We start from the raw sequence: 116,645 nt of genomic DNA on the forward strand, positions 1-116,645 counted from the left end.
AGTCAGATATACAGAGAGGAGGAGAGACAGAGAAGAAGATCTTTTGTCCGATGGTTCATTCCCCAAGTGAGCACAACGGCTGGAGCTGAACCAATCTGAAGCCAGGAGTCAGGAGCTTCTTCTGGGTCTCCCACGCGGGTGCAGGGTCCCAAGACTTTGGGCCGTCCTCGACTGTTTTCACAGGCTACAAGCAGGGAGCTGGATGGGAAGCAGGGCTGCCAGGATTAGAACTGGCGACCAAATGGGATCCTGGCGTGTTCAAGGCGAGGACTTTAACCACTACGCTATTGCGTTGGGCCCTAAGTGGTTTCAATAGTTCGATAGTTCTGAAATGCTGTCGATCTCTCTGTTCCAAGGATGATGAAATCCTTTCAAGGTCCACTGGATGACATGTCCACCCCAGAGTCTTCATTTGCCCAGTTTATTTACTGTCAGTTCTTGGCTGGGGTAGTTGATAAATTTGTCCTGCCCTCCTTCCTCTGTTATGGTACCAGATGTCCTCAATAAGTCCCAATGGACTGCCATATCCTCCATGTGCATCTGGGTATGCTGTCCACTGCTCCATTCAAGTCACTGAGTGCTTTGAAACGTGCACTCTATGGTGAGTCAACAAATTCTATGATTCTCCCCACGGTTGGAGTTCTGAGTCCAGCGATTCAGCTGGAGGGATCCCCAAAGAAACCTTGTCTGAAGTGATCCCAGACCTGATTCTTGGTGTGCTTGCCAGTACGAGGTCTGGCTCTGTCCGTCCGCCACATCAACCCATGCACACATTAGTGGTTTCAATTGCTGGGTCAGTTCTGTCTACAGCCACATCTCTTACGTAAACCATAGAAGGTGTGGCCTAGCCCAACCCTGACTAGCACATACTCGGCCCTCATATACGCCTGTGGAAGCTGTGACCCAGTCAGAGCAACCCCTAAACTCCCGCTAGGCCCATCCCTAGCCCTGGTGCCTGTGCTTTCCCTGCATGCACAGAGGACTGGTCCAGTCTGTCCCACATCCCATTCAGCTCTTGTACACATCAATGGGCACTGAAGCCTAGCTCAAGCAAACTGACCCCACTATCCAGCCCACACTGCCTATCCCAACTCTGGTTCTCATGCTCACCAGTGAGAGTTGCAACCCATTAGAGAGGTGCCCACAGTTTCTCTGCAGGGCCCACTCCCAGTCCTGGATTTTGCACTCTCCAGGTGGTTCTACAGTCTAGCTAGACAGGATTTACTCCAGTCCCAGCACTTGCCACCTGATACTGTGGCAAAGTGCAACCAGCCTGCACCCACTCTAGTTTATGCATGTCTAGTGGATACAGTTGGTTAGCCCAGCCTGACTATCCCCCAATTCGGCTCATATACAGGCCAACAAGTGTTGTAGCCTTGCCTGGCCTGGTCTGCCTGGTCTGCCTCCATCCCAGTCCTCATGCTTGCCAGTAGGGCAGTGGGTAGCAGGGGAGATCACCACAGTTCCCCTCCCCTGGGTTGCACGTGTGCTGCAGGGTGCTGAGTCCCAATCTGACATGGCCCGCTTTGCCTCAGCATTTGCCGATGGTGCTGTAGCCTAGCCTGGTCCAGTCTACCCCCAGTTGTAGTTCATGCCAGTGGGTGCTGCAGCCTAACCCAGCTATCCCCCAGTTCCAGCCTTAATGTGAACGGGATCGTGTTGCGGCCCAATCTGGCCTGTCTTGCAACCCTTCCTGGTTTTTGGATCTGCCAGTGGGTGCTATAGACTGGTCCAGTCTGGCCTGCCTCTAGACCTGAATCATGTACGCCTGGAAGTATCATAACCTGGCCTGGTCTGGCTCCCAGTTTTGGTTCCTGTGCTCACCTGGAGGGACTGCATCTATTTTTTTTTGAAGGAGAGACAGGGAGGAAGATCTTCCGTCCGATGATCCACTCCCCAAGTGAGCACAATGACTGGTGCTGTGCCGATCCAGAGCCAGGAACCTCCTCCAGGTCTCCCTGCTTGTGAGCTGGGAAAGCAGTTAAGGACGACCCAAAGCCACGGGACCCTGCATCTGCGTGGGAGACTCTGAAGAAGCTCCATGCTCCTGGCTTAGGATCAGCTCAGCTCTGACCGTTGCAACCACCTGGGAAGTAAATCACTGGATGGAAGATCTTTCTCTCTCTCTCTCATTCTCTCTGTGTATCTGACTTTCCAATAAAAAAGAGATAAATCTTTAAAATATTTATCTTTGCACCTGCTCTTTCCCCTATGGAAAGACTTTTCAACCACTGATATATTTTGTAATAATTACGGAACTACTCAACCTCTCATTCTTGTTTCTTAGTCTTTTAATTGAAGGGTACAGAGGTGCAGAAAGACACAAAAACAGACAGATCAAGAAAGAAAAAGAAAGAGGAGAAAATGTTTATCCATTGGTTGACCGCCTGCAACAGCTGGGATTGAGCCAGGCCAAAATCAGGAGTCTGGAACTCCATCTGGGTCTGCCACATTGGTGGGGGCAGGGACCCAATCCCTGGGCATTATCTGCTGCCTCCCAGAGTGTGCACTAGCAGGAAACTATCCGAAGTGGAGCAAGGACTCAAACCCAGGCACTGTGAACGGGGATGCAGATGTCCCAGTGAATGTCTTCATTGCTGAGTTCAGTATCCATCCTTTTATTGCTTCTTGAATCTGTTGAGAATCTGAATATTTTCTGCAAGTTCTCATAACTGTTGTATATAGCTATTCTCCATCTGTTTAACTTGTGTTTTCCTGTAGTTAAGGTTTTATTTTTACTCATTTTTATATCTTCTTTTTTGTCTGTATATTATCATTTTGTACCTGATCTAATTTCTTAATAGTGCTAAATATTCATCAGTTTATCTTCAAAGAACTGAGGTTCACTTTGTGATTCATTCTGTTGACCTTTTATTTTTCACATGATTGGTTTCTGCTTTTATTATCTTTTCCCAATCAAGGCTTATTCGGATGATCTCATTCATATTTTAATTTTTTTTTTTAGTTTCATGCTTTTGTTTCTTCATTTAAACATTTATCTCAATCACTTAAAAAAGTTTTTCTATCCCAATGCATTTCTAAACAACTTGAAGCAAATAATAGTTTTTTTCCTTTCTATGCTTTTATTTGTTTTATATTGTCCTTTTCTTTTTTAAATTTTACTTCTTCTTTTATTATTATCATTTTATGATTCAGTTCCATAGGCGCAAATAATAGGCCTTAAGCAACATGCTCCTGAACAAGCAGTGGGTCAAGGAAGAAATTAAAAGGGATATTTGAACACATCTTGAAGGAAGGAGAAGCATTGTGGTGCAGTGGGCAAAGCTGCTGCGTGTGGTGCCAGCATCCTGGTTCAAATTTTAGCTGGTCTCCCTTCGTCCAGCTCCCTGATAACCTACCTGGGAAAGCAGAAGGCCACCCACATGGAAGACCACCATGGAGGTCCAGGTGTCCTTGGCTATGGCCTGCCTCAGCCCCAGCTATTGTAGCTATTTGGACAGTGAACAATTTTTTTTTAGAGATTTATTCATTTTATTACAGCCAGATATACAGAGAGGAGGAGAGACAAAGAGGAAGATCTTCCGTCCGATGATTCACTCCCCAAGTGAGCCGCAACGGCCGGTGCGCGCCGATCCGAAGCCGGGAACCAGGAACCTCTTCCGGGTCTCCCACGCGGGTGCAGTGTCCCAATGCATTGGGCCGTCCTCAACTGCTTTCCCAGGCCACAAGCAGGGAGCTGGATGGGAAGTGGAGCTGCCGGGATTAGAACCGGCGTCCATATGGGATCCTGGGGCATTCAAGGCGAGGACTTTAGCTGCTAGGCCACGCCGCTGGGCCCGTTTTTTTTTTTTTTTTTTTAAGGCAGATTTATGGAGAGAAGTAGAGACAGAGATAAAGATCTTCTGCCCACTAGTTCACTCTCTAAATGGCCACATCAGCAGCCAGGAGCTTCTCCTGGGTTCCTTACACAGGTGCAAGGTCCCAAGGTTTGAGGCTATCCTTTACTGCTTTTCCAGGCCACAAGTCAGGAGCTGGATGGGAAGTATAACAGGCAGAATAGGAATCGGAGCCTATATGGGATCCCAGCGGATGCAAGGTAAGGATTCAGCCACTAGGCTATTGTGCTGGACCCACCAGTGGATATTTTTAAAAGATATAATTAACTAATTAATTAATTAATTAAAAAGGTGTATTTACAAGAGAAGTAGAGATAGTGAAAGAGAAAGAGAGAGAGGTCTTTCATCCACTGGTTCACTCCCCAAGTGCCTGTAACAGTCAGAGTTGAGCCAATCCAAAGCCAGGAGCCAGGAGCTTCTTCTGAGTCCCCTACACGATTGCAGGATCCTAAGGCTTTGGCCCATCTTCCACTGTTGTTCTAGGCACAAGCAGGGAGCTGGATGGGAAGTGGAGCAGCCGGAACATGACTGGTGCCTATATGGGATCCTGGCACTTGCAAGGTATGGATTTAGCCACTGAGCCATGGTGCCAAGCCCTATGTAACTCTGCTTTTCAAATAAATAAGTGTTATGGAGCTGGCATTTAGTCTGGCACTTAAGACACTTAGGTTTCTTATAAGAGCTGCTTGACCCATTGCCCAGCTCCGGCTCCTGGCTCGTTTCTTGTTCATGCTGACCCTGGAAGACCGCAGTGATGGCTGAAGTCACTACACGCCTGCCTCCCAGGTAAGAGGCCTGGGTTGATGTCCCGGTTCCCAGCCCCAGTCCTGGCCAAAGGCTGGTCTTGGCAATCATTCCAATCAGCGGGAATTCTCTATCTGTCCCTCTCCCTGTCCTTCAAATATATAATTGCTTGAAAAGTACTTAATTCTTATATTGTTTATTAGATACATACAAACTTAACATCACTACGTGTTTTTGGAGAATAATGTTGTTTGTCACAATGCATCACTCCTTGCATTCAAACAATACTCTCTGCTTGAAAGACCATCTGTTATTAACATGATCACATCTCCTTGCTTTTAGTTTATATTTGCTTGATGATATGTCTCCTTTCATCCTTTTCTGTTCACCATTTGTATTAGTTACGTTTTAAGCAGGTTTCATGTAATTGGATTTTTAAAATTCAATATTTCCCTCACTATCGTCTAAAGGAACAATTTAGACCTTTAATAATTACTGGAGTATTTCAAGAAGTTCATGGACTTGGGACTAGCAGTTAAGTTTGGGACAGGTATTTGATCCAGCTGTTGACATGCTCAGTAAGACATCAGTGTGCTGGTTTTGGTCAATGTCCCTGCTCAGGACTTAGCTCTGGCTCCTCGCTCCACCTTCGTGCCAGTGCAGACCTCGGGAGGCAGAGGAGACAGCTGAAGTACTCAAAGTTCCTGCCATCCATGTGGGAGACCTGCTAGGAGCTCCTGGCTCCTGGCTCCAGCCTCGCCCAGTCCCAGCTCTTGTGGACATGTGAAGAGTAAACCAGCGATGGGAGCTCTTTCTGTCCCTCTTACTCACAAATAGATAAATGGTTTTTTAAAATTGCATTTCATTTTATGACATTGTTTCATAGGCTCTGAGGTTTCCCCAACATCTCCCCGTGCCATCCCCCCGTGGTGGATTGCTCCACCTTATTGCAGTGTTATAGTTCAAATCCAGTCTTATTTCTTTCACTGCAAGCATGTACCATGCATGGTGGTGGTGCAGTATTACAGTTCAAATTCAGTCAAGATTCTTTCATCGCAAGCATAGAGTCCAGCATCTTATTGTCCAGATCAATTCAACAGTTTCTTGGGGAGACCATCTCTGGTCGATAAATGATTTTTTTTTAATGTCTTTTATGTAACTCTAAATGTATTTTAAAGCATTATTTTAAATGTTTAAAATGAAAATATTAATTTGAACATTATATAAATGTATTGAGGAGCAAAAACTACAGAAATCCATTTTTTATAATGTGTATTTCTATAAGATTGCTGAAGACTCCTTTTATGCATCATTTTACTTTTCCATTAAAATAAACTTCGCTTTTGATTCCATTTGTGTGAAATGTTTGAAGCACTCTCATAACTATTTTTGTAATTGGAAGTGTTCCTACTAGCTTCGTTGCTACCTTAATTCTTCTTCTTTTTATTTTGTTGTATCGTTTAAAAATTGCTCCCACTAAGAACATGATCTCATTACAGCTCTGTTACGCGTGTGTTGCCTCTCACTTTTCCTTGGATCTTTAAGCTCATTTCATTTTATCCTTAAAAGAAATTTATTAGTGCATTAAATACATTGGCATCTCAGGGTCACCGCAAATGCATGATAATTACTACAACAATTCTCATTTCTCCTGTTAACATGGTATTAATACAAAGAGACCAGGTTTAGCTTAGCTCACAGACACAATTCTAACAATAGAATCTCCTTCCTCACTCCTTCCCCTTTTCTTTTTCTTTCCTTCTTTCCCTCTTTTCTTCCCTATTGCTTTTATTCAATTTTTAAAAAAGATTTATTTATTTTTATTGGAAAGTCAGATATACAAAGAGGAGGAAAGACAGAGAGAAAGATCTTCCACCCGATGATTCACTCCCCAAGTGACCTCAATGGCCGGAGCTGCGCCAATCCGAAGCCAGGAGCCAGGAGCTTCTTCAGGGTCTCCCATGCAGGTCCTGAGGCTTTGGGCCATCCATCCTCCACTGGTTTCCCAGGCTACAACCAGGGAGCTGGATGGGAAGTAGAGCAGCTAGGACCTGAACCACAGCCCATGTGGCGTTCCAAAGCATGTAGGGTGAGCATTTAGTCACTGAGCCATTGTGCCAGCTCCCTTCGATTTTCTTTAAAGACCAGATTGATTACTTTTAATTCATGGATCTCTGTTAGTGTCTATTCAGTTGGTCTCTCCTATTTACAAACTTTAAAAAATATATTCCTAGGAGCTGGCCTTGTGGTGCTACTGTTTAAATAGCCATTGGTGATGCTAACATTCTGTTTGGGAGCACCAGTTCAAGTCCTGGCTGCTCCACTTCTTGTTTATTTGGAAGTCAGGGTGACAGCGAAAGAGGAGGAGAAGGAGGAGAGAGAGAGATTCTCCATCTGTTAATTCATTCCCCCAATGAGCACAACCGCCAATGTTAGGCCAGGCCGAAGCCAGGAACTAGAAGTTTCGTCTGGGTCTCCCACGAGAGTATAGAGATCCAAGTACTTGAACCAGCTTCTGCTGCTTTCCCAAGCCATTAACAAGAAGCTGGATTGGGAGCAAAGTTGCCAGGACCCAGCCCAGGGTTCACATGGAATGCTGTGCCGTAGGTGGCAGCTTAACACGCAGTACCAGTACGTCAGCCTCTGGCTGCTCTTCAGGTGGGTATGAATTTTCCACATCTCTCCTTTGACCGTCATGGTCCATTTCAGCCGACGTTCTTTCCTGTTAATCCTAGTGAACTTCTCGCAGTGTGTATTCAAGTATTTCCTCCTCTCCACTCCCCTTCCCCCTTTCTGGAACCACCGGTGTTTTGCCATTTATGTTTTTATTAGCAATACCGTGTGTGTGTGTGTGTGTGTGTGTGTGTGTGTGTGACAGCCACAACAGTGTCCTCCCATAGGATGTCTGCATTCGACTCCCCAGAATTTTAGAGCCTATCCCTTTACCACATAAGGGAGATTCAAGCTGACTCCCAATATGCTGAGTTCTGCTGGCGAGCAGGGGAACCAATATAGCAATTAAGGGCCCTTAAATGCAGAAGTGCCAGCCCAGTGAGAAAGGTTCGGCCCCTGCCAGCCTCGGCACTCTGGGTCCTGGAGCAGGTGCGGCAGTGGTTTTCCTGGGAGCCCCAGAGAGCACACAGCTGCTCACAGCCTTATTAGCACAGTGGCACCCGTCTGCACTTCCATCTTCCCGAACTGAGATTATACAACCGTGTCACTTAAAACCACACAGAGTTTGTGATGAGACGCCACAGAGAATTGCATGTATCTCCTTTGTTCACTAATTAGGTTTAGCTTTTATTAATTTTACTTATTTACTTATTTCAAGATTTAAAAAAAATTGGAAAGTCAGATATACAGAGAGGAGGAGAGACAGAGAAGATCTTCTATCTGCTGGTTCACTCCCCACGTGGCAGAGTTGAGTTGATTTAAAGCCAGGAGCCATGGGCCCAGCACGATAGCGTAGTGGTTAAAGTCCTCGCCATGAACACGCCAGGATCCCATATGGGCACCGGTTCTAATCCTGGCAGCTCCACTTCCCATCCAGCTTCCTGCTTGTGGCCTGGGAAAGCAGTTGAGGATGGGCCAAAGCTTTGGGACCCTGCGCCTGCATGGGAAACCCAGAAGAGCTCCTGGCTCCTGGCTTCAGATTGGTACAGCTCCAGCCATTGCGGTCACTTGGGGAGTGAACCATAGGGTAGAAGATCTTCCTCTCTATCTCTCCTCCTCTCTGTATATTTGACTTTCCAATAAAAGTAAATAAATCTTAAATTAAAAAAAGCCAGGAGCTTCTTCAGGGTCTCCCACGCAGGTGCAGGGGCCCAAGGCTTTGGGCCGTCCTCGACTGCTTTCCCAGGCCACAAGCAGGGAGCTGGATGGGAAGTGGAGCTGCCGGGATTCAACTGGCGCACATACAGGATGCTGGTGCATGCAAGGCAAGGACTTTAGCTACTAGGCTATCACAACGGGTCCTGTTTTTACTAATTTTTCAAAGGAATTGCTTTTTTGGTTTCCCCCTAATAATGTTTGTTGAACTAACCACTTTGTCTTTATTCCATTTGTTTCTCACTAATACTTTGCAAGCTATCAGATTTCTGTTATTCTGGTAGTTACCCTTAATTTTTCACTGTTAAAAATGTTTACTGGACCAGGCACAGTAGCCTAGTGGCTAAAGTCCTCCTCTTGCATGTGCAGTAGAGGATGGCCCAAAGTCTTGGGACCCTGCATGAGTGTGGGAGACCCAGAAGAAGCTCCTGGCTCTTGACTTAAGATCAGCTCAGCTCTGGCCATTGGCGGCTACTTCGGGAGTGAGCGAGTGAATCGAAGATATTTCTCTCTTTCTCTCTGTAAATCTGCCTTTCCAATAAAAAAATAAAACTTAAAAAAAGAAAAAGAAAATGACTCCTGGCAAATCATTCCTGTAAGTTGGTGAGTTCCTTAAAAAAAAAGTTTACTAAGTTATTTTCATTAAATTTGAAACAGAGGGACAAGAAGGGAGAGACACACAGAGAGGTCTTCCATCTGTCAGTTCACTCCCCAGATGATTGGGCAATGCCAAGGACTCCATCCCAGACTGCCAAATGGGCGGCAGGGCCCAAAGACTGGGACAATCTTGTTGCTCTCCTAGGTGCTTTAGCGGGGCACTGTATTGGAAGCAGAGCAGGTAAAACATGAGCTGGCACTGCAAGCAGCAACTCAACTCACTGTGCTGTCTTCTTATACTTAGTGTTGTCAACAAAAGAAAGAGCTGAAAAAAAAAAACTTTGGTCCTTGGGATGGCATTGTGACATACCAGGTTAGATTTCTACCCGTTATGCTGTCATCTTATATAGGCATGAGTTTGAATCCCAGCGACTCCACTTCTGATTCAGAGCCCTGCTAATGTGCCTGGAAAACAGCGGAGGATGGCTCACGTATTTGGGCCTTCTACACACACATGGGAGACCTGGATGAAGTTCTTGTCTGCTGGCTTTAGCCGGGAGCTACCGCAGTACAAGAATTTTGTCTCTACATCTTCTTCCCAATATTTGTTATCTCTCATCTTTTTGAAGAATCTATTTTATTGCTTTCTTGATTGGTCCACTTTTTGTCCAGTGGCTTGCGTTTCAGTTGTATTCATTCTACCCTGACGTGTTTTTTTTTTTTAAGAATTTGTTACTATAGATTCTCAGAGTTACAGAAAATGCATGCTAATTACTACAATGCGATTCTCATCAATTCTCATGTTAATGTGATATTAATACAAAGAGAACAGATTCAATGTGGTTCACAGATACAGTGCTCAGAATGTAGTGACACTTCCCTTCCTGCTTCCTCCCTTCCTCTCTCCCTTTTCTCTTCTGTTTAATTTTTGAGACAATGTGTCTTTAATTTAAATTATAGTCAAAGGCTTAGTGCTCCACTAAATAAGGAGCTCAATATGTAAAAAATGAAAGACCATAGATCAATGAGAATATAGGCAAAGACTATAAACAATAATCGAATACATAGATTTTAAAAGAGCCACAGATTATTAAAATCATAATAGTGTGCCCAGTGCAATGGCTCTGTGGCTAAAACCTCACTTGCACTTGTCGGGATTCAATATGGGCATCGTCTCATGTCCTGGCTGTTCCACTTCCCATTCAGCTCCTGCTTGTGGCCTGGGAAAGCAGTCGAGGACGGCCCAAAGCCTTGGGACCCTGTATCCATGAAGGAGACCCGGAAGAGGCTCTTGGCTCCTGGCTTTGGTTTAGCTGAGCTCTCTGGCTGTTGTGGCCACGTGGGAGTGAACCAACAAAGAGCTCTTTCTCTCTGCCTCTCCCTTTCTGTAAATCCGCCTTTCTAAAAAAACAAATTTAGTAGACCAGTCAGGACATGAAGTGGTGCCACACAGGATGCTGGCACTTGAAGGTGGAGGATTAGTCAGTTGAACCACAGTGCTAGTCCCATGAGGGTTTAAAAGAAAAAGGCAAAACATGTTTCATTATCGCTTAGCCATACCTCCAATTAATTATTTTGTCAACTTTTATCTCTCTGAGAGTATCTCCTGATTACCTAAAGCCTTGCTGCTTCCTGTGCTTGTTGAGTTTGGTCTGCATTGCAAGCTGGCATTTGTCCTCCAGTTATGTATGATTGCTTTTGGAATTGAATGTTTATGTTGGATTTGTCTGAAGGCTGTGACAACGAACTCATGATGAGTGGTCCTCACTTTTTCCTAGCAGAATTGTATTACCTAATGGAGCCATGCACTCCATCAGCTCAAATGACAAAGCAAGATTGCAATAGATAATTTATTGCACGTACCACCCCCCCACGATCGCTCCCCTGCCCCCACTCCAAGTCCTTCTCTACTCTGGTATGTGACAAAGTTCTGATCAAAGGGACATTTCAATAACGCAGACACAATGATGCCTTTTGTTTCTCTTTGCTTTGACATGTGATGTCTGGCATGCAACAGCCATTGTGTGACCATGAGGAATGTGAAGTGATATTTTCTGGATAGCTTAGAAGCACCAAACATAAAGACATCTGTTTCTAGGTATCTCATGATATGATTTAGTTAAGTGAGATAGGGTTTTTTTTTTTTGCTTCAGCTGTTATTAGTTATGTTTTCTATTAATGACTGAACACGTCTAACTGATGGGGCAAACATGGTGTCGGCTGCACCCTGCATCTCACCTGACAGCGGATGAGTGTGGCCTTCAGCTGGGCGGGTCCAACAAGGGGCGGATGCTTTTTAACTCCTTCTACCTCCCAGATGGGGTTGATTTTCCAGGGTTGTGCCTTAATTTTTAGGTCACATCCTGACTGCAGGGGAGGCAAACAGGGCGAGGCATCCCGCTTATCACACGAGGCTTTGACTGTCCACCTGTAAAGGACCCTGGATCTGCCATCTTGAGCTCAGAGTCCCTACCAGCCTCTACTAGAGCTGTTGTCTCTTGCTTGGGGTTTCCTCCCTCAGCCGAGCTTCGTTCTCCTTGTCTTTAGTGGTTCCTGGTAGTGCGTCTGATCTCCCGAGAGCACTCCCGGTGCTACAGCAGGGTGAGTTGTGATTCTCTACCACCAAAGGCATGCTGAACAATGACTGATGAAATGGCCATACAGAGAAGCCATGGTCTTGGGGCGGTGTCCTGCCACATCTGCTGCAGCCTCGTTGTTGGGATTTGTTCAGCGCTGTAGGAAATGATTTGATGGGGGAATTGCTACCTGCTCGCCCTCTGGCTTCCTGTTGTGCCAGGGCACACGGGGATTGTCCTCCCTGGGGACTCAGCGTTCAGGTGCCCTTGTGGAGGCAGAGACCAGACTCTGTCACTACCTGTTCTCAGACTCCAGAGCCCCTGGAGCTGTGGGAAGCTAATTTCTTTTCTGCACAAATTCGCCGCTGTGTGGAGTTTGGTTTGAGCAGCACGAATGGCCTCAGTCACCTGTCTTCCTGTGTGCTCGCCCTGTGTGTGCACCTGCCTCAGTCTGATCCAGTGACAGCAGCAGATCTTCAGAATCAGCCGTGTTTTCAGGCATTAGCACCGCTCTTATAGAGCTCCAAAGGAATAGCAGAACTGTAGTCAGTTTTCCAAAGGTTTCCTTCCCAGCAATCTCTGTACAATAGGGTTGCCATTTCACCCAGTGTGCACAGCACAGGACTTTCTGTCTGTGTGCCTTGAAGTATCTGCCTGCCAGGAGGTGGAAGTGTGGGAAGGAGAACCACGAAGTCTTCCCAGAATTCATCCTTCCTAAAGCTTGCATTTCTTTGTAACTGGGGTGTGTCCTACAGTCATCATTGCTGAGAACAGCTGTTGGCCAGGAAGCAGGCCTTCCATGGTGACCATTTGCCTACACATGTGCAAACTGGGCCTGAGGATCTTCTAGTAAAATCTTGTATGAGATTTTTTTTTTGTTGTTACAGGCTGAGCATTGAACAAACCTTGAAGCATGTACACCAATAGTTTGGAAAAGGTTGTGGGAGAGGAACATGGCACCAGAAAATCCTGCATATGCAACAGCAGGTGAAGCAGCAGTCAGTAAGGCTGGCATCCCATATCGGAGTGCCAGTTCATGTCCTGGCTCTCCCCTTCCTTTCCAGGTCCATGCTGATGTGCCTGGGAAAGTCCTTGTGTCCTGCCAGCTACATGGGACCCTAGCTGGAGTTCTAGGCTTCTGGCTTCTGCCTGAAACAACGTCACGGATGTGGGGAGCGAACCAGCAGATGAAAGGCCTCTCTGACTCTCTCCCGCTTCCCCCTTCCTCTCTCTGCTTTTCAAATAAATGAGATAAACTTAAAAAAAAAAAAAAGAAATAAAATAGGTCCTGTCCCAACAGGCTGTGAACACACAGGTCTTGTTGCTGCAGGGGGTCGCAGCCTTGCTCCTCCCAGTCACAAAGGCATTCAGAAGGTTCATCGCCACTACACACGCGGCTTTTGGGTAAAGAAGTTGTAGAAATGCCTTCGCATGGCTCTCACTGAGCTCCCTGCTTTTACGCAGGCACAGGAGTGATAAATGATAAAAATATATGTCTAAATAAGGCCGTGAAGAGCTTTTTCCAATAAGTAGAAACCACACTTCTCCATATGAAAAAGCATTGTTCATAATTAAATTGGCAGCCCGCTTTCTTTCCTGGGAGAACTGAAAATAACAATGCAGCTTACAACCGATGGCACCAGTTCCAGCAACATGCAAAATTACAGCAAGGAGGAAGACAGAAGGAATTAATATCCAGCTTCTGACATTCAAAATAGATTCATGCAGCAAGACATTAGCCTTGCAAAGTGGGTGTTTGTCTTTAGAGAAAAAAAAAATCTAAATTCTTTTCTTTGGCTCCTGGGCACACACAGCCCCCTTCTTTGTCATAAGTGGGGAAGATGGCATTTCTAGCTCTAGAAGAGGGATGTGGGATGAGCAAGGTGGCAATGCACCTGCTATAGACCCTGGGGAGCGTGAAGGAGATGGGAGCGCTGGAGGAGAGCGAGACAGGCAGCAGTGCTGCTGGAGGCTAAGTCAGGGACTCCATGCCGCTGACTGAGGGCTTTGCCTCTGCCCCTGCTTGTAGCCTGCAGAGGACACTGCCCCAGCAGAAGTCCTGGAACTCCTGAGGATGTTGTCACGTCCCATCCCTGTGCAGCTAGGCCACGCAGCATAGTGCTGGCGTCAAAGTGACAGAACCTCTGCAGAGCCCCAGGGAGGATGGGTGGGCCCTGCCAACTGTGGCTGCAGGGTGGCCAGAGGGGTCACCCCAAATCCAAAAGGGGCCTGAGCAGGATCCCCAGGGGAAGTCAGCCCTGGATCACATGAGTGCCACACTGCCCCAGCACTCCCAGGCGGGAGGTGAGCTGATAACTTTTCCTGGCAGTAGTTACTGGCTAGCAACTCTATCTCATTTAGTAAATTATAGATATAATTTTCTATCTATCTATCTATCTATCTATCTATCTATCTATCTATCTATCTATCATTTGTTGATCAATCATCTACATTACAAAAGATAGAGACAAGGGGAGGTCCCACCAGCCAGTTAACTGTTCAAATGCCCACGCAGTTAGGGTTATGCCAGGTTGAACATGGGAACTCAGTCCTGGTCTTCCAGAATAGCAAGGATGCAGCTACTTGAGCCCCACCACGGCCTCCTGGGCTCTGCATTAGCAGAAAGTGGGAGTCAGTAACCAGAGTGGGGTGTTGACCCGCACTAAATGACTCAGGCACTAGCTGGAGAACAGACCTTATAAAGACCCCCAAATCTAACAGCTACTAAGTCAGCGCAGAGGTATAACAAACTAATTCTTTGCCTGCAGTGCCTACCTCTCTTATAGGCATCAGTTTAAGTTTGGGCTGTTCCATTTCCAATGCAGCTCCCTGTTAATGGCCTGGGAAAGCAACCGAGATGGCCCGAGTTCTTGGGCTCCTACACCCACATAGCAGTCATGTAAGAAGCTGCTGGCTTCTGGCTTTGGACCAGCTCAGCTCTGGCAATGATGGCCATTTAGGGTGAACCAGCAGATGGAAGATCTCTCTCTCTGTCTCTGTAATTCTTCCAAGTAAATATTTTTTTGGAAAGGTAGATTTACAGAGAGAAGGAGAAACAGAAAGAAAGATCTTTTGTCCACTGACTCATTCCCCAAATGCCACAATGGCCAGAACTGAGCCAATCCAAAGCCAGGAGCCAGGAGTTTCTTTAGGGTCTCCCAAGTGGGTGCAGATTCCGAAAGCTTTGGACCCTCCTCCACGGCTTTCCCAGGCCACAAGCAAGAAGCTGGGTGGAAAGTGGAGCAGCCTGGGATACGAACCAGTGTCCATATGGGATGCTGGCACATGCAAGGCAAGGAGTTAGCAACTGAGCCATCGTGTTGGGCCCAAAAATAAATAAATCTTTTAAAAATTTAATAGCCATATATTTTTTTCTTTACATGCAGATACAGTGGAGCTTCCATTTGAAAACTTGCTACTCTGGGCCCAATGTCATAGCTCAATGGCTAAATCCTCATCTTGTTCCAACTGCTCCACTTCTCATCCAGCTTCCTCCTTGTGGCTTAAAAAAACAGTAGAGGATGACCCAAAGCCTTCAGATGAAATGAATTACTTTATCAACATTTATAAACATTTAGAAGAAAATAAAGTTTTAGATTTAAAAGAAATAATAGGAAAGATTTTTGGATAAATTAATTTTTAGTTTCAATTTAAATTCAATGGTTACATAATAAATGGAAATCAGGCAATACAAGAATATGCACTAGAAGATCTTTGTTATCTATAGAAGGTGTTTGGCCTTGGAGTTAAGGGGTCCATGTCCCACTGGAAAGCATGTAGATTTAGTACCGTCTCCAGCCTTCTGCCAGTGTGGACCATGGGATGCAGGGGTGATGGCTCAAGTAAGTGGGTTCCTGCCAGTCACCTGGGAGCCTGGATGGTCGCTTTGGCTTGGCCCAATCCTGCTGTTAGGGGCTCTGTCTCCTCCTGTCATATAAATACACTTTAAAAAAAATTGAAGTAGACTCAAGAAACTGCATCAAAATGTTACCAACACCTACCTCCCGTGAGAGTGTGGCTGACTCCAATTCTTCTCACATCTCTATACCTGCCAAGCATTTTGAAATAAGTATAGTGAATGAAGAGTAATGTGCTAAATTGGCAGGCAAACTCTCATATGGCAAATATCACCTACGACACCTCTGCCAGAAGCCCCAGGACCTAATCCTCATGGGTCAGCAAGGTGCGAAGCACTTAGGGTACACCCCAACGTTTGCTGGCCCTCTGGGGTGAGTCAGAGCCGGTGGTGCCTCTCCTGGCTGGTGGGCTTTCCTGCAGCACCCACGTCAATGAGGAATCTTCCATGCAGAGCCACATCCCATCTAACCTTCAGCCTTCAGTTGCTTCTTCAAGAGGCCACAGGAGACAAATCAGGGTTTACTTATGATCAAAATGTGGGCAGATCCTGTTGGCCCAAGCAGAAGGAATCCACAGGTCTGACAGGGAGCCGGCTGGGAGGCCCCCATCCAAGTCCACAGGGCTGTCACTCTGTGCTCTGTCCCAGGAGACCCCAAGTGGTCAACGCTCAAACCCTGAGAACTTTGTGAGGGGAGAAGTTGCTTTCTAAAAATCAGCATCTTGCAGAATAGCTGGAGGGACAGTGCCACCAGACAGGAGACTACGGTTGTCAAGAATCATCTGGAACCACAGCTGTGCTTGGCAGACATTAGGTTTCACTTATCTCCAGCTTGAGGTTTTCCAGGTGTACTGGCTCCAGCAGCCGCCATGCTGGCAAGTCCTCTTGGTGACCCCCTGGGAGTCTGGGCGAGGTGAGCTCTCCTAGGAGGATTTGCCACCAGCAGCTGAGTGTGTTACCAGCTTTCAGACTGTGCCAGTATGGAGGCGTCTGCTGGGCACAGAGGTCTGTTGGGGAGGCCCAGCATCATGATGTTCTAAACTTCCCTCCAGAATAGATGAATCAAAAAAGGCAAGTGCACGGAGAAATCTCAAGGACAAATGGACAGACAGTGAGGGGCAGGGGGTTGGTACAAGGGTTAAGATGCCTCTCGGGACGTTTGCATCCCATATCAGAATGTCTGGGTTCAAGACCTGGTTCTGCTTCCAGTTCCAGTTTCCTGCTAATGTGAACACCTGCTACCACATAGATGACTTCTAATGACATTCTGAGAAGTGAAGTCAACCAGTCACAAAATGGGCAAATACCATAGGAGTCCACTTCCACGCAGGACCTAGAATCGCCAAATTCAGGGAAATGGAAGTAGAGCAGGAGTTGGGGGAGGGAGGAGATCATCGCTGATCCAGCAAAGTTGCAGTTTTGTAAGCGGAAATGCATTTGGTGGACAATTGGTGCTGAGGGTCCCGTGGCAGGGTGAATATACTAACAGCACTGAGCTGCACAGTGAAAGATGCTTAAGATGGCAATCTGTATGCGACGGATATCTCAACTGCGATTGAGAAAATTAAAAATGAAAAAGCAAAGGAATAATAAAGACAACATTCAGACTGGTGGTTACTTCTCTCTGGGGGAGGCTGGGGAGGAGAGAGCCAAGGAGTCATGGGTAGCTATGGGCAACGTTGTAGCTAGGGAGTGGGTTCACAAGAGTTCATGGTAGAGACAAACACATATGGGAGCAAATGAGAGGCAGTAAGATAGAGGCGACCATGTGTAGGGTAAATAATGATAGCTTGTCCTTAACCAACAGTGGCAATCGATCTTACTACGTGCACATGTGGCCTAAAAAGTAAACGTCACTTTAAAAATTGCTGGAAACAAAGAGATTACAAGTCACTCATGATTTATTAACTATGGTTAATATCCTTGCAGGCTTAATGCGTGTGTGTGTGTGTGTGTGTGTGTGTGTGTGTGTGACTGCTAAAATTGGAAAAGGGCAAAATTTCTTTTTCATCTGACAGTATTTTTCACATCATTAAGTATTCTTTAATGTAGTCAGATGTAGTCAGACAATTCTATGGATATGGATATGGTATGGATATATGATAATTTATTTAAATGAAATAATTGTTAGACTATGTTCCTATAATTTCCCTATGATTTCTTTCTTTCTTTTTTTTTTTTTTAAATCTGCAGTATTCTTGCATATGTGAGAGTTTTCTCTTCATTTTCTCTATTCACTTGAAAGGTGGAGGAGCCAGAAAAAAAAAGATTTTTCATCTGCTGATTCACTCCCCAAATTGGTCAGGACTGAGCCAGGACAAACCCACCAGACTGGAACTCCACTTGGGTCGCCCACATGGGTGACAGGGACCCTAGTACTTAGGCCTTCCTCTGCTGCTTTCCTAATATCATTATAGGAGAGAAAGGCTGGAAACAGACCAGCTGGGATTTGAACCAGTGTTCATGTGGGATGCCAGCATTGCAGGCAGCAGATTAACTGCTGCACCTGTGATGCCAGTCCCATATATATTCTTCTAAACTTTATCTGATCGAAGGCAGAGATGGAAAAAGAGATGTCTCATCAACTGTTTGACTCCTCAAGTAGCCATAATGGGCAGCACTGGGTTAGGCTGAGTTCAAGAGCTAAGAGCTGAATGCAGGTGTCTCACAGGGGAGTATGGCGCCGAACACTTGAGTCATCACTTCTGCTTCTCAATTTAACAGACGCGGATCAATATCCCTGTAACTTGATTCTTGTCCCTGCGCCTGTTTTTCTCCTTAGGGAAATCTCTAGTGGATGTGTGAGGATTGGTGTTGTGGCATAGGTGGTTAAGCTGCCCTCTGCAATGATGACATCCCATATACGCTGTTCCACTTCCAATCCAACTCCCTGTTAATGTGCCTGAGAGGACAAGGAGGATGACTCAAGTGCTCGGACCCCGTGTACTCACATGGGAGACCCAGACGGAGTTCCTGGCTCCTGGCTTTGGCCTGAACCAGCCCTGGCTGTTGCAGCCATTTGGATAGTGAACCAGGTGAACCAGTGGATGGAAGATTCTCTCTCCATTTCAGTCTATAATTCTGCTTTTCAAATAAATAAATAAAGCTTTAAAAAATGTGTGTGGACTGATTAAGACCTTTGATATCAAAAAGTGGTCCCCAAAAAAGGTTTACCAATGCCCACTCCCACAAAGGAAATACACACATGCTCCACAAGTCCATTTCCTCACACCTTCATCAACGTAGTCTTTATGAGCTTAGTTTTAAATTAAATTTTTTTCTTTTTTCTCCATTATTGGTATTATTATTATTTTACGACACATTTCCATAGACCCTGCGATTTCCCTTATCCCTCCCCCAAAACCCATTCCCCCACAGTAATTTTCCAATTATTATTGCAATAGTATAGTTCTTCATAAACAGTCATAAATCCACCATTGAGGGCACAGACAATGGCAGAGAGTCCAGCATTCAATTGTTAAGACACATTTAACAGTTTCATTGGGAGTATATCTTTATAGAGATGCATGCTGCATTGTATCTTCACATCTGGATATAATAGTCTCGATTACACAGTTACTATACATCCCCTTAAGTGAAAAACTATAAAACAAAATCAACAACAGGAAGAAAAGTAGGAATTTACAACAACATGAAATTAAATAGCATGCTACTGAATGACTAATACGCTGCTGAAGAAATGAATAAGAAAATCAAGAACCTTCCTGAAGGAAATGATGCTACTCTATGACCTATGAGTCACTGAAGAATTTAATATGAGAAAAAAAAACTTTTTGAAGAAATGAAAATAAAACTAAACCATCAAAATCCATGAGATATAGTTTCCACTGATCTTTGTTGGTGAGATGTGTCTCCTGTAGGCAACAGATAGAGGGGTTTTGTTTTTTGATCCAGGCCACCAATCTATGATGTTTTATTGATGAGTTTAATCCGTCTACATTCAAGGTTAATATGAATGGGTGGTAATTTGATTCTGTCATTTTAGCAATGGGTTGTTCGTTGTCTGACTTGGTCTTCTGTTGTTATTTTACTGGGATGTTCTTCACAATTGTCTTTGGTTTTGGTGGGTGCTACTCCTATTCTCTGTCAAGAGAACATCTTTAAGTATCATTTGTAGGGCAGGTCTGGAAGAAGTATATTCTTTTAACTTTTCTTTACTATAGAAGAATTTTGTTTCATTTTCAAAGACAAAGGAAAGCTTTGCTGGGTATGTTATTCTGGGCTGACAATTTTTTCTTAGAGTCTGGAAAATGTTGCTCCATTCTCTTCTAGGCCGTAGAGTTTCCTCTGAGAGGTCAGCTGTTAGTCTGATTGCCATTCCTCTATATGTCAACTGATTTTTTCACATATACATTTAGGGATCTTTTCCTTATTTTCTACTGAGAAGAGCTTGGTTATCATGTATTGTGGTGAAGATCATTTTTGGTTAAACATGTTGAGAGTTCTGTGGCCCTCCCGTATTCTGTTTCCAGATTTGGGACGTTTTCCTTTATTTTTTCATTGAATACGTTTTCAAACCCGGCTTTTCTTTCTGCACCTTCTGGAACTCCCATGACTGATATCTGGCCTTTTAATAGTGTCCCTTAATTCTTGAATACATTTTTTAGCCTGACCCAGATCTGCTTCCAGCCTTTTGGTTTTTTTCTCCACTGTGGCAAGAAATATCTTCCAATTGTGAGATTCTTTCTTCTGTCTCATTCATTCAATTATGGGAAATTTCCACTGAATTTTGTTTTGTTTTCTTCTTTTTATTTCTACTGAATTTTTAAAAAAAGATTTATTTATTTTGATTTGACAGGCAGATATACAGTTAGGAGAAGAGACAGAGAAAGATCTTCCCTCTGATGGTTCACTCCCCAAGCGACTGCAATGGCGGGAGCTGAGCCAGTCCGAAGCTGGGAGCCTGGAGCTCTTCCCAGTCTCTTCTGCAGGTGCAGGGTCCCAAAGCTTTGGGCCATCCTCGACTGCTTTCCCAGGCCACAAGCAGGGAACTGGATGGGAAGCAGGGTTGCCGGGATTAGAACCGGCACCCATATTGGATCCCAGCATGTTTAAGGTGAGGACGTTAGCCGCTAAGCTATCACACTGGGCCCTCCACTGAATTTTTAACTAACTCCATTGAGTGTTTCATTTGTAATAATTCTGCTTGATTTTGTTTCATGTTGCTTTTTCTTGTGTGACATATTCCTTAAATTCCTTGAACTCCTGTATGTGCTTCTCAATGTTGATAAGAAGCTTTAAAATAAGTGTTATGAATTCTTTATCCCCCATTTTCTCAGTGTCTTCCTCAGTGAACTCTGAGGTTGGCAAAGGCTTTTGCTCCTTTGCAGGGAAGTCTTCAGTGATATTCATTGTGCCTCTGGCTACTCTTCTGATTTATCTCCTTGCTAATGCACCTAACAAAGCAATCAAAGATGCTGACATGTTTAGGCCTCTGCTATCCATTCAGGAGACTGGATGGAATTTTGGGTTCCCAACTTCTTTCTGTTCTGGTACTAACTGTTGTAGACATTTAGCAAGTGAACAACTTGATTAAAAATCTCCATCTGTGGGCCCCAAAATGGCTCAATGGTTAAAGCCTCACCTTACAAGTGCCAGGATCCCATATGGAAACTGGTTCATTTTCAGGCTGCTCCACTTCCCATCTAGCTCCCTGGGTGTAGCCTGGGAAACCAGTGGAGGGTGGCTCAAAGCCTTGGGACTGTGCACCCACATGGGAGACCCAGAAGAAGCTTCTGGCTCCTGGTTTTGGATCAACTTATCTCTGACCATTGCAGCCATTTGAACCAGTGGATGGAAGATCTTTATCTCTTCTTCTCTCCATTAATCGGATCTGCCTTTCCAATAAAAATAAACAAATCATTTTTATGAAAAACTATCTGTGTCTCTTCCTTTCTCTGTGAGTAACTTTGCCTTTCAAGTAGATAAATGAATCTATCTCTTTTTTTTAAATAAGATAGGTCAATTTCGGTGCAAACATTTTGAAATTCATGCACATGTATCCTGGAAGGTGGTGGTGATGGCTCAAATGCGGGGCTGTCTGCCCATGAGAAACCTAGAAGAACTTCTTGACTCCTTGTTTTGGATAGCCCAACTCTAGCTTTTGCAGCCATTTGGTGAGTGAAGCAGTGGGGTGTGTGTGTTTGGGTATGTGTGAACTCTACCTTCCAAATAAACAGTAAAATGCAATGGAGGGATGCCTGCTACCACATTGTAGTTTGAATCTGAGTTTCAGTCTTGATTCCATTTCTAATTGCAACTTCTTGCTAATGCACACCCTTAGAAGGCAGCTGGTAACTTGGGTCCCTGTCACATGAGAGATGTGGTCTTAGCTCCAGGCTCCTGGCATGACTCAGCCCCAGCTGCTCCTAGTGTTGGGGAAATTAGCCAAGGGGTGGAAGATCTTTGTCTCTGTTTTTCTCTCTCCATATTTCTTTCATTCAAATACAAAATAAACACTTTAAAAGGAAGCTTGTAATTACATTTTAAAAAATGAAAATAATCTTTAAAAACCATCTATCGGGTGTCAGAGATGAACACACTGGATCAAAAAATAAAACCCATCTATCTGTTGCCTGCAGGAGACACCTCTCATCAACAAAGACATGTGGAAACTGAAAGTGAAAGGATGGAACAAGATATTCCAGGTTAATGGAAAGGAAAAGCGAGCTGGTGTAGCCATTCTTACATCAGATAATACAGACTTTGATGTGAAAAATATTAAAAGAGATGAAGAAGGACACCACATAATGATCAAAGGACCCATTCAGCAAGAAGAGATCACCTTACTAGTTTCTTAGGATGTTTTCTTCTTCATCTCTAATGTTACTTGGTTTTCTCTCTTGCTTTTCTTTGCTAGTCTGGCTAAAAGTTTGTTTTGCTCATCTTCTTTAAAAATGGCTCTTTCTTGTTGCAATTTGTGGGTTTTTTTTTTTTTTTAACTTCCAGGTTCATTTATTTTTTTTGCTGTGATTTTGATCATTTCTTGCTTCCTGTTCATTTTTTTCTCTTTTTTAATAGTCCTTGGGATGTATTATTAGATCATTTATTTGGGATATTTCTGGTTTTTTTAAGCACCTGATGTTATAAATGTCCTTCTCAGTACTGTTTTTTGCTACATCTCATGGGTTTTGATATTTCTGCTTTTATTTTCATTTCTTTAAAGAATTTTCTTTCTTCTTATTAATTTCTTTAGTGACACATAGGTCATAAAGTAGCATTATTTTCTTCAAGAAGGTTTTTTGATTTTCTTTTTCGTTTCTTCAGTGACACATTGGTCATTCAGTAGCATGTTATTTAGCTTCATGTTGTAAATTTTCTATTTTTCCTCCTGTTGTTGATTTTGTGTATGACTTTTCATTTAAGAGGATGTACAGTAACTGCGTAACCGGGACTGTTCTATCTAGATGTGAAGACACAATGCAGTATGTATCTCTACTTCCAAATCAACGATGTACTCCCAATGAAACTGTTAAATATATCTTGGCAATAGGATGCTGGACTTTGCCATTGTCCATACCTACAATGTCAGGACACACTTAAATAGCTGAATGATGGACTTCTGACTATTTATGAAGAACTATACTATTGTAATATAGGGGAAATTGGGCCTGGCGTGATAGCTTAGTGGTTAAAGTCCTTGCCTTGAACACACCAGGATCCTGAATGGGCGTCAGTTCTACTGCTTTGGGACCTTGCATCTGTGTGGGAGACCCGGAAGAAACTCCACGTTCCTGGCTTCGGATTGGCTCCGCTCCAGCCGTTGCAGCTGCTTGGGGAGTGAACCATCGGACAGAAGATCTTCCTCTCTCTCTTCCTCCCTGTATATCTGACTTTTCAATAAAAATTGATAAATCTTAAAAAAAAAATAGGGGAAATCAATGAGGGGAGGAGGTTTGAGAAGAGGGAGGGGAAATCCCAGAGCCTATGGAACTGTATCATTAAATATTCATATAACAAATTTAATTCGTTTATTATTAGAAAGGACATGTACAAAGAGAAGGGGAAAAGAAAGAATTTTCTATTTACTGGTTCACTCAACATTGACCGTAATGGCCAGAGCTGAACCCATCTGATACCAGGAGCCAGGAACTTCCTCCATGTCTCCCATGTGGGTGCAGGGTCCCAAATCTATCAACTGCTTTCCCAGGCCACAAAAAGCAGGGAGCTGGATGGGAAGTGGAGCAGCTCGGACACCAACCAGTGCCCAATATGGTATACCAGCAGAAGTAAGGCGAGGATTTAGCCACTAGGTCATTGCACTGGGCCCTAAAAACCAAAAGCAATTTTTAAAACTTTTAAACTTCAAGGAAAATGTGTATTTTGAAAGAATTACACCTGAATCTCTAGCATGTTTGCATTAAAATGAACTTTTAATTCCATTTTTCTAAAATTTTCAGAAATTAATTAGTCAATGTGTTTAAACAGCAGAGTGTCAGAGAGCTTGAGAGACAAGAGACAGACAGAAAAAGAGACCTATCATCCCCTTGTTTGCTTCCCAGTGTCTACAATAACTGGGGCTGGGCCAACCCACGCTGTGCCAAGGGCTCCATCAGGTTTGTCCATGTGAGTAGGCGGGCCCAAGCTCTTAAGGTTCATCTGCTGCCCCCATGTATCTGCACAGGAAGCAGAGCTGGCACTTGATCCTAGATGTTCTGATTTAGGAAGTGGGCGTCCCAAGCACCGGCTTAACCCACTGAGCGGTAAAGGCACCTGTTATGGACTTTCTGAAAGAGCCCTGTGCTGTCTCCTTGAACCGTGTAAGCACTTTCTTAATAGTGTGGCAAGGAAATGGCGCAGTCGGCACCTCATTGTGTGCAAGTATCACTTCCCGGGATCAAGGTTCAGGTGTTCAGGCTCCTCCGCCTGATGCCCCGCCCAAGCAACACCAGAAGTTCCACAGGAGCTCTACTGGGCTGTGTGCTCAGCCTGCCATGGCAGCCCTTCCTTCCCTGTACTCAGACTCTGACCTTGATTTTCTGCAGTTGGCCCTGGAGCCTCTTTATATCCTGCTGGGAAGCTCCCAAGGCTTTTATGTGAAGTGCCTGTTAGCTACCTGAAGTGAGCATTTTCTTTCTTTTCTTTCCTTCTCTTCCTTCCTTTCTTCCTTCTTCTCTTCCTTCTTCCTTTTGTAAGGTTTCCATGCTATAAAGGTAGTTTAAAATGTTCATTAAAAATGGAATTCAGGGCCAGTGCAGTGACCTAATGGCCAAAGTCCTTGCCTCGTCCGTGTCAGGATCCCGTATGGGCGCCGGTTCTAATCTCAGCGGCCCTGCTTCCCATCCAGCTCCCTGCTTGTGGCCTGGGAAAGCAATAGAGCATGGCCCAAAGCCTTGGGATCCTGCAGCCGTGTGGCAGACCTGGAGGAATTTCCTGGCTCATGGCTTCGGATCGGAGCAGCACCGGCCGTTGCGGTCACTTGGGGAGTGAATCATCAGACAGAAGATCTTCTTCTCTTTCTCTCCTTCTCTCTGTATATATGACTTTGCAATACAAATAAATATTTTTTTTAAAAAAAGAAAGTGGAATTCAAAGGTGTTTATGTGGGGGCGAGTGGTCAATGCTGTGACGTGCAGGTTAAACCCTGCAGTGATGCCAGCGTTCCACATCAGAGCTGTGGCGCTGCTCCATTTCTGACTCGGCTCCCTGTGCACCTGAGAAGTCGGCAGATGATGGCCCAAGTACTTGTGCCACCCATGTGGGTGACCAGGATGGAGCTCTTGGCTTCTGGCTTTGGTCCAGCTCAGCACTGGTCGTTGTGGCCACTTGGTGAACGAACCGATAGATGTTTCTCTTTCTCTCCCTCTTTTTCCCTGTGCCTTAAAAAAACAAACAACAAAAAAAACCTCTTTAAAAAGATGTTTATTGGGACTAAAAAGCCTTTGAAATCCAAGTCTAGATTCTCCCAATGTACATTTTCATGAACTTTTGAAAGATCCCTTCTGTTAGTAAAAGCCAGCCTGCTCCACATGTCATGAAATGATTGCTCCCCAAGCAATCAAATGCTTTTGACACCCCATTTCCTAGCCCCACTCCCCCTCCTTATCCAGCACAGGTGATACTGTGTCACTTCCTAACAAGGGCTGTCACCAGTGTCCCTGTTTCCACCAGAACCATTGGGAATTGAGTCTTCTTTTCAGACCCACTCTTGGGCACTACCAGCTTAGAGCCAATCGGCCTGGGTGGCTGTGAAGTGAGGTGCAAGGGATTTGCATGTGTGGACGTCCAGGGCATCCTCAAGCAGAGCTGGCCACTGCAGCCAGGCTAGGCCAGCGAGGTCGGGCTCTGCAGGCGTGCAGGGGCTGGCAGGCTCTGAGGAGGCTCCGAGAGCTGTCTCCGCCCAAGACAGATCATGGATTTTCTTGCTCCTCGCATTTCCTCCATCTGCATGTATTGATGTCATGTGATGGATAGGCTTGGCCTATCTTATTTCTGGCATCTTATTTGATGTCATGCTTTCTCTCCTGCGTGCTTCCTTTGTTTGTGTCTTTTGCTCTATGGTGTGCGTGCATGTTTTCTTCAGGCTACTTCACCGCACGGGTGGCAATTTAGCATGCTATTTCTCAGGGAACCAGCAGACTTTGTCAGGCCGAGACGTGTCAGATATGCAAAGATGTGAGCTGATGCATAAAACCTCGGATTCTGCACGCCGAGGCACCCTCCCTGTTTGCTTTACTGCCACATGTTTGTGCCTGATGCAGGACTCCTAATAAATTCTGATTTTTTTTCCCAATGTCCATCAAAAAAAGGGGGCTGGGATGTCTGGTGTGTTTATAATTACAGACACAGATTTAGCAAGAACATTCTTAAGAGAACTTTGATTTTCATTTGCGTTAATGAACACCAAATCCTTCCGTTACAACTGCAGCTAATGGCTGGAAGAATTTTCTACATAGTAGTGTCTCGTTCTTTGTGTTACATCCCTTGTTCTCCCCCCCCCCCCCCCCGTTTAAATAATGGTCTTATTTATCTATTTTCATTTTGAGAGGCAGAGACAAGACAAAGTGGTTTTCTACATTTATTGATTCATTCCCCAGATGCTCCCCACATCTGGGGCAGGAGTGGGAACTCCATCTGTGTCTCCCAGATAAGCGACAGGGAGTCAAGTACTTGCGTATACACCAGCAGGCAGGGCAGCCGGGCCTTGGAGTGGGCACTCTGACGCAGGAGGCAGGCGTGCTAGGAAGCACCTGCAGAGAAATGCCCAACACCAGCCCCAGCCTTGCTCTTCTTCAGGACCCACGGCATCACAGTGCCAGGCCCTGCAGGGCTTGTTTCTGCTGGGATGGAACCTCTGTCCTGCTCCTTCATGACACCTGCTCTGTGCCCCACTCCAGAACCATCAGCAAAGGGCGGGAGGGTATTGTCTAGCCAAATGACTGGTTATAACTTCGTTGTAGGTGTTAAAGGTTACAGGCCACATACACGGACTCCACTGAGCCCTAAATAAATGTGTCCCATGTCAGCTTCCCACACCCACATATATCCCACTGTGCTGTCACCTGAGGCAGAGGAGAGTTCTGGGTGAGAAAGGATAGCGCTCTCAGCTGACAGGAGCACATCTGTACCTGGGGAGAGGTTACAGCAGCACCTGCTGGTGTGCACACCAATTCTTCTGTCTTCTTTGTCTTCTTTTTTCCTTTTTTTTTTAAAAAAAGATTTATTTTATATCCATTGGAAAGTCAGATATACAGAGAGAAGGCAAGACAGAAAGGAAGATCTTCTGCCTAATGATTTACTCCCCAAGCAGTTGTAATGGCCGGAGCTGAGCCAATCTGAAGCCAGGAGCCAGGAGCCTCCTATAGGTCTCCCACATGGGTTGCAGGGTCCCAAGGCCTTGGGTCAACCCCGACTGCATTCCCAGGCCACAAGCAGGGAGCTGGATGGGAAGCGGGGCCGCTGAGATTAGAACTGGTGCCCATACGGGATCCTGGCATATGCAAGGCAAAGATTTTGGCTGCTAGGCTACTGCATCGGGGCCCTCTTTTTCTTTTTTAAAGGAATTCATTTTATTTACTTGAAAGGCAGAATGACAGAGTGGGGAGAGATAAAGACATCTTCCATCTGTGTTCACCCCCAGATTGTCACAGCTGATGCTGGGTCAGGTTGAAGCCAGGAGCCAGGAACTCCATCTAGGTCACCCATGTGGGCCATCTTTTGATGTCTTCCCAGGTACATCAGCAGGAAGCTGGACCTGAAGCAGGACAGCCAGGACTCCAACTAATATGAGATGCTAGTGTTGCAAGAGGTAGTTTTTGCTGTTTCTCAATGTTGGCCCTTCAAATAAATTTAGAAGATGACTTTTAAAAATAAATGTAAACTTTTAAACAGCAACAACAGCCTAAAAGATAGTTTCATCAGCATTGGCTGAATGGTGGAGACTGGGGAGATGTGTGGACACTGCACACACCTTGTGGTCTGCAGCGTCACACGGAGACACGGACTACTTGCAAAACAGATGTAGAAAGTCCAACAAAGTCTTATGATGTCCCCCACGATGACTGACAGCTTTAGGAAACAAATGTGGACATCTTTCAAAAATGGTGCCTTTCAGGGGCCATGCAGCCTGTGACAGGGTGCCTTCCAGGGGGTCAGTGGGCAGGCGGTGACTGGGAGGGGCCAGGACTGGGACCCAAGCACTCTGAGATGTGTGATACAGGCGTGCTAAGTGGCATCTTAACCCTTGCCCGACTCCACCTCTGATTCCAGCTTCCTGTTAATGTACACCTGGAAGGTGGTAGGTGATGCCCTACCTTGGGCCCCTGCCACCCAGGTGGGAGACCCAGAGTGAGTCCTGGGCCCCTGCCACCCAGGTGGGAGACCCAGAGTTCTGGACTCCTGGTTTTAGCCTGGCCCAGCTCTGGCTGTAGCAGGCATCTGGCAAGCAACCCAGCAGGTGGGAGCTCTCTGTCAATCTCTCTGCCTTTCAAATGAATATAAATAGAGATTTTAAGAAAGTAAGAAGTTGGGGCCTGGTCCAGCAGCCTAGTGGCCAAAGTCCTTGCCTTGTATACACCAGGGTCCCACATGGTCATTGGTTCATATCCCAGCTGCTACACTTCCCATCCAGCTCCCTGCTAGTGGCCTGGGAAAGCAGTAAACGATAGTCCAAAGCCTTGGGACCCCTGCATCTGCATGGGAGACTCAAAAAAAACTCCTTGCTTCAGGCATCAGATGGTCGGATGAGCTCAGCTCGGGCTTTTGTGGCCATTTGGGAACCAGTGGATGGAAGATCTTTGTCTCCTTGTCTCTGTAAATCTGACTTTCCAATAAAATAAAATAAGATGGATCTTCTAAAAAAGAAATTACAGCAATAGAACTTTCTATGATAATAAAAAGTTCTGTTTGCACTTTTTTTTTTTTTTTTTTTTTTTTTTTTTGCTATTGAGCACGTAAAATCTGGCCAAGAAGATGGGAGGAATTGAATTCTAAATCCAGCAAGAACGACCCCATCTCTAATGGGTCACCTCTCCCAGACAGCCCACCTGCCCCCGGGGTCTATGCATAAAAGAACCAAATAAGAGCTAAGACTGCTCAAGACCACCCAACCCCAGCCCCAGACGTGGAAACTCACCTGCACAGATGGACCCAGGAGAGCAAGCGACATTGCGGGAGTTTGGTCGGGGAAGTTGAAGGGCGCAGGGGCAAAGCCAAGTTCAGGACACTGTTCAGGTATCTTTACACCCCCTCTGATGCTGATTCAACTTTCCAAGTGCAACAGCCTGCACAGAGAGGTGCAGAGAGAGAACATGCCCATGCTAGAGGTATTCTGGGGCCACTGTCAGGGCATAAGGAGCGAGAAGATTCTGTGCTGCCCACCCCGGGTTCTCCACTCTTCCTGGAGGTCCAGGCCTTAGATTCTCCTTTGTGTGCATGCTTGGGCAGGGGTCTCCCTCTAGCCGCAAGGAGGGAGGGGGAGACTAGAAAAGCACACAGCTCCCCCTCCTTGCACACCATCCCCTCCCGGGCCACATTTGGTCAGGCCGGCAGCAATGGGGCTCGGTCCCTTTAAATGCGGCCGGGAGCGCTGGGGCCGGGCTGCGGCGTGGGTTTCCGGGATCCCGGCCGGTCCGTGCGGGTCTCGGAGGCCTTGGGGCTCTCGCTGCCCGGCGCCGGCGGCGTGGACGCCTCGCGGAGGGGACGATGAGCCGCATCTACCACGACAGCGCGCTCCGGAACAAGGCGGTGCAGAGCGCACGGCTGCCCGGGGCCTGGGACCCCGCCGCCCACCAGGGGTAGGCCCGGCCGGCGGGGGCGGCGACCCGCGGCTGCCCGGCCCTCTGCAGAAGATCCCCGACTCGTCTGCGAGGACTTTGCAGGCGGGGGTTGTCTTGGCGGGGCCGAGAGTGCAAGAAGTGAGGGAAGGAAGGAAGGAAGGAGGGAGAGAGGACGGGAACACTCATTTACAGCTAGGAACCTGGAAGAGCCAAGCACAGTCAGGCACAGACAATATGCTTAAGATCTTCCCTGTAGGTGGACTGTGGAACAGGGGCACTCAGAGGCAGGGAGAGGAAGAGGGGCTGCGGGGACTGGGACTGGGGCAAGCTCAGCGAACCTCAGCTGCGAGATCCAGGGAGCTTCTGGGGTCCTTAAAGCCAACAGCTCCCTGGAGGACTACATCATGGTGCACCCTGAGCACGCACAGGCTCTGTGAGATGAATGTTCGGGGTGGGTGCATGACATGAGTCTGAAGCAGCAGAGGAAAGCTCCTGGAGAGAGAAGGGTCATCTTGGCTGTGGGTTCTGCAGGTGGTCAGTCGAACATCAGGGCCTTGTGAGTCGGCTGTGTGATGGTGGGCAGGTGCAGAGGGAGGGTGGGGGGGCGTGGAGCAAGGAAGCAGAAAGGCAAGGAAGCAGAAAGAAACGGAAACACCCTTTGCAGACCCACCTGGGAGGCCGGGGAGCCCTTCCTAGGGACCTGCTTTCAGGCACCATGTTGCATTAGGTTCTTGCCTTAACCCATAACCTGAGACTCTGGGGAGTCAAGCCCAGGGTGGGTGGGTCGGAGGAGACAGAGTTGCTTGCTCTTCCTGTACCTGGTCCCTCTTCCATTCTCGTCTTCAGCTGTCCTCAACCCCACGAGTGGGGTGGCTGTTTCCGTGGGCTGATGACCACGTGGCTATGAGCGGAAAACAGAAGAGAAAGTGTAGCGGCTTAGACATCTCCCCCAGCGTCTGGTTAAATATAAAGTCCTTTCTTTTTATAAGCCCTGCGTGGTTTGTAAAACACCTTCCAGTACTTTCTCATGTCATCCCTGGAGGAGCAGAGGGATGCAGCTGCCTTCCTCCCTATTTTTAAAAATAAGATTTATTTTTATTTGCTTGTTTTTACTGGAATGGCAGATCAGATTTACAGAGAGAAGGAGAGAGATCTTCCCTCTGCTGGTTCACTACCCAAATGGTTGCAACAGCTGGAGCCCAACTGGTCCAAAGCCAGGAGCTTCTTCTGAGTCTCCTATGTGGTGCAGGATCCCAAGGCTTTTGACCCTCCTCTACTGCTTTCCCAGGCTACAAACAGGAAGCTGGATGGGAAGTGGAGCAACTGGGACATGAACTGGTGCTCATATGGGATCCTGGCACCTGAAGGTGGAGGATTAGCCAACTGAGCCATCATATGTGGCCCTTTTTCCTCATTTTGCAAATTGGGAAGACAGAGGCTGTAATTGCGGGTAACTCCCAGTGGCCTTGCAGCAGGAGCTAGAACTGGGTCTTAGGGCAGCCTGACCAGGTCTCTCTTATGCACCCTGCGTTGCCCCTACCTTGAGACCCTTAGTGGATTGGCGTTCCTGCTGTGTTGAGTGCAGGCTGTGACTTGGACCTGTGGACACTAACATAGCTGCCATCCCTTCTTTGCTCTTGTTGCCAGGGGCAGTGGTGTCCTGCTGGAGGGGGAGCTGGTGGATGTCTCTCGGCACAGCATCCTGGATGCGCATGGCAGGAAGGTGAGGCTTGCAGGGTCCTGGCTTCCCAGCCTTCAGCCACCTGAGCTGAGTTCTGCTGCTTCCTGAGGGACAGCCAGCATGGTGGGAAATGGACCACCAAGGGGAAAGGGCACCCCGAGCAGGGCAGGGCTGGGCAGCAGCCTTGGTTCTTGCCAGGTGCTGAGCTAGTTTTGCTTGTGTGTGGAAGCTGTCTCTGGCACACCTGGCATGGGCTGGCATGGGCTCTTTGCTAGTTATCAGTTTTTAATTCACACAGGTGAAGTTTCCATGCAAGCGTACTTCAGAAAACTCATGAACATGGAATTAAACAATAACTTTATTTTAGTTTAACAAAAAAACCTTGGAAATCCCTACATAAAATGGGCATGGAAAAATGGTGGAAAACGCACGGATTCCAGTTGTTTTTTGCAGCCAGGTAAACATGGATTCTGTGTTTTCCTTGAACTTTTGTTTACCAGATTTCCTCTGGGTGGGACTTCTGGCATTCACTGCCCTTTTACACAGTCAGTGTTCTGCGGGCCACCCATTTCCCTGGTGTCTGAAATTCAGCTCGCTACAGGGCCCGCCCCCAGCCACCCTCTGGTCCCCTGTACCCGTGGAAGCAGCCCCAGCCCATGCCAGGTGGGGTTTGCTGCACCCTCACCTCCTAGGCATGCAGCTTAGCCTGGAGGCGCAACAGCCGGGAGCCCCAGTGCCATGGAGCCCACCCACCTGGTCTGCTCTGCCTGGCAGGCCGTGCTCCAAGCCCTCCTGCCAGCTTGCTTACTCCGAGCTGCTCGTTCTGGGTGACCGTGCAGTGGCGCTGCCAGCCACCAGACTGCCACGCCACAGTCTCTCCTTCCTCCCATCCCCGGTAGGCAGTGCCAAGGCCTGCGGGGCTCTTGCTTGGCCCTTCCCTCTTTTCCACTTCCTCCCCCTTCTCACCTGTGCTCACCTTGGCTGGCCCTCAGCCTCTCCTTGTAACACGTCACACCTGCCCACCTGCCTCCGGCTGGCCTACTGCCAGCTTCCAGAGATGCCTCTGAGGATCTCAGTGCTGCCTGAAAGCCTTGCAGGAAGTCCTTCTTGGCCAGTGCTGCTTAAACTGCCAGAGAGCCTGGGCTGTGTGTGGCCTGCATCATCCATGGCTTTGCTTTGCATTTCCCTCCCCACCCTCCCCACACTCGGCAGACCTCACTTTCCTTCTGCCCAGAAAGCAGGCACTGTAGTCCAGGCGTTATGCTATGCTTGCACATAGGCCCCCAGTCCTGAAATAGATGTCACATCCCTGAGGAACAGGGCTAACTGAGGTTCCGGGAGGCGGGCAGCTAGGAGTGACTCGGTGCAGGTGCTACACTTCCTGCCAGGGAGAGGCAGAGAGACCGCCATTTCCCACTTGATGGGGCAGACTGAGCATTCCTAGCTCAAAAGTACAAAACTGGAAACTTGGGCAGCACCAGTGCCCAAGTTTGGGGACTCCTTAGTGCTTGGGTTCAGGTGTTCTATATCACCTCCGGCTCTGTGGAGACCTTGAAGTCAGGCCTGTGCCTGCCCTGGCACTATACGTAGCAGGTACTCCAGTGAACATACGAATGAATGGATATTTACGGTGGTGGGGTAGGGTGGCCCTGCCTGAATGGTTTCCAGCAGCTGAGGTGGGATTCCAGGCATAGGAGCAAGCAGGTCAGTGTGGGCAGCAGCCTGGGCCCACAGGACATGCTGGGGGGTGGTGGTGAAGCAGCCCCTTCCTATCTTCTCCCGCCTGCTGCAGGAGCGCTACTACGTGCTGTATGTCCGACCCAGTTGCATCCATCGTAGGAAATTCGACCCCAAGGGGAACGAAATCGAACCCAACTTCAGTGACACCAGGAAGGTGACCACAGGATTCCTCATGTCCTCCTACAGTAGGTGTCCTCTTGCTCCATGTGGTCAGCTGGAAAGCTGGTACCTGGCTCCAGAGTCCCTGCCCCCACTTGCTGCCCCTTCTCCCCATTGGCCCACCTTAGTACAGGCTGACCGCCCCGCTCCCCGGCTCCCACTGGTGCCTGCAGTACCTCAGAGCTACCTGCAGATTTAGTTCTGGGCTCCAAGTGCCTACATGCAAAGCCCAGCACAGGCCCCCAGCAGCCACTGTGTTGCTGCCAAAGTCCTTCTTGGGCTTCTGGGCCCTCTCTTGGTTGGTCTGTGCTCCTGGCATGAAATACTTTAGACCATGTGATTGACAGACAACACAAGTTTGCCTTGCTCACTTCTAGAGGCTGATGAGCCCAAGAGCAAGGTCCTGGCAGTTTAAGTTCAGGGATGGTGCCTTCTTGCTGGATGCCCCAGGGCTGAAGGGTGAGGCAGCTGCCTTCCCCTGTTTTTAGGGGGGTGTCAGTTCCATTCCTGACCCTCTGCCTTGTGACCTCCTCCTGAAGTACCCAGTTGGGAATACTGTTGTGCCGGCACCTGAGTTGCAGCATCTGGAGTTTCTACATGCAGACCTCACTGGCTTGCCAAAGGCCTTGAGGCTCTTCTGGCTTCCTCTGCAGAAGGGAGGAATTCTTTGCTGATTACCCCTGTATAAGAAAACTGAGACTGAGTGGGAGTCAGACATTTCATTCCTTCATGCTGTCTGTAGGTTGCTTGTTAATTCCCCAGACCTCCGGTGAACCTCTGTGGGCCCTGGACCATGTGAGCTACAGGCTGGGGTGTTACGGGCCGCTGGAGGAGGTGGGTGGGCTGGAGCTGGAACCCTGGAGGCTGAGCAATCAGCAGAAGTTAGCCCATGTTTCCTTAGGAGAAGGGGTGCCCAGCTGTGAGCCCCAGGGGGAGTAGGGGGTGTGTATCCATCCAGGCAATCAGATGTGTGATGAGAAGGGCAGGGAAGAGCAGGAACCAGAAAGGGCTGAGTGCCCATGCTGGCTACAAGGGAGTCCCTTCTTGAGTGGTTGTCCATCTTGGGGTGACAGGATTTCATTGGTTTGACCTACTCCTTGGGGGTGGGGGCACAGCTGCTGGAAAGCCTTGCAGATGCTGCTGACACTGTGATGTCAACCCTGTGTGCCCGCAGAGGTGGAGGCCAAGGGGGACAGTGACAGGCTCACACCCGAAGCGCTGATGGGGCTGGTGAATAAGCCTGAGCTGCTGGCGCTGACCGAGAGCCTTGCCCCCACTGGGACCGTGGCATTCTGGATGCCCGAGGCAGAGATGGAGGCCCTGGAGCTGGAGCCAGGGACTGGAATTCGGCTAAAAACTCGGGGTGATGGCCCCTTTTTGGGTAAGCTTGGCTCTTCCTCTCAGCCCCCACTCCTGGGCAGCCTCTTTCTGTGGAACCCCAGCCCCTCCAGCCTGAAGCTCATGGGTGCTAATGGTAGCAGGCTGGGTCTATGCTCAGGCCTGCAGTGGCGGGGGTGGAGGGCATGGCTGCACAACCTCAGATTGATTCCTAAACCCTGGGCAGGTGTCATGGGGTCATGTGGCGAACACCCTGTCTCCTGCTGGGGTGTGCCGGCTGATCCTGGGTTCCTGTGGGTAGCTTCTGCTATCTAATGCCTTGTGTATGAGGGGGTGTCTCACATGGGGCCTCAGGGGCCCCATTGACCCCACCCCCACGTTCCTGCCACCAGGAGAGAGGACACTCAATGTCTCTTCTTCTCTCAGAGTCTTTGGCCAAACTTGAGGCTGGAACAGTGACCAAATGTAATTTCGCTGGTGACCGTAAGGCAGGCACGTCCTGGACGGACAACATCATGGCTCAGAAGACCTCAGAGGGGACAGCAGCAGAGACACGCGAGCAAGGAGACGGGGCTGCTGATGAGGAGTGGGTAGGTCTGGGGAGGCCATGCCCCTGGCCTCGGAGCAGTTGGATGAGGCACCTCAAGTGTTCTTGGAAAATGGGATTTAAAGGAGTCCATTGAGGTGCCACCACTTTTTACAAATTTTTATTTTTGATGAGTTTTACACAGTTGATTAGGGTGGGAAGGGTTGAGGTCTAGGGAAAAGTGGGTGAGACTACTATTTCCATGCCTTCCTTTTTCTGTATCTGGGGGAGAGGGGAGAGCCAAGGGGAGAAGCCACACCCAGCCTCCCAACAGCCCCCACACCCAGGGATGGGGAACAGCCACCTGATGTCATCCCAAGGTCCCCGATATGGAGCATGTTCTGAGGGTTCTGTTCAAGTAGTTTTGATAGTTCTGATGTGCCGTTGATCTTGCCGATCCAAGGATGAGTACATCCTTCCAAGGTCCATTGACTGACACAGTCCACCCCAGAGTCTCCTTTTGCCCAGAAATTTGCTGTCATGCTTCTCTGGGGTGGTTGGCCAATTTGTTCCACCCTCCTTCCTCTTCTGTGGTACCAGATGTTCTCTGCAGGCTCCAGTGGACTGCCTGATCCTCCTGTGCGTCTGTGTGTGCTGTCCACTGCATCTTCAGGAACCGAGGTGGCCCCATTCAGACACATGCACTCTACTATTGGATCACATGCCATTCTCCCCATGGTTCAAGTTCTGAGTCCAGCAGTTTAGTTGGGGAGACCCTCAAAGAAATCTCATCTGAGGGGACCCAAGACTTGATTCCCATGTATTCCTGCCACTACAGGGTCCAGCTCATTCTGTTACCCACATCAGACTATACACATGCTGATAGTTGCAATTGCCAGGTCAGATCTGAGTTTGTCCTGCTCACATCTCTTTACCGCTTGGGATCTCTCCAGGATGACTGAGGTGATGAACACGGACTGAGGTGAGAGCCTGGATTCCAGCAGCGCCTTCTGCAACACGACTGAGAATACCTCCCACCCACGCATGCCCGGAAGCTGGACTTCACCCAACCTGCCTGTTCCTGGCCTGCAGCTGCCTCTGCACACCCCTCCAACGGACTCCGAGAGCAGGTCCAAGAGCAGGATGTGGCCCTTGCTGTGGCTCACGGAAGGTCCTGCCCCAGCTGTCAGGCTGGTCCTCCTGTGCGTCTTTCCCTGGATGGCAGCCTCATTTCAGTTTTCGGTGGAGGGCAAGTTCCCCCGGAGTAATCCCTAGGGACTGGACTTGGTTTCGGTGCAGACTTGGCGGACTGTCCCACGTCCAGGTGCTGAGTGGCCATGTCCTTGCAGCTTGCTGCTTTCCTTCCTCATCTCACTCCCCCACCCCACCCGCCCAGCCCCAGGGCTCTGCCGCCCTCGGGTGCCGGTTCTTTCTTCCTCCTTTGATTCCAGGCCGCCTTGGGCCTCCCTGACTGCATTCTCGGAGGATGCTGTTGCTGGGGAGATGTGACTGGCTGGTCTGGCAGTCACCTCAGGCTCGCTCTGCTGTTTTGTACCATTAGAACTTTGGATGATCAATCAGTTCTCAGCAGCGCCTCCACGTGGCTTCAGGTGTAAATGATCTTCAGCAAGCCACGCCTCTATTCCCACCCGCAAGGAAGCTGACTGCTGTCCCCAGCAAAGCCTCTTTGGGTGGTGGGCGTCTATGTACCTTAGGGACGTGGAGAAGGGAGGTGCGGGTAACACAGCAATTACTGAGGTCCCCTCCTGTGCCAAGTGCAGCGTCGTGCTGGCTGTGGCAGTAACAGCTCTGGGCTCCTGTTGTGTGCTCCTGGTTATAGTACGTGTGCTAAGCACCTGCAGTAACTTGTCACAGCCATCCCCTGAGGTACAGGGATTTATCATGTTCCCCATATCAGACCATGGCCAGGCTCACCGGGCAGTACATGGAGGAGAGAGTAATGAAGCCCTGGCAGGCAGATTTCAAGGTGTACATTCTGAATTCCTGGACCACTTTGTTTGCAGGTGGATATTACAGAAGGTGCTCAAGTTGCTCAAAGTCACACAGCTCATAAACTATACTCCTTCTACTGAGTGTCCCCCGCTTTTCTGGCCTTCAGTAGGGTCTTTGATACAGGGGTGAGAGGATATACTAATCACTTCACTGATGGCCTGGGTCTGAACAGTGGCAGCCCACAGACAGGTTATGATGGGACCTCACCCATGCAAATGCTGAGGGAGGTGGTTAAGCAGGAGGGGAGCTGGAGATACTAACTGGGCATGAAGGCCCAGTGGGAGTGCCCTGCTACCCAAAGCACCATGACCTAAGATGATGGCAGAACCACAGGCACACCCCCACACCGAACAGGGAGGCCCCGTGGGTCAGTGGGGAAAGCAAGAGAAAGGGCCTGGGGCTTGGGTGGGCTTCAGGAAGACAACATTGTGGGGGAACCCTGAGAACGGGGGTGAGGCAGTCGTTTGTGAGGACAGTCTGGTGGTGGGGGCGCAGCAGGGATGCAGGGATTCACCCTTACATCCTGGAAGCTGGTGAGCCCATGCAGGATGGTATGGTGTGCTTCAAATGTCCTGGAAATCACGCGGGGGACCCCTGGGGTGACCGAATGAGCCTGGGAGTGTGGGGGTGGCTGGGCTGGAGCAGGAGCAGGAGTAAACGAGGGAAGAAAATGGTTTATGGGGCATTCTGGGGAGGGGCAGGACCCTAGGGAACTGGCAGGGGAGAGGAGAGGTCAGGATGATGCCCAGATCACAGGTACATGGCCATTCTGGGTGACCTGCCACTCAGCAGGAAACCAGCCTATGGGCAGGAGGGAAGGGAAGCCCTGAAGAAGGGAAGACAAAGTTGAGTGGGGTCCAGGCTTAGCATGGCTGACAAGCATGGGCAACAGAAGGGAAGGCAAACCGGCTGGGGATGAGAACCAGGCTTAGCAGGCAGGGAAACAGGCACCTATTCCCTCTAATAGGATGAAGGGGATGAGAAGCTGCTGTGGCTCCCCCTGGCACCATAGACATGCCCTGTGAAAACCCAACTGTCCCAAACTTCCCCCAGCAGGTGGGAGATCCTTGCTCCTAGTGCACTTTGACTTCCGCACTGATCAGGACTGACTGGACGTTGGGGTGGGCTTGGCCAGTGAGCAGGACCCTTTGTAGACACTGGCAGGGGAGCTGAGGAGGGAGCTGGTTGGGTGCCTGAGCAGGGATGCACCCTGGGCAGCTTTCTGAATGCACCCTAGCCTCAGGTACACCCTGGAGTTCCTTCACACAACACGGAGCTCATCACACTGTCACAGCCCTCCTTTATCTGCCCACTTGTTCCTTCCAAGCCCCAGGCTGTGTTCTAAGGCAGCTTGAAGGAGCTTCTCCTGGTGCTTGATGGGTGCTAGAAACAAAAGCTGGGGGTGGGCTGTGTTTATGATCTGATTTGTTGACACAATGTTAAATTTGAACTCAAACACTTCCATAGGATCCCTTAGGGCTTTTTTTTTTTCATCAGTTGATTATTTGCGGGGCAGAGACAGGTACCGAGAGATAGGGATACCGAGAGACAGAGAGGCATAGCTTCTGTCTGTTGGTTCCCTCCCCAGGTGTCTGCAGCAGCTGAGGCTGAGCCAGGCCAAAGCCAGAGGCCAGGAACTCAATCCAGGTCTCTCATGTGGTTCAACTGGAGGTATTTAAGCCGATCCCTGTTTCAAAATGTTTCAAAATCCCAATGTCTCAAAAATGTTGAAATGATGTAGTTCCCTCAACTTTCCCCTCCTGTACACATGCTGTGCCTTTGAGTTATTTTTCTTGGAGTCTTTTGTAAAGTACTTGTTATTTGGCAAAGTTACTTCCCCACAGGGCAAAACTAAACTCTCATGTCACCAGCAATGTAGTTGCAGAACCACTTTCATTCAACTCTTGTCAGAATTGGGTGTTGAAAACATCTTAAAAATGGTCTTTGGTAAGGTGAAAAAGTAACACCTTAGGAGAGGATGCTCAGCCTTCCAGTTTAGATGCGCACCTGTCAGGGTATTTGGGTTCAGTCTCAGTTCCAGCTTCTGCAGCGTGGCAGCGAGCCTGACCCCTGGGTGGGAGACCTGGGCTGAGAGCCCACTGCCAGCTCTGACCCAGCCCAGTCCCTGCATCTGGAGAGTCAACCAGTTGCTAAGAAGGCCCTCCTGCCTCATTCTCTGCTTCTTAATTTTTTTTTTTAAATTATGACAGTTTAAATCTTTGACTTTCTTCCCATTTGTTGTGAATAGAAACACCTTTTTCATTTTCTAGCAGTATTTCCTCGTTTGTTACTTACTTTCTCTGCCCATTCACCCATGGGGAGTTCTCTTGTTTTATCAGAATCATTTGTATTTCAACTGTAAGAAAAAAAAATTTACCATATTTTAGCAATTATTTTTGATGTTTAAAATTTTGTTTTACAAAAAAATAAAATCTTCCTGTAGAAATATAAGCTGACTTGGTGATTTTTAAAATTGCTTCCAAGTTTATAAGTCTCTTTTCAGATCCTTTTTTCCCCATTTTCGATTGTTGTTTGATTTTATATTGAACTCTTTAACCTCCTCTACCTGTGGCTTTTAGAGGAAGGTGTGAAGTGATGTGATTAGTTTGCTTATTTCGGAATTGCTAACTGGTTATCTCAAAAAGTACCTTCTTACATAACTTTAAAAAAGCGATTTATTTATGATTTACAAGGTAAAGTTACAGAGGGGGAGAGACAGAGGTCTTCCAGCCACTGGTTTGTCCCCCAGATGGCTGCAGTGACTGGGGCTGGGCCAGGCTGAAGCCAGGAGCCAGGAGCTTCTTCTGGGTCTTGTAGGTGGGTGGCAGGGGCTCAAGACCTGGGGGCATCTTCTGCATTTCCCAGGCCATTAGCAGGGAGACCCCCAGAAGTGTTTTTTTTAAAATATTGTTTATTTGAAAGAGACCATTTATTTATTTGACAGAGAAAGAAAGGAATAGAGAAATTGCATCTGCTGGTTCACTCACAGCTAGAACTGGATTGGGGTTGCAACCAGGATATGATCATTCAACCCAGGGCTCCCCTGTTGTTAGAGCCTCCTAGGGTGATTAGCAGGACTAAAGTTGAGAACTGGAACTGGAAATCCCACTCAGAAACACTGATGTGTAAGGTACTTCTTGCTCATGAGGCCAAAAGCTCCTCCCTTTCCCATCCCAACAAGATTTCCTAAATCGCCTCCCACTGCCCAGTGTTCCCCATGTCATGCTAAAATTGCTGTACATGGGCACAGTATTGTAGTATAGCCGGTCAGGTCACCTCTTGTGATGCTGGCATCCCCCATCAGAGTCCTGGTTCCACTGCTGGTTGCTCAGCTTCCGGTGTGTCTTCTGCTGTTGTGCCTGGGAGGCGCAGTGTCTGGACCCTTGTTTCTATGTAAAAGACCCAAATGAAGGGCTGACCCCTGGCTTTGGCTTTGCCAGCCCTTTCTGTTGCAACCACTGGGGAGGGGGAGGGGAGGAGGATCCAGCAGATGGAAGCGCGCTCACTCCTTCTCTCCCTTTTAAGTAAATACATACATCTCTAAAAAAAATTATTATGTTAAATTATTATTATCTTTCAGGAAGTCGCCCTATACTCACAATTTGAGCCATTATGGCAGACGTTAGTTCCTCATTACAGCTCTACTTTAGAATTTTCCTTAGGGCCCAGTGCGATGGCTCAGTGGCTAAGTCGTCACCTTGCAAGCACCAGGATCCCATATGGGTTCGTGTCCTGGCTGTTCCACTTCCCATTCAGCTCCCTGCTTGTGGCCTGGGAAAGCAGCGGAGGATGGTCCAAGTGCTTGGGCTGGTATCCAAGTGCAAGACCTGGAAGAAGTTCCCGAGTCACTTCAGCCCAGAACAGCTCTGGCTTTTGTAGCTGTAGGCAGTGAACAACAGATGCAAGTCCTCTCTGTGTCTATCAAAAAAATAAATAAAATCCTTAACAAAAAAAAAAAAAAAAAAAAAAAAAAAGAAAAGGTCACACCACCTGGATGAAATAGAGTCATTTTCCAGCCTGGAAAGCTTTGCTCAGTGCCTGATCTACAGCTCAGGAACCTTGCACAAAGAGCCTGGGCGGCCAGCAGCTGGGGGATCTGACTCAGGCCAGTGTGACCCCAACACTCTCTGAACTGCCAGCCCAACAGGTACAGTGCCCACATTGGGTTGCATTTACTCCTAAGCCAGTGCAAAGTGGGTGTCCTCCCCTCCACCATACTTTGTATAATTTCCACACTTCACAGCTGTCATGAAGCTTCCCATATTTGTCTTTCATAGCATGATTGTTACGAACTGTAACAGTATTATTTATGAACGTAGAACAACTCATGGTTAGCGAATGGCCGGCCTAGCGAAACTCCGCAGAACGCGGACGGCGGACGGTCTGCACTGGACTCGGCTGTGCCCGGGCCGTTGTGGCGGGTCGTGGCGGGTCGTGGCGGGCCCCAGCGGGGCCCTGTGGCGGCACAGGTCGACGGGACTCCTTGCCTGGAAACGAGACCCCGGGCCGCGCCCGCCTCTCGGGGGCCGGACCCTTCGTGCTCGGACTGCAGGGCACCGGGGCCTCGTTTCCGGGCGAGGCCCTGAGCCGCGCACCAGCCGGAAGTGCCCGAGTCGGGGCGGCGAGAGGCAGCGTGTGGGAGCGGCGGGGCGGAGGGGAGTGATCCCGCAGCGATGATCCAGGCGATTCTGGTTTTCAACAACCACGGGAAGCCGCGGCTGGTCCGCTTCTACCAGCGTTTCGTGAGTGCGGCCCGGCTGCGCCCCTTGCCCCTTCCGCTGGTCCCTCAGGCCGTGCCACCGCTTCTTCCCCTCCCGGGGCCGGAACTCCGATCCCCTCGGGGGCGGCCCTGGCACTGGGCGCCGGTTCGCGACGCCGCCAGGTCTCAGCCCCCGGCCACGGTCTCATCTCGGAGGACCTTCAAGCAGTTAGCTTCTTATTTTTTTATTTTTATTTTTTTGGTGGGCAGAAGGCCTGGGCGAAGCTGCTGCTTGTTCTGACTCCGGCCCGGCGTTTCCTCCGGGTGGGGGTCGAACAGTCCGTTTTAAATGCGGGAGTCGTTGTGACAGTTGTTGCCGCATTGAGGACTCCATCCCTGGTCGTGTGCATTTTCCTAAAAGCGTTTGCTAGGAGAAGGCGAGTGCGCAGGGGCTGGCGCCTCCCGAGATTTTATCTCTCAGTGGCTGGCTGGGTTTCAGGACACTGATGGGTGGAGGGGCCTGCCTTGGGCCAAGAGAAATGAAAAATAATCTTATCCTTTGCAGAGAGGTTGCAGATGGCATCACGATGAACATTAGAGCATCCTGTTCAGCTGGTGTTTGCATTTATGTATGTGTGTGTGTGGATCCTCCCCCACCCCACCCCTAGTTTGTTTTCTGACATGACCAGGCTATTTCACCTACCATACAGGTCAGTTATATTCCACGGGCCCAGGCCTCAGGCTGCTGCTTGCGGTGCCCACATCCCGTGTCAGCTAAGGTTCTGATCCCACAACCTGGTCCCTTACCCCGTGTCTGACTGTCAGGGATCTGCTCCCTCATCCCGTGTCTGACTGTCAGGATTCAGATCCCTCATCCCATGTCTGTCAGGATTCTGGTTCTTCATCCCATGTCTGATTGTCAGGGATGTGATCCCCCATCCAATGTCTGTCTAACTGTCAGGGATCTGATCCCTCACCCCGTGTCTGATTGATAGGGATCCAGTGGTCTCTGCTCTCATCCCAGCTTCATGCTGAAGTAAACCTTTGGACATGCGCAGTTGTTTCATTTCTGTTAGCTCTGGATAAGGGTTCTGATTTCCCCACACTCATACAAATTTGTGAGACATCAGTGTTGTTGATGGAAGGCATTTGACTGAGGGTGGAGTAGCTCATGGTGGCTTTGGTTTCAATTCCACAAGTATCTTTCCCATGCACTTATTTGGATGTCTTTGGAGATCTTAGGATTTTTTAAAGAAACTTGTGAGCTAAGAGTGAAAGTGCAGAGAATTAAAGATCTGAAGGCTTGGTCATTCCTTGGGCTGCCACACCCACCTAGAGTCAGATAAAAGGGTTTAAATTCAAAAGATGTTTCTGTTTTTAAAAAATACTGATATCTACACCCTGGTGTTTTCAGTGCATGCAAAGTTAATCATTGAAAATATTTTGGCATCTGTGAACTTGGGATGTTTTTCAAATTCAAACCAGGAAAGTAGTGATTGATTTACTTGAGTTTATAGTGACCAGCGGTGAAGAAGTTTTCATTTGGGGCTGGTGTTGTGGCCTACCAGTTAAACTGCTGCCTGCAGTGCTGGCATCCTTATGGGCACCAGTAAGAGTCCAGGCTACTCCACTTCTGATCCAGCTCCTTGGGACTGTACCTGGGAAAGCAACAGAAAATGACCCAAATGCTTGGGCCCCCACATTCAATTCAGAGATGTGGATGTACTTCCAGGCTCCTGGCTTCAGCCTGGCCCAGCCTTGCCATGGTGGCCATTTGCAGAGTGAAGCAGTATATGGAAGATCTCTTCCAATCTCTAATTCTGCCTTTCAAATAAAGAAATACATCTCTCCAAAATTTATTTTTAAGAAGTTTCCATTTTTGGGCTCGCAGCGTGGCCTAGCAGCTAAAGTCCTCGCCTTGAATGGTCTGGGATCCCATATGGGCGCCAGTTCTAGTCCCAGCAGCTCCACTTCCCATCCAGCTCCCTGCTTGTGGCCTGGGAAAGCAGTCGAGGACGGCCCAAAGCTTTGGGATCCTGCACCCGTGTGGGAGACCTGGAGGAAGTTCCTGGCTCCTGGTTCGTGATCGGCACAGCACTGGCCGTTACGGCTCACTTGGGGAGTGAATCATCGGACGGAAGATCTTCCTCTCTGTCTCTCCTCCTCTCTGTATATCTTTGTAATAAAAATAAATAAATCTTTTAAAAAAAAAGATTCCATTTTTAGGGCCAAGCGCATTATACTAGTGGCTAAGGTCCTTGTTGTGCACGTACCAGGATCCCTATGGGCGCAGGTTAGTATTCCGGCTGCTCCAGTTCCCATCCAGCTTTCTGTTTGTGGCCTTGGAAAGCAGTCAAGGATGGGCCAAAGCCTTGGAATCTTGAATTCACGTGGGAGACCAAGAAGAAGCTCCTGGTTCCTGGCTTCGGATCGGCTCAGCTCTAGCCCTTATGGCCGCTTGGGGAAGTGAATCAGCAGATGAAAGATCTCTCTCTCTCTCTCTCTCCTCTCTGTAAAATCTTTCCGATAAAAATAAATAAATCTTTTTTTTTTTTTTTTTAAAGTTTTTATTTTTAAAAAGGTTTGTATGTTTGAGAGCAGAGAGCTGCAACATGTTCTTCCATCTGCTGACTGACTCCCCAGATGGCCACAAGGGCGGAAGCTAGGCCAGGCCAAAGCTCCATGCAGGTATTTGAGTTATCATTGGCTGCTTTCCTAGGTGCATTAGCAGGGCTGGATAGGAAGTCAAGTAACCAGGGCTTGAACAGTCCTGGTTCGCAAATGGTAGCTGAATGCCAGTTCACAAATGGTAGCTTAACATGATGACCCCAAAGGCGGCCCACATTGATTTAGTTTCATTCAGGGGCTACTGAAGGCCATTCCATACCCACCTTGAGACAAGATAATTTCTCCCTCTGCCTATTTTTTTTTTTTTCTTAAAATATATTTGAGGGGCCCTGAGTGACAGATAGCATAGCGGTTAACGTCCTTGCCTTGAATGCGCTGGGATCCAATATGGACGCTGGTTCTGGAAGTGGGGTCCGCTGGGATTAGGCCTCCCTGCTTGTGGCCTTCGAAAGCAGTAGGGGACAGCCCAAAGCCTTGGGACCCTGCACCCACGTGAGAGACCTGGAAGAAGTTCCTGGCTCCTGGCTCCTGATCAGCACAGCACCGGCCATTGTGGTCACTTGGGGAGTGAATCATCGGAGGGAAGATCTTCCTCTCTGTCGCTCCTCCTCTCTGTATATCTGCCTTTCCAATAAAAATAAAATCTTTTTTTAAAGAGTTTTATATATATATATATATATATATATATATTTTTTTTTTTTTTTTTTTTTTTTTTTTTTTGAGAGGTAGAGAGGGGGTAGGCAGTGAGCTCTCACCTGCTGACTCATGCCGAAAGGCCTGCTAGCCTGGATTTAGGAACCAGGAACATAATCCAGGACCCTGTGTGGGTGACAGGGACGCAGCAATGTGAATCATTGCCTCCTGCCTCCCAGGGCCTGCCCTGGAGGGTGGGAAGCTGGAGCTGGGAATCAGAGCTGAGGATTAAACCCCAGCACTTCCTCTTAACTACTAGGCCTAATGCCTTCTCCCCCAATTTCTTTCCATTTCAAGCCTAAAGTTAATTTTGTAGAAAGACAAGGCTGAAAGTTGCCCCAATCTGTTTTCTCACCCTTGGACAAGTCCAGTCAGAAGTCTTAGTCTAGCTACTCCAGTGTGGTCCCCAAAGCAAAAGTGCTGGGATCACCCAGAAGCTTGTTGGGCCTGACTGTAGCCTGAGAACGTGACACAGGCCTGCAGCATCAGCAGCTGCCCTTTGCTGATTGTAGGTGGGATTTGAGAGGCATGGGTTTAGAGCGGTTAATGACTTCATGTCCTCCTGTCATCCTTCCACACTTGGGGAATTCAAATGCGTGTATGTTGACTGTGCTATCAAGTGATTCCATGGTAGTTGAGCCTTCTCAAGTATGTACAACATAAAAAAAAAAAGCAATCTTGTTCCTAGCTCAACTTTTAATACGAATCTTTATCTGTAAATGGATCTTGGTCTTTCTCAGTAATCCTTAGTTGGTGAGCCACATAGTGTCTTATATGTGGAACCAGCGCAAGAGGTGGCAAAATCCACTTGACTTTTTTTTTTTAAAGACTTATTTATTTTTATTGCAAAGTCAGATATACAGAGAGGAGAAGCAACAGAGAGGAAGATCTTCCATCCGATGATTCACTCCCCAAGTGACCACAACAGCTGGTGCTGTGCTGATCAGGAGCCAGGAGCCAGGAACTTCCTCCAGGTCTCCCACGTGGGTGTAGGATCCCAAGGCCTTAGGCCATTTTCAACCGCTTTCGCAGGCCACAAGCAGGGAGCTGCAAGGTGAGGACTTAAGCTGCTAGGCCACCACACTGGGCCCCCACTTGACCTTAAAGCGTTAGACCTGTGGATATTTGGTTTTGTAACAGGCATGGATATTTTTCGGGGGAAGAAAAAATATTGCTGGTGATTCTTTTACACTGAATAGAGTTTTTCAGTGCGCCCTTGCTTGTTGGAGTAACTCGTCTGCCTATAGCACAGTTGTAACAGATGTCTGGGTAAGCACGTTCTACCCTAATGCCTATGGAAGAGCCTTGCTGCCTGTTTTTCTTTGGATTTATCTACTCTCTACTCACCTTTTCTAACCTTTATTTTTAATTTTTTATTTATTTGAAAGGAAGATTTAAAAAGAGAGATCTTCCATCCTTTGTTTTACTCCCCAAATGGCCACAAGAGCCAAGGCTGGCCAGGCCAAAGCCAGGAGCCAGACACCCAAGTACTTGAGCCACCTTTGCTGCTTTCCCAGGGCAGGAGCAGCTCTGCAGTGGAGCGAGGGGATGCCATCGTCACAGGTGGCAGCTCAATCCACTGCGCCACAATGCCTCGCACCCGTTTCTGATTCTGGAAACTGGTGTTTGCTCCCTGTCCTTGTCCCCTTCCATGGGATGTCCTTTTTCAGAACTGCCCATTCCCGTGCTCTCGTGTTTTTGCTCCACAGCCAGAAGAAATTCAACAGCAGATTGTCCGAGAGACTTTCCATCTGGTGCTCAAGCGGGATGACAACATCTGTAACTTTTTGGAGGGCGGAAGGTAAGCTGTCACCTCGATTTCCCCGTGCTCGGTGTCGGGTGGGGACCTGATGCACTTGCAGCTCTCTTAGAAGGGCCTGGTTGTCTCTGGGACCCAGCTGAAGGAGTGGGCTTTTGGTGTTCCCCATATTGTTTTCTGGTCCCTGTGAAGACAGACAGAGACAAAGGGAGGTAGAGCAGCTTTAAGAACTTCCATCCAACCTGCTTCTGCTGACTGGCCTGCCTTCACCTTCCCACAGACCCTCTCTCACTCTGGGAATGGGTCGAGGTATTAGATCAAGGTGCAGGTGCTGACGCCTTTCCCATCTTCCACAGTCTGATTGGTGGTTCTGACTACAAACTGATTTACCGGCACTATGCGACCCTCTACTTTGTGTTTTGTGTGGATTCGTCAGAGAGTGAGCTGGGGATCTTGGACCTCATCCAGGTAAGTGTGCTCAGCCTCATTAGAGGATTGGGTAGCCCGCGGTCCCACTGGTTGCGCATCATGCCCAGGTGTCCACTAGATGGTGCTGTGGGGAAGTCCCTGAGCAGCCCACATCCTGGGTGCACCTGTGTTTGTGTCCTGCATGCAGCCCTAGCATTGCCCTGGGTTTTCTTGTTTGGAATTTTTTTTCCAGCTGTCAAACCAAATGACATTTAGAAGTGTGTAGTGTTTATTTTCACTTATAATTCTAGCCCAAAGAAACTTGATGCTTGAGTTAGTCTGTGTCATCTTGACATAGGGCAACATGATTTTTGTTAAACTTATTGAAAATTAACAGTTGCTTCTTAGTTCTCTTCGTTATCTTCATGGAAACTGAAATGTGTAGGGAGACTGGAGTACGGTGCTGCCGTGTGTGCGGGAGGTTCCAAGCGGGCTCCTCCAGGTGGCTTCAGTCGCCCTCTGGGTGGCAGGCACTGCAGCAGACACGCTGAAAACTTCATGAACAGTTACGGAACAGAAAAAAAATGCTTGCAACTAATATCTGTTTTGTTAAAAAGAAATAAGCTACATTTAATATGTTAGGGACAAACAAATGGAAATTTTGAGCATATATATATATTTTTTTTAAAGATTTTATTATTATTGGAAAGCTGGATATACAGAGAGGAGGAGAGACAGAGAGGAAGATCTTCCATCCGATGTTTCACTCCCCCCAAGTGAGCCGCAACGGGCCGGTACGCGCCAATCCGATGCCGGGACCAGGAACCTCTTCCGGGTCTCCCACGCGGGTGCAGGGTCCCAAAGCCTTGGGCCGTCCTCGACTGCTTTCCCAGGCCACAAGCAGGGAGCTGGATGGGAAGTGGAGCTGCCGGGATTAGAACCAGCGCCCATATGGGATCCTGGGGCTTTCAAGGCGAGGACTTTAGCTGCTAGGCCACGCCACCGGGCCCTTGAGCATATATTTTTTGTTTCAGGTATGCCAGACTTCAAAAAATAAGATTTATGTATTTTTATTTGACACAGTTACAGAGAGAGAAAAAGAGAACCTCCATTTGCTGATTCATTCCCCAAATGGCTGCAATGGTCAGAGTCGAGTTGATCCGAAGCCAGGAGCCAAGGGTTTCTTTTGGGTCTCCCACATGGTTACAGTGGTCCAAGGCCTTGGAGCTACGCTCTGTGCCTCACAGGCCATAGGACATGGAGCAGCCAGGACTTAAAGCAGCGCCCACATAGAATGCTGGTGCCTTGGGTGGAAGTTTAGCCTGCTACACCCCGGTGCTGGCCCCCTTCTCAGATTTTTAGCTTGTATTTTGCTCCTTAGAGTGTTTGGATTTTTTTTTTTAAATCTATAGATGCTAGATATTATTCTCTAGCCCCTAATTCTTCATCAAGATACTGAATTCTAGAAGAATTACTCATTTTGTCTAAACAGTATTTATCCCAAGAGTTTAAATTTATTGCAGAAATGAAAAAGACTAATATATAATAACATCTGCAAATGGTGAGAGAAGTGATTGCCCAAACTCCTGAGAAATACTCTTAAATTAGAAGATATGTTTTTATTTGATTTGGGCAAACAAAGGAGATGAAGTCAAACTCAAAGGATGATACAGTCAAGAAACTGGGTTAGAATGTCGTGGACAAGGAGCTTCAGAAAGTTCATGAAAAATGGACATAAAAGATGCATTCATTTTGGTGTCTGCCACAAAAAAAAGTGATTTTTGTCATGATACATACTTTCTGTGAATGTCTTGAAGGCTGTACTAATTTTCCAGGGTCATACCGACAGGAATTGCGTTGTGTGGCAGGCACATGACCACCTTCAGAAATGCTGTGGTCATTTCCAGTACGGCGGAAGCGCACGTTTCCCCTGAACTGCAGAATGAGGTCTGGCAGTGCTCATTTCTTCTCAGAGACAGGGTGCCTCGCGAATGTCTGAATTCTGGTTGATCACGCCCGCTGTGTACATGTCAGTGTGCAGTGCTCTTTTCCTTGGCAGCCTTGGTCAGCATAGTGAAGACACTTGTCCAGCGAGCCGGGCTCCTGGTGTAGAGCATCCTATTTGATCTCATCTGCGAGGCACATTTCATCAGACTTTTCCAAGTGCGGGTCAAGGTGTGCATCACAGTGGGCATTGTGTAGGTCAGGGTGTGTGTCACAGTGGGCATTGTGCGGGTCAGGGTGTGTGTCACAGTGGGCATCGTGCGGGTCAGGGTGTGCATCACAGTGGGCATTGTGTAGGTCAGGGTGTGTGTCACAGTGGGCATCGTGCGGGTCAGGGTGTGTGTCACAGTGGGCATTGTGCAGGTCAGGGTGTGTGTCACAGTGGGCATTGTGCGGGTCAGGGTGTGTGTCACGGTGGGCATCGTGCAGGCCAGGGTGTGTGTCACAGTGGGCATTGTGTAGGTCAGGGTGTGTGTCACGGTGGGCATCGTGCAGGCCAGGGTGTGTGTCACAGTGGGCATTGTGCAGGCAGGGTGTGCGTCACAGTGGGCATTGTGCGGGTCAGGGTGTGTGTCACAGTGGGCATCGTGCAGGCCAGGGTGTGTGTCATGGTAGAACTCTTCTGAGGAGTCTCACTAACAGCACTTTTCTTCCTGGCTGACTCAATAAAAAGCAATGAAAAGATAATTCTCTGTGAATTTTGAGTCTTCTTTAAAATTATTCTTTTCAATCTATTTTTTTTTTTTTTTGCTAAACTAGAGAATGTAAACAATCCATTTTTACTTCCCGCTGTTGAAGAAACTTCTGTTTGTAATAAGTTTAGGGCGAACCCTGTAGTCGTTGGTGATGTGTCTGCTTTGTCCGTGTGGTGTCACACACACTGTCACCTTTGCTGTGCTCCTCCTGCTTGTTGCTCTGCAAACACAAGTGTGTCTTGGTCCTGGGCTGCCCCTTGTTCTCCCTGCCCAGTGTTTTGGTCTTGACTCTTCCCTCTTCTGGTGACTTCGTTTCATCAGGCATCCTCCACTCCACTGTTCATTCTCTTACTTTGAACATGTGTTTACTTATTTGGAAGACTTGCAGAGAGATTTATCCACTGGTTCACTCCCCAGATGGCTTGCAATGGTCAGGACTGGGTCAAGCCTTGGACAGGAGCTTCATCTGGGTCTTCCACGTGGGTAGCAGGAGCCATCATCTGTTGGTTTTCCTAGTCAGTGAAAACCAATGAAGTAGAGCAGTCAGGACGAGAACTGTGCCCATATAGCATACATTGCAGGTAGGGGTTTTGCCCACTGTGCCACAATGTCATTCCCATTCATTCTTAGAGACTTCAAGGCATTCTCTGAAGTAACCCTCTGTCATACTGTCCTGTTGAAAGTCTTCCAAACACTTAGGACAATAAGAATGCTTGTTTTCTTATCTTCCCACACCTGCAATAGAAAGCTGGCTGAGGCAGGTCAGCTCCCTGACCGGGGAACCACAGAGGCACTAGTTGTTCATTGGTTGAATGAGCAGCCAGTTCACATTAAGATTTTGTTTTCACTCGTGAGTTTCCTCACCGAGTCCTGTTTTTCTTTCTGCAGTGGTTTCACATCCTGTTGTTATTGTTGTTTCAACCTAACTTCACCTGATACCACGAAAGACCAGCTGTTCTCCCTGGGTGTGGTTCTTCTTATCTGGTCTCTGCTCTTCCAAGTGTGCACCTGTCGTGTTTCTGAGCGAATGTTCCTGGTGCATTTGTAATGAAAAGGAAATTATAAGTAGCATTTCCCTCCATTTATTCATTTCTTCTTTTGAATATTAAATAGATTTTGTTGGTTTTATTCAAAAAAGGTCCTACTATCTCATGGTGATTCTGAAGTTTCAGGTTATTAAGTTTTTGTTCCTTGCTATAGTCTCAAATATTTATTTGCCATTATATAACCTTTTTAATTCTTAATGTGTGCATTTACATAAATACATTCTTGCTATAAAAATCGATACAATGAGATCATTAAGTAGAATGGAAAAGTCCTCTCTTGTCATTTATTCCTCTGTGTCAGGCACCATTCCCTTCCCTAGTGGTAACCAGCACAAATTCAGAGAGAGACAGAGGCAAAGGGAAAGAACACGTCTGAGGGTTGATTTCCCATGTGTCTGCAGCAGCCCTGAGCCTGGTTGGGGACCAGAGCCAGGAACTCAGTGCAGGGCTCCCAAGGGGAGCTTAGAGGCCGTCACTGAGCGGTTACCATGACCTGCTTGGTCTACAGTGGTAGGAAGTAGCTGGACGTGGCTATCTAACCCGGCCATGCCAGCATGGACACAGGCTACTGAATTGGCATCTTAACTATTCACCACTAACCAAATGCCCACCTCTCCCTATTAAGTCTTTTTTTTTTCAAGATTTAAAAAAAAATTATTTGAAAGACAGAGTGACTTAGAGAGGCAGGTAGCGAAATCAAATGTTCCATCCACTGGCTCACTCCCTGAATTACTATGATAGCTGGGGCTGGGCCATGCTGAAGCCAGGTGCCAGGAGCTCCATCCAGGTTCCTCACAGGGGTGGCAGGGGCCCTAACACTTGAGCTGCTATCTGTTGCCCTCCCTGGCACATTAGCAGAAAGCTGGACTGGTATGGGACACTGGCATTTCAGATGCTGGCTTAATCTTCTGCACCGTAAGACTGGCACCTCAGTCTTCTAAAGCATGTACACACCAGCTGCACATAGAACAGACATGGAAAATCTATTTTCGGGGCCAGCACACTGACATGCATGCTAATCGTCTGTCTCTGGTGCCAGCATCCCATATAGGCACCAGTTTGAATCCCGGCTGCTCCACTTCCAACCCAGCTCCATGGCTTGGAAAGGAAGCAGAGGATGGCTCCAGTCCTTAGACCTCTGCCACCCACATAAGAGATTGGAAAGAAGGTTCTGGCTCCTGGCTTTGGATCATCTTAGCTCTGGTCAATGTGACCACTTGGGGAATGAACCAATGAATTGAAGATCTTTCTGTATCTCTCTCTCTCTTTTTTTCCCCTGTAAATCTGCATTTCAAATTAAAAATGAAGTATACTTTTGAAATTTTATCTTACTTCTCAGCTTTTATGCATTTGGAAAGTAGAATTTTTGAATTAAAAATACTGTCCTTCTACAATTCTATCAGGTTTAATGCAAATGAGTTTAACCTGATTAGGACATTAATACTGTACCACTGATCTGATGCTTATGAGGAAATCGAACTTTTCAGTAAATTAAAGCTGATGCAAATGAAGACTGATGATAGTTGCACAGTGCTGTGAGTGTGTAAAATTCCACTTTAAAATGTTTGCATGTATTTTACTCCAATAAAAAATAGGGTTGGGAGAACCTCCATGCGACACCCAGGCAAGGAGGTCACATGAGAACAAGAGTGTAAGCTCCCAAACCTTAATATGGCCATCTGCAGACTCCATTCACTCCTCACACTGAGGATGTGAAACCACTCCCAACGCCCTTCCCACTGTGTGGCGCTGCCTTTTTGCCTTCCACTCTGAGATTGTGAATTTCCACCCTTCCTGTGTTTTTAAGGTCTGGTAGCTTCTTTCTCACCTGAGCTCCAGCCAGCTCCCCTGTCACCTTACTACCTGTTAGTTTCCTATAACGATATTTTGGTCCTCGTTTTCAAAATGTAGTTTATTTCAGGTTTCAGCACCTTGCCAGAGCATTTTCCTTGTTTTGCTGTTTAGCAGACTTTGTCAGCCTTACTACTGCAGGGTTGTAATGGCCAGGCTCAGCCATTACCGGACCTGCTGCAGCAGGCTGTCTCGAGAGCGACTTGGACGCCTGATGCTGTTGGTGAATCCGTAGTAACTGTGGTGGTTTCTTATTTGTGTTGTTCATGTTTCTTCTCCATCTGGTTGGCCCTTTTCCCCTTCTAGCTTTCTGTTTGAAGCTGTGGTACGTTCACTGCTGATTCTGCCCCAGAGGAGGTGGGCAGAATCTGGCTTGGTGTTGATTCAGTCTGTTGGGTGGCTTGGTGCTTCTATTTTTTTTTGCAAAGTCGGATATATAAAGAGGAGGAGAGACAGAGAGGAAGATCTTAAGTCCGATAATTTACTCCCCAAGTGGCTGCAATGGCTGATGCTGTGCCGATCTGAAGCCAGGAGCCAGGAACTTCCTCCAGGTCTCCCACGTGGGTGCAGGGTCCCAAGGCTTTGGGCTGTCCTCAACTGCTTTCCCAGGCCACAAGCAGGGAGGTGGATGGGAAATGGAGCAGCCGGGATTAAAACCGGCGCCCATATGGGATCCTGGTGTGTTCAAGGCGAGGACTTTAGCGGCTAGGCCACGGTGCCGGGCCCTAGGTGCTTCTTTTCGTGCCTCAACACTGTCGTGTACTGCTCCTGCTGCTGCTGCATCGCCCACATCCCGGGCTTGAGCAGATCTTAATCTGGTTGTTACTTGTGTTTGCCACCATCTAGATCACGATTCTTCGGCTTGGTGCAGTCAGGTTCTGCTGCATTATCTGTGCTGTGGTTTTTGGTGACTTTGTGTATGTGAGAGCCCACCATTCTCAGAGGAACTGTCTTGGTAATCATGCTCCTCAAACTGTGTCCTAGCAGACTTGTTCCATGTCACCTTGCCTTGCCATGGAGAAGGCTGAGCATTTTCTCAACGGAGTTTGTGGTGTCAGTCTCAATGTCCCTTAGCATTCTCTGTGCTTCTGTTCAGCCTCCTGCATTGTCTTCCTTCATTGTCTAACTTTGCTTTCTTTATCTTGATGTTAATCATATCATTGAATAATAAATGTATTGGGGCTGTAGGAGAAGCTGATACCTCTGACTGCTCATTTTCCTGGCTGTGCTTGGGACTATCCATCTTTTTCTGCCTCCCTCACCAACTGAAAACCGACCCTGGAAAACAACCCATTGGCTCAGCCCTATTTTGAATTGCTTGCTTTTTATTTCTTTGTTGGAAGACAGGCAAAGACAAAAAGAGAGATCTTCCATCTGTTGGTTCATTCCCCTAAATGTCCACAACAACCAGGGCTGGACCAGAACAAAGGCAGGAATCAGGAACTCCATTCTGGCATCCCACATGAGTGGCAGAGGCCCAAGTATTTGGGCTGTCTTTGGCTGCATTCCCAGGTATATTCTCGGGCATCTAGATAGGCGGTGCAGTAGACAGCATCCCAGTAGGGGATGTCTGTGTATGTCTCTACCCACAACACTTGACATCCTCCCATGTGCCCTGAGCACTAGAGTTCAGAGGCAGGGTTTCTCAATTTTAACAGTATCAGCAGGCCTAGAGTTTCACTACTGTGACTCAATGTTGCTCCTTCAAGAGACCTGGAAGGGGTCCTGGGTGATAGCCCAATGGCTAAATCTTCCTCCTGCAAGCACTGGGATCTCATATAGGCACCGGTTCTTGTCCCAGCTGCTCCACTTCCCATCCAGCTCCCTGCTTATAGTTTAGGTAAGCAGCAGAGGATGGCCCAAAGCCTTGGGACCCTGTACCTGCATGGGAGACCCAGCAGAAACTTCTGGCTCCTGGCTTCAGATTAGCTCAGTTCTGTCCATTTGCAGTCATTTGGTGAGTGAACCAGCAGATGGAAGATCTTTTTCTCTCTCTCTTTCTCTCCGTCTCTGCTTCTCTCTGTAAATCCGCTCTGCCCTTTCCAATAAAATTAAATATCTTTTTTAAAGATTTATTTTATTATTATTTTTTTAATTGCAAAGTCAGATATACAAAGAGGAGGAGAGACAGAGAGGAAGATCTTCCGTCTGAAAACTCACTCCCCAAGTGACCGCAACGGCTGGTGTTGCGCCAATCCAAAGCCAGGAACCAGGAGTTTTTTCCAGGTCTCTCACATGGGTGCAGGGTCCCAAGGCCTTGGGCCGTCCTCAGTTGCCTTCCCAGACCACAAGCAGGGAGCTGGATGGGAAGTGGAGCTGCCAGGATTAGAACTGGTGCCCATATGGGATCCCGGCATGTACAAGGCGAGGACTTTAACTGCTAGGCCACGCTGCTGGGCCCCAAATAAATAAATCTTAAAAAAGAAAAACAGACACACCTGGATGGTTCACAGGGAGTCTGCCATTGTTTCTTGTATTTTGTATTTTGCTTTATACATTTATTTCATTAGGATCTGTAGGATCTTTTTATGTCTACATCGAGATAGGTAGCTTTGTTTTCTCACCAAAGGATAAGTTTGTCCACCACTGTCTCAGTGCTGCATATAATGTTGATATTTATTAAACATCAGCACTTTTCATCTTTTCCCAAATGACTTAAAATGTCACCTTAATCAAAAATTGAATTTTCTTTTGATGTGTATATTTCCTTGATTTGTTTCTGGTCTCACTAATCTATACTTTTATTTCTTTCTTAATATACCCATTTTAATTACTAAAGATTTTTTTAAAGATTAATTTTATTGGAAAGGTAGATTTATAGAGAGGAGAGACAGAGAAAGATCTTTTGTCCACTGGTTCGCTCCCCAATGTCCGGAGCTGAGCCAACCCGAAACCTGGAGCCAGAAACTTCTTCCTGGCCTCCCACACAGGTGCAGGACCCCAAGACTTTGGGCCATTCTCCACTGCCTTCCCAGGCCACATACAGGGATCTGGGTGGGAAGTGGAGCAGCCCAAACATGAACCAGTGCCCAAATGGGATCCTGGAGCTTGAATGGGGAGATTAGCCAATTGACCCATTGTGTCAGCCTCAGTACTAAAACTTCATAACACGTTTTGCTTTGTTTGTAAAGACAAGTCATTCCTTATCACTGTTTTCCCATTTAAATATTTATTTTTGCACAATGCTCTTTTATGGGGCCAGCATTGTGGTACAGTATGCTAAGCTGCCACTTGTGATATCAGCCTCTCATAATCCCAGTCCAAGTCCCAGCTGTTCCACTTCCATCCAGTTCCCTGCTAATGGCTTGCAAAAGCAGCAGAAGCTGGCCTGAGTGCTTGGGTCCCCATTGCCAAGTGAGGGGGGCTGGATTGTATTTCCAGGTCTTGGCATTGCATGATCCAGCCGGAAATGTTGTGGTCATTTGAGGAGTGAACAAGTAGATGAAGGTGTTTCTCTCTCTCTCTGTAGCTCTACCTTTCAAGCAAATCTTTAGAATTAAGTTCTCATTATACTTAATCTTGTGTAAAATATCAAGCATTTTTTCAATTCTTTTTTTTTTTAAGATTTATTTTTATTGGAAAGTCAAATTACAGAGAGAAAGATCTTTCATCTGCTGGTTCACTCCCCAAATGGCCGCAAGAGTCAGAGCTGAGCCAATCAGAAGCCAGGAGCCAGGAGCTTCTTCTTGGTCTCCGACACAGGGTCCCCAAGGCTTGGGGCCATCCTTTACTGCTATTCTAGGCCACCAGCAGAGAGCTGGATGGGAAGTGGAACAGCCAGGACAAGAACTGATGCCCACATGGGATCCCAGTACATGCAAAGCAAGAATTTAGCCCCTAGGCTAGTGCACTGGGCCCTCTTCATTTATTTTCATTCTGTTTGAAGGGCAGAGAGACAGATGGAGAGAGCTCTTCCATCTGCTGGCTCCCTCTCCAAATGATCACAACAGCCAGGCTGACACTGGGAGCTGGGGACTCAACCCATATTTTCCAAGTGATTTGCTGGAACCCAAGTATTTGAACAATGGCTGTTGCATCTTAGGGTGTGCATTAATAGAAATAGTCGTAACTCAAACCCGGCACTCTGAAATAGAATGTGGCATCCCAAGTTTATCCCCGAAGGACTTAGCCTTCACCAGATTTCATTTTAAAGAAGTCTTCTTCGAAGGACCAGCATATGGCACAGTGGGTTAAGCCAACTACCTGTGAAAATAGCATCCCATGTGAGTGCTGGTTCAAGTCCCAGCTGTTCTGCTTCCCATCAACTGTCTGCTGATGTGTCTGGATAATCTGTGGAAGATAGCTCAAGGGTTTAGGCTCCTGCCATCCACTTGAGAGACCTGGTTAAAGCTCCTGGCTCCTGACTTTGACCTTCTTTTTTTTTTTTTAAAGATTTATTCATTTTATTACAGCCAGATATTCACAGAGGAGGAGAGACAGAGAGGAAGATCTTCCGTCCGATGATTCACTCCCCAAGTGAGCCGCAACGGGCCGATGCGCGCCGATCCGAAGCCGGGAACCTGGAACCTCTTCCGGGTCTCCCACGTGGGTGCAGTGTCCCAATGCATTGGGCCGTCCTCAACTGCTTTCCCAGGCCACAAGCAGGGAGCTGGATGGGAAGTGGAGCTGCCGGGATCAGAACTGGCGCCCATATGGGATCCCGGGGCTTTCAAGGCGAGGACTTTAGCCGCTAGGCCACGCCGCCGGGCCCGACTTTGACCTTCTAATCCCAGTCATTATGGCCATTTGAGAAATGAACCAGCAAATGGAAGATCTCTTTGTCTATCTCTCTTTTCCTTTCTCTCTCCCTCCCCTACCCTCATAAGAGTGCTTTTCAAATAAATACATTTAAAAATATCTTTATTAGAGACTTCCACACTTCTGAATTAATTTGTTTTCCTTAAATTATACACAATAGGGGCTAGAATTGTGGCCAAGTTGGCTAAGTGGCTACCTGCAATGACAGTGTCCCTTTGGGTGCCAGTCTGAGTCCCAGCTTCTCCATTCCTATCTAGCTCCCAGCCAATGGCCTGGGAAAAGAGCGGAAGAAGGCTTATGGCCCCTGCACCTGTGTGAGACTCCTCAGTGAATCTCCTGGCTTCTTGCTTTGCCCTGGCCCAGCCCTGGCTTTGGCAGCTGTTTTGGGGAGTGAATTGCTAGATAGATCTTTCTATGTATCTCTTTCTCATTTTCTGTAACTCTGTCTTTTAAATTAATAAGTAAAAAAAACCTCACATAGACAAGTAAGTAATAACAGAGAAGGACAGAACAAGAAAGGCAAAAATATCCACAAATGTTTTGAAAGCAAAGAATGTGAATGCCTGGTAAGTGACTTGACATGCTCAGGAGCCCACATCCCAAGGCCAGCAGTTGGGATTCCTGACAGTTACCCTGAACCATACCATGGAACCCTCAGAAAATACAGAACTGGCAGCATGGACACTCAGTAGCTACACCTTTACTCTCTGGGCAGGACTTTGTAAGATTTCCGCAGGGAATCTGACCAACATAAGGGAAAGGAAAGTTTAGAAACCTGGTATGGAGATGAGGAGTCCCTGACAAGTAACCCTGACTGTAGCACTTTCTGACTGACAAGGATTATCAGGTACCTGAGGAAGACCTCTAACATGAAATAAAGTAGTAGCTTAGAAGACCTAGACACTGTTCAGAGAACAGCAAGCAATAAAACAACAATGGCAGTAAAAATACAACAAAGCCAGTCCTTATGTCAGAGAAATAAAATTGGACATTAAACAAATAAAACCACTCAAAGAACAAAAACACCTCTTAGAAATGAAAAACCTTGAAACAAACATGCCTCCATTAAAGGACAAGGAAGGGACCCGGTGCAGTAGTCTAGTGCTACCTTGCACTAGTCCTCTGCTTGCATGCGCCAGGATCCCAGATGGGTGCTGATTCGTATCCCAGATGCTCCACTGAGGGAGACCCAGAAGAAGCTCCTGGCTCCTGGCTTTGGATTGGCTCAGCTTTGACCATTGCAGCCACTTGGAGAATAAACCAATGGATGGAAGATCTTTCTGTTTCTCCTTCTCTCCGTAAATCTAACTTTCCAATTACAAAAGAAAACAAACAAACAAACAAAAAAACTTGCACAGAAGGAAGATCAAGTAAAGTTGCTCAGAATGGGCAGAGTGGACAAGTGGGAGAGAAACAGTTAAAAAAAATGGAAGGAAGTCCAATGTCCCAGTCTAAGCAGCTCCAGAAAAAATAAGTTAGAGATGTGGAAGGGAGAAAATTCTCAACAAAATAATTTAATAAAATTTCCCAGAAGTGAAGGACTTGGGTTGCTGGATTGTCAGGACTCACCGAGTACTTAGCATGACAAGTGCAGACAGGGCCATATTTAACTATGGTATCCTACAGAGAAAGCTCTAGGAACAGTGTTGTTAGCAGGGGTTATATTCATTTTTCATTCACAAGCACATGTCTGTCAAGTAATGAGTCTAGGAGCAGAATAGGTTATAGAGTATTAATACGCAGTGGCAAATTGTTTTCCCAAGAGTTAGGAGCATTGGAACACTGTGAACCTGTTACTGGTGAGTCCTAGAGAGGCCCCTGTATCTCCTGCCCCTTACATTGTGATATCAGAATCATCAAGGAAAGCAACCCAGTCTGGCACTGGATAGAACAGCCCTTTATTTACATAAGAGAGCAGGACCAACTCCAGCAGTGGGCGGTAGTTCCCCATGGCAGTGGGTGTTCCAGCAGCAGCTGTAGGGCAGTTTATATGTGTGCACCCACTTCACACTGCGGGAGAAGGGTGTCCTGGGCCCAGTCACTTGCCTCTGGGAAGACCTGTTTTCTTGTAGTGCTGAACAATTGATGATATTCCTGATAAGACCATTGATATGAAGCCAACTGCTAAGGGAAGACTGACAGGGTGTTATGTGGATGAGAGTGATGCATTCATCCTGAAAATCTATTCAACTGAGCCCTCATCAATCATGTACTTTGCTGCTCCATTATTAAAAAGCTAAAATTGTAAACGTGTGAGCGAAGTTGGTTCATGAGAAGTTGTTAATGTTAACTGAAATTAAAATAAAGCTTTAATATGTTCAAATATGATTTTTTATACATGTATACATTGAGGCTTGGATGAAGGGCATAGTGTTTATGTGGCTGATATTTTAAATTGTTGTTACTGTATGTGAAATAACATGTTATGAAGGGAGGGGCCAGGGCACTATGTGTCCCTGCTGACCGGGTTGATGTACTGAGCTCAGGCTTTCCTCCTAGACCTTCCGCTCTGTATTGAGGTAAGTCGAGTGGTCAGCTAATGTCGGGATGAAGTTTGTGGTGCTGCAGTTGTTGCTGTTTTCCCACTCTGTGTTTCTGAGATCTGTTCTAGTGTAAATTAGTGTCCTGACGACCTTTTCCTTTCGAATGTGACCTGAAGCTGTGAATATGTTCCCATTTTTCTCTTTTTTGTCCGTTTCTTCTCTTCTAGGTTTTTGTAGAGACCCTGGATAAGTGTTTTGAAAATGTGTGTGAATTGGATTTGATCTTCCACATGGATAAGGTATGACCCTTTCCAAGCCAGGGTTCCCCATGGGCTAAGTTCAGGACTATTCTGGTCACCCCTACACCTTCGTGCTCCTTCTATGGCTTTTTACTGAGATCATCCTAAAATCCATTTCACTGAATTATTAAGTTGGATAGTTAGGGCAGAGCTAGCTAAGATCTAGTAAGTCTTTAACGTAGAGATTATTCCTGGGCCTACATCATGATTCTTCTGCCCACGGAGAGACTTCTGGGAATGGGGCAGTGGTAACACCAGAACAGCTGGCCAACTGGCCAAAGGTGGAAGAGTTTGGTGTTGCTGATGATTCTCCTAGGGATAAGCCAGTGATAGTGAAGCTTTGGAATCATCCTGACGGGGAGACTTTGACTTTGAAACTGTGCTAAAGGATAATACAGTAAGATATCTGTAATGTCACATGAGGCCAGGCAGGCTGTCATGGAAGAATTGAAACAGTCCTGGGTGAGTTTTCTCGGATGCGTTTCACTGGCATGACTAGGACTTGCCCTGTGTCCCCATGTGCCAAACTAAAGGAGAGTCAGCCAGCAAGGGGATGACGTTGGCCGCGTGAATTTTATCTAGCTGGGCACATGTTGTTACCAGTGATGTTATGAGTTAGGAATGGTACATCTTGGACTTGGCTGGCCCTCCTCATCTGACTGCTGTGGCAGTGACTCTTGGCCCCTGCAGGACAGTGGACTTTTAGGAAGCTGCTGCAGTTGCTGGGCCCTGATCCTTTATTGGTCTGTTTTTGTTGTGATCAGTCAGAAGCTTTTAGTCCCGTTGTTGCTGGCCTTGCCATCTAAGGATGATGTTGTTGTTCAGTGGGCCCTTCAGTCTTGGTTAACTCTACCATGGGGTGCCCATCCCCCATTGCCCACTGACATATGAGCATGTTCCTGAGTTTGGCAACTGGAATGGCGGGTAGTTTTCTCTTTCCACCTCTCCCTTGTCTGTGACAGCCTGAAAAATTGGAGTCCCTCCCTTCAGACATGGACTGACAGCCTCATGGGACTTCTAGAGGCCAGGGACGCAGTAGGTGGCCACTCTCACTTTCACATGAAAGGGTCCTAGAAACTCCAGCAGTTTCTTAGCAAGCACTTGAGGGTTGTTGTTTGTTTCTGTTCATTTCGTTTTTTTATTTGAAGAGTAGAGTTACAGAGAGAAGGAGAAATAGAAAACTCCCCATCCACTGGTTCACTCCCCAAATGGCTACAACAGCCTGAGATGAGCTGGTTTGAGGCTAGAACCTTCCTCTAGGTCTCCCACATGGGAGCCCTCCTCCACTGCTTTCCCAGGCCATAAACAGGGAGCTGAATGTGAAATGGAGCAACTGGGACTAGAGTCAACGCCCATACAGGATGCTGGTGCCACAGGCAGAGCCTTAATCTACTATACAATGGCACCAGCCTCTGGAGGGTTGTTTTGTGCCTGTCGGTTATAAAGGTGATGCTCTCCTGTGATTTCTGTCCAAGAGAGCCATTGTTGAAATGTAATTCCTTTGTGCTGATGAGAAGAACAAGAGGATACTAAGGAGAATTTTTAAAGGATTTTTAAACTTTATTGTTAGGGAAGGGAGATTTGTTAACACATAAAGAACCAGGTAGCTGCACACCACCAGGCCCCAGGTTGCAGTTGCTGGGAGCTTTACTTCCACTAAGGGTTGTAGTAGCCCTACAGCTCCACCTTAATGATGGGGGCAGTATCTGCCCCGCCTATGGGCTTCCTGGGGCAATAGTTGATCAAGGCTGGCCAGTGGGCACAAACTGTCTCTTCTGTAAGTCAGAACTCTCATACTCACTTTCCCCAAGTAACACAGGGTTGGGGGGCAGGTATTTGTCAAAGTTGATCCTGTTGCAATGCTAACTTCAGCATTCCCACAGCCTCTCCGGGTGCTTACCATTGTGGCTGTGCTGTGTACTTCCCAGGGTTGGGAAGTTTCTGGGTATTCCTCAATCTTGATTGCATGCTGGAAGCTGTGATGAATTAAATGGCTGTTTTCATTATTACTATTATTGTTACGATGATGATGAAGGTGTTATCTTTGGGCTACCTCCCGATGTGTAAACTGGGTCTGTGAGGGAGCCACCTGTTGCTTACCAAGCCAGAGGGGCATTTCTTAACATGTCATGTGGATTAAGGGATGAATTTGCTTGGGAAAGCAGGCATTTCCCCAGCAGGAGAAGGGAAAACACTCTGATCCTCCCATTTTCCCCATGGAGAGGAGTGTTAGAGCTCGTGTGACTTCACACTGCCCCTGTTCCCCAGGGCCCTGTGTTAGTTGAGACATTTAAAGGGCTGGGGCACCAGGCAGTCTGCTTGTAAGTGCCAGCCATTCTTAGAAGTTGTCTGAGAATGCCAGCTGTCCAGCTTCTGTGCGTGGGTCGGGAGTGGGTCCTGTGGACTGGTGCCTGGGAAGGGCACTTGGATTCCTGGGGGAAACTGAGTGTGAGTGCAGCCCTTGTCACTGAGAGAGGGGGAATCCGCCCAGACTGAGTTCATTGTTGGGGTAACCCAGAAGGTGTGCCCAAGGGGTCTTTCAGAACCCTAACATACGTGGCCGTACTGTCTTCTTTGTCTGATGTCACTTGCAGGAGTTATCCATTCTGTGATGTGTCACCTCGGGTGATTAAATGTATTGCTGCATAGGATTCCATTTTCTGAGTAACACTGTTTATTTATCCATCCTATCAGTGGATTTGGGTCATCTTGAGTTTGTGGCTATTATGAAGCATGGTGCCATGCGTGTTCTTAAATGCTATTGCTGATATTTGTCGCTGTCTCCTGGAGCACTTGTGTAGAAGACCTGCTGCGTCAGTGCCGGGCCTCTGGAAAGTGGCCAGCAGCACTAACACCGAGAAGCCTGAGGCTCCAGCCTGGCGCAGGTCCTCCCAGGCCTCAGCCGGCCACTTTATCAGATAACACCAGCCTTTTCCAGAGCTTCCCTCGCATTGTAGGATGAGTGCCTCCACTGCTGCATATCCTCACCAGAAGTCTGTCCCCAGGGGGGTGCTTAGTGGTCCTGTTAACCAAGTCATCCTAGTTCCTCCTCCTCAGGAAACATGGCACAGTCACGCTCCTGCAGCCTCTTGAAGTTATGTGTGGTCATGTAACATTGCCCTAGCCATTGAATGTGAGAGAGAGGTCCTTTTCAGTAGAAATTTGATGACCAGTACACAGATGTGTCCTTCCTGCCGTGTGGCAGCTGTGGTCCTAACCTCTGTCTTGCTCGCTACACCAAATACCCACCCTATGAAAGGTATTTTAAATTCATGTTTGTTTATTATTGCTATCACTGTAGAAGTAGTTTTTAATATGTTATGGTGAAACCAAAGATGTGATAATGTCTTAATAACTCAGGTTATCTTATCTGTAGACACCACTAATTTTTTTCAGTCCTTCTTTCATTTATCTTTTTCTTTCCCCTTACCCTGCTGACTCATGCCTCCCTGTGATAGTCAGTAGATGTGACGACACTCGCATCTGACCTTGCTGCTGGTCCCCGTGGCAGCCTTCGTCCTGTTCTCTGGAGCACCAAGAGTGTTTATCATTACTTTTTTTGGGTAAATGTTTTTATCAGATTATGTAAGTTTCTTTCTTTTCCTAGTAGCTGGGGATTTTTAATCATGGAAGCATGGTAAAAGTTATCAAGCATTTTTTTCCATCTCCTTGGTAATCATGATTTTTTTAAATAAACGGCTGTGAGGATGTTTGTTAAGGCAGTAGGCAGTAAAGCCATTCCAGCCCCAACATTAGACAAGGCCTTCCAGGAAGAAATAAGGTTGTTCTTTCTCATGTGACTCATCTTCAGATCAGTGCCCTTAAGTGTTCTGCAACCACTGCATTTTTCCTTTACAGTTATACAACTGTTGTTTTCAGTTATTCGTGTGACATCAGGGAAAGATCATATCTTTTGAAGAATTTGAAAAGCAGTGTTGCAAGGAGTCAGAATCCCACCCTGCTTACCTTTAGAAAGTGTTTCTGGCAGGCGACTTCTTTGTTGGGGGGATCTTTGACTGACCTTTGCCCTCATATAAAGCATTTGCAAATTCAGGGGTAATTGCCGTTGGTAATAAAAACTGGTCTTTTCAGGTAGGCAAAAGACCTGTCTGAAACAACAGAAATGTCATCTACAACAGTATCCTTCTTTTTTACTTTTTAAGATTTATTTATTTTGTTTGAAAGGCAAAGTTACAGGAAGAAGTGGGGTTTGGAGAAAACACTGGTCACTCCTCTGGTGGCCATGACGGCTGGAGCTGGATGAGTCTGTGTTAGGGTCCAGTTTTGTCCACCCCCGAGAAACGACAAAGAGTTTCGCTGATAATGCAAAAGCAAGCAGAGTTTATTGTGCTAGCATGCTGAGGTCAGACCATTCTTGGGGCACGCAGGCCAGCCAAAGAGGGGTCAGACCCCAAGCCAGTAAAGGCCACTGATTATATAGGCCTCTCTTGGGAATTACATACATCATACCCCATGCAAATCCAGACACATCAAATCAATTTAAAGAGTAACACATTATCCAATCAAAGTAACACACTTCAAACACATCATGGCCATGGGTTCTGGGTATCAATAGCTCATCCCATTTCCTGAAACTGGACAAATGCCCTGCCACCAGGTGTATTCTATAGATAGGGATCGTGGCACTGGTCACTATAGATAGGACTTGTGACACTGGCCAATAACCCTGACTCATCCTGACTAGGGTGGAATCCCCCAATGGCCCTGGCTTATCCTAACTAAGCAAAGCAGCGACTTCTTGCACCAAGGGGCCTGACAGCCTGGCCTAGCATTCTACTATTCTAACACTCTAACATTATACTAACACTCTAACACCTGAAGCCTAGAGCCAGAAACTCTGTTTGGGTATCCTGTGTGGATGGCAGGAGTCCATCAGCTTGGGCCAGTTTCCACTGCTTTCCAAGGCGCACTAACAGGGAACTGGATCAGATAAAGAGTAGCCACAACACAATCCGACACCCGTGTGGGATACCAGTGTCGCAGTCAGTAGCCCAACCCTCTGTGCCAATGACAGCCCTGACTTCATCCTCAAGATCAGAAGCCCTGTCAATTGAGAAACCTCAGGACATTCAAGATATGCATTAGACACGCCTGGGTATCTGCCCATCACTTTGAACAAATTTCTTGAAAGAGCAGGCCTCTGTAAAGACCAGACATACTGATTTCCTGCTACCCTGGCAATTTCTTTCTTTTAGTGTTTGTTTATTCAGTTTTGTCTTTTTGGTGTATAGAACATCAGGAAGAGAAAGAGAGAAAGAAAGCCAGAAGATTCTTCCAGGTCTCCCACATGGGTGCAGGGTTCAAAGGCTTTGCACCATCCTCTACTGCTTTTCTAAGCCATAAGCAGAGAGCTAGATGGGAAGTGGAACAGCTGGAACACAAACCATTGCCCATATGGGATCCTGGCACTTGCAAGGTGAGGGTTTAGCCACTGAGCCATCATGCCAGGCGACCAAGGGGCATCTTAGCTGCTGAGCCAAACGCCAGTTTTTGCAAATTATTTCTGATCTCATGGCTCCCAAATTGATCCTATCCTATTTTTGTCACTGCTTTCTCTTTACCTCTCTCTACTTTTCCTCCTATTTTCCAGGAGGGCCTGAACCTACCCTTTGTAGAGCTGTTTCTCCTCCCTGCCCCACCCTTGCTTCTTCTCCTGGTTTCTGAAGTGTGCTGTTTGTTCCCTCCTCTGAACTCTAAAATCTCACTGTCTGAGTCTCTTGGGGAATGCATGCCTCCCACACTGGCCAGATCTTTGCAGCTGTACTTGTAACCCCACCGTTCATCAAGGTAAACTTGTTGACTGGGGAATTACACACAATTTTTCAACAGAATCTGTTCCCTCCCTGGAACCGTGAAACTTGTCTTTCTCTCCTACCCAAATCCTCTGATGATTTCCAAGTCTGGTGGTCTTCCCACTGCCATCACTTTGTGTGATTTGACCATAGTACCTGATGCTGGTAGTCTTTCAGTGGGGCATTTTTTTAAAGATTTATTTTGTTTTTATTGGAAAGTCAGATATGCAGAGAGGAGAAGAGACAGAGAGGAAGATCCATCTGCTGGTTCATTCCTCAAGTGGCCACAATGGCCGAAGCTGAGCCAATCCAAAGCCAGGAGCCCAGAGCCTCTTCCGGGTCTCCCAGGTGGGTGCAAGGTCTCAAGGCTTTGGGCCATCCTCAACTGTTTTCCCAGGCAACAAGCAGGGGCTGGGTGGGAAGCAGGGCCGCTAGGATTAGAACCGGCGCCCATATGGGATCCCAGCATGTTCAAGGTGAGGGCTTTAGCTGCCAGGCTACTGTGCAGGGCCCATATGTGGGACATTCTTAATCCCTTTTCACCTTGTCTCTCACGTAAAACTCTCCAGAGTTTTCTCCTGCTCTCTTCCCACTGTCTGACAGTCAATTATTAGTGTTCTCTCACCTCTCTATTTCACATATCTGTCATGGATAGCATCCATTTATCATACTTAAACAGTCATCTCATCTATGTAGATAGTTCCTAACATGACATTTCTACTCCTGATGGCTCATCTGGTGTTCAGAATGGTCTGAGTCCTGGCCCACTAGTTCAGCTGCCTGAAGGTATTTCTTCCTAATACATTAAAAACTATTTATTTTTCCTTGAAAGAGTTATAGAGGGTCAGAGGGAGAAACAAAGAGAGAAATTTTCCATCTTCTGGTTCATTCCCCAAATGACTAAAATGGCCAGAGTTAGGCCGGTCCAAAGCTGAGGGTTGGGAGCTTCCTTCGGGTCTCCCACATAGGTGCAGGGGTTCAAGAACTTGGCCATCCTTCATTGCTTTCCCAGGCACATTAGCAGGGAGCTGGACTGAAGTAGAGCAGTCAGGATTTGAAGAAGCACCCATATGGAGGCAGAGGTACCTGCTCTTCCTCAGCACACCCTAATGTCTTTCTAATATCTACATCTCTTGCAGTTCAGAGCCAACTTCAGCAGGTGTTGCCCCTAAATTTCCCTTTCCAAGTGTACTGCTACCATTTTTCATCGTGGGCACTCATCTTGACTCCCTTCCTTGCTCTCAATATTTTTAAGTCAATTTTTACAACTGTTGCTTTGGCCTGGTAGAGTCTTTTTACTCGTTCTTACATGCACCAGTTGTTAACATTTGGCACATGTATTTTTTTTTTCACTTGAGAGAGAGAGTGTGTGCACTCTCAACCTCTGGTCCACTCCCCTAAATGCTTGTAGCAACTTAGGATGACCTGGTCTTTATTTTTTCATTACTTCTCGCCTCATGCATTCTTGACCACTCACTGTGTGATTCCTGCCTCAACACTTGATCCAAGTTGTCTTTTTTACAATCTTTCATTTACTGAATCGGACCTGTCCTTCAACCTTGACTCAAATCCAGCCTCCAAAGCTGATCCTTGCTGTCTTGTCTTTTGTGATTAAGGACCAACCATTCTATCCTGGTGTGGCCTCTACTTTAATGTTTTAAATAATTCTTCATTTATTTTTTCATTGTTTTTGAAGGAATCAGACAGATACAAAGAGATCTGTCCATTGGTTCACTCCTCCAAATGCCCACAGCAGCTAGGACTGGTCGTGGCTGAAGCCAGAAGCCCAGAACTCCATCCAAGTCTCCCATGGGGATGTCAGTGACCCAAACAGTTGGGCCATCACCTGCTGCCTCCCAGCCTGTGCATCAGCAGAAAGCCAGATTCAAGATTGGAGCAAGGATTCAAACCCATGGTTGCCTCCCCCCAAATTTAAATACGTATTCCCTTTGAGCCATTAATTCTGTTTTGGGGAATTTCTCCTAAATCCTTTTTTTAGAGTCACTAGGGCAAGCTTGCTACAGCAGTCATTGTTACTGAAGAAAAGCCCAGGTGTCCTTAGAGCACTGTTTCAGTTTTTAAATTAATATACTTGTGGTAGAGGTTTTTAATCCACTGGCTCCCCACATGCATACAGGAGCCAGAGATGTGCTGGGTTGAGACCAGTATCCTGAAACTGCATCCAGGACTCCCTCATGGGAGGTAGGGATCCAAGGACTTGGACCATCATCTCATAGACTACACATTAGTGGGGAGACTACTGTGAGAAGTAACCAGGACTCAGCTGGGCACTGGGATATGGGATGCAGAGATCCTGGTTGAGAACCCCTGTGCCAAGTCCCTGGCCACAGTTTTATCCTTTCCTTATCTTTGTGTTCACCCTTGTGTCCTTCCCTAGGTCTAGTACGGTGTCACACTGCATGGGGCAGTCTTCAGGTGGGCCACTGAGGAGCTTCCCAGAGCGTGACCTGGTAACAGTGGTCATGGTTTAAGAGGTTAAAGGTTGACCTAAGGTCTGATTACAGTCTCAGCCAGTGGAGCTTATGTTGCGTGATAGGTAAGAATTTTGTATCCAGACTTAGTTAGTTAGTTTGTGATGTTATTTGCTGAAGCAGTGAGGAGACTGATTAGATCACATATGCAAAGGCTGCCTGCAGGGCAGAGTGAAGGATGTTAGAGATGACAGTTCAGCAATGCCGTCAGGGACCCAGGTGCTGTCCACCGGTGAACTTCATACCTTGTTGTTGACTGCAGACCAAGCACCTACTGCCTCAGGACAAGTGACAGACATGAGCAAAATGGACGTTTTTTTAAGGTCTCAAACCTTTGTGGCTCATTTTAGAAAAAGAAAGGCTATACCTGATATCATTGCAGTGCACTTTTTCTTACATGAACTTTCTTTTTTAAAGATTTATTTATTTTTATTGCAAAGTCAAATATCCAGAGAGGAGTAAAAATAGAGCAAGATCTTTGGATGGGTGATTTACTCTCCAAGTGGCCACAATGGCTGGAGCTGAGCCAATCCAAAGCCAGGAGCCTCTTTCAGATGTCCCACACAGGTGCAGGGTCCCAAAGTTTTGGGCTGTCCACGACTGCTTTCCCAGGCCACAAGCAGGGAGCTGGATGGGAAGTGGAGCTGCCAGGATTAGAACCGGTGCCCATATGGAATCCTGGTGCATTCAAGGCAGAGACTTTAGCCACCAGGCTACTGCGCTGGGTGCTTGTGTGAACTTTTGATGGAAAATCTTTCTCTTTAAAGATTTATTTGTTTTTATTTGAAAGGCAGATTTTATGGAGAAGAGAGACAGAAAAAGAGGTCTTCCATCTGCTGGTTCACTCCCCAGATGGCCACAACGGCCAGAGCTGAGCTGATCAGATGCCAGGAACCAAGAACCAGGAGCTTCTTTTAGATCTTCCACATAGGTGCAGTGGCTCAAGGCTTTGAGCCTTCCTCTGCTGCTTTCTCATGCCATTAGGAGGGAGTTGGATGGGAAGTGGAGCAGCCGGGACATGAACTGGTGCCCATATGGGATGCTGACACTGCAGGCAGACAATTAGCTTGCTGTGCCACCACACCAGCCCCTGTTTGAAAATCTTTAAACTTATTTTTACTTCTTATTTACTTGTGAGAGAGAATAAGAGCTCCCATGCAGTGTTTCTTTCTCCAGAAGTCTGCAGTCGGGCTGACTCCTGGCCAGGACCAAAGCCTGGAACCAAAAACTGAATTGAGGTCAGTGAGAGTGGCAGGAGCCCAGTTACATGAGCTGGCTGTCACCTGTGTCTGCCGGGGTCTGTGTTGGCAGGAGGCTGCAGTCCAGAGCTGGAGATGTGTGTCACACGGTGCTGAAGCTGGCCTCCTTCTTTGGGGATTATCCCAGTAACTGGGTGTGCAGTTCTGTTCTTGCATGCTCCTCGACATGCAGGAAACTCCTTCAGTTGGTTTGGTTATTGCCTTGTTTCTTGTTTTGAGCAGAAGGATCGTATGTACATAAAACAACAAAATGTGATCTTTAGAACTATCTGTTTGATGTGCAGCTATTTTTGTAACACCTGGTGTTTATTGAGATGACAGTCAGGCACAGAGCTATTACCAGTGATATTTCTTGCATGTATTGCAGATAAAACTGGGTGTAGATGGCTTTGACTGCCAGCTGTAGCTGCCCTCAAAGGCTGCCATTGGGATTGAAGTCTCCTGGTGTCGTTGCTGTTAATTACTCTTACACCACAGAAGAGGATTGGTTTCTGAGATAAGAAGCAGAATTTTTTTTTAAGATTTATGAATTTGTATTGCAAAGTCAGATATACAGAGAGGAGGAGAGACAGAGAGGAAGATCTTCCATCTGTTGATTCACTCCACAAGTGACCACAACGACTGGAGCTGAGCCAATCCGAAGCCAGGAGCCAGGAACTTCCTTCAGGTCTCCCATGTGGGTGCAGGGTCCCAAGGCTTTGGGCCGTCCTCTATTGCTTTCCCAGGCCACATGCAGGGAGCTGGATGGGAAGTGGAGCTGCTGGGACTATAATCGGCACCCATATGGAATCCAGGTGCATTCAAGGCGAGGACTTTAGCCACTAGGCCACCGCGCCGGGCCCAAGAAGCAGAATTTCTTGATTCCGAGTTAAGAATCCTTTGCCACAGGCTGTTCCATGGTGTAGTGGGTAAAGTTGTCATTTGCCTTGCCAGCATCCCATATGGGCACCAGTTCATGTCAGTCTAGGTTCTTGCTAAAGTACCTGGGAAAGCAGTGAAAGATTGTCCAAGTACTTGGTTCCTTGCACTCACCTGGGAGACTGGAAGAAACAGAAACTCCTGATTCCTGGCTTCAGACCTGCCTGGGTCACTGTGGCCATTTGGGGAGTGAATCAGCAGATGGAAGAACTCTGTGTGAGCCTCTGTAAAGTCTGCCTTTGGAAAAAAAAAAAAAAAAAAGTCTTTAAAAAAGAATCCTGGGCCTGGCATGATAGTGTAGCAGTTAAAGTGCTTGCCTTGAATGTGCTGGGATCCCATATAGGTGCCAGTTCGTGTCCTGGATGCTCCACTTCCCATCCAGCTCCCTGCTTGTGGCCTGCGAAAGCCTTGGGACCCTGCACCCACGTGGGAGAGCCAGAGGAAGCTCCTGGCTCCCGGCTTGGGATTGGCTCAGCTCCAGCCGTTGAATCATCAGACGGAAGATCTACCTCTCTGTATATCTGACTTTGCAATAAAAATAAATAAATCTTTAAAAAAAATTTAAAAATAAAATTAAAAAATAAAATTAAAAAATTCATTGCTTGATGTTACATCACATGAAAATCCTAATCACATCTCAACAAGGTCTTACCCATGCCATGTGGCCATTGTGGTGTCTTTACTCGCAGAAGTCACTTGGCATCTGAGCTGGTAGAAATACTCCTTGGGAGCTTCTGTCTTGGCTATTGAAGTGACGCTTCTCACCAACACTTACTTCATTGGTCAGAATAAGTCATACCCCCTTACCACAGGAGCCAGGGAAGGGCAGCCCTGGGGGGCACCTAGGAGTAAAAGGATCTGAAATAGTTCTGAATAGTACTGTGACTACCACTTTTTTTCTTATTCTTCCAGAAAGAAAAGCTATTTGAAAAAAAAAAAAAAGATTTATTTACCTTCTATTTGAAAGGCAGATTTACAGAAAGACTTCCATGTGCTGGTTGACTTCGTCATGGCTGCAATATCCAGAGTTGAACTGATCTGAAGCCAGGATCCAGGAGCTTCTACCAGGCCTTCTATGTGGGCCAGGGGCCCGCCTCTTCTAGGTCCTCTTCTGATGCTTTCCTGGACACATTAGCAGGATTGTGATTGTATCAGCTGGAATTCGTACCAGTGCCCATATGGGATGCTGGCACTACAGGTACAGGGTTACCCTACTTCTATGTGTTGCTGGTCCCAAAAAGCTGATATTTTATTCAGTATCACTAATAGGAGGAAACCTAGGAGCTTTAGTATTTAAAAAAAAAAAATACAGGGCCCGGCTGCGTGGCCTAGCGGCTAAAGTCCTCGCCTTGAAAGCCCCGGGATCCCATATGGGCGCCGGTTCTAATCCCGGCAGCTCCACTTCCCATCCAGCTCCCTGCTTGTGGCCTGGGAAAGCAGTTGAGGACGGCCCAATGCATTGGGACACTGCACCCGCGTGGGAGACCCGGAAGAGGTTCCAGGTTCCCGGCTTCGGATCGGCACGCATCGGCTCGTTGCGGCTCACTTGGGGAGTGAATCATCGGACGGAAGATCTTCCTCTCTGTCTCTCCTCCTCTGTGAATATCTGGCTGTAATAAAATGAATAAATCTTTAAAAAAAAAAATACATATATGTATGTATATATATAAACACCCTTCTAAGGAAGCTGGTTTAGGAAAAGGCATATGTGTAACAGCTTTACAGTTTCACAAAGGGCCAGGCATGATAGTCTAGCGGCTAAAGTCCTTGCCTTGAACGCACCGGGATCCCATATGTGCGCCAGTTCTAATCCCGGCCACCCTGCTTCCCATCCAGCTCCCTGCTTGTGGCCTGGGAAAGCAGTCGTGGACGGCCCAAAGCCTTGGGACCCTGCATAGCAGGGGAAAACACTGCCATACATATTAGCATCCCATGATGGAGTACCTGGCTGTATGGCTTCTGATCCAGAGATAAAAGATTTTTTTAAAAAATTTATTTATAATTTTTATTGGAAAGTCAGATCAGGTTTACAGAGAAAAAGAGATAAAGAGAAAAATCTTCTGTCCGCTGGTTTATTCCCCATTGTCGTGGCCACAGTGGCTGGAGCTGAGCTGATACGAAGCCAGGAGCCAGGAGCTTCTCCCAGGTCTTTGACATGGGTGCAGGGTCCCAAGTCATGCTCTACTGCTTTGCTAGGCCACAAGCAGTAAGCTGAATGGGAAGTGGAGCATCCACGACACGAACTGACACCTATATGGGATCCCAATGCATCTAAGGTGAGGATTTAGACACTGAACCATTGCGCTGAATCCCAAATGAAAGATCTTTTTCTTTTGGTCTGTTCCTCTCTCTGTCACTCTGCCTTTCAAATAAATAAATAAAATAGGGCCCGGCCCTGTAACCTCGTGGCTAAAGTCCTTGCCTTGAATGTACCGGGATTCAATCAAAATTTAAAAAAAAATTTAAACAAATAAATAGAACAGATTTTTTTTTAGATTTATTTTATTTTTATTGGAAAGTCAGATATATAGAAAGGAGAGACAGAGAGGAAGAACCTCCATCTGTTGATTGATTCCCCAAACACCTGCAACAGCTGGAGCTGTGCTAATCTGAAGCCAGGAGCAGGGAGCCTCTTCTGGGTCTCCCACACAGGCACAGGGTTCCAAAGGTTTGTGCTTTCCCAGGCCACAAGCAGGGAGCTGGATGGGAAGTGGGGCAACCGTGATTAGAACTGACACCCATATGGGATTCCCAGTGTGTTCAAGGCGAGGACTATAGTTGCTATGTACCATGCCGGGCCCTGCATTGCTTCTTACAGAGGTACTCAGAAGTACTGCCTTTGTCAAATATATGTATATACATATATACATGCATATACACATATATTTTATATACATACTATAGACATACACCATTTATATACATAGTGTACATCTATCTGCATGTAAATATAATATATTTGAATATTGTATTTCATTAGACTAAAACGTTTGTAAATTGTATATATGGTATTTAATCACCTGCACCTTTATTTAATGATTGGCTGTAAAGTAGAAAAGATAAATAGCTGTTTCTAGGTAGGACTCTGAAATGGAGGTGAGGCGTAGAGCCCACCTGTGGCTTTCGCTGTACATCTGGATGCTGGATAAGGGAGCATGTCGTGTAGCTTCGTGTGCTGCCCTCAGCTGTGGAGAGTGTACACTGATACAGGCAAGGCTGGCTCAGCCCTATCCCACAGGTGTAACTGGCCCTGGGAAAGGATGGTGGCAGACACAGGCCGGCTGAGGTAGATCAGAACTAAAGGAGAGAAGCGATCAGGGCTGTATAAAATCCTAAGTTCAAAAGTCATTAAGGAAGGGAGTTGCAGGGAGAGAAGTTCCTCTTGACTGGGCAGTGGGCAGGTGCAGGCGTCGTGCCGTGCCAGGTGCTTGCCTACCAGGTCGGTCATGGTATTCCTGGGGAAAAGGAAACTGAACCTTTTGCTGAAGTGCCCGAAACTGAAACCCATGTTCCTTCCACCATCCAAGCCGCAGAATTGGATGAATATTATTTTTAGTTTCTGTGTAAGCTTTTATAGTATTTTCCAATTTCTGTTTTCTTTTCTTTTTCTTTTTTTTTTTTAATTGGAAAGTCAGGTACACAGAGAGCAGGAGAGACAGAGAGGAAGATCTTCTGTCCGATGGTTCACTCCCCAAGCGGCCACTATGGCTAGAGCTGAGCCGATATGAAGCCAGGAGCCCAGAGACCCTCTTTCGGGTCTCCATGTGGGTGCAGGGTCCCAAGGCCTTGGGCCGTCCTTGACTACTTTCCCAGGCCACAAGCAGGGAGCTGGATGAGAAGCGGGGCCACCGGGATTAGAACCGACGCCCATATGGGATCCTGGCGTGTTCAAGGCGAGGACTTTAGCCATTAGAGCATCTCACTGGGTCCCCAATTTCTGTTTTCAAAACCAGAATTCTGGGAGACAGCATAATGGGAACAAAAGCCCCCCAGGGACATGGAGGATGGTTTGAGATGACCACAGAGGCCTTGGAACTGTGATCAGCTCGCCAGATGGAGGGTCACTTGGAGCAGGCCCTGCTGGGGTTAGTGTCTCCAGCCCCTCCTACTAAATGCCAGTAGGGCCCCAGCCAGAAAGTTCAGGGTGTGAGTTGAGATTAGTGGAAGAGAATTTTTTGTTTTTTTAAAGATTTATGTATTTTTACTGGAAAGGCATATCTACAGAGATAAAGATCCTCGATCCACTGGCTTACTCCCCAAGTGGTTGCAGTGGCAGGAGCCAGGAGCCTCCTCTGATTCTCCCACAAGGACGCAGGGTCCCAAGGACTTGGGCCATCTTCCACTCCCTTCCGTGGCCACAGGTAGGGAGCTAGATGAGAAGTATAGCCCTGGGATACAAATCAGCACCCACCTGGCATCCCGGCGTGTGCAAGGCAAGGATCTAGCTGCTGGGCCACCACACCAGGCACAGAGAGAAGTTTGAAATAGAGGTGACATGGCTGGGAGAGCCTTGTTCCCTGTGTTCCTGAGTTCAGTGAACACTTTTTCCAAGAATTTTTTTTTTTTAATGTTTATTTAATTGTATTTGAAAGGTAGATTGTACAGAGAGAAGAGGAGGCGGAGAGATCTCCTATCCTCTGGTTCATTCCCCAAATGGCCACAGTAGCCAGAGCTGAGCTGATCTGAAGCTGGAAGCCAAAACATTCCTCAGGTCTCCCACCCATATGAACACCACCCATATGGAATGCTTAGCTTGCTGCACCACAATGCCAGCCCCTTCCCATGTACTTTTTGACAGTTCCTCACTTTTAAGATGTTCTTTGTTCTTAGTTTCCATGAAACACATTCACCTGGTATCTTTTTCTACCTTTCTGTTATTTCTAGTCTTCTGACTTTACTCTTAAATAATTCCTGTTCTGTAACCTCTCCTTAGGAAATCTCACAAAGTTCATGTTCATTTGTTCAACTACTGGATCCTCAGTTACCACCTGAAGTAGTTTCCCAGTAGAGGCTCTAGCCGTTGCATCCCCAGCCCCATAGCTCTGCTCTCCCACTCAGGGAAGGGAATCCCCAGAAAACCTTCTTATTCCTGCCCACCTTTTGACAAAAAGAAGTTTGCTTGTCTTGTTCCCCCTGCACTCTGGGCTGCTTCTGTGGCACCTGCAACACTGGCTGACTGTCTTATCTGCATGGTTAACAGCTCAGATTCCAGAGCCTGTATGGCTGGGATTCTGGCTCCACTACTTGAGCTGTATGTGTGATTAGCTTGGAGCTCATGTGGGGGCTATGAGGATTAAACCCAGGATGGCACCTATACTTAGTATTTCATCAGTCCGTTTGTTTGCCCCCAACTAGTGCTGGAAGGTTGGCCTCAGCTTGTCTTACTCACAGGAGTTGACATGGACTGGCTGGCTACTCAGCTCCTGTTGGATCTAGGTACCCTTGCACTCCTCTGGGTGCTAGGGAAACAGTAAAGGAGACATTCCTGTCTTTGTAAATCTCACGTTTAGTTGGGAAACAAAATAAAATTTTGGGTAGTGTTTAAGTGTAGGGGAGAAAATATGGCAGGAAAAGGATTGGATTCTATATAGAGTGACCTGGGAAGGTGACTGATAAAATATTGTCTAAGCAGAAATCAAACTAAGTTAGAAATATGTAATCTGTGAAGAGTATTCCAGGCTGAGGCACCAGAGAGTGTGGAAACAGCTGGGCAGGAACGTGAGTGATAGCATGAGCCAGTGTGGCTGCTCAGTGAAGTGAGTGCGCAAGGTGTGGAAGGGAGAGGGCAGATGATTGTAGCCCCTGCCTTTGGGGAGAGCAGCCCGGTCCCTGGGGTGGCGGGGGTTGGAGGCTTGCAGGTGCCTCATCATGGGTCTGGCAGGGCCAGGGTGCTTAGGAACATAGGCAAGCCCAGCACTGTGTGTGCTTTGCTTATATTTTTTTCCCTACAATAGACAGTTAATAGTTCCCTGCTGTTCCAAGGCAAAGTCTCATCTTGGGCCCAGATAAACTGATAGTGTGTACAGATGTGCCCTCTGCCTAGACTTAGGTATTGTACTTCACTCCTGAGCACAGCTGGGCCAGCCCTGGGGAGTTACGTAACACAGGCAATTGACCCTGGGTATACCCTTGGGCATATTTGGGGGTCTGGGAATAGATGATCTACATGCCTGGCAAAAGCAGTTAATTGTGACTTGAAGTACACATTCGGTACAGGACAAGTTGTCAGGTCTGCCCCTGAACTCATCTAAGGCCATGCAGCAAGCAGAGGGATGCCCAGCCCCTTTGCTAGCCACCATGCCTCAAGTTTAAGAGCAGATAGTCTGTCAAAACCTAGAACTGGAATTTTCCCAGTCAGTACCTAGTGTGCCCCTGGGATTCACCTGGATGTGCCCTGTAGGTGTCATGTGTATGTGGGTTACATCCCTCAGGGAAGGGCTGTGACCAGCAGTTTGTGGGAAGGAGTGGGGGATCCCCTGCCCAGCTCTTTAAGCAGACACATTGCAGACGGCTCTCTCTCGCACTGCCCTCTGCTAGCTGTTGCCTCTGGGCCTTGGTCTTTGAGCACTGATCCTCTGCCAGATAGCTGGGCCACAAACCTTTGCTCCTTCGAACCTCAGCTGAAGGCCTGTGTTGTTCCATCTTCCTGTCTGGATCACCTGCCTCCCCGCAACACTCAGCATCCAGCACACCACTCATCTGCTCCTCGCTGCTACGTCCCTTCCTGCCTGAGCCTCACCCATCCTCTCCTCTTCCCTTGTTCCAGCGACAAGGCATGGACCTCAGGAATGTCTGCTTTGCCGTCTAATTCCAAGCAGTCAGTAGAGAGCGACACATCTTTCAGGATTTCCCTTCAGGTCCATCTCATCCTTTCCTTTCTTCTCTTTATTATTTTTTTTTCCCATTACCTGAGTCCCAGGCACTAAACGTCAGCTCTAGGTGACAACAGCACTATCTCCAGTCTCCCCCTACCTTGGTCTCTCCATTTTCTCATTCACAGAAAGCATTCCTTCACCCTCTACTATCCACTTTCCTCCGCGGGCCCTCAGGGATCCCCAGTAATGTGAGAGCTGCAGCTCCAGGCTTCCTCTGCTCTGGGACACATGTCCTGAAGTGCCTCAGTTGTATCTTCCTCTGCTTCCCATTACACCTCACCAGGTCCCACCTTTGCATTGTGGCCATGTCGCTTCTCTGCCTCAAAATGCCCTCTGTCGGACCTGGCATGATGGCCTAGCAGTTAAAGTCCTCGCCTTGAACGCGCCGGGATCCCATGTGGGCACTGATTCTAATCCCGGCTACCCTGCTTCCCATCCAGCTCCCTGCTTGTGGCCTGGGAAAGCAGTCAAGGACGGCCCAAAGCCTTGGGACCCTGCACCTGTGTTGCTAGATCCAGAAGAGCTCCTGGCTCCTGGCTTCGGATCGGCGCAGCTCCGGCTGTTACTTGTGGAGTGAATCATCAGAGGGAAGATCTTCCTTTCTATCTCTCCTCCTCTCTGTATATCTGACTTTGCAATAAAAATAAATAAATCTTAAAAAAAAAAATGCCCTCTGTCTCAAGCCAGCTTTGCAAACTACAATACATACCTCACATGTTTTGGGTTTTGTTTTGTTTTTTGAGGACTTGTTTGTTTAAAAGTCAGTGTAATAAACAGAGAAAGAGATCTATCCATTGAGTCACTCCCCAGATGGGTAAAACAGCCAATGGTGGTCTGTCCGGGCTAAAGCCAGGAGCCAGGAGCTCTATCAGATCTCCCATGTAGCTGGTGGGGGCCCAGGTACTTAGGCCATCTTCTGCTGTCTCCCAGGCTCATTAGCAGGGAGCTGGATTGGAAACAGAGCAGCCGGAGCTCAAACTGTGCTCGCATATGGGATACCCACATTTCGGGTGATGGCTCAGCTTGCTGTGCTGTAATGCTGCCTCCCCACTCATGTTCTACCCTAATCCCTCCTAGAACTCCAGTGTTACAGTTCCCCAATCAGTTTACCTCTTGCTCATGCTTCAGTGTTTCAACACCAGTTGTTTCCAATGGGGGGTAAACTCCTTTGGACACTTGGAAGACAAGGTATCCTATGTCATCAATTCTTAGATCCACTTCCGGGGGAACATTTATAATTTTAACATCTCAGATATCAAGATTTCTCTTATAATCAGTAACTTGTCATTTCACTGACAACAGTGATCTTTAGAGAAAACCACTGTGTTAATTTTCTTTTTGAAACATTTATTTTTATTGGAAAGTCAGATTTACAGAGAGAAGGAAAGACAGAGGGAAAGATTTTCTATCTGCTGGATCATTCCCCAAGTGGCCACAACAGCCGGAGCAGATCCTGAAACCAGGAGCCAGGAGCTTGTTCCGGGTCTCCCATGTGGTACAGGGTCCCAAGGCTTTGGGCCATGCTGCCTTCCCAGGGCTCGAGCAGAGATGGAAGCTGGATGGGAAGTGGAGCAGACAGGACATAAACTAGCACCCATATGGGATCCTGGCAGATGCAAGGCAAGAACTTCAGCCATTAGGTTACTGCACCGGGCCCGTGTTTGTTTTTTAACTGTCAATAATGTCTTGAATTTGGTAAAATATGTTAACATTCACTATTCCTGGTTATTTTGCAGATTGGAATCAGTAAGTACTTGCTGAGTAAATGGCAAATTTATCTTTTTTCCTTCAGCGCTCTCTGCCTGCAATATTCCCATATTCAGTCACCATTGTGTGTCTCACAGCCCTGTGTAAGGGGCGTGGTGGCTCCCCCACTCTGTCCGCACTGATGCTTTAGGAGGACAAACCTCCCCTCCCCCACCGTCCTTGAAATCCTGGCAATTATTAAGTGACACTGAGTGATTCAAGGAGTTATGTTATGCAAATGAATTTTCATGAGGTGTAGGAGAAAATTGGGAGCCACTGCTGAAAGGAGGAAGTTAAGGTCCCAAGTATGAAGACCCCATGAGCTCTCCAGCTGTCTTTGTTAGCCTCGTCTGTGGTCATTTGCCTGCTTTGACCTTGATATTCCAATGACACTTAATTCTTTATATAACTTGGCCTTGGGGATGTTAGAATTGTGTACATATTTGGCCCAGCAAATAAAGGGCAAGTTAATGGAGCAAGGCCACACACTGATCATGGACAGTGATTTAGAAGGTCCCAGAGCTTTGCTGGATCCCATATGGTTGCCAGTTCATGCCCTGGCTGCTTTACTTCCTGCACAGCTCCCTGCTTGTGCCCTGGGAAAGCAGTAGAGGATGGTCCAAAGTCTTGGAACTCTACACCCGTGTGGGAGACCTGGAAGAAGCTCCTGTCTCCTGGCTTTGGATTGGCTCAGCTCCAGCCATTGCAGCCATTTGCAGAGTGAATCAGCACATGGAAGATCATTCTGTGTCTCCTTCTCTCCATAAATCTGATCTGCGTTTCCAATAAAAATAAATAAATCTTTTTTAAAAAATCATCTCTGGAATCAAGCATATGTGACAGAATTTTTTTTTTTTTTTTTGATAGTCAGGTAAGTTGTGCTTCTTTGATTGTTGCTCAGCAGTAGACTGAGCGGCTCAGAAACTGAACTCTCACCACTGATTTGGGGGCCTGTACTGACTCAAGAGACAAAGCATAATAAATAATAACCAAACCAAACAAACAAAAATTGTGAGATGGAGGTTAGACAATAATTACCATGTTACCAGCCATCCAGTGCTTATGCACGGGGTTGCTCGTTTCCTAGACTGCCTATTTTTGAGCCTTGGAACCAGCCTTTAGATTGGTCCTGAATCATTCACACAAGCAGTAAATGGCAGGGTCAGACTTGAGACACGGGCCTCTGTTCCAGTCTGCACTTTACAGATGTGCTTCATCATCTTACATGTGGGAAAAGATAGCTAGCAGATAACCAGCCAGGGGTCAGATGAAGCTCAAGAGAACATGATCTGGCTCATTTCCTTTGTGTACCCAGTACAGTGCTTCGCATTTGATACAGTGTACCCAGTACAGTGCTTCCGGATAGGAAGGAGATAGGGAGATGAAACAGTAGGCTACTAGAAAAACCCCTGCTGGAATATACGTGAAATTTGCTTCCCAAAGCAGCTCACATAAAAATTGGCTTTAAAAATCTGTGAAGGGGGCTAGCACAGTGGTTCAACAGACTAATCCTCTGCTTGTAGCACTGGCAGCATATGTTGGTGCTGGTTCTAGTTCCCATCCCATCCTATCCCTGTGCTCTACTTCCCATCCTGATCCCTGTGCCCACATGGGAGACCCAGAAGAAGCTCCTGGCTTCTAATCAGCTCCACTCCAGTTTTTACAGTCATTTGAGGAATGATTCTTTTTCTCTCTCTTTCTTCATTTATCTCCGTAAAATCTGCCTTTCAAATAAAAATAAATCTTTAATTAAAAAAAGCCCAGGGGGCATTGGTCCCAACACAGTATTAAGCACCAAGATCCCATATGGGCATCGATTCATGTCCATCCAGCTCCCTGCCTGTGGCCTGGGAAAGCAGTCGAGGACGGCCCAAGGACTTAGGACCCTACGTTTATGTGGGGGACCTGGCAGAAGATCTTGGCTCCTGGCATTGGATAAGCTCAGCTCCAGCCGATACGGCCATTGAAAGTGAACCATATTTCTCTTTCCTTCTCTCCATAAATTTGATTTGACTTTCCAATAAAAATTAATAAATCTTAAAAACCAAATGATGAGGGAAGAAGTTGTGGAGCGGGCAGGTGAGCCAACACTTAGGATATCCAGATCCCAATATGAGTCCTGGCTACTTTACCTTCCAATCCTGCATCCTGCTGTTACATCCTGGGAATCAGGAGGAGAGTGCCTCTCCATGGAGACATGGATGGAATCACTGGCCTCTGGCTTCTGGCTGGCCTCCCTGGTCGTTGCTGGAAGTTGGGAAGTGAACCTTTAGGTAGAAGACACCGGTACCTCCTCCGCAACACCGCCCCCCCCCACCTCCAGCCGCCATTTCTGTCTCTATTGCTGTGCCTTGAAAATAGATGGGATGATTGGGAAGAAGGAAGGCAGGAGGTATCGTACGCACTTCCTCAGACGGAAGTCAGGGAAAGAATCCCAGGAAACTACTCAAGTTCCTGTGGAAGCAAAGTAGAATTTCATAAGAACATAATGGGTAAGTTAAATAAAGATGGAGAAGAGAAAACTTATGGTGGCTGTGCAGGCCCTGATGTCATGTATGTCAAAATAATATCCTCTGATGGTCATGAATTTATTGTAAAAAGAGAACATGCACTAACGTCAGGAACAATTAAAGCCATGTTGAGTGGCCCAGGTCAGTTTGCTGAAAACAAAACCAATGAGGTCAGTTTCAGAGAGATCCCTTCCCATGTGCTATCAAAAGTATGCATGTATTTTACCTACAAGGTTCGCTACACTAACAGCTCCACTGAGATTCCTGAATTCCCAACTGCACCTGAAATTGCTTTGGAACGCCTGATGGCTGCAAACTTCCTAGATTGTTAAATAAAATAAATGATAATAATAAAAAAAGAGAAAATAGATGGGATGTCTTGGCCACAGTCAAATGTTACAGACACAAAGCATATAAAACAAGAAGCCAGCGAGTGCCCCTCTTATTAAAGATAAAAAAAGTCATGGTGGAGAGGAAGTAATGATTTGCGCAGTGATCTGCCTGCTCCTCTCACCCCAGTGAACTTGAGACCTACCTTCCTCTAAACTGCCATAGCAGTTTGAACTTGGATCATGGTACCTACTATCATAGTCTTCCTTTTATTACAGTTAATTCTGTACAGGTTTTATCTCCCTTCCTTGAGTCTAAGCCCTTTGAGTCAGGGTCCACATGTTATCTTCACTTCCTCCTTCTAGTTCTTAACATTCTGTGATGTTAAGCATTTTTGAAAATAGACATTGTTCCAGATTACATTCTTTTGGCCAAAATGAATGAATGCCTTGAACCTAACAAATTAGCTTTTGTGCAGTCGGTAGAGTGAGGTTATATCTACACGTTTACTATACCCAGCCCTATCCATTCGTCTCAAAAGGCAGGAGTCTTTTTTTTTTGCCCCCTAATTGTTATTTTTCTTAAAAGGCCAGGACTGTAAATACAGGATGCTTTTACCCTCAAGCCTGTTCTGTTGGTGTACACTGGAGTGCATGTGGGTTGGTCAATGTGAGATGTGTATGTCAGCCATTTGGGATGATTCCAGTGCTTAAAACATACACTTGTCAGTAGTCTCTTCTATTGCTAAATGTGTGTGGTGCTTGTTCATGGGAGTAGGGGAAAGAGAGTGAGGATTAGGGATCAAGTGTTGAGGAATCTCATGATGAGAAGATGGCCTCTGAAGAAAGCTGTGGGAATATTCAGTGTGAGCACAAGCGGGGGTCATGCTGATGGTGTGGCAGACCCTGAACAGAAACAGAACTGCTCGGAGCAGGTTGCTTACCTGGCCTACTTGCTTCGCTTCAGCTGTGTAGGACCTGCCTGGTTCAGTGCGGGAGAGTTCCTACCCGTGGCTCAGTTTTGGGTGTGATTGATTCATTGATCTCAACAGAGTGGCCAGAATCCCAAAAAGCCAGCTTGTATTCAAAATAATATGTTTTGGAAGTAATGGGAGGGGCTGGTGCTGTGGTAAAACATGAAGCCGCCCACCTACCGTGCCAGCATCCCAAAAGGGTACCAGTACCAGTTCGAGTCCTGGCTATTCCATTTCTGTTCTAACTCTCTGCTAGTGGCCTGGGGAAGCAGTGGAGGACAGCCGAAGTTCTTGGGCCCCTGCAAACACATGGGAGACTTGGAGATACTGAGAGAAAGATCTTCTATCTGCTGATTCACTCCCCAAGTGACTGCAATGGCTGGAGCTGAACTGATCCAAAGCTAGGAGACAGGAGCTTCTTCCAGGTCTCCCACGTGGGTGCAGAGCCCCAAGGCTTTGGGCCGTCCTTGACTGCTTTCCCAGGCCACAAGCAGGGAGCTGTGCGGGAAGTGAAGCAGCCAGGATTAGAACCCAGCGCTGATATGGGATCCCGGCGCATGCAAGATGACAACTTTTAGCTACTAGGCTACCTCACTGGGCCCAAATAAATGATTTTTTAAAAGATTTATTTATTTTTATTGGAAAGTCAGATATACAGAGGAGGATAGACAGAGAGGTAGATCTTCCGTCCAATGATTCACTCCCCAAGTGACTGCAACAGCTAGAGCTGAGTCAGTCTGAAGCTGGGAACCTGGAACCTCTTCTGGTTCTCCCATGAAGGTGCAGGGTCCCAAGGCTTTGGGTCATCCTTGACTGCTTTCCCAGGCCACAGGCAGGGAGCTGGATGGGAAGCGGGGCCGCTGGGATTAGAACTAGGGTCCATATGGGATCCTGGTGCATGCAAGGCTAGGAGTTTAGCTGCTAGACTACTGTGCCAGGCCCTGTCTTACAAGGTGAGGACTTTAGCCACTAGGCTACCATACCAGGTCCCATGAATATTTTTTCGAACGAAGTGGTAGTTGTCATGGGGGTGTGTGATACACTTTTGAAGGTTTCTATTGAGAACCGTGATTTAATGCCTGACTCCTGATGCATTCTCTTGTCTGCCTGACCAGGAAGTGAAGGAGAGTGGGTGCGGTTCTTAGTGCGTCTGTGGCTCACTGCCCTCACTGTGCCAGCAGGTGCTGTGTCAGCTTACTGTGTGTTCATTTTTTAGGCAAAAGAGCCACACACCACAGGACAGGCCCTTCTGTCTGCATACCTGTAGTGGTTTTTGACAGAGAGTGTTTGATAGAGAGGCAGCCAGCAGTCCTCTGACCTGCAGATCACAGCTGAGCTGCTAAGTCTTGGTGTGACTTCCCAGGAAAGGCCTTCAGGGTGCAAGACAGGAAATGTGTCATTTGATTCTGAGTGGGCCCAGCGCTGGTGGGGGAAGAGAAGATCATCTGCGAGTCACCCAGGCCTGGCCTCCCTCTCCAGTTCCCACATTGTCCACTTAATGAAGAAATGCAAAGGGAAGAAGGAGCAAACATGCCTTCGCTGGACCCGTACATATGCCTGTCTCTGTTTTCCCTGCTGTCACTCCTGAGTTCCACTTTGTCAGTGTTTTACCCGCAACTGGTGTAGCAGTTAGAATGCTTCTTGGGATACCACCCCGTGGCGCAGTGCCTGGGTCGGGGTCCCAGTTCTTCTGATTCTGGCTTCCTGCCAGTGTGCACCCTGAAAGGGTGTAAGTACTTGGGTGCTTGCCACCCACATGGCAGACCTGAGTTGAATTGCAGGCTCCTGGCTTCAGCCTGGCCCGCCCGTGGCTGTAGTGGATGTTTGAGGGATGACTAACAGCAGATAGATCTCTCATTTCTCTCGCTATTTCTCTGCTTTTTCAAATAAAATGAAAATGAATACAATTGAAAAAAATTAAAATCTTGAGTGTTTTGTTATTGGCATCCTAGTGTTCTGATACAAAGACTGTGACATGTATTTTCATAGTTGATTGTCTCCTGTGTGATAAGAAAGATACATGTGTAAGAATAGTAACAGTTGGACTGTGGGTCTCTGACTCTGGTGATGTAGCAGTCCTTTGCCCTATGGTGTAGAACCAGAAGTCCCTGTGGCTTTGATTAGGTTTGGAGTGCTGGGTGTTCATGTGTCCCTCTGTAGAGAGCTGCAGGAGACCCCACACGCCGGGTAGCTGCCTCATGAATGCAGTCAACCTTGGGGGCTGCTTGTCTGAGAGCCTTCCGTCTGTGGGACATTGCCTTGTCACTGCAACACTGCCACTTCTGGGACTATCCAATTTGAAGTCAATTTCAATATCAAGGCCTTGCCTATGCCCTACTGTTTATTACCTTGAGCCTCCAAGGTGGTTTGTTTCAGTGATGGTCCCTATAGAATGAGATTAAACGCAAAGGTTCTACAATGAGGAACTGAAGTGAGGATGGAACCCTGTAGCCTTGGCCTTGGGGGAGTGCTGTTGCCACTGGCTTGTCGGAGCACACCTGGGTCCTTGGCAGGACACTGTGATTTTCCCACTTGGCTCCGTCAGTAGGAAAGGCACAGGCTCATTGTAGTCTGCTCTCACCTGTGAGGTTCGCTCTGTGTTTGCAAGGTGTGCGTTTCCTAGCACCCCCCATGCGTGTCTCCTTGCAGTCAGGACGCTTGAACAAGATGAGCCTCCTCTTTCTGGTCAGCCAGCGTCTGTGAAGTCCCTTCTTGAGCCCAGTGCTCAGCACGGCGGGTCGGGGGGGGGGGGGGGGGATCCAGGGAAGGTGATAACACTGAAGCAGCCCCGTGAGAGGCTGTGGCTGAGGAGGACAGACAGGGAGCACAGTAATGACAGGTCACTGAGTTAAGTGCTTCAGTAGACACCTGTGCAAAGTGCAGCAGGGTCACTGAGAAGAGGGCACGGCCTTCCTGAGTTCAGCTGATCTGAACCTTGGCTGTTCCAGCACCTCAGGGTCTCTGGGAATGTCTCCCTGGCCCAGTGCTGCTCCAGCACCTCAAGGCCTCCTGGAGTGTCTGCCCAGCCCAGGGCTGCTCAGCACCTCAAGGCCTCTGAGAGCCTCCACTGTGCCCAGGGCTGCCTGTCGGTATACCCCCGAAGGACAGCGAGAGGGAGTAAGAGCTAGGGCAGCAGCGACGTGAGCCCTTATTCTTGCTCAGATAAGTGTTGGCTTCCCATCAGGTGCTTCCTGTGGGTGAGGCAGTCATTTCACAGTCTTCTGGTCACTTCTGTCTTGCTTTCTTTTCCCTCTTGTGCATTTTTACTGTGGAGCTGCTGCTCAGGCCTGGGTCTGTCTGGTAGAGCAGTTCTGAGGTCGGAAGTCCCGGTGTACTGCCCCCACTGGTGAGTGGCAGAGCTGAGACTGGGGGCAGACCAGACCTGGCAGGGTCACAACACTTGTTGACCTGCATGTGAACAGGGTTAGGGGAGAGCCAGGATGGGCTAACCGATGATACCCACTGGTACATGCATGAGCCAGAGTAAGTGCAGGCTGGTTGGGCTTTGCTGCAGCGTTAGCTGGCAAACACTGGAAATAGGGGTAAATCCGATCAAGCTAGACTGCAGAACCATCTGGAGAGTGCAAGATCCAGGATTGGGAGTAAGTCCAGTAGGAAAATGGTGGGCACCTCTGTGATGGGCTATAACCCCCACTGGTAAGCATGAGAACCAGGACTGGTGGCAGGCCTAGCTAGACAGGTGGAGGCACCGCCGGCATGAGTGTGGGCTGGATAATGGGGTCAGCTGGGTTGAGCTAGGCTTCAGCACCCCTTGACATGTTTGTGAGCTGAATGGGATGTGGGACAGACTAAACTGGTCTGCTGTACATATGGCAAGCACGACTAAGATGTAGTTCCCACGGGTATATGTAAGAGCCAAATATATGGTGGACAGGGTTGGGCTGGGCCACAGCACCCATTGATTTACGTGAAACATGGGGCTGGAGAAAGAACTGGCCCAACAAGGGGCCTGGCGCAGTGATCTAGCAGTTAAAGTCCTTGCCTTGAACATGCCGTGATCCCATGTGGGTGCCAGTTCTAATCCCGGCAGCTCCACTTCCCATCCAGCTCCTTGCTTGTGGCCTGGGAAAGCAATGGAGGACAGCCCAAAGCTTTGGGACCCTGCACCCGCAGGGGAAGACCAGGAGGAAGTTCCTGGCTCCTGGCTTCGGATTAGCCCAGCACCAGCTGTTGCAGTCATTTGCGGAGTGAATCATCTGATGGAAGATCTACTTCTCTGTCTCTCCTCCTCTCTGTATATCTGACTTTGCAATAAAAATAAATAAATCTTAAAAGAAAAAGAGAAAGAACTGGCCCAGCAATTGCAACTACCAGTATGTGCACAGGCTGACGTGGGAGCCAGACAGGTCTAGAATCACTTCAAACAAGGTTTCTTTGGGTATTCCCCCAACTAAACCCCTGGATTCCGAACTCCAACCATGGGGAGAATTTCAGGATCTGTGGTCTGATCGTGGAGTGCACGTATCAGAACTGGGCCTCCTCAATTGCTGAAGAGCAGTGATTGGATACCCAGATTCACACTGAGGATATGGCAGATCACCACAGCCTATAGAAGACATTTGGTACCATGGCAGAGGAAGGAGGGCAGAACAAATTGGACAACTACCCCAGCCTGGTGTTGACAACGGATATTTGGGTAAATGGAGACTCTAAGATGGTCTCTGTCAGCCAGTGGACCTTGGAAGGATTTCCTCATCCCTGGAGAGGCAAGATCAACAGCATGTCATAACCACTTAAGCAGAACCCACGGAGCATGCTCTGTATCGGTGACCCTGAGGTAACACTGGGTGCGTGTTCCCTATCACCATGCACTGAGACGGTTGGGAGGCTGGGTGTGGTTTCCTCCCCATGTCTCCCCTTCCCCCAGACACAGCCAGAAGAAAAAGAAAATTTGGAAACAGTGGTCTCACCCACTTTTTCCTAATCCTCCACCCTTCCCACCCTGATCAATTCTGTGAACATCATCAAAAATAAAATTTATATTAAAAAAAAAAGAAGTCCCATCGTTGAGCCAGGTGCTAGGGCATCCTCAGCCCTGCCCAGTGTGTGCTTTCTGTTTTACCTGTTATTAAGCCAAGGGGCCCAGGAGAACCTAATGAATCCAGCGCTGCCAAGATCCTGTCCTTCTTGGGCCATGCTGCTGCCTCAGGGGAGGGAAGCTCTCACAGACAGGAAATCAAAGGGGCCACATGGATGCAGAGGACCCAGGTCCAGAAGTGGGAATCTGAAGATCCAGGCATTTGGCTAAAGCACAGAAACTTATAGCAGTTGTTAGAAGAGTTGACCTTCTGACCCCATAACCATTACCATTCTGGACTGTTGAGGGTTTCAAAAGAACTTCAAATAGGATAGAACTGTGAACACCAACTTTCTTTCTTTCTTCTTTTTTTTTTTTAAATTAAGATTTTTATTGGAAAGTCAAATATGCATAGAAAGATCTTCAGTCCACTGGTTCACTCCCCAGGCTGAGCTGATTCAAAGCCAGGAGCTTCTTCCGGGTCTCTCATGTGGGTGCAGGGTCGCAAGGCCTTGGGCCATTTTCAACTGCTTTCCCAGGCCACAAGCCAGGAACTGGATGAGAAGTGGAGCAACCAGCATATGAACTGGTGCCCATATAGGATCCCAGCACATGCAAGGCAAAGACTTTAGCCACTAGGCTACTGAGCCAAGCCTTATAAACACCAACTTTCACTCACTAAAAGGTAGCCATGGGGCCAGAATTGTGGCATAACATGAAAAGCCACTGCCTGCAATATCAACATCCCATATGAGTGCTAGGTTGCATCCTGGTTGTTTCATTTCTGATGCAGTTCCCTGCTAATGGCCTGGAAAGATCAGTGGAAGATGGTTCAAATACTTGGTCCCTGCCACCCATGTGGAATGCCTGGATGAAGCTCCTGGCTCCCAACTTGGGCCTGGTTCAACCCTGGCCATTGCAGCCATCTGGGTCTCTCCTTTTCTGTCTCTCCCTCTATGTAACTGTTTGAAACAAACGAATAAATCTTTTAAAAATAGAAATAAACATGAGATCATAAATTTGTGTATCTTAGAAAACATGAGTTTTCCTTCCACTTTTTACTTTTTTTTCACTTTTTACTTCTTAAGATTTCAAATATATCACCCAAAATATTTTCCCCGTTGCTTTCTCCTTGTATCAAGAAATCCTGTTAGACTCACACGAAAAAAAAACCTCAGTGCTTAAAAAAAAATCCTGTTAGTTTATTGGAGTTATTTCTAAGTTCAGATGAAACTTCCTGGTGTGACTATTTATAGATAGTAAGGTGATCTAGATAAGATTCTTTGAATTTGCCAAGAGCTAATAAATCGACAGGACTTGTTGAATTTCAGTTAGCAGCCACTCCTGCGTGGATTTTGCTGGTGTCATTGTTCAGATGCTTGCTGAGCCAGCAGGAGGCAACATTGCTGTGACTGGATAGTCCCTGACTGTTCAGCAGAGCCCATGTCAGGCAGCTTCAAGCCCTGGGAGACCTTTGCTTCCTTGGTCTCTCTCCTATTCCTGTGATCTGCAGGCCACCTCCCTGACTCACATTTAGGAAGCCCTGCACTGCCCACCCTCACTGCCAGCCTCCCAGTGTGGGCCTGGGGCTTCCCCTCTCAGGGTGGTCTCAGGTGTGCCTCAATTCCTGTGGACAGCCTCCAGTCCCCTCCTGTCCATCCCCCTCCAGTCATGTCACAGAACCTTCTTTGTGCTCTGTCAATCCAGGTGTGTGAGCTCAGGGTGAAATGGGGGTCACGTGCTTCTCACACCCCTGCTTCACTGCTTGGCCCCTTGTCTCCAGGAGCAGCTCTGGGCTGAGCTTTGTGCTCTCTGACCACACTGGGGGTGTGGTCTCAGATCTGCCTAAGCCCATCTGCTGATGTGGGAATTACCCAGAGTGAGAAGAGAGAACTGTTTATTGCCAACTCCGGTGAAGGTCTTGGAAAAGTGAGCTACTTTAAAAAAGAAGCAAAGTTGAATGAATTTGGGCAAGGTCAGAGGAGGAAGGATGCTGTAACTGAAAGGATTCTGTACTTGATATTCCCCGAAAGTCTGAGTTCTTTCTCTGTAAAGAAGCAGGATTGGGCCCAGCGCAGTGACCTAGCAGCTAAAAGTTCTCGCCTTGAACGCACCGGGATCCTATATGGGCGCTGGTTCTAATCCCAACAGCTCCACTTCCCATCCAGCTCCCTGCTTGTGGCCTGGAAAAGCAGTCGAGGACGGCCCAAAGCCTTGGGACCCTGCACCCACATGAGAGACCAGGAGGAAGTTCCTGGCTCCTGGCTTCGGATTGGCACAACACCAGCCATTGCAGTCACTTGGAGAGTGAATCATCAGACAGAAGATCTGCCTCTCTGTCTCTCCTCCTCTCTGTATTCTGACTTTACAATAAAAATAAATAAATCTTAAAAAAAAAAAAGCAGAATTGTAGGTGATACATTCTGGGCACATTTTATACAGTGGTGGCATGGAGCCCTGATGAGCAGAAAAGGTTTTGTCCCTAATCAAAAGTTTGTTCCTATCAAATAACAATGGACTTGGGTGCTAGGGGAAAGTCCCAATCAAAGTTACCAGGAGGGATGAGTGCTGTGGAACGGCACATTAAGCAGTTGTGGGGTCAGCCACATGCCCTGTCAGAGTGCAGGGTTGAGTCCTGGCTACTTGGTGTTTGGTCCAGTTTCCTGCCATCACGCCTGGGAGGCTGGACCAGAAGCTACAAGATGGCCCAAGTGCTCGAGTTCCTACCACCTGGAGGAGTGCCTGGCTCCTGACTTTGGCCTGGCAGAGCCCCAGCTGTTGCAGCCGTGTAGTAAGTGAAGCAGCAGAGGGAAGATCCCTGTCGCTCCAGCTTTAAATACATACATTTGTAGAAAGCCACGGTCGCTGTTTTTCTTCCTTGGGTGATGGCTTCAGATGCTGAGGGCTCTGCTTGTGGAGGGCCAGGGAGTCTGTAAGCCTGTCGCCCTCCCTCTGCCCTCCTTCTGGTCCTAACTGTAGCTAGCTGAAAGGTGTGAGTAATGAGATTAGTGTTGTCATGCTAATCTTGTTTTAGTCTGAATCCTATCGTGAAATGTCCACAGTCTTTTCCCCTGCCAATTGCAGTTCCTCCTTCCCTAGCCTGGGCTTCCTTTTGGAGACCATTCAGGAAGGTGGGACCTGCCTTCCCAGTCTGGGCTGCTCCACAGTGGAGTCAATCCAAAATCTTTGAGTCACTTTTTGTCCTTGAAAAGTAAGTAGAGATGGCTTTTGTTTTGGTTTGGTTTGGTTTGATTGCTAGCAGTAAATATCAATTTGGAAAGTTTTTTTAAGTTTTGTTCCCTATTTCATAAAGTAGTTTGATCTTTTTGCCTGATTGCAGATATCCAGGAGTATCTAAGAAGTGTGTCATGTTGTGACACAGTGGCTTAAGCCACAGCCTCTGATGCCTGAATGCCCTGTGAGATCCTGGTTGAGTCCCGGCTGTTCCACTTCCAGTGCAGCTCCCTGCTAATGTGTCTGGAAAAGCAGTGGAAGATGGCTCCTTGCTATGTGGGAGACTTACTTGGGTTATCTAGGGAATGAAGCAGCAGATGGAAGTTTTCCCCTCTCTGGTTCTGCCTTTCAAATAAATAAATGAACCTTCAAAAAAATAAGAAGAAAGAGAAAAGTGTATTAGAAGAAGCACGATGGCATAACAGGTTAAGTCTCTGTGGCATCAGCATGGGTACTGGTTCAAGTCCCAGCTACTCCACTTATGATCCAGCTCTGTATTATAGGCCAGGGAAAACAGTGGAGGATCATTCAAGTGTTTGGACACCTGGCAACCCACAAGAAGCTCCTGGCTCCTGACTTCAGTTGACCCACTCCAGCCATTTTGGCCATTTGGGGATTCAGCCAGTGGTAGGAGATATTTTCTGTGAATGTGGGTGAGTGGGTGGGTGTGTGTCCTCTCTCTGTTGTAACTCTGTTTTACAATAAATAAATAAATGAATGAATATTTAAATATTTAAATATCAGAATGAGGGCCTATAGCCCAGGAAAGCAGTGGAGGATGGCTCAGGTCCTTGGGCCCCTGAACCCATGGCAGGAGACCCAGGGAAGCCTCCAGCTGGGATCAGCTCAGCTCTGGTTGTTGCAGCTCATCCTTTGTGTCTAGTTGATTTCACTTAACAGGGTCTCCTGCAGGTGCATCCCTGTGGCAGCCTTGGTCTAAAGGCGCTTCTGAAGTGAACTAGCAGGTGGAAGATCTGTCTGTCTGTCTCTCTGTCCGTAAATCTGCCTCTTGATAAAAATAAATCTTTAAAAAATGTTAAAAACCAATGACAAAACAAAGCATGTCATGCATTGGCTGGCTGTGTTGCCAGGCGTGCAGTGTGTTCTTTCAGAGTGTGGATCTGGATCCCAGGCCTCTTGGAGTTCAGAAATATGCTGAGTTCTGACTTGATGCCATCTGCAAGGAGAAATTTCAAATGTTTCATCCATTTGTATCATGATTTTCTTATGTTCCTCCTTTGCTGTCTCTTCTATTTTCTCTCATTCTGTCAATGTTTTTTATTTGAGAAGCACAGCAGCAGAAGAGAGGGAGCTCTACCACCTGTTGATTCCCTCCCCACTGGCTGCAACAGCCAGATCTGGGTCAGTGCACATCCAGGAGCCAGGTGCTCCCTCCCGGTCTCGCCAGTGGCTGGCAGGGACCCAGAAGATAGCACTTGGACCAGTCTCTGCAGGGTGCACCTGCTCAGGGAGCTGGAGGGGAAGCTGGGCGGCCAGGACTTGAGCCGGTGCTCTGGTATGTGGTGTCTGTGTCACAAGTGGCACTTTGACCTGGTGCTGTTTTTGTTTGTCACTGTCCCTTACTTTCTCTTGGCAATATCTCTTCTCCCTTCTGTGCCTTCAGTCTTCCCTTCATTTCTGGGACTGTTTTTTCCCTCATGCTGCCTTTTTTTTTTTAATTTAAGATTTATTTATTTTTTATGGGAAAGTCAGATATACAGAGAGGAGGAGAAACAGAGAGAAAGATCTTCTATCCGATGGTTCACTCCCCCAAGTGACTGCAACGGCTGGTGCTGTGCCGATCCGAAGCCAGGAGCCCAGATCCTTTTCCAGGTCTCCCATGTGGGTGCAGGGTCCCAAGGCTTTGGGCCGTCCTCGACTGCTTTCCCAGGCCACAAGCAGGGAGCTGGATGGGAAGTGGAGCTGCCAGGATTAGAACCTGGCACATGCAAGGCAAGGACTTAGTCACGAGGCTACTGTGCTGGGCCCTTTCCCTCCACCTTTTTCCTGTGCTCTGCTGGATCCACCTTCTCCCTTATCTCCCACCTCCACTCTGAGTGCTCCTTTTCCTTCTCTGAGCCCTTCATAAAAATGAGTTTTCTTTTTTAATTTTACATAGTATTTTAGCTGCTCTGTGATAGTATTTCCCAGTATGTGGTCTTAGTCTGTCATCTTGTTTTCCTGTTTCTTTCTTAAGCTTTTTTTCTTGAATCTTTATATAGATGCTGTGCAGATTTCTCTTTTGTGCTTATCTCTAAATAGAAGCTTTTTTTCAGAAGCAGGCTGTTTGCAGGATGCTATTTGCAGGGTGCAGAGGGAGGTGCTAAGACAGTGCCCCAGGCTGACTTTGAACTCTGGGTGAGTTCACTGACCCCACTGTCCATGCAGCGGTGAAGAGAGGGACTGAGCATCTATAAACATTTCCACTGTGCAAACACTAGCTCCTCAGCTGCCCTAAACGACTCCGTGTGACGTGCAGGACGTGTTGGTGTGGTTACTCAGTGAGCCCCAGCACGGTCCCAGGAAGTGCCTGCCTCCATAAACAAGGAGGGAGTGAGGGCCGAACGGTCAGGCCGATCCGAGATTCACCACCCAGTTCTGCTACCACCATGCTTGTCGGTGCTGTCCTTTCATTCACTTCTCAGAGAGAAATGAAGATGACCTACCTCAGGTGAACATTACAGAATTAAAGTACATTACAAAAAGCGCTTAGCACATGGCAGATGCCCAACAGATACTGCTTCCCACTCAGAAAGGATTGGTTAGCAAAAGGAATAGGAGGGACCTAGTGTGGTAGCCTAGTAGCTGCCTTGCACGCTGAGGCTCCCATATGGGCTCGGGTTCATGTCTTGGATGTCCCATTTACCACTCAACTCCCTGCTTGTGGCTTGGGAAAATGGTAGAAGATGGGCAAAAGCCTTGGGACTCTGCACCTACATGGGAGACCCAAAAGAAGCTCTTGGCTCCTGGCTTGAGATCAGCTCAGCTCTGGCCATTGAGGTCATTTGGGGAGAGAACCAGCAGACCGAAGATTTTCTCTCTGTGTCTCCTTCCCCTGTAAATCTTGCTTTCCAATAAACTTTTTTTTTTTATTTAAGAAGGAATAGAAATAGTACTACAGAGGCTTATTTCCATTTCTTTCCACAGGAATCTTTGCCATTTGATTTTTTCAGGATGGTGGCTTTCTTTATGTGCCCTTATACAATTGTGTATCTCCACAACTCTCCATGCTGCAGAGTAAAGCTCTGAGCCAGGAATCCATTTGCCCGCTTTTCCCCAGCTCTGCCATTCTGCTTTGGTCCTTGAGAATTTGACCATCCCAGGTCTCATGCCCAAGCTCATCCTTTGTGTCTGGCTCATTACACTGGGCATGGTCTCCTCCAGGCGTATCCCTATCACAGCCTTGGTCAGTAGGCTCTTACACATTGCAAGCTTGATGGGATTCTCTTGGATGTCTAGAACACCCTCTGTTTTTCCAGTCATCTGCTGATGAACTTTTGGGTTGCTTCCCTCTGTTGTGAATCTCACTGCTTTGAACTTGACAGTACAAGACAAGAACATTTCATAAAGTTTGTGGAAAACTAGAGTTAAAAGATTAGGGGCAGGCATTTGGCATGATGGTTAAAACACTGTTTGTGACACACCTGTCCCAGATCAGAGTGGTAGGTTATAGAGTTCTGGCTCTGCTCCCAGTCCTAGCTTCCTGCAAATGTGCAACCCGTGAGGCAGCGGGTAATGGCTCAAATATTGCAGTAGAAGACTCAGATTGAGTTCCTGCCTCCTGGCTTTGGTCTGGACCAACTCTACTGTCACTTGTGTGGGGAGTGAACTACCCGTTGAGGGCTTGTACTGTACCACTCACTACTCCCTTTCAAATAAATTTTAAAAGAAAATAAACCTACTTTAGTGCAAAAATTTGAAATCTATGCATAATTTTTAAAAATGTGTAATTACTTTCATTGGAAAGGCAGACATACAGAGAGAAAAGGAGAAACAGAGAAAAAGATCTTGCGTCCATCCTCTGGTTCACTCCAGTTTACTCCTCAAGTGGTTGCACTGGCCAGAGCTGAGTTAATCTGGAGCCAGGAGTCAGGAGCCTCTTCTGGGTCTCCCACATGGGTGCAGGGTCCCAAGGCTTTTCCATCTACTGCTTTCCCAGGCCACAAGCAGGGAGCTTGTATATGTGCAAGACGAGGACTTTAGCCACTAGGCTACTGCACCAGGCTCATAATTTTTCATAATATTCATTTTAATTTATTTTTTTAAACACTGAGTTGTTTATTTTGTAAGAATTTCCGAGAGAGGGAGAAACACAGAGATGCTTGTTTAGTCTCCACACAGCTGCAACAACCAGTGCTGAGCTGGGCTGAAACCAGGAGCCAACAGCTTCATCCAGGTCTCCTACATGGGTGTAGGGGCCCAAACACTTGGGCCATCTTCCTCTGTTTTTCCCAGGCTGTTAGCAGGGAGCTGGATTTGGAGTAGGGAGCACCCAGGACCCAAACTAGTGACCATATGGATTGCCAGCATACCTGCTATACCACAAATGTAAGCTCCTTTCATGAACATTTTGAAGACCCTTTGTATGGATGGATATAAGATTTTTTTTGTCCTGAAACCAAATATAAATCGCATTTTCTAGGAAATACCTTCTTACAGTATCTCTTTGAGTCTCCATTTTCTGTTCTTTTGGGTTGAAAATCCAATGGGATTGCTATATAATATGGTAATTCTTTTTCATATTTTGAGGAACCTTCATGGTGTTTCAGGGACCTATTTCCTGATGGGGAAATATAAACTGTGGCGTTCCCTAGAGAATGATTCTTAAACCAGCCTCATGTTACATTTTGTAAATCGTCTAAAGCGAGGAGCAAGTGTCCTGGTGAAGTGGATTAGGCCCCCAGCTGGGACATCTGCAACCCAAAGGAGCTCTGATCTTGAACTTGGCCTGCTCCTCCTGATCCAGCATTGTGCTGATGCACCTGGGAAGTACTTGAGTCCCTGCACCAACGTGAGAAATCTAGGTGGAGCTCCAGCCTGCTAGCCTCAGCCTGGCTCAGCCCTGGCCAGTGCAGCCATCTGAAGAGTGAACCAGCAAGTGGAAGATCTCTGTCTCTCCTCCCTCCACCTTAACTCCTTGTGTAATTCTGCCTTTAAGATAAATAAAGGAATTTATCTTCTTTAGTGTGCTCCCTTCCTAAGACTAGAACAAATATCCCCAGTTACATGTTAGTACACTCCCTCCCCGAACTGAGGGCAAAATGTGAACAGATGTGCCAGAGAAGATGATGTGTCAGAAGTGCACAGAGGTGGGGCCAGCATTGTGGCATAGTTAAACTGCTACCTGCCTCACCAGCTTCCTGTATGGACACCAGTTCAAATCTCAGGTACTATACCTTTTTTTTTTTTTAAGATTTATTTATTTTTATTGGAAAGTCAGATATACATATACAGACAGGAGAAGAGACAGGAAGATCTTCTGTCTGATGATTCACTCCCACGTGACCATAACGGCCAAAGATCCAAAGCCAGGAGCCAGAAACTTCTTCCTGGTATCCCCTATGGGTGCAGGGTCCCAAGGCTTTGGGCCATCCTTGACTGCTTTCCCAGGCCACAAGCAGGGAGCTGTATGGGAAGCAGGGCTGCCGGGACTAGAACCGGCACCCATATGGGATCCTGGTGCATGCAAGGCGAGGACTTTAGCTGTTAGGCCATGCCGTCGGGCCCAGGTACTGCACTTGCAATCCAGCTCTTTGCTGATGTCCCGGAGAAATCAAGTGCTTAGGACTCTGCACCCATGTGGGAGACCTGGAAGAAGCTCCTGGCTTCAGCCTGGTCCAGTCACTGTTGTTGCCATCATTTGAGGAGTAAACCAGCAGATGAAAGAGCCCTCTCATCTCCCTCTCTCCTCCATTCCCTTATCTCTCTCTCTCTTTCACTCTCTCTCTTCTCTTTCTCTGTAACTCTTTCAAGTAAATCTTTTTTTTTTTTCCAAAATGTATACCAGTGTGCAATGCATCTTTCTTCTCAGTCCTCCACCGGCAAGTAAGCTCGCACTTGGCTCAAGAACCATGATATTTGGCAGTGTCCAGAGCCATATTTGGTGGAGGGAGCTCCAGGCCTCTCATGGTAGAGACCTGGGGTTGTTTGGTTGTGGCTGGACATTATTAATCCAGTTGGTGTTGATGGTATTACTAGTAGTGAAAACTGTCCCTGCTTGGGCAGGACCCTGTGGACCGTGCAGGGTGTGTCACGCAGCTGTCACTGCAGTCCTGCTCCTACAGGGCAGCTGGAACGCTGAGAAGGGGCTTTGCCAGAATGTACACAGGCTCTGTGTGCTCTCATCACCTGTGCCCTCAGCCAGCCCCTCTGCCATTGCTGGAAGGAGAGACTGGAGCTGCAGGGTGCCTGATGTGGGAGGACCCTGTGGTCTCATCAGTGGGTATGGAAGCATCAGAGGTGTCAGAGTGGTGATGAGGCCCTGGCACTGTCTGATTGGCCACAGCCTGAGCTCCCCAGCCTGCTCTGAGCCTGCCTGTCTGTGCTTCTCCTCCAGGTGCACTACATCCTGCAGGAGGTGGTCATGGGGGGCATGGTGCTGGAGACAAACATGAACGAGATCGTCGCCCAGATTGAAGCCCAGAACCGGCTGGAGAAATCCGAGGTGAGTCCACAGCCAGGCCTAGAGGGGGCCATGCACGTGTGCTGGTGGTGGGGGCTGTTGGGAAGTGTCCTGGAGTCTGTTGATGCGAAGCTAAGCCCTGCAAGTTCAGCAGGTAAGGAGGTGTCAGGGGCTCAGGCTTGGGGCAAGAAGGGTGAGTAGAAGAGCCAGATGGCCAAGGAAGGCAGGTGGCCCTCCTTCCCAAGCCCTACATTTCCCTGGAGGGACCTAGCAGCCCCTGCTCCAACTCTGGGATTGTCCTGGTTGGTATGCCTTCTGAGTCTGCCCACCAGCAGCCATTTCTTGTGTCTGCCACTCCGCACAGTTGCCAGCGCCCTTTCTCCCAGCTATCCTTATGAAAAGCCACGGCTGAGTGTGGTCTGGGTTCACAAGCAACATATCCCGGTCCACCCTAGCATGGAGCTCATGGGAAGGCTGTCCTCCCACTCCTCAGACTTGTTGGGAGCCCCGATTCCAGGCACCCTCCTTCTCACTTGGACGGCCACATCATGCATCCGTTGGTGTGTTCCCAATCCCGTGAGCTCTCCCTGCACGCACCCCAGCAGCCCTGCCGGGGGGGGTGCTTTTTAGCACACAGCTCCTGTGCCGCGGAGTGCTTTAGGAAGTGCATGCATGGTGAGTAAGGCAGCAACCAGGGGGTCAAGAAGCAGAAGTGGAGATTTGCTGGGTGAGGGTGGGTTTAGAATCAGTGCCTGAGATGAGGGAGTGACTCCGAGGGTCTTTGTCAGCATCTCCCCTCCTCTGCACACTGGAGTGAGGTTGGGCTGACTGTGCATGGTCCTCCCTTTGTTTTATCAGTCCCGGTCCCTCCATGTCTGCCACAGCTACTCATGGCCACATGGCATGTCCACAGCCCGCTGTCCCACCTCACCGTCAGCTGGCAAGGGTGCTGTGACAGGCTGTCTTCCTTGAAGAGCTTCCCTGTGATGTCAGTGTTACCCACTATTCAGCCCCTTTAGGGTTTTGTTTGTTTCAAAATTGGAAAAGAGCCACAATGCTTCACCTGATGTGGACAAACCACCTCCAAGAACTTGAGTACACATGTCCTCAGCACCCACTGTGCACCAAGCACTGTGGGGGCTGCAACCATCCAGCTGTGGAGTTGCAGTCCACCTCCAAGGAGCCTGCACTCATAGGAGACTCAGGCCAGACCCCTTCCTCCCCATGTCCGCTGTGGTGGCTGCCCTGGAGGGAACGGAGGAAGAATAGCACTGGCGGGCTGAGTGGGAGTTCCTAGGCTTGTTGATAAAGCACTCTAGGCAGCCGACCCTGAGACGTGTCTGTTTGTCCCCAGGGCGGCCTCTCAGCAGCGCCAGCACGGGCCGTGTCTGCCGTGAAGAACATCAACCTGCCCGAGATCCCACGCAACATCAACCTCGGCGACCTCAACATCAAAGTCCCCAACCTGTCCCAGTTTGTCTGAGGGTGAAGGAGTGGGTGACCTGGAGTCCTTGAAACGGGCCAAGCCCAACAAGTCCAGAAACAACTCGTACAAGCCTTAGGAGTGTCAGACCACGGGCCCTCGAGCCTGCCTGGGTGGTGTACAGCAGAAAAGGGATTCCCACGGAGACGGCTGCTCTGGGCTCTACCCTCGGCTGCAGCGTGCCCATCTAGGACATGGGGCTTCTGTAGATGGCAGGGGCCCTGCACTCCCAGTGGGGTTAGGCACACACTACTTGCACCTTTACCGCCCCCATGCAGCTGCTCCATAGCCTGGGGATTATGTTGAGCAGGTCATCTGCTTCCCTAAACCTCACCTTGGAACCAAGTACGGTCCCTTCCTAGAGACTTCAGTCTTAGCACACAAGCTCACAGGGCAGGGGGTGAGGTGCCACAGAGAAAGAGAAGGGCTGATCTGTCCCATCTGGGGGTGTCATGAGTGGCAGGTAAGGGCCGCCCCCTTGCTAACTTGGCATATATGTTGCACCTGAGCCCTTGTGCAGTGCCGGGCTCTTTGGTTGACACGTCCTGCAGGATATTTGGCCCCACTTCACTGTCCTGCTTCTGTTGTCACAGGTATTGAGGTGCAGGACACAGTGCAGACTGGAAGCCTGGAGTATGCCCACCACCCTTCTGTGGGTGGGGAGAGCGCCCCTCTAGATGCGCCAAGAGGTCCCTGGTGACGAGCAGAGGCCCCGAGTCTGCAGAAGGCCCACGACAACCTGTGGAACATCCCAAACTGTGGCTCTTTACAAGTTTAAAATATACTCTCCTCGCGAGAGCAGAAAGTCCATTTGCTGTGTTGTGACTGCTGAGTTCCCTCCCTAGAAAACTCTCGGGCTTCCAGCATCCAGCATGTGGGGTCTAAGCAGAGGTCACCCCAGGGCAGGGACAGGGGAAGTCCTGGCTCAGCACTCACCATGCCCTGCTCCTCGCCCTGTGATCCCAGTGCTCGACTTTGGTGGCTGATGTAGAGCTGCCCTGCTCCTGGGAATCAGGCCTCCTGCCCCTGCCCCTGCCCCTGCCCCTGCCCCATCGCAGCCAGGCCTGGCCACGGTGCTGTGCTGCCTTGATACACACCTTCCCTGTGACGAGTCCCCTGGGGAGTTCCCGAGCCAACCGCCCAGGAAGCCAGGCCGTCTCGCTGGCTCTCCTCCTCACGCCGTCACAGAGCAGATCTGAGGTGACAGCTGCGGGACTGTGGCAGGGCCGCAGCACTTGCATTTTTTTTTTAAGATTTATTTATTTTTATTGCAAATTCAGATATATAGAGAGGAGGAGAGATAGAGCAAGATCTTCCGTCCAATGATTCACTCCCCAAGTGACCGGAATGGCCGGTGCTGCTCCGATCTGAAGCCAGGAGCCAGGAACTTCCTCCAGGTCTCCCACGCAGGTGCAGGGTCCCAATGCATTGGGCCGTCCTCGACTGCTTTCCCAGGCCACAAGCAGGGAGCTGGATGGGAAGTGGAACTGCCAGGATTAGAACCGGCACCCATATGGGACCCCGGCACATTCAAGGTGAGGACTTTAGCTACTATGCCACGCTGCTAGGCCCAGCACTTAGCATTTTTGTACTTCCTATGTTTCATGCCTCTTGCTGCCTCTCCTCCTCACCCTGTCAGTTCCTCTGGGCCAGTCTGAGAGATGGCAATCTATCACGGTGGGCCTTGTGTGGCAAGGGAGCCAGACCTCTGGGCAGCCTCAGGGATGGCTGTAGTTTAGCAGGTGGGCATGTGGTGTGGCCAGAGGGCACTGCAGGTGAGCCTTTGTAACATCATCTGTGAGGGCTCTGCTTTGCCTTGTCTGGTCTGTGTTTCAGCACATCACAGATGTCCCACACTCAGTGACAGGGATCAGGAATAAAGGAAGGAGACGGCGCTTACCGTGCACCTGCTGTGAGGGCCTATGCAGGGTCCTCGGCACTCCTCTCCTACAGCATCCCATTCCCGTGGTGAGGTAGGAAAATAGACCCAGAAAGGCCACACCCTGCACTCAGGTGGCACCAAGGAGACAGTCTGCCTGCCAGAGTCCATGGGGTCCTACCAATCGTCTGAAGAGACTCCTCCCAAATTTTTTTTAAAGATTTATTTATTTTATTACAAAGTCAGATATACAGAGAGGAGAGACAGAGAAGAAGATCTTCCGTCCGATGATTCACTCCCCAAGTGAGCTGCAACGGCCGGTGCGCGCCGATCCGATGTCGGGAACCAGGAACCTCCTCCGGGCCTACCACGCAGGTGCAGGGTCCCAATGCACTGGGCCGTCCTTGACGGCTTTCCCAGACCACAAGCAGGGAGCTGGATGGGAAGTGGAGCTGCCAGGATTAGACTTGGCGCCCATATGGGATCCCGGGGCTTTCAAGGCGAGGACCTTAGCCGCTAGGCCACGCCGCCGGGCCCAACTCCTCCCAATTTTGTCATCTTTTTCATAGAATGGAAACAGTCTCAGAGAGGGTTTTAGGTAATGGCTCATCAGCTGCGGGGATAACAGCAGTGTTGTAAGGCCGCCGGTGGCTTCATCATGCTGTGTCAGAGCTGGGGGTCCTCATGTCCCATGCGTGCCCTCCCCTGTCCTTCTCTCCCCTGATGGTGAAGCAGAAGCCGTGACTGGGAGGCAGAGCGGGCCACAAGATGGAGCCAGGCCGTGGCCTCCCAGTTCCCATGTGGGTGTGTGGATTCATGCCAGGCACAGGACCACTGCATGAGCTGGGCTTCCCCCAAGCACCTGGGCAGCGTCTCTCATGCTGCTTTTTTTTTTTTTTTTTAAGATTTATGTTATTTTTATTGGAAAGTCAGATATACAGAGAGAAAGAGAGATAGGGCAGAAGATTTTCCATCTGTTGATTCACTCCACAAGTGGCCACAATGGCCAGAACTGCACCAATTTAAAACCAGGAGCCCGGATTGTCTTCTGGGTCTCCCACGTGGGCACAGGGCCCCAAGGCTTTGGGCCGTCCTCAACTACTTTCGCAGGCCACAAGCAGGGAGCTGGATAGGAAGTGGAGCTGCTGGGATTAGAACCATTGCCCATATGGGATCCTGTTGTGTCCAAAGTGAGGACTTTGCTGCTAGGCTACCACACCAGGTCCCTCTCATGCTGCCTTTTAATATGGCATCAAACTTCTGCCTACTTTTAGAAGATTCAAGCCCTTTGGATAAGCATTGATAATTACTCAATTAGCTGCTTTCTTGCAACCAACAAAGCCATGAACATCTTTTTTTTTAACTGACCTGCATTATGGCTACAAGTGAGGCCTCAGCTAATCTTTTTTTAAAAAAGATTTATTTATGTTTATTGCAAAGTCAGATATATAAAGAAAGGAGGAGAGACAGAGAGGAAGATCTTCATCTGATGGTTCACTCCCCAAGTGGCTGCTATGGCTGGAACTGAGCCGATCCAAAGCCAGCAACCAGCAGCTTCTTCCAGGTCTCTCAGCTTTGGACCATCCTTGACTGCATTCCCAGGTCACAGGCAGGGAGCTGGATGGGAAGCAGGGGCCGAGATTAGAACCGGTGCCCATATGGGATCCCAGCGTGTGTACGGCGAGGACTTTAATCACTATGCTATCGCTCCAGGCCCCTCAACATCTTTTTTAACGTTTAGATTTTACTTATTCATCTGTTTGAAAGGCAAAGACAACAGAATTCACTCCCCAGATGCCCACAATAGCCAGAGCTGGGGCAAGCCTAAGCCAGAAGCCAGGAACTCCATCTAGGTTTCCCATGTGAGTGGCCGGAAATCAAGCACTTAAGCACCTGACGGAGGAGACTCAGGGTGCAGACACTACAGTGGGGGATGCAGCATCACTAGTGGCAGCTTCAGCTGCTGCAGCACAGTGCCTGCCCTGGCACCCGTGTGAAAAAACAAAGATCAAAAGCTGAACAGGAAGTCCTTGGCCTTCCTGAAGACAGGCATGGAGCTTGCTGCTGATGTCTGTCGGCTGCCAGCTGGAGAGGCAGGAGCTGGGCTTGAATGTACTGGGGAGTCCTTGGCCCTGGATGACCCCCTTGAGAACTCCCTGAGGTGGAGAATGCTGGGTTTTCAGCCCTCACTGGCACTAACTGAACTCGAATTCTTCCACTGTGCAGTTCCTAAGTACCTGGTAAGAGGGCTTAGCACAATGCTTAGTGGCTAAATCCTCATCTTGCAAGTGCAACGGGATCCCATATGGGCATTGGTTGGCTCCACTTCCCAACCAGCTCCCTGCTTGTGGCCTGGGAAAGTGGTCGAGGAAGGTCCAAAGCTTTGGGACCCTGCACCCATGTGGGAAACCTGGAAGAAGCTCCTGGCTCCTGGAGCTCAGCTCCAGCCATTGCAGCCACTTGGGAAGTGAATCAGCAGATAGAAGATCTTTCTGTCTCCTTCTCTTGGTAAATCTGCCTTTCTGATAACAATAAATAAATCTTTATGAAAGAGTAGCTGGTGAGGACCAGGCTGGGGTCCCCAGCAACGGAGAGCTGCAAGGCTCCATTTCCTGCTGCAGTCTCCATATGGCCACTGGGGTGAGGGGAACTCAGCTGGCAGCTTGGGTATAAAGAACAGTCTGCTTTGGAGGCACTTGGTATATCTGAAGGACAGTGCCCTCTCTCTAGCTGACTGCATGTCCTGCTGCTTTCCACACCGAGCTTTAAGCTGGGGTATCTCGAGTCTTCTTTAGTTCCCACTTGCCCAGACCGCCCTCCATGTCCAGATGAGGCCCAGTGCAAGTAGCAGCCATCGTCAAGGGCACTCAAGTGTGAGGGAGGCCCAGGGGACAGGTGGCTCCTGGCCCACAGCCTGACTGTCCAGCTCCAAATGTACGCCCCGTCCTGGGATGCACATCTCACTGGGTCGCCATCAGCCTGTGCCCACCCCTGCACATTAGTGCACGACTAGCATGCCCAGGCCACCCTCAAGGTGAGGACATGCCCAGGGTACCACAGGGCTGCCATCCACAGCCGCTCAGGAAGCCGGGAGAGGCTCGCATGGAGATGATGGTACTCCCCAAGAGGCAACTGCAGTTCTTTCCTGTTTCAGCTCTTCCTTTCAAAGGAGAAAATGTATTCCTGTGGTTCAGATTTTAAGAAAGCCAAGGCTGCCGGGCTTCCCTGAAAGCAACTAGAGTTTGCAATGAAAAAGACGTGAAAAATCCAATGCACCTAGATTTTTATTCCCATCACCGGGTGTATGTCTGCCTGAAAATATGTTGAGTCCTATTTGACCTTGGTGTTGACCTCAGTGTTGACCTCGTCACCACTAGGAAACAGTAGCCGACCCCAGCACTGCTGCCTGTGCCCACCCTCGCCATTCCCCGTGGCCCCTGCATGTGTATGCCGGGATTGGTATGTAACTTATCGTTTCTCCCATGAGGGGTTCAAGCCCTCTGCTTACACCACACTGACATGGTTAGTGCTGGTGCTGTGCTGCCCGCGTTGACACATGTCAGGGGGGCATGCATGAGGCAGGGAGTCATGTGTGCTCACAGTCTTGCCTGAGCTTTCAGGACCCTGCCTTCAGCACCGGGAGATGGAGGACCAGGGGGAGGAGGAAGGCAAAGCTGATAGGTACTGACAGCCAGGAAGGGAGGTGTCTCGAGAGGAGGGGCGACAGAGGGGGCAGTGACCAAGTTGGACAGGGGACGGGGTAAAGGTGTCTGTGCATCACAGGGGGATTCAGGTTCACTTCCTCCTGCAGCTTTCAACTCCAGCTTCCTGCCAACACACTGGGTGGCTGACCCAGACTGAGTTCCCAGCTCCCAGCTTCTGCCTGGCCCAGCCCCAGCATGACAGGCATTGGAGGTATAAAGTGGAGGATGGGAACGCTTTGTCTTTCTGACTCTCAAACTTAAAAAAAGTTGATGTGGTCATGTTCAAGCTGGAGTCTCCCCAAAATACCTGAGATAGTTATAGCAGCTGGCTGTGTGAGTGGGAGAGGACGTGTGTCCAGCTCACCAGGGACAAGGCCAAGGAATGGGAGGGCTGAAGGGGGCGTAGGGGGCTTGGAAGAGACAACCTCCTGGCTCATAGCCACCCTGTCCAGGCCCTGGAGGTGACCCAGCAAGTGGAATAGCTGGGAGTAGCCCACCTGGAAGGAACTGGCATTTCACCCGTATGGGGAAGGGGAAACTGGCAGGACTCACACCTCCCTGAGAAATAGCCTCCCATTTCAGCTCTGACCTGACCCTGAGCTCTGAGGACCATGCCTTCCAGAGGGGATTCTTGGAGGCTTGCTTCCTGACCAGCTTTTCCTGGACCTGTTTCTATGCCGGGGGGCTTGGGAGGCCCAGGCCCTCCATTAATGGTTGGTCCAGATGTGAGACTCGGCTCCCTGGAGCATCTTCTGTGAGTGCCTTGAGCATCCCACCCTCCATGGGCTATGTCTCCATCTGCCGGGCCCCCAGCCCTTAGCTGTTGTCCTTCAGAACCTGACAGGATTCCCAGCAGGTAGGAGTCTGGTGGCACGGCCTGGTGTTGCAATCAGCCTGGCACAGGCGGACAGCCTGAGACACTTGCTGACCCCAGGGTTCAACCCATTCTTGCTGGACACTGCCTCCCAGCCTAGTCCTGCGCAACTGTCTGGCCTCAGTTTGTCCTAGAGCGGCTGCAGTTCCGGTTCAGGCCCTTTCTTTACCTGCAAGCTTCCTGTACCATCCACTGCCTGGCAGTGTGCCTGACCACAGTGCCCGCAACCCTGGCCCCAGTTCCACATCCCAGCACCCTGGCCTTGCTCCAGGCCAAACCAAGGTGGGTGTGGCTGGGGTCCAGCCCTGGCCTCACTCCTCTCCAGCCCCTCTGGCCCTTCACTTCCTGGTCCATGCAGGGTTGTCTTTACTGAAGGCCCTTGGCCTTTACTGTCCCGCTCTGCTTCTGTCCAGTTGCCCGCCTCCCAAGTCACACCCCATCTTTCTTCCATCATGACCCTTAACACCTGCTGGGTGTGCTGATGCAACATTGACTCTGGCCCCCATGGCAATAGTAAGTAATGTGACTTGGAGAAGCAATGAATTAAGAAGCCCGTGGCAATTGTGGAGCAGTCCCCTTGGAATCAGGCTCATTCTTGGTTGCAAACAAAGGAGCCAGCCCAGAAATGGCATCTGCTATGGGAGGGTTCCACAGACGAAACCTGGAGCCATGGCAGCCAGGCCAGGGCAGCAGTCCTCTGGGACAGGCCCCTGGCCCTGCCCACCCCAGATGCCAGGGCCATGGGCCCTGCTGAAGATGTGCATGTGGACTTTGTGGCACCGAGGAAGTTGAGGAAGGTGGCTGCAGGTGTCCAGAGAGAAGGCAGGGAACAGCCATCCCAGCCATGCAGGCCTAAGGAAGCTGCAGTGAGGATTACAAGTTCATCCAGAACTGCAGGCACAGCTCACAGGGCCAATGGGAGCAAACGCCCACCCTGCGGGTGACTCAGCAGCTGGCAGAAGCTGGGAACAGTCACCACACCTGGAAGATCCCCCAGTGCCCATCGCAGTTGGCCACGTGAATAAACACACAGAGCCACAGCAAGATCCAGGCAGGCACGCCACCAGGCACACGGGAGGGCAGGCTGCACAGCCCCTGTTCAGACCCCACAGCCTTGGGTGTCGGGGTGATGGCACCCTGGAAAGGGCACAGGGGCACAAACGAGGTTTCAGGAGTGCAGGGAGCATCTGCTTTCTTCACCCAGATGCTCTGGGTCCCGCCACGCCCGCCCCAGCATTGACTCTGATGTCGTGGCTCCCGACCTGGTGTTTCTGTGTAGCCGTGCTGTGCTCTGATGGGGCATGGCCACTTGGTGCAGCTGGTTGCACAACCCAAACCCTGGCGACTACAGACACTTGGGGAGTGAAACAGACAATGGGAGCACTCTCTCTCTCCATGTCTGGCTCTCTGAGTCTCAAATAAGTTCATGAATCATTGTTTAAAATCATATAGGCCTACGGGGAGAAAGGGATTGTTTTTATGGAAGCAGCTCATGCAACAGCTCACTGTGATTGTCGTTACTGTCACTGCTGTTCTGGCCGAGCTCTCAGCTGGTTTAGGGTGGAGGCCCCAAGAGAACATTTCCAAACATTCCTGTTGACTCAGTAGAGGAATGCCGTGGTGGGAGGGGATGGGGAGCGGGTGGGAGGCAGGACTTGTGGAAGAGCAGGAGGCAACAAGCAGAGCAGGGGTCCCCATGGGGTTGGGCCCTCTGCACCTGCACTGTACATGCGCTTCATGGGGGACCGTGGTTCTCTGCCTGCCTTGCACCTGCTTCAGTGCAAAGGGTAGCACAGTGCAGAGCAGGAAAACCTTGGGATCCACTTTGGAGCCCCTGGGTCAGCTCAGATCAGGCCAGGATGAAAGAGAAAAGATGTGGGGGATCTGTGGAATGTTCCAGAAGGGGGAAGAGTTGTTGGGACCTGGGGGTTATTGCAGGGCACAGATGGAGGCACAGGAAAGGGGTGACCAGCATTGAGATAGCCCTGTGGATAAGAGGGCTGGCTGTGATCCTATTTGTGGGGAGCAGGAGGTGGGCCTGGCCCTGGGCAGCCCTGGGGAAGACTGGGCTGCAAGAAGTTGGCTTGGGACAACCAGCCTATGTCACAGAGTTGATGGCACACTATAGCCCAGGGAAAGGTGGAGTGCTGACAACTGTGGTGGTATTCTTGTTGCCGAAAAACACCCCAAAAAGGAAGAAATTCTTTTAAACCCGCTGTTCAGTCACAGCTGAACCAAATTAGCACGACAGCTATTACCCTGGAACGTAGAAGATGTTACATTGGTGTTGTCATACACAGGACTGCCTCTCACCAAGACATCTCTAGATCTTAGCTGAGTCCAAGCCTAGTTCCCTCCACTCAACAAGCACCCCAGGCCAGTGATGCCCGGTCAGGATCGGCCACCAGGTCTACCCCAAGACCGTGCTCAGACAGCTGCTGGACAGTCTCCAGGGGTTACTGTGGGCTAGGGGCCCATGTGCCACGAGTGAGAAGCCCACTCAGGACTGTGGTCCTTTGGTGGTCACCAAATACTACCAAACAACAGCCTAAACTGCCTGTAGGCATTGCTGTAGAACCCCCAAACTGGGTCTGCTCGCCCGGAAAGCCAATCACTGACATGAGGGCAGTGGTCTTTATTGCAAAGCACAGAGCAGGGAGCTGGGCAACCCTTGCTTAACTCCTGGGCTCCTTGAGGATCAGGGGTGAAGGTTCTTATGGACGGACAGTTGGGGCTGAGAGGCATATATGTGCAAGGCTCCTCATTCGTCAGCTGTGCAGTGACCTGATGGTCTGGTGAGGGTTAATTGAAAGCAGTTATAAGATTTCCTTTCAGACTATATTTGCCATTAAGGTTCTTATCTATCAGAGAAGCACGTGACTCCTGAGGAATCTCTCCCTTAAGTCAGTGAATTCCCTTTGATAAAAGGCAGGCAAGGACACCTGTGCTAGGGGAGATAGATAAGGACAGCTGGCACTGCCCACACCTCTGCCATCAGACTCCACCAAGGGACTCCCCTTGGCCAATGATGTAAGTAAAAAAGGGACTGTGTCACTTCTAGAAAGAAATCTTAAGAGTCAGGGTACAATGGGGCCTGAAATCCACAGACAACAGAAATGAAAGTTGGTGCAAAAGCCCTTTGAAATCCACATGTCGTTTTGCCACCACGTGCTTTGCCTGTGAAGGTTCCGGTCTCTGTGTGGGCCACCATGGTGTCCGCCTTCAGTGCTGCTGGAAGAAGGCTGTGTCCAGCCCAGAGGAGAGCCGACGTGGCACTGCGCCGCCAGCCTGGACGGGCATGCCTGTGAGCCAGGAACAAACCTGCTGGCAGCCCCAAGGCTTGGGTTCTAATGCCAGTGTCTCTTTCTCTCGCTCTCTGACTTTCAAATAAATAAATAAATACAACTTCAGAAAAGTTACTGAGGGGCCAGTGCTGTGGCATAATGCACAAAGCCTTTGGGGCTGGCATACCACATGGAAATGGGAGTCCTGGCTACACCACTTCCTGTCCAGCTCCCTGCTGGTGCACCTGGGAAAGCAAGGGAAGGTGGCTCAAGTGCTTGAGCATTTGCACTTACGTAGGAGACCTGGATGGAGCTCCTGGCTCCTGGCCATTTGGGAAGTGAACCATCAGGTGGAAGATCTCTCTCTCTTTCTATGTAATTCTTCCTTTCAAATAAAACTTTTTTTACTTAAGGATTTATTTTAATTGCAAAGTCAGCTATACAGAGAGAAGGAGAGACAGAGAGGTAGATCCTCTGTCTGTCTGTTCACTCCCCAAGTGACCGCAATGGCCGGTGCTGCTCCGATCCGAAGCCAGGAGCCAGGAACTTCCTCCAGGTCTCCCACATGGGTGCAGGGTCCCAAGGCTTTGGGCCATCCTCGACTGCATTCCCAGGCCACAAGCAGGGAGCTGGATGGGAAGTGGAGCTGTTGGGATTAGAACCAGTGCCCTTATGGGATCCTGGCATGTTCAAGGCGAGGACTTTAACTGCTAGGCCATTGCGCCGGGCCCTCAAATAAATCTTAAAAATAAACATCTTATTACACCCCCTCCTGCACACATGCACACAATTCTACGGGAACACCACCGGTGGGGCTCTGAGCCTAGCCCGACAGAGGCGCCTCAGAATTAAATTGAAAGTCCTGTGGCTGCTATGGCTGTGAATGCGATGGGAACGTCAGCTGCATTGTGTAGGAACAAGGTCCTGGGAACCCTGGCCATGCTGAGGGTACCTGGTGTTGCCACAGGCACCAGGGGCCAGAAGAAGGACAGACAGACAGTTGAAGGGCTGCTTCCCTCAGTCTCCAGGGAGAGGTGGGTACAGCTGTGCACAATGAGATGCCAGAACTGGCTTGCTGCTGCTCTAAGAGCTGGCTGTTTATTGCTCCCTTGCTGTCAGTGATGTCCTTTAGGACATGTCCTTCCCCACCCAGCTTTCTCTAGCCTGAGGTCTGTTGCCATCCCTGAGCCCTTAGAGTGGAGCCATCTGCATGGGGCGGGGAGGGACAAGCACAGCCTGGGGTGGGGGCTCAGTTCATTAAATTCAAAGGTGGCTGGTCCAGCGTGATAGCATCAGATGGTTAAAGTCCTCGCCTTGCACGCGCCAGGATCCCATATGGGCACCAGCTCTAATCCCAGTGGCCCTGTTTCCCATCCAGCTCCCTGCTTGTGACCTGGGAATGCAGTCGAGGATGGCCCAAAGCCTTGGGACCCTGCGTCCACATGGGAGATCTGGAGGAAGTTCCTGGCTCCTGGCTTCAGATTGGCTCAGCTCCAGCTGTTGCGGCCGCTTGTGGAGTGAACCATCGGACAGAAGATCTTCCTCTCTGTCTCTATTCCTGTGTCCCTGAGTCCTCGGCAGGGCAGGGAGGGAACAGGCTGGCAGGGAGTGGTGCCAATGCGAGAATGACCTAATGTGCCTGGGCAAGGTGGCCAGGGTCAGGCCTTAATCACCCCCTCAGGGTGCCTGTCTCAGATGTCTGCTAGGAAACCCCAGGTCAAGGGTCCAGACGGGCTGGTGGGGAGATACCATGTCCTGAATGGGTGCCCGGGGGTAGGAGTGAGGGAGGTGGCAGAAAGAGAATGGCGGAGTTGGAGGAGAAGACCAGTTGGAGGAGAAGACCCTAGGGTTCCTTGGAGAGTGCAAGGCCTCCAGGCCAGCCCAGCCTCTCTGGGGACACAGGTACCCAGGGAACCCCTGCCTTTCAAAATTCCCTTGAGGGCCGGGCCTGGCCACTCAGAGCAATTCCTGAACCCTCTCTGGATCTCAGTTTCCTCATCTGGAAAGTGGGGTGATGGACTGCAGTTCTCAGTTCCCGCCACAGCAGCTCGCCACGGCCACTCCTGCCCATGATCCCTTTCTGCTTGCCAGCCCTGTGCCCCAGGTGGGTCTTATATGCCTGGGGTACTCCCCTTCCCTGGAGGGGCCCAGACCCTGCAGCTACCAAGGCATCTCCAGAGCCAGCACGCGTGTGGTGTGTGTGTGCTAGTGAGGGGGGACCTGAACCCACTGTTCAGGAGGGGAACCCAAAGGCCCACTCGGAGGAAGCTGCTGGCTCAGGCTCAGGGAGAGGGATGTGCGTGGCCTGGCCTCCCTGCTGCCTCTCCCTCTGTCCCTTTCACAGACAAACAACAGCAAAACTTTCCCTCTTCCTGCCTCCTGGAGAAAGTTCTCTCTGAAAGCTTCCCTTTGTCTTCCTTCTATTCCCCCAAAATATGTTTTTAATCAATAGGATAATAAAGACCAAACTTAGCTCTGGAAAACAGGAGTAAGGAGAAATAAGTTTTTCCAATCTCCCCGGGAAGCGCCGCCTCCAGCCCACTCCTCCCCCAGGCCTGTCCCATCCTCCCTCCCACCTCCCTCCCAGATCTACAAGGCTCCCCAGCTCTTTTGAGGTCCTGCCAGCCTCCCTTCCCAGTTGGGCCCCAGATGTCCTGGGGCAGTCTCTAACAGGCAAATGGAACCCTTGAGAGGTGGCTATACACTCAGGGACAGAGCGCCAGCTGCCAGTCCTGCCCGGCCCCTGAGCTCTGGGTGCGTGCTCCTTCTCCTGGGATCCTCTCCTCCTCTTGCCCAGCTCCCCGACTCAGCCCTTACTGCAGCTCCCCGTGGCTGACCTCCCAGACACAGTGAGGGCCCCTCCTGACTGGCAGGAAGCCTGGCCACATACTTTCTGAGAAGGGAGAGGCCCAATGTCCACCCCTGGGGACAGTCCTGTCAGTCACTGAGGCTGGTGGTGCCGCCCCCTTCCCATGGCTCTGCCCAGCTTAGCTTCCCCATGGGCAGTGGGGGCGGGGGGGGGGGGAGGGTACCTGCAACCTTGGACAGCCCCTGTTCTCCCTGCCTTGTCCTGCCCCTCTGCAGCACTTCCCTGTCTGCGGTAGCATTTTCATGGTTTGGGCAGTGGGAGGCAGTTATTCCAATTGTTCTGATGATTCAGAAACCACAGGGGTGTGAGAGGCAATAGGCAGTCATCCCTCCTTGCTCTGCCTCCGCAGCCCGTACCCCAAGCCAGCATGGCACTGCGTCAAACTGAGTTAACAGTGATCAGGTGCCTTTCCAGGGCAGCAGCAAGCTTAACACACCCCTTTGGGATGACTGGTACGTGCGAAAGGCCTGCTGACTCTGGAACTTGCTTTGTTCACTTGAACTTGGCTCTCGCTCCACGGTCCCCAGGGGACTTAGAATAACTTGTGGAAATGGTGCATGCTGGACACATGAGCCTTTTTGCTTCTGTAACAGGAAACTTCTTCCCACCACATCTTTCCTGGTTTCATTCTCCTCTGGGTTTAGGATAAATGCTCCCAAAACATAGTTACTGGGTCAAAGGGTACATGCCTTTAAATCTGGGGACAGACATGCCTGATTTGGGTGCTGAATCCAGCTTGCTGCTGAGGTACACTGTGGGAGGTAGCAGGTGTGGCCCCAGGTGGTTGAGGCCTGTCACCCACACTGCGCTCCTGGTTTAGCCTCACCCAGCCCCAGCTATTATTGCAGGCATTTGGGGAATGAACCAGTGAACAGAAGTTCTCTGTCATTGTGGCATAGAGGATGAAGCCTCTGAGACTGGCATCCCATACTGGAGTGCTGGTTCAAGCCTGCAGGGTTGGTTCCAGCTTCCTGGTAAGCCACAGGGGAAGGCAGCCCAAAGCAGTCCAAGTAATCAGGATCCTGCCATCCACATGAGAGACCCAGACGAAGCTCCTGGTCTCAGCGCCGGCTGATGGGGGCATTTAGGAAGCGACCATGGATGGAAGTTTTCTGTCATTGTTTCAGATAAGTAAGTAAAAATTTAAAACTTCTTTTGCAGTCTTGCCATTTTACTTTCTCAAGCATCAAGTCTTCCAGGAGGGGCTGGCGTTGTGTTTATGGTGCTGCAGTAGGCTCAGCTGCTGCCTGCGATGCTGGCATGGGCTGCTCTACCTCTGCTCCAGCTCCCTGCTAACGTGCCTGGGAGAGCAGCAGAGGATGGCTCAAGCGCTTGGAACTCTGCATCCACCTGGGAGACCTGGATACAGATCCTGGCTCCCGGCTTCTTTGCAGTCATTTTGGGAGTTATCCAGTAAATGGAAAAATACCTCTCTCTGTCTCTCTCTCTGTAACTCTATCTTTTAAATAAATAATAAATCCTTTCCTTAAAAATAAATAAATAAAGTCCTCCAGGCAAGCACAAACACCCAGGTTCCCCACCCTGGGTCAGACTTCAGCTGTCTCCATTGAGCTAAACGTGGCCTACATCACAGGTGAGAGCGGTCACCTCACTGTTTGGAGTTGTTCTGGAATACGACTTAGCTCGACGCCGCTCATATTCCAGCTTGCATCTACAGGCCTTTGTGTTTCCTCATCCGTGGCATTTCTGATCTAATATTTTACTTAGCTTTCAACTGTGTTTTTTTTTTTCATTTATTTTATTTAAAACATGTTGGTAAATTTTTAAATTTTTGAAATGTATTGATTTGAAATAAATTTTAATTTGTTTTAAAATTTTATTGATTATACTCATTATAAGCAGCTAATGATTATAGTCAATAATATATATTATATATAATATAAAAGTTTATGTATATACATAAATACATATGAGGATGTTTTACTGCTTATTATGGAAACTTGAAAACACACTTAGAAGCAATAACAGCAGGGGCTGGCACCATGGCACAGTGCATGAAGCTGCTGCTGCTGCATATCCCATATGAGCATTGGTTGGAGTCCCGCCTGCTCCACTGCTGATCCAGTCCCTCGGCTGTGGCCTGGGAAAGCAGTGGAGGCTAGCCTAGTGCTTGGGACCCTGCACCCACGTCGAGATGCGGAGGAAATTCCCGTCTCTGGACAGACCCAGTTCTGGCCATTGTGTCCATTTGGGAAGTGAACTAGCAGATGGAAGCTATCTCTCTTCTCTCTCTGTAACTCTGCTTTTTGAATAAATATACGAATACGTTTTACCAACAGTCAGAAGAGCAGTGTGAGGAGCCCAGCGTGTGCACCTCTGAGCTCTGCCATGGCACGGTGACTAATGTCTCCCAGGATGCTTCTCACAGGACTGTACTTGCAGCTCGGCCAGGCTGACTTCCACTTTTGTGCAGTCACACGTTCCCATTTTCCTTTGCAGTTTCTGGGCCTGGGCAGGACTTAGGAAGGGCTTCCCACTCCACTGCTGTCAGTAAAACAGGACACAAGACATTCATGCTAGTGTTAAGACATGATTTCATGCGCTGTTTTTTCCTAAGGAGGATCTTACCTTATTTAACTAGGTTCCAGCTACTAAATCTTAGTTGTTGCTGATAATCCTGAGGGTTTGTTTTTTAAAGATATATTTATTTGTTTGAAAGACAGAGTTACAGAGAGGGAGAGACAGAGAAAAATCTTCTATCCACTGGTTCATTTCCCAAATGACCCATGCCACACCTGACAGAACCAGCATCCTGGAACTCCATCTGAGCTGTCTGTATGAATGCAGGCCCATCAGCTGCTCCTGTCCCAGGCCCATTAGCAGGGAGCCGGATCAGAAGTTGAACAGGCAGGACTTGAACCAGCACCCATACGGGATCCCAGCGATTACAAGGTGAGGATTTAGTCATTGAGCCATTGCACTTGGCTCATGTGCTCTGATTTTAAATGGTGCCATATTTTGCATCCCATCTGGATCATGTTGCAGCTCATTTCATAAATAATTCATTCCTCCTATAAATACTCTTTTCTTAAAAAATATTTTTATTTATTTTTTACCAGAAAGTCAGATTTCACAGAAAAACGATAGACATAAAGGAAGATCTTCCATCCACTGCTTCACTCCCCAAGTGGCTGCAACGGTCAGACCTGAGCTGATCCAAATCCAGGAGCCAGGAGTTTCCTCCAGGTCTCCCACATGGGTGCAGGGTCACAAGGCCTTGAACTGTCCTCCACTACTTTCCCAGGCCACAAGCTGAGAGCTAGAAGGGAAGTGGAACAGACGGGTTATGAACTGGCACCCATATGGGATCCTGGAGCATGCAGGGTAAGGACTTTAGCTACTAGACTACCGAGCTGGGCCAAAAAGTTTGCATTTTTAGAATATAAATTCTGTTGCTCTGCTCATCTTTTTTATCTTTATTTTGGTTTGGTACTGGGGTTGTGACCTAGTGGGTTAGACTGCTGTTTGGAGTCCCAGTTACAGCTGCTCCTGATCCAGTTCCCTATTTTTTTTTTTTTTTTGAAGATTTTTATTGGAAAGGCGGATATACAGAGAGGAGAGACAGAGAGGAGGATCTTCCGTCCGATGATTCACTCCTCAAGTGGCCGCAATGGCCGGAGCTGAGCCAATCCGAAGCCAGGAGCCTCTTCCGGGTCTCCCATGTGGGTGCAGGGTCCCAAGGCCTTGGGCCATCCTTCGCTGCTTTCCCAGGCCACAGGCAGGGAGCTGGATGGGAAGTGGCGCTGCCGGGATTAGAACTGGCGTCCATATGGGATCCCAGCGCATGCAAAGCGAGGACCTTAACCACTACGCCATCATGCCGGGCCCGTCCAGCTCCCTACTGATGCACCTGAGAAGGCAGCAGAGGGCCGCCCAAGGACCGGAGCCCCTGCCATTTGTGTGGGAGTCTCAGGTGGAGCTCCAAGTTCCTGGCATCTGCCTGGCCCCAGTCCTGGCTGTTGCGGCCATCTGGAGGGTAAACCAGACGGAAGCTTGTTCTCCATCTTCTACTGTAGGATTCTCGGTCTTTCAACAACCGATGAAGTCTTTTTGGAAAAAAAAAAAAAAAGAATGAGAGCATACGTACGACACCTCTTCAACTCCCAGGTCCCTGGCACTGTCAGGGGCCATTCTGGGCATGTCTGCCAGGGCCTGGTGCCCTGTACTTGAGGAGCTTCTGGAAGCCTGTCCTGCAGTCACCTTGCCCCACCTGACCTCTGGTTTCGGGGAGTGTCTCCTGCTGTTC

The 116,645-nt window shown here is 48.5% G+C and overlaps 3 protein-coding genes across 6 annotated transcripts; all 3 read left to right on the forward strand.

Annotated features, from left to right (window-relative positions):
- The first annotated feature begins 29,520 nt into the window (after positions 1-29,520).
- ARPIN (actin related protein 2/3 complex inhibitor) lies at positions 29,521-36,267 on the forward strand. The gene is made up of 6 exons (XM_036495591.2): positions 29,521-29,713; positions 31,343-31,418; positions 33,169-33,301; positions 34,450-34,656; positions 35,040-35,203; positions 36,093-36,267. Exons 1-6 carry the CDS (start codon positions 29,622-29,624, stop codon positions 36,099-36,101), a joined length of 681 nt encoding a protein of 226 aa, XP_036351484.2. The 5' UTR covers positions 29,521-29,621; the 3' UTR covers positions 36,102-36,267.
- Positions 36,268-41,755: 5,488 nt separating this feature from the next.
- Positions 41,756-100,578, forward strand: AP3S2 (adaptor related protein complex 3 subunit sigma 2). Of its 4 annotated transcripts, none has more exons than XM_004577931.3 (7): positions 41,756-41,894; positions 46,882-46,973; positions 47,288-47,399; positions 60,404-60,475; positions 98,220-98,327; positions 99,640-99,770; positions 100,362-100,578. In XM_004577931.3, exons 1-6 carry the CDS (start codon positions 41,826-41,828, stop codon positions 99,766-99,768), a joined length of 582 nt encoding a protein of 193 aa, XP_004577988.1. In that variant the 5' UTR covers positions 41,756-41,825; the 3' UTR covers positions 99,769-99,770; positions 100,362-100,578. The 4 variants fall into 4 exon arrangements, with proteins under 4 accessions (XP_004577988.1, XP_012784005.1, XP_058521570.1 ...); XM_012928551.2 differs by having other exon boundaries at positions 99,640-99,758; XM_058665587.1 differs by having other exon boundaries at positions 99,640-100,578.
- On the forward strand, positions 81,954-82,433 carry LOC131480518 (elongin-C-like). Its single transcript, XM_058665590.1, has one exon. It carries the CDS (start codon positions 82,067-82,069, stop codon positions 82,418-82,420), a length of 354 nt encoding a protein of 117 aa, XP_058521573.1. The 5' UTR covers positions 81,954-82,066; the 3' UTR covers positions 82,421-82,433.
- Positions 100,579-116,645: the final 16,067 nt, after the last annotated feature.

Source organism: Ochotona princeps, chromosome 6 (assembly GCF_030435755.1).
Source record: "Ochotona princeps isolate mOchPri1 chromosome 6, mOchPri1.hap1, whole genome shotgun sequence".
Lineage (NCBI taxonomy): Eukaryota > Metazoa > Chordata > Mammalia > Lagomorpha > Ochotonidae > Ochotona > Ochotona princeps.

What these genes read in the sequence shown, in the direction of transcription:
- ARPIN (XM_036495591.2), top strand. Translation starts at nt 29,622, where the DNA reads ATGAGCCGCATCTACCACGACAGCGCGCTCCGGAACAAGGCGGTGCAG. An exon ending in ATTCCTCATGTCCTCCTACA is followed by an intron (nt 33,302 to 34,449) that starts GTAGGTGTCCTC and finishes GTGTGCCCGCAG; the next exon opens with AGGTGGAGGCCAAGGGGGAC. An exon ending in GGGTGATGGCCCCTTTTTGG is followed by an intron (nt 34,657 to 35,039) that starts GTAAGCTTGGCT and finishes TTCTTCTCTCAG; the next exon opens with AGTCTTTGGCCAAACTTGAG.
- AP3S2 (XM_058665587.1), top strand. Translation starts at nt 41,826, where the DNA reads ATGATCCAGGCGATTCTGGTTTTCAACAACCACGGGAAGCCGCGGCTG. An exon ending in GGATCTTGGACCTCATCCAG is followed by an intron (nt 47,400 to 60,403) that starts GTAAGTGTGCTC and finishes CTTCTCTTCTAG; the next exon opens with GTTTTTGTAGAGACCCTGGA. An exon ending in TGATCTTCCACATGGATAAG is followed by an intron (nt 60,476 to 98,219) that starts GTATGACCCTTT and finishes CTTCTCCTCCAG; the next exon opens with GTGCACTACATCCTGCAGGA.
- LOC131480518 (XM_058665590.1), top strand. Translation starts at nt 82,067, where the DNA reads ATGGGTAAGTTAAATAAAGATGGAGAAGAGAAAACTTATGGTGGCTGT.